The sequence below is a fragment of the Lynx rufus genome, unplaced genomic scaffold (assembly GCF_022079265.1).
Source record: "Lynx rufus isolate CCGP_SWC_20201006 ecotype Redwood Valley unplaced genomic scaffold, mLynRuf1.p SCAF_13, whole genome shotgun sequence".
Classification (NCBI taxonomy): domain Eukaryota; kingdom Metazoa; phylum Chordata; class Mammalia; order Carnivora; family Felidae; genus Lynx; species Lynx rufus.
In genome coordinates, this window is record NW_025814827.1 from 27,096,238 (window position 1) to 27,240,416 (window position 144,179).

The following is a 144,179-nucleotide window of genomic DNA, read 5'->3' on the forward strand; positions in this document are numbered from 1 at the left end:
CAATAGAAGGAGGGAGTGACAGAGAGGAGGGAGGGAGGGAGAGAGAGAGAGAGAGAGAGAGAGAGAGAGAGAGAGAGAGAATAGTAGGTCATTGTCAGAATAAATCTATACTTTTTTCCCATACTTTTTCTAATGACAATAACTGACATCCACTTTTTTTTTTATCATAGAATTAACTTACATGATGGAAAAGGGAACTATATATGGATCTCAGATATAACCCATAGTATTTTTTAAAGTCATAAATTCCTTTTGGAGTTTCAGTTCTTTAAAGTTTGGAAAATTAGTGGCTCTAAATCCAGCCATTTAATTTTATGAAGCCAAGTAAACTGACTTAACAATCATACTGTACTTTCTGGTTGACTTCATATTGTTGTTGGTCTTTGCCTTCAATTCTTAAAGACAAATTAAAAGGATGATCATATCCAAGTTGCCACTCCATTCTCTTCTTTGGTAGCAGAACTCTGGGCAGTGAGCCAAACTGAGAAATTATTTGCCAGCCTCCCCTATAGCTGAGTGTGTCATATTACTAAATTTTGACCTATAAGTCAAAATGTTGTTTGAGATTCTGGATACCTCTTTACTGGACTGCTTCTGGCTTCTACTGAGGACAGGTGCCTAGATCTCCAGTAGCTATCTTGGGCCATAGAAAGACATTAAGAATAGAAGCCACACACTAGGTTGGTGAAAGATTTAGAAGAAACCTGAGCCCATGATGACTATACCTGCTCTAGGGTGCCTACTTTTGCACTATTTTTACTTAATAAAGTAGAAACTTTTATTTTGTTTAAGACACTATTATTTTTAATCTCTGTTACTAGCAGGTGAACACAATTCCTATATGACATTAAAGTATTGGTTGAAAATATTTTAGAATTCTAGGGTTAAATTTCCAGGTATGTATAATGGTCTCTTTAAATCTCCTCTCTCTCTCTCTCTCTCTCTTTCTCTCTCTCTCTCTCTCTCTCTATCTCTCTCTCTGTCTCTCTCACACATACACACTCCAGTTTGTAAGAAAGAAAACTAAGTAGTTATAGGAAGTTGTACCAGTAATTCATTTTGTGCAATTATAAATGATAGCATTTGCAGTGGGAATTTTGAGAAGATAAAAACTAAATAGCATGTGTACATAAACACATGTGTACATAAACTTCAAAAAAAAACAGTGGAAGGAAGGAAAATACAGAAATATATTGTAGCAATAGAATGTTAATCACTTTTTTTTCACCAATTTAGCTAAGGTAAGTATAATATTTATAGCAAGAGAGGAAGAAAACATCTATAGAGCAGTCCAATGGAGTAGTATCAATAATTTTCTCTTTAGAAGCTGCCCCAATTCTCTCCATCTTTTAAGACCCAGCTCTTCTATGAAATGCTCAGCAATCCTCCTATAGGAATAACCTTTGCCCTTGTTCCATTTATTAGGACCAGGACTAAGTTATAGTGAGGGAAGCATTTTTCTTAGGCATGGCACAACATTTTAAGAGGTGCCAAAAAGCTCAGTAATCAATAAAAATATTTTAATGAAATATTTTAATTAGCACACTACAGCAGGCAGTCCAGTCTTTTGTTTTATAAATAAATTTTTAATTATGCTTCACATTTATCTCAATTATAGCACTCAAATAGTGCTTTTTATGAATGTTGTCTCCCAACAGTACCATACTCATTTTCATATTCCTCATGTGCCTACTACTCTGTGTTAAGCATGAAGGTCTCTTAAAAAATATTAAATTGAATCTATTGAAAGATTTTGCAAGAAAATACTGTATTAGGGGCAGCAGGATTAAATTTTCATCATTAAATTCAACTATAGCAAAAGAATAACAGAGGATAATGGATGTTTTGAAAGTGCTTATAATTCAGTTCTATGGGAAAATCACCTGACTTCTCTTTGACTAAAACCCTGCTCAGCCTGGAGAGATAGGGAATTATAATACTACTTTATATTCATATAGTACTTTGCCCTACATAAAGTGCTTTCTTTTAATTCTCACCTTAATCCTGTAAAGTAGGTATTATCGTCCTTATTTATTACAGAAAGATTGAGAAGTTAAGTGACTTGCCCAAGGAGTTATAGGCAGAAAGTGGCAGAACTGAGGTCCTAACCCAGGTTTTCTGTGTCAAAATCCAGTGCCTTTCTGCTATTCCAAATGCTAAGTTTTGGGATTGACCAAGGAGAAATAATTCATGCAGTAACTACAACAGCGTGTGTTGTGTTTGTTAAACGATGTCAGTAGCACCCTAAACAGCAGTATTTTACCAAGTGTGCTCCTCATGAGTAAAACTGTTCTGATTTTATGTGTGTACGTTTGATGAAGTAGCTCAACTCTTCTGGTATAGGATCAGATGTTCCAAGGTATTTTTTGGTTGAGGGCAGAAACTTACATAATTAAAATGTCAAAGAACGGGGGGGGGGAGGGGGGATGAGGAAATTATGTATTACTTGAGTATTAGTTTCTAGCTACCACTTTATCACTAATGTGTATGTGATATTCTGCAAAGCATGTAAACCATACAGGCTTGCTTCTTTATGAAAAGAAACATTTGGGAAGGTCTTTCAGCTGAAAAAGGTTATTTCAATGTGAAATACTATTACAGTATTCAAGAGTTAGGAATTAAGTTTAATGGGTTACTTTTTTATATTTAGGGGGAAAAATCTAGGACTATATTTTAAAACTCCATACAGTAATTAAATTTGAGAGCCTATAACTACTTCAAATATAATTTTCACCAACATAAACACAACTCCAAACCAAAATGTCCATGATCAGCCAATCTAGTAGAAGCTTTCTTCTGAAAAAAAAACAAAACAAAAAACTATAGATTCTCCTCAGGGGTTGCTATGCAGAGAATTAAAAAACTTGTCTTCTTTTTATATGCCGATAGCTGAATTCCACAGGAAATCCTCTTTCTTAAAAACGACCAGAATTCAAAGAAATTCAAAGGTATTCATTTTGGTGAATTGCAACCTGTCATCAATAACTATTTATTGAATGTCCACGGGGTGCCTAGGCATTTAAGTGGCAAGTGATTTATTTGCATTATTCAAAGGATTTCTAAGGCGAGTCTGAAGATTTGCAGACGTCTTTAAAGATGCAAAGTGGTGTGTGCTTCTCTCATTTAAACTGCCCCTACAAGGAATGAACTGAATAGCCTGGGTTTCAGAGCTCTAGGGATTTCCAGCACTCAGATCCGACTTTTGTAAGCGAAGACCCCATTGGGTGCCAACCGATAGGCGGGCTGGTGGTCAGAACACAGCCCCACTAGGGGCTTCTGGACAAGTTAGGCCCTCCCTGGTCTGAAGCAGGGCTGACTGCGGCAATGGCGGCCCGGACCCGCCACCCCATCCCTCCCCCCCCTACCCCTCCACTCCCACCCCCCACACGCGGCTCACACCCTCTCCCAGTCTCCCAGCCTCGACCGGTTCTCGCGAGATCCGGGCAACTGAGCGCTCGGGGCCTTTTCAAATCGGGATCCGTTACCGCTTTCCCGGCCGCCGCCATTGTAGCGCTCGGAGCCCCTCAGCGCAGGCGGCCGTGGCGGAGGCGGAGGCAGCGGCAGCGGGATGGCGGACGCCGACAAGCCCGAGGTGCTCGGGGCCGCTGGCGACGACAGTCCGCATCAGCAGCCAGTGGAGCAGCCGGGCGAGCCGCGGCGAGAACCGCACCCGCCGGAGCCAGAGAAGCAGCCGCCGCAGCACAGCAGCAGCTCCAATGGCGTTAAAATGTATTGTCTTTTCCTCCGGGGATCGGGACGAGGTGGGGGGCGGGGAGTTGGCCTCGGAGGGGGGCCGAAGCCGGCCTGGGCCTCGGTGGGGGATAACTGCTCCCGGGCCGTAGGCGGCGGGAGGAGCAGGTGCAAGTAGGGCCGCTCCCAGGCCCTTCCCTCCCGCCCCGGCCGGGGGAGCCGGGGTGCGAGCCGGGGGGCCGACGCCCCTCCCCTGTTTCCAGCCGGAGACTGCGGGTCACTCCTTCTTCCCAGACTTCCAGCTGGAGAACCTTTGAGCAAAGCACGGCGGCCGCCACTGTCTGGAGGAAAATGGTCCCCCTTTTAAAGCCCAGTACAGTAGTTAGTGTTCATCACTAGGGAGTAACTAGGGATGACATCATCGGACATTTCCTCTTAACTACCGAGAACGTATTTAAAAGGAATAGTCCCCGATCTCCCGGCCTCATTCTGAGCTTTATAAGTTCAGTGTTTGTTGTTGCTTTCTAAACATGTATTAATTTCTGAATATATATATACACGCCACAGAGGAAGTTTAATAATGTGCTGTGAGCCTAAATCCATTGTGTTACCCTTGAATTGGTAAGAGGTTATTCAGAAAGGGAAATGTGCATGGTTCCTTAGTCCCCCACATCCCTCTCAAATGTTTGTAAGCCTTGCAGGTTTTTTTTTAAGAACTCCATGTGTGATGGCTTGTTCTTAATTTTGGTAAAATGGTAAAATAAGATTTTTTTTAATTGAAGAAAGCCTGACGCTTTTAAGATTGCCCCTGTCATCAGTGTGTAGAAAGAATGTAGTTGACTCAAATCCATAATAATTTTTAGTTATAAGGAACTGTTATGCTCCCCATTGTTCTTGTTATATAGGAGGATACGAATCAGGCATTCTTTTGCATGTGCCCAGCTCTTTAAACTTGAAGTTGAAAGTATGTTAATAATTTACTGAAAACATCTTTTTCCTTCTCTCAGTTATGCCTCAGAGTAGAAAGCAGTGAACATATGGTCAAACTAAAATAGAAAAGAGAATTTTTCTTTTCTTTTGTATAAGAATGTTTGAAGCAGTACGGTAAGACCTGGACTAGTTTATGTAGGAATTGGTCGCAGATAAGATAGCTCTCCCAGCTCAGTTATGACACTCTTCCTCTCACTTGGGTTTGAATAGGATAGGTTGCATCTTCCAGGCAGAATAGAGGTGCAGGTGTAGGAGATTCGACCTTGGTGGAATTTGTTCCTAGGTGCAGAATTGTGCACCTCAGTAACTGAGCATCTGGAAAGGGAGCACTTTCTACCATGCATGCCAAACTATGGGCTCTCAGGGATTTGGCCTCATAAATTCTAATAGAAGGCATTGGAATGATAAAATATGTGCTTTTTGTTTATCTCTAAATGTGGGCTTGCCACCCTTTTCTCCTAAACAAAAACCACAGTCTTGAATTACAGAGAGAAGCCCTACTATACTTGGGTGTGATTAGTATAATAGTGTCCATACAGATAAAGCTGGCATGTAAACCTCCCAGATCTAAAAGTCTCTAATCCCTCTTAAAGTCTCATTGTGGGTTAGCTAGACAAGAGGACAGAGGTAGGAAAAGAATCTCTTTCACTTCAAAGTGAGGAAAAGGAAAATATTAAGTAAAGAAATTAAGAAATGCTAGTAGAATATACAAATGAAGATTCTTTTAATATTGTTTATAGTTAATATCTCTCAGACCTTCCTGTTTTCCCAAGTTGAATAGAGAAGCAAATCTACTCTCAAGGGTTTCTTGTACTGTCAGTTCCATAAGAACCATATAATGGTCCAGCATGGGTCGGTCATTCATACTGAAAAACTAGGAACATTTACCTGTATCAAGCCAACAACCTTTTTTTGACCCTGTGAACCAACTGGAGTAGTTAACAATCTAACACATAACCCTTGACTACCATACATTTTTAAGGGTAAGAATTCACAGAGGTTATAAAAATTACCAAATATTGCCTTAAAATATGTATTGCTTAGAAGAGAACAGAGTGCCACTTATCAAGGTTGAAATGACTTTTGCTGAGGTTAATCCATAGTCACTGAGTATAGAGACCACTATGTCTTATTCATCTTTGTATCCCCAAGGCCTTATGTTTATAAAGGCCCAGTAAATACTTGTTTAAGAAATGCAGAAGTGAACTTTTATGATTGTGAAACTTATACACAGAGAATTTCATGGGCATATTCACATCTTTTGACAAGAAATTAAAGATGTTTCCCTAGGTTTAGTCTTTTCCTTTATGCCAAAATGGTATACTAGCTATCCTTTTCTTAAGTGAACAGGAGGAAAAATAGCAGTATTGTTATAACTCTTCATTATTTTCTGTGTGATTAACATCTTGGAGTATATGGAAATTGAAAGTTACATTAGGGTATAAAGTGTTGTGTAAAATATTAAGCATCGAAGCAAGGTGAAGTGTTTGAAGTAGAGTAGTATTTTTTATTATATTAAGAGTAAGAATGGAACTGGGCTTAATTTCAGATTTCATACTATAGCATGTTTTTAAAACCACGTTTTAAAATTATGTTTTCTTATTTGATGTTGAATATTGATTTTTCAGAAATTTATAACTTCAGTGGGCATAATTCCATCTTAAGAGTAGATAACATTTTTGTGACTTAAGATAGTCACAGTCTTTATTTCAAGTACATTAAAGGGGGTGGTTTAAGTGAATAGTTTGAGCATTATTACAGGGAATTCTGGATATAGTGCCAATATTTGATATTATGTAGCATCATTTCCCTAAGAGCTTTCACCTGTATCTTAACTGTCCATTCCATAGTGTATTTATGACATAAAAAGAGTTTAAGAATTGAATATTAAATTGTTTGTTTCTCAATAATCAGACCATACCTCTAGCCATTAAACTGGTCTGCCTTCCATAGATAATTTATACACTATAGATGAGCAGTGTAGTAATATCTTTAATATGCCACTAAGTGAGGAAAACTTGAAGAAATTGCTCTCTCTGGTCATACTTGGAATAAATATTTTGGAGAGGGTATCCTACATTAATATCATTGCTTTTCAGTGGAATTATCAGATTGTTTTAAGCAAATGCTTACATATAAGCATCTTCTATTCATATAAGAATAGAAGAACATTGTAATTCAGAACTCTGTGCATTTTTCACAGCTGGTTTCATTCAGGAAGAAAATAGGTAGGAGAAGGCATACTTAGCTAGAGACTATATAGATGTCTGCTTACCTAAACAGAGACAGTTATTTTACAAACATTCATAGAATACAGTCTACTATGTACATACATTCTCTGGGGGCTTAAAAGGAAGAGTTTGTTCTTGTATCTACTGTACTTAGAACCACAGTAAAGGCCTCTGTACCTTTTGGCCGCTTGCTGCCATTTTCAAAAGTCGCACACTGTTCAGACAGGTAGGTACTTGCTGGAGCTGGGACAGTTGTGAAGACTTACTCTAGGCTGTGCCATTTCTGATGAGGGAAAGATGTTTGATTGTAAAGGTGTCCCTGTCAAGGTCTGAAAAGGTGGCAAAGCAAGTTTGGCTCTAATGTCTATTCCTTGATTTTAGCAGTTTTTCTGGCAGACGGCAACACCATCTGTGCCCAGATGAGCATGGGTTCTTAATTGACTGTTCATTCAAAAATTAGTATTTATTGAGCAACATGTTGTGTGCAGTCACCATGCTAGGTGCTGCTCATACCAATGCAGGTAGTTTTCGTTCTTACAGAGTTTTTTTTTTTTTTTTTTTTTTCAACGTTTATTTATTTTTGGGACAGAGAGAGACAGAGCATGAACGGGGGAGGGACAGAGAGAGAGGGAGACACAGAATCGGAAACAGGCTCCAGGCTCTGAGCCATCAGCCCAGAGCCTGACGTGGGGCTCGAACTCACGGACTGCGAGATCGTGACCTGGCTGAAGTCGGACGCTTAACCGACTGCGCCACCCAGGCGCCCCTACAGAGTTTTTTACATCCTATATTTGTGGTTGTGTTGTTACCTGCTCAGAAAGGTAGTGTCTAAAAATATCAATATCACATGGAACAGATGACTACAATAAGACGTGTGTGTGGAGCGCTACAGTGTATAGAGTCCCACAGTTGGTTGGCTTAGAAGATAAGTGAGTGCCTGGATTATGAAACCTGGTTGGTTGTTGGAAAAACCCAGGAAGCTTTAAAAATTTTGGATTTCTGAATGTCATTTCCAGAGATTTTTATTAGTATGTGATTGTGGAAAATTGCTTTAAATTGAAGTATTAATTAAATAGTTTTAGATTCACTAGAATAATTAGTGATTTAAAACCTATTGTTATTTCTTCTGTGAAAGAAGATTCCTTTTGATAAGTAAGTTGCATTTTTAAGATATATACCCAAATTTTTATCTATAGGATTTACTTTAAGTATATACTTTTATGTTATGGATGGTTGGTGGGTAGCATCAGATCGTCGCATTGTGATTACAGTCTTACAAATTAAATGTTTTTCCAGTTAGGGTCTCATTAAAAAGTTGATTTATAAAATTTTGATTCGTTTTGTCTTTTAAGTACTGCTTCCTACCTCCGTTCCATCCCATCGTGTAGGTGATAACTACTAGTAAAAATTATATGATTCTATGAAATACCCTATCTTAGTTTATAGGTTAATACATAGAAAGTGTTGAGTATGAACATATTAGAATACCTTACTAATTAATTATCCTGATCAAAGTTGGGAATAGAAAAAATTATGAGAGTCATATGGGCGTGTATGCATGTATAGATACCATAATATAACTATGTATTTTAGTTATGTTTTTAAGCAAACTTTATGAGAAGTTTGGTAATATACCCAAATTCTTGCTCTGAAATGGCATTGGGTAATTTCAAAGCAAGCAAGCTGACTCTCCAGGTCTAACTTGGTGGAGAGTTTTGAGAAGTGAAGTGATAAATATGCAATATTTATGTAATGTAGGCTTCCATTATTAGAAACATGACAGATTTTCTTCTTGTTTTGTTTTTAATTCATAGGGAAAATGATGAATCAGTCAAAGAAGATAAATCTGAATTAAAAGAAAAATCTTCAGGAAATAAGAAGGCCAATAGATTTCATCCTTATTCAAAAGATAAGAATTCAGGCACTGGAGAAAAGAAGGGTCCAAATCGAAACAGAGTTTTCATTAGCAACATCCCATATGATATGAAATGGCAAGCTATTAAAGATCTAATGAGAGAAAAAGGTAACCATTCCTGATAAACCCACTGTTGGCTTATCTTCATATAGAAGGGGGAGGAACTAAGCAAACTTTTTTATTCCTCTGAGCCACACAGACTCAAAAAATTGATTTTTGTTTATTTCTTGACACATGAATTAATCTTTTCCTCTTCTCTCACTTGACAACAATTTCATTACAAAGTCATACGGATAAATGAAGTTTTTTTTTTTCCCATTTTAGTGGTATAGTAGTGAGCCAGCATATGCATGCCACCAAGAATTTTGTTAAAGTGATTGCTTTGTCTAGTTGAAGTTTTTATAGATTTTTAAAGGACTATTGCATTAGTTAAGCAATACATTAGCGTGTTAAAGTATGAATAATAAGGTCTGATTATTTTTTTCCAAAAGCTGTTTTGTTATTATCTTGGTGGATTCTGGAATCTGGCTGTGGAGTTCATTTTGTTTGCATTGTCATGAATGCCATGATGCTGTCTCTGCAGTTCTATTTTAAAATTGCGTTACTGCTGTTGCAGTTTTGTTTTTAGAATAACTTGAAAACCTTCATTTTATATATATGGTTGGTTTTGGGGAAAAATAATTTTAATATTTGATCTTGTAAAAGTTAGTTTTGTTATCTCTTGAAAAATTGAGTTTCAACAGTCCTGCAAACTATGTACTTGGCTTTGAGGCTGATCTCTTCTAATAAATAAAAAAAACCTTGCATTGGTGTATCTGTTGTAAGGTGACAACTATTTGATTGGTTTTATTCATTGACTTTATTTAGAAAGTGTGTGGCTTGCTGTGAAGCATGACTTGTAAATTTAGTTTACTGATGGCAAACATGATTGAAGACATTCAGGTAGAAAGTCACCTTAAAACAGCTGTTGTGTGTAGGCGACCAAAGTTACTTGAAAAGTGTTAATGTTGATGTTTTTAATATGATAGGTTAAGGGACCATTTGTATGTATATGTGCATTTGTTCACCAACTATATCATGCTGGCCAAAATATGATCTGTAGTATGAATTAGGTTAATATGGTTGTTAGCTTTTTTAGAGAATGTGGATGATGTACATTTCAGAAAATTAGTTAAATTTACATAGCCATTGATAGGAGGTATGTTGGTCTGGTTTTGATTGTTGGTGAATAATAGGTGCTTTTCTGTAGAGTTGTGCACAGGTGTGCAGTAAAGCAAGATATTGGTGTTTAAATGTATTGTTTCTTGGTATCTTCCTTTTGTATGTCTTATGTAGTCGGTGAGGTTACATACGTGGAGCTCTTTAAGGATGCGGAAGGAAAATCAAGGGTAAGTGCTGTGGGCCATAATCTGCTTGAGGTTTAAAAGTTCCTCAGCAGTTTACTTTTTTGTATAATATTTGTACCAGTTTTTGGAAACTTAAGTTTCATTTTGTTTTACTTTATTATGCAAGATTTGAGGCTTTATACTAGCAAGTCTGACATTTATTCAAACCAAACTAGCTGCCTGGAAGGGATGGGTTTGTAAATGTTCATAAAGGGCATTCACTTTTCTAATGCTTTAAGGTAATGCTTCTTCTTAGCCAAGAGATTTTACTATAGGATTTTTTTTGTTGTGTTTTGATGTCTTCAAGGATATTCCAAAAGTTACTGCATTGATAATATTCCCTAAGAGTTCTCTGACAAGCCCATAGCTTAAAGGTGTTAATTCAGAATGTATGTTTGAAATTTATATTGAAGAACTTAATTTGGTAGCCTGCAAGACTACATAAGAGGCAGTGCTCTGACCAATTGGTATGAATGACATTGATGATTAAATTGACATAGAAGGAATTGGTTGATAGTAGGTTTTGATTTTTAGCAACAAGAAAGCAATACACTGAGGAATACAATGGAAAGCTTTAACAGTGTTCAATTATATTGCAAAAACCAGTTGGTGCATAAGAAAAACTTTGTCATCACATTCAAATGGCACTTCGAACAGTAATGACAATTATTTTGAAAATGTATAGGTTTGTTTCTTTAGCATAAGTGATTATTTTATATACTTAAACTGGATGCTGTTAAATTGTGTGCAGCCAGTTTTCTCTAATAGAGAAATTAATTAAAAATGAGATTATTTCCTATTTTTACCTTAATAAAATTGAAAGATATACATTAAAAACAATTTGTGCATAATACATCTTTTGAAAATAGTCGTAACAATGGAAGAAGTGTTTTATGGAAACCTTCAATTTCCCTGAGTTACTTTTGATTGAATTTGTGAAAATACCTTATTTAGTCTTAACCTAAAGAAGAGTCCTCTGAAAGTAAATATGTGTTCCAAGCTTGTTAAATGTAGATGCTACTGCCTTTAAATAGATCGATTTAAACATTGACAGAAGATTTGTGGTCACTTGCTGTTATGTTCTAGAAGTGTAAAAGATAAAAAGTGATTGTGTTATCAATTGCTTTTCATGACTTAAATATTAGAGTTTACCATTAACTTCGTCTACTGATCTAAAACTTTTCTTCTTTTGCATATATTGACAAATCTACCTGGATATAGGGTTGTGGGTAAGAATTTTTTTTAAGTTTCTTAAGTCAAATTTAAACTTCTGATTAAGAAAAAGAAAATTTAGTATATAAACATTTCCTATAAATTTTTTCCCCCATTAAGTGTTGTTGAATTCAAAGATGAAGAATTCGTAAAGAAAGCGCTAGAAACTATGAACAAATATGATCTTAGTGGAAGACCCCTGAATATTAAAGAGGTAAGATTTCTTATATTTGGAATAATTTAAACTTTTGGATATAAAGACATGTTTTCTTTGGATTTTCATCTTGGGGATGTATTTCTCTGGCTCCTCCTTTTTTTTTTTAAAGCCTAGATGCTTATTAAAGCATTATATAATTGAAGATAGTTTTGCTTGTGCATGGTTTCCTGTTTGCTTTTAAGCAGTTTTCCTATATATTTGATTTGTTCCAAGTTGTTATAAGCAGAGGTGCATGATTTAAAAAATGCAGATATTTAAAGATGGCAAGGTTTATGTATTGACTTTATTTGGTATAGACATTTTCAGTTTTTAGATTGTGTTGTTTAACTTGAGAATTAGATATTCTTGTAGTTGATAGTAAAGGGTGCTTAATAATGCAAATACCTTATGGATTTGAATAAAATTGATACTCACTTTTAGTTAAAATTACCCTGAAACTATGCCAGATTAAAATTTGAGAAAACTTGTGAATCTGTTAGTGAAATTTGTAACTGGAACTTGGAAACCCCTAAAGTGGGTATGTTCCCTTTGTATGGAACAGTAGTATAATACATTGACAAAAGAATAATCAGAAGATACTTAAAAAACTATGTACACTTAAGTGTAATTGACCTTGGTAATGATTAGCTTGAATAGCAGTCATTTTCATTTCTTCCTTTAGTTCATATTGTTAATCTTACCTGAATTGTTTGATCATGGACCAGTTACGTATATATTCTTGCTAAAGTCTGTGTTACAAATGATTGAGGATGTACTTTAGGACCCTACCAGCAAGGTTGCAAGTCTCTGGTAGTAAAGCATTACTGTCAGTCACAGTTTAATTTGGTTGAGTAATGATAGGAGTCCCAGCTCACTTTCTAGCTCTGTGACTAGGCAGGTTACTTATTCTCTAAACCTCAGTAATTATAATAGTACAAATGGTAGTACTTACCTAACAGAGTTTTTATGAGTATTAAATGAGATAACATGGTAGAGAATTCAAGCTCTGGCATCAGATAATCTGGGTGATTCAGGGCAAATTACTTACCTTTAATTACTTAAAAAATTACCTAACTTTAATCACTCTCTATTTCTTTGTTTCTTTATCACTAAAGTGAGAATGATATTAGAAGCTATCTGATAGTTTTACAAGGTTTCAGTTAATATATGTAAAACATTTAATAAATGTTAGCTACTAACTATAATTGTGATGTTATTATATAAAGCACTTAGCACAGTGCTCAAAATATTATATAACTACATAAGAAATGTTAGCTGTAATAATAATTGCTTGTTGTTATTCCAGTCCAAGGTGGGAATATTCCTGGTTGTTGGTCTCTTGATTCTGACTATGAGGTGATAATAGCTTAAAATTAAAGCCCATGCTACCAACAAATACAAGTATTCCAAATCCCTTTATTGGAGTCAGCTTCTGAACTCCTCTAATTCTGTTTGAGCCTGGGGGGTTTGTCTGTCCGTCCTTCTTCCTTCCTTCCTTCCTTCCTTCCTTCCTTCCTTCCTTCCTCCCTCCCTCCCTCCCTCTCTCCCTCCCTCCCTCCCTCCCTCCCTCCCTCTCTCCCTCTCTCCCTCCCTCCCTCTCTCCCTCTCTCTTCCCTTTCCTTTTCCCTTTCCCTTTCCTCTCCTTCCTTCCTTCCTTCCTTCCTTCCTTCCTTCCTTCCTTCCTTCCTTCCTATTTTGACTGGGAAGTAGAGAAAGTTTAGACTGTTGTACTCTGTGCCAGCCATGTACATGGTGGTTTTTATGCTAAAGGACAAACCTATGTTGTTTGTGTTCTTTTAAGTTTTAGCACTTCCTGTATCCTCAGTAATATTTTAGAGACCCTAGAATAGAGTTATGTGATCCAAATTGATGTAGGATACTTCCATTTTTAAATTTTTTTAAGAGGGAAAAATAACTGAGTTTGGCCTAGCTAAATGATGAAGTATTCTTTATTCAGTTAACTTTATGGATTATTATTACTAAAGGTCCCTTTCCTGGGAATTTCTGATTTACAAATGGATGACTGGGCTCAGTGCTAAAACTACTAGTGAGAGTCTAAGAAAAAATATATTTCCAATATTCCCTACCAGATATTAGAATTTTATTTTTTCATTATATTAAATGGTGTTAGGAGCAGTTATAAAATTTAATAGGCCCTCTAATAGCAATAACAGGTAGTGACTGGCAGGCTGTCCTCCAAGGGGAAAAGAGGAATAAAAACCATGTTATATAGTGGCTACTTTGTTTTAGATGAATTGTATTTATATATGTTTTACGTTTTATTATGCATATGTGTGTATGTATTTTTGTGTGTATATATGTTTATATATATGTCAAAAATATAAAAAGACAAATCAAAACATACTAAGATGTTAAGGACAACAGTGTATCTCAATAGTTTATGAAGCACCTCCCCTACCCCTATCCCTCCTTCTCTCCATAGGTAACCACTATCATAAATTTTCGATTTGTGCAAGTTTTTGAAGCTTTAGTTAGACCTGAAACATTTATTATTTACTAACTTAAAAATTTTGCAGCATTTTTCAAAACATTTATTTCTTTATTTCTGTATTTCTCTTTATTTCTTCATGGTGAAAAAATACTTTGGAAGCTAGTATACCTTTATTAATTGCATTCAGTTTAAAAAAAAAATTTTTTTTTTAACATTGTATTTATTTTTGAGACAGGGAGAGACAGAGCATGAACAGGGGAGGGTCAGAGAGAGGGAGACACAGAATCTGAAACAGGCTCCAGGCTCTGAGCTGTCAGCACAGAGCCTGACGCGGGGCTCAAACTCACGGACTGTGAGATCATGACCTGAGCCAAAGTCGGCCGCTTAACCGACTGAGCCACCCAGGTGCCCCTGCATTTAGTTTTTCACCTTCTATTCTCCCAGCCTTCCTAGAGAATTTATTAAGGTCATCCAACTTTCTTTTTATTAATATTCCCAGACTGAGACTAGCAATATAGAGTTGATGGTTACATTTATCATTGTCATTTGGTATTGCAGATAATAGTCTATCAGTGTGTTTATGTGTTTTTTGTGTGTGTTTTGCATTCCACCTGGTGAGATAAGTGAGAAGTACATTTAAACTCACTATTTTTGTTTTGTTTAAAGGTAGAATATTTCTCTTATACAGTAATGAACTTAAAGCAGTTTTTAATATCATTTGCTTGGACACTTAGCCTTTCTTTATCCCCCCCCCTTCATCTCAGATCATAATCCATTGTCAGATCACAATCATTGTTGAGAAAGGAAAAAGGTTGGAAAGTGGGTAATTGTATTTTGTTTAGGAATGAAACTTACACAGTTCCCCTTTACCCCAATATTCCTGGGTTTTGTAACAGTCTGTTCCACTGTTGAAAAGCTTTGAATTAGTCTGATTTGGCATTGCCTTGGGCATCCAGTGGTGAGAATTCACCATTACTGCATTTTAGCAAGAAAAGAGTCACAGTAAGTACAGTATTTTGTTCCTCTTTGAGTTATATATATTTATGCGTATGTGTCATGTATTTGAACCCTAGTATAAGGGCAGAATTAAACTAATTTCAAGTTCTTAAGTGACTTTAGTGATTGGAAACGGGTATTTAATTGACACCCCTGGAGACTGAAATATTTTGTCTGTCCACAGGTTTTTATGGGACTGAATTCTCTGGATAAGAAAAAAGCTCACTCTTCAAGAGGGCCAAAAATTTGAGCCAGTTGGGATAGCTACTGTAGAATTTGAAGTTGTTATTTTAATGATACAGATTTACTGATGTATCTAGTGGTATTTAACATTCAATGTGTGTTATAGGATCCTGATGGAGAAAATGCTCGTAGGGCATTGCAACGAACAGGAGGATCATTTCCAGGAGGACATGTACCCGATATGGGATCGGGGTTGATGAATTTACCACCTTCCATTCTCAATAATCCAAACATTCCTCCTGAGGTTATCAGTAATTTGCAGGCTGGTAGACTTGGTTCCACAATTTTTGTTGCTAATGTAAGTTTAAGCTTTAGTCTAAAATTTTGTCATTCAGATATTCAGTTCTAATCATGAGGTTATTAAATTAGATGAATGGGTTGTAGGTTTAGAGAACATTTTGCTGATTTTTAATGAAAGTAAGTGAAACAGTAATTATTGGAACTCAAACCCAGTTTAAGTCTATATATATATATATATACACATATATATAAGGTTAAAGTGTAAATATGAGTATTTAGTATTCTTTAAAAGTGAACTGTGGAATTTACAAATACCTATGCAGTTCTTGAACATGTTTACTTTCATTATATGGGACTTTTGTTCATATTGGTAAATGGATTTCTTTCTTTAGCTTTGATATTTGATATTTGTGAATGTGCACATTGTAGTTGGTTTGTCATTTGTTCTAAGCTTTTGAAAGTCAGTGATATCAACAGTACTTTCAAAAATCTGAATTTCTCTCAGTAAAAATAGATGAGCAAGTTTCACATGTACAAAACAGGATGAGCAGATAAGAGGCTGTTTTGGAAATTTTAAAAAAAAATTAAGGATAAGGAACAACGTTGGGTGAAGCTTGATTGATTTTAAACAACTTAAGATGTTTTTATTTGAATACTGTTGTTGATGTACCATCTACCAAGAAGTATAGTTCTTTATAGCTTTTAGAGTTGAGAAAAGATTTGTTTGTATTATTTATAAATGGGGAGAGGGGTTTATTAGGTATGTAACTTTATGTAATTTTATGTTAAGCTTGACTTCAAAGTTGGTTGGAAGAAGCTAAAGGAGGTGTTCAGCATAGCTGGAACTGTAAAACGGGCAGATATTAAAGAAGACAAAGATGGCAAGAGCAGAGGAATGGGCACAGTCACTTTTGAACAAGCAATTGAAGCAGTTCAAGCAATTTGTATCCTGATTTACACTTTAGCGCTATCTAATACGGTTGAAGAGCTTGATACCATTTTGTGGGGGTCATGGAATTTAAAGTTGCCTGGCTTGGAAATGTGTATTAGACTTTAGTCTCCAGCACATAAAACCTTTACTATGTCCAAGTACTAAAGTCACTCTTAAAACTTGAATTAGCCTTATTATGTAAGCCTGGTATGAACTCTTCTACTTTCTCTTCCTGACACAATGAACTGTATGTATATCCGCTGTCGACAGTTAATGTAATCCATTGTGCATTAATGCAGTTGCTTTAAATGAAGTTTTCCCCCAGTGGTTGACTTACAAGATTATATTTTATTCATAAAGTAAAAGTATAAAGCAAAGACTTCAAGAATTTTCTTTGAGTATATGGAAGAGACTAAAATAAGTAAAATAGTAAAGATGTTGATTAAATTATTAGAGGTAGTCTGACTCTTAAGATTATTAAAAATATGTGTTCAAGTATAATTTTATAGTCAACTGGTTTTCCTTGACCAAACCAACAGCTATGTTCAATGGGCAGTTTTTGTTTGATAGACCTATGCATGTGAAAATGGTGAGTTCCTCCATATCACTTCAACCTCCCACCTCTTCAAACTTGTATCTGCTCTCCTCTGCATTGCAGATCTGTTTAGTTATGAATTAACCACACAATAAACTTTTTTTGCAATTAGGATGACAAGTCTGTCCCTCATGAAGACTACCGCTCACATGATAGTAAAACACCACAGTTACCACGTAAGTAAAAGTTATTATTAGAAGCAGAGCAGGCTATATATTTTTTCAATTTTATTACATGCTAAGCAAAACTCCTTATTTTTGCACCTATATCCCAAATTGCCCACAGTTTAGGATTAGTTTGGCATTATAGAGATAGTTTGTCATGATTGCTGAGGAAGACTGAGAAGATAAACATGTACCTTTTTTTTTTTCTTTTTGGTAGTTTTTCCTTATAAAAGCAATACATACTAAAAAAATTGTTAAGTTCATATACATGAAGGGAAAAAGAAGTCCTTTTAATTTTACCACATGTAGTCTCCATTTTAATATTTTTCTGTATTTTTTATGGTCTTTTTAGGGTTTTTTTTTACATAGTTGAGTACTACCATATAAATAATTTTTTTTTAACATTAATCTGAAGTATTCCATGTTGGAAAATTCTTTTCGCATATTTTTATTGGGTGTGTAATAGTCCATTGTATGGATGCTCCCTAAGTATTTCACTGTAATGTTAGGTATATTTATTTGTTTTAACTTTTTTTTCTTTAATTGCCAACAGAGTAATTCATGTCTTTCTGTATACAAATATTTGGTATGTTTTTGGTTATTTCTTTCAAGTATATTTACAAGTTCTCAGGTGTGCATATTGATCAGTATTATCGAATTATTTTCCAAATGGTTATAAAACATAATGTACTTAACATCTTTGTCTCAGTGTTACATCTGCAAAATGAGGATGATAGCGCCTATATCATGGGGTTGGCATGAGTGTTGCATGAGTTAATATATGTATAGCACTTAGAACAGTTTTGGAATAATGTAAACACTCAAAAACTAGCTCTTCTTACTCTTTTACTGTACCTTCTCTGATTTTTATTAAGTTTTTTTAATGATAAAATATTTTAAATATACAGACAAAAATAAAATTAATCATGTAGCTATCGTAGGCCATATTTGTTATAGATGATTTTCCTTTAAAATAAAATTTTACAGATAAGGTTGAGACTCCCCCTCTCTCCTGACCACCAGATACCATACCAAGAGGAAACAATTTACGAATATAGTGTTTATTGTTTAAGTTTTAGTCATTTGGATACACATTTATACATACACAAACATTATAGTTAATGGTTTTGCTGGATTTAAAATTTGGGGTGAGTGACATCCTATTGTATATATTCTGCAGCTTGCTGTTTTTGGTTTAATACTGTTTTTGAGATGCATTTATATTGATGTAGCTCTAGTTCCTTAATTTTTTAATTTTTTTTTGAGTGGGGGGGGGCAGAGAAAGAGGGAAAGAATCTTAAGCAGGCTCTAGGCTCAGCACTGAGCCCCACACAAGGGGCTCAAGCTCCCGACCTTGAGATCATGACCTGAGTTGAAATCAAGAGTCGGGTGTTTAACCGACTTGAGCCATCCAGGCTCCCCAGTAATTTCTGTTTTTCTAAGATTTTTACTATTTTTGTTCATTTTCAGATTTATTGGCATAAAATACCCTCTTAAATTTCCTCTACATCTATAGTTCTTTCTTCTGATAAATTCTGAAGGTTTGTAATTTCTCTTTTTCTTGGTCAGTTTTGCTTAGAGATTTTTCAGTTTTATTTGTGCTTTCAGTTTCATCTTAATTTCTGCTCTTTAATATTTTCTTCTCTCTATTTTTGGGGGTTTAGTTTCTTATTTTTGTCCAAATTCCTTAAGTTGACTGTTTACTTCACTAGTTTTGTAGGCTCTCTTTCCTAATAAAAGTAGTTATAACTATAAATTTAGCCGTTGCACACAAGTTTTGCTATGGAGTATTTTTATTGTGATTTCATTTTTATTAAATTACTACTATGACTTCTTAAGCCATGCAGTTTTGAATTTCTAAATGTATGGGGCTTTTCATTGTTAATTTTTAACTTATTGTGGCCAGAGAAGATACGATTGTGATTTTTGGAATAATTTGGACTTTGTATTATGGTCTAATATCAGGCACTTTTTTAATATATATTCTAGGTGTGCTTGGTGAGTGCAGTGTTCTATATATGTCCATTAAATCAACTTTGTTAATCCATTTACATTGTCTACATTTACATCACTACTAATCATCATGTGTGCTTGGGCTGTCAATTACTGAGAGATGTATATGGTAAAATTTCCCACTAGAATGTTGGATTTTCTTTTTATTGTTTGTTTTTTGGTTTCTTTTTTTTTGGTTTTTACTTTAAATATTTTGACACTAACTTAGTAAGTACATCTAAGTTTAGAACTGATATATTTTCCAAATGAATCAAAATTTTATCACTAAGAGTGATTTTATCTTTAGTAACTCTTATCTAATATTGATATAGTTATAACAGCTTTGTTTTGCTTATTCACATTTATTATTTATGTGGGTTAATTCCCATTATTTTACGTTCTATTTTTGTGCTTTTTACAGATATTTTCCTCCTATCTTGCTTTCTCATTTAGTGGTTAGCCAGGATTTGTAATATATCTGTGAAGTCTGAAGTTAATATAATTAGTTTTACTCAGTAATAGAGTGACCTTTGAATGCTTTAATTCTAATCACTTTTTCTATTGAATTACATGCCGTTATTGCTCATTGTCTTAGTTCTGTATTGCTTTTTTTTATGCCCACAAATTAGGCATTACTACTATTTACCATTTTCTTGGCTTACCTTTCTCTACTCTCACAGACCCTGGCGCTAATTTTTTCTCAAAGCATATATTTTAAAAGCTCTTTCAGTGAGGATCTGTTGTTAGTAAATTGTCTCAATTTTGGATAGTCATAAATGTCTTCAAAGGTAGTTTTACTGGTTATACAGTTTAAGATTGATAGTTATTTTCTCTCAGCACTTTGAAAAACCCCACAGTCTTCTGGCTTCCATTGTTGCTATTAAGTCAGCTACCAGTTAAAATGTCCTTTCTTTACAGGTTAGCTGTGTTCTTCATGTTGCTGATTTTAAGATATTTGTCTTTGGTATGCAGTTTTCTGCAGTGTTGGTATGAATTACTTTTTATTGGGTTTTCACAATCGAAGAATTCAATTTCTTTTTAAGTGAACTCTGGAAAACTCTCAGTTCATGTGTCTTTGAGTATTTCCCTTTCTCTCTTTATTGGGCAGTTTTTTCCTGCCTCAGCCAAGTTTACCTTATCACTTAGAGTGTCATCTTTCGAGATTCTGCCTGGCTTTCTGCTGGGGCTTCCAGTTTACTTTTCCACTATTAATACTCTTCCAGTTATTTAGATAAAAAATATTCTCTGTTGTATTCAGACTTACTCTATATCTCTTCTTTTTGAGATTCACATTTTTATATATTCTTTATTGAGATATAATATGAACTCATACACTTTGACAGAATTAGTTTGTTATTCGAGTTAATCATTATTAATGTCCCTATTTTTCCCTTCCTCCCTTCTTTTGTTCAGATTATTGTAACTTGTCAAATGGGAGCCTCCTTACTGCCAATGATGCCTATACTCTTACTTTTGGTGAAAGCATGATTTCTCAGATCTGTGAAGATTTTTTTTTTTTGTCATAGAGATATGAGATTGGCCTAGTCTCAAAGAGTCCTGGTTCCTTTGAGTGAAGAATGATTTCAGAGATGAAAATATGAGCCCTAGGTATAGACATGAGAGTATTGTTGATAGTCAAGTATGCTGTTGCTTTCAGTTAGACCATTTTTAGGTACTGAGCTGTTATCTTTTACCAGATGGCATTGATCTTTTCAATTACACAGCATGCTTCTGTATTTTATCTTAAAGCACACACACACATTTGTGTGTGTGTGTGTGTATACATATATATATACATATATATATATATATAGTATGGTTTTCTCAGCCCCTACCTCGTAATTGCTACATTGGCTAGCAAGAACATACTCAGATTTAATATAGTAAAATAAAATAGTTCCCACTCAACTGTTAAGTCTTTAAGGTCATCAAATTAACTTCTTAAAGTCTATTTTCAACAAATTTAATTAGTTTATTTTAAGAGAGGTAGTAAAAGGAATACTGGATTTAGAGACCGAAAACTTAAATTGTAGTCCTACCTTAATCACATAGCTAAATGGCATTATACAAGTAACTTAAGGTCTCAGAAATTTCCTCCTGTGTGGAAAATAGATGTGAAAACACTTAAGGTGCCATATAAGTAAATAAATATGTCATGGACAAAACCAGGTAATGTAACATTTGTTTTATTCAATATTTTGTTTTCATTGTTGTTGACTTTTGAGTTGGATTTGAACCATCTTAAACGTAATTCTATTTTAAGTGGTTTTACAAACTCGAGCAAGATTCTCATTTTCAGATATGTATACCATTTATAAGGTATATAATACTATTCAAAATCCTCTTGGTATTTGATTAGTCCTTTTTAGAATGCCTTGAAACTAGGATAGAAGGTAGGTCTGCTTCATAAAATACTTCTCATTAATAAATGGTGTTATAGTGAGGCTTCTTCACTGTGCTGCATTCTGATGAAAACAAGAACCAGTGCTCTTATTTGCAAATTGGCAAAATTTTGGCAATATTACGACAGGCATGTAGCTTAAAGAATTTACTTAGTGCCAGTTAGTTAATCATATATGGGCTGGTAATATCATTTTCATTTGTGTTTTAGGTGGTCTTGGAGGCATTGGAATGGGACTTGGTCCAGGTGGACAGCCTATTAGTGCCAGCCAGTTGAATATAGGTGGTGTAATGGGAAATTTAGGCCCAAGTGGTGAGTATTCTCACTTTCTTATTTCTTTTTAATGATACGTTGCTAAATTTATAAAGCTTACATTTACTAGTTTGTAGTAGTGTTTAAAGGATTCTGTTTTATAGTTGAATATTTAGGATGTCATTTAGCCTAAAAAAAGAATGAAACCTTGAGACCAGAGAACATGAAATAGAGTGAGCAAAGGTCAGGAGGGTTCCTCTGAGGCCAGCTGTGTTGTAGCTAGCCGTTTAGCACTTTGGATTTTAAAATGTCTTTGAGGCAGGAGGAGAATGTTTAACATAGTGTCTCGTGTATCATGGATATACAGTATTTGTGGAATGGCTGAAATGCTACCCTATCAAAAGCAAGTTAAATTTGTATTTATAGCTGGGAAGGTAGCTTTTCAGAGAGCTGTTTGGCTCTTTACATGGACTAATTTACAGTTTGTCTCTGAAGATTAGTTTTTAAACCTTGTGGTTTCAGAACCATTTTATTCTCTTCCAATTTGGTGGCGGTCCCAAAGTGCTTTTGTTGACATGGTTATGTTTGTCAGTATTTACTGTGTTAGGAAATAAAACTTAGAAATTCAAAAATATTTACAGATTTATTTAAAATAACAGTTATCGACTTGTATTAACATAAATATAATTTTTAAGAAAATGTTTTATTTTCTGTTACAAAATATTAGTAAACAGAGTGGCATCGTTTTATCTTTTTGGATATCCCTTTAATGTTTGGTTTAAGGCAAGACAGTCATGCTGTTATATCTGCTTCTGCATTTCGTTTGTTATATTGCATACATCATGTAGTTTCTGGAAAATCACACCTTATATTCATGACAGAATGAGAGTAAACAGTCAATATCTTAATATTACTTGATGAACAAAATAGTTTTGACTTATTGGACCCCAGACCATACTTTGAGAACTGTGTCTTAATTGATAGAGTACTAAATGCTCTCAGATTCCTGTTTTTTGCTGAGATGCTATAGCTAAACTTTAAAAAATCAGTGTAGCTATGGTAATTGGTCTGAATGAAATAGAAACTTTTATTCTTAGGCCCTCTACCTTCCTAAACAAAGGCTTTTTTATTCTTTGTTATTTTTACTGCTCCCTTAGCTGCCATGTTGAAAGGAGTCCTTACTTTCTGACTCGATCTCTAAATCTGCTGTGGTGATACTTGTGTGTGTGTGTGTGTGTGTGTGTGTGTGTGTGTGTGTGTGTGTTGAAAAAAAAATGAACAGTTACCTAGTCCTAGATATTCTCTGCTTGAATGTGTGACCAGTGAATTTTGTTTTCTTATTTAATAAAGATTCATAGAGGCCTTTTTGAAGACTCATGATTAGACAGCTGCTGTACATAGCACTTTAAAGCCTCACACATGTGCCCCACTGCTTCTCTAGCATTCCGTCATGACTAGACCAATGGTATCTTTTGCTATATTGTGTTATGTCATTCTTTAGTCCTAAAAATAAGATTGACTGAACGTACATACTATGTATTTTATTTGAGGTATGGGAATGGATGGTCCAGGTTTTGGAGGAATGAATAGAATTGGAGGAGGTATGTATAAGCATTTGTTTTTTGTATGTACCCAGTACCATGTTTAGTAAATTGGAAGCTGTGTTGAGAATTCTAAGGGAAAAAAAAAGTCATAGTTTATTGTTGGCTCATACCTAAAGGCTGCTAGCAGAAACTGAGCCTAGTACATACTTAAGAGATGGGAAATGATGTGTTAAGCCCCTGCACATGGTAGAGTGGATGAAGAGCTTACTGGTGAGACATAACATTTACAACATGTACCTTTCAGCTATATAGCTAATAGTCAAATCTCAAAATTAATCTTTATTCCATAGGAATTGGGTTTGGTGGTCTGGAAGCAATGAATAGCATGGGAGGATTTGGAGGAGTTGGCCGAATGGGAGGTAGGTAAATGTAGGAATGGGCACTGTAGAGGTCTCCAGAGGGCATATGGGGCATGGGTAGAGACAGGCATAACAGGACGGGGGATATCATATGGCATGTGAGGTAAGTTGGTAAATCACAGAGTTTTTGGTATTTGTGACTTTTGTCATCTTTTCAGTTTACTTTCATTATGTTCCTAAATGGATTACCATGTACTGATACACTTGAAAAAGGGTTAATTTGTTGCATAATCTTTTCAGAGCTGTACCGTGGTGCGATGACTAGTAGCATGGAGAGAGATTTTGGACGTGGTGATATTGGATTAAATCGAGGCTTTGGAGATTCCTTTGGTAGACTTGGTAGGGCTGGCTGCATATTTCTCCTTTTCCTTTTTGCAGATTATGTTTTTCAAAGTCTGTTTCCTTTTTTTGTGAAAAATTGGACATTGATAATGTTTCATGTAATTTATTGATGAAAACCATTTTAGGAATTTTAATGTACTAGCTCTCTTTTTCAGTAAATTGCATATTTGAACCTATTTTTAGAAGACGTACACTTTTTGGTTACTGTACAGCTGAGAGCATAGTACCTTGGGAATTTTAAAATATGATTCTTCCAATTAATTAGTATCTTTCCATCCTTGTTTAGGCAGTGCAATGATTGCAGGAAGAATAGGAGCTTCTAACATGGGTCCAGTAGGATCTGGAATAAGTAGGTTTAAATTTTACTAGAATTTATTCAGTAGTATTTGAGTGCTTGCAAAAGACTTTGCAAGAGTAGTTATTATAGTATAGTAATATTTTGTTCTTATGTGTTAATATGTCTTGTCATAATTTAGAGAAACTTTGAGAGTTACTGAGCTTTTCTGTTTGATCACTGTTTGAAATTTCTAAACTAACTTTGAATTTTACCTCTTTGACATTTCTGAACTAACAACAGAGTATGTGTTAACTGTCAGCTAATCCAAGAAGCTCCGTTCCAACTGAGGAATCTGGGGATTTCCTTGATCATGTGTCAGGAGGAACTTTTGCTTTAGCACCAACTTTGTTTCCTTGCCTATTGTCTACAACTGCTATTGGTGACTAGCTTATTTCATGTGTGAACATCTTGTGTCTTTTGCCCCTGTTACAGCACCTCTAGAGACTTCCTGAGGTTGAGAGCTAAGGTGGAAAGAGATGCTTATTTCCTTTCCTCTTAAACCTTTCCTGTGATAGAATCAAGAGTAGTTGGGGAATGCCACATTTCTTCCACCTGTTTCCTCTACCACATTTTAGGCCTTATGTTAAATCTTAAAACATGGCTCAGTTTTTGATCTCTGTTGCTTACTGAGCCATGTCTCTGTGAGCTCTCCATACTTTATTGACTCCTTTAATTGATTGAAACCTCACAAATAGGAAATACAGCCTACTAAAAGTTTTCTAAGGGCAAATTCAGAAATCCTGTCAGCTGAAGATATTTACTTCCATTTTACCTTGCTTCTCATTCCTTTTCATCATTTTTTTCATCCTTGGCCATTTTCCCAGTAATCATAACTTCCCTACTTTCCTTTTTCACCTCAGTGTTTGTACTTCTGTTTCCCTAACTTTAGATTTGTTATTCATAGAAAGCCAGTGTGAGGGTGGTTAATTTTTGAAATTTCTCCATATGAGGATATTAGGTACAAGAGAAAAGAAAAAGTTTTGGGAATGTATAGGATTGGAATAATTAAAGGGGACTCAGTGCATAAGAATAAATTTGGTATGAGCTTTGAGTTAAATTCTCAAGCTCTGGCTAGAGGGGTGTGATTCCATGTTTTTCTATCTCCTTAAGTTCTATGTAATATTGAAATTAAAAGTTAAGTTTTCTGTGGTTATTGAAAATTGAATTGATATGAAAAGAGAAATTGCATGTGAAAATACTGAAGATACTGAAGTGAAAATATTATGTAGGAGAGTATGATAAGAGCAACAGTTAATGTGTTGGGAGTTGTAATATATTTTTTTGTTTTAGCAGTTATTACACATGGTATTAAAAAATAAACATGATAAAAACTATAATGTTAATGGATAAAACAGGTAGATAATTTACATAACTTAAATGATGTTATTTTATGATTGGAATAGAATTTTTTAGAAGTATATATGTGTGATGTATTAACATAGTGGCTAGAATTAACAGATTCAGTTAGCCACTAACATTCAACTAACTGAATGTAGATCAAATTTATTCTATTTCTTGGAAGATTGTTATTTTGTGTGTATGAAAATAATTTTATGTTTATGTATTATCTACTTATATAAATGAATTAATTTTTTTCTCCCTTTCTTTCTCAAAAATGATTCTGTCCCTCCTCTTTCCTTCTTCCTCTTCTTTCTCCTTTTTCTTCCGTTTTTAAAAAAAACACCAAAATTCCCCAACCCCCCCTTTCCGTTCTTGAAATCCAGGTGGTGGCATGGGTGGCATGAACAGTGTGACTGGAGGAATGGGGATGGGACTAGACCGGATGAGCTCCAGCTTTGATAGGATGGGACCAGGTATAGGAGCTATACTGGAAAGGAGCATCGATATGGATCGAGGATTTCTATCCGGTCCAATGGGAAGCGGAATGAGAGACAGAATAGGCTCCAAAGGCAACCAGATATTTGTCAGAAATGTAAGCAACTAAACGTAAAGGATACTTAAAATTATTTTTTTCTTTGTATATCTGTTACTAATACCTTTTTTCATTCTAGCTGCCTTTTGACTTGACTTGGCAGAAACTAAAAGAGAAATTCAGTCAGTGTGGTAAGTATACTAATGACTGCAGATATGATAATATTGATTACAGAGGAAAAACTGATTTTAAACCTTTAAACACTGTGTTTAGACCTTACCTGTCCAGAAGTCTGTTCCTGGATAGTATGACAGGTCTAATTCCACTTGAAATAAATTATGCTGCTCTCCTCTGACAAGGAGCAGTGCAAATTACTTCTAAATAACAAGATTTAGAGTAGAGCCTGTCATTGTCTTCTGTGGAGAAAGAGAGGGCTTGCTTTATTACCTGATTTTTAAAAGGTTAGTATATCATCATTGCTTGCGTTTAAAAAGATTTTTTTCTGTGGAAAGTACTAATGAAGGGTATACTTATTTCCTTGTTTATAGTGGAGTGCAGTGCATTGCCACCATGACCCCAAAAATGCTGACATCCAAATGATGTGGGAGTCCATCGATGAGACCCATTCTGCACATTGTTTCCTGTACAATACAGGAAACTTAGCTGATAGCAGAGAACCCACTGCCTGGAGTTCCTTAGACGGGTACATTCTGGTGGCCCTTCTAGCTCTTTTATAAACTGTTCTTGGCTGTGATGGGCACTATGTACAATCTTGATATGTTCGTTAGGTCTGTAGAAGATTAGGTGGTTTTACTACTTGAAAAGGGGACTTTTGCTGCTGGGAGAAATAGTGTGAGTGGAACAGCGTAACAGATTTCCTGCCAGTATTTTTCTGCTGTTGCATGGTATCCCAGAGACTCTCTGATCACAATAGTAAGCTATATGGGTGGCCTGTAGTGATGAAAGGAAACTAAAAGTGGTACATTCAGTTCTTGAGAGTTGACAGAAAGTTAAGAGTATTTGGAATATACATTTACTTTTTTTGAGATCACGAAGGGGATAAGTTTAGTGTTCTCCCACAAAAGTAGCCTTCAGCTCTTCTCATAAAGTGGTGGTGATCACTTAGGATCACGTGGATATCATCTGTGTTCTGAGTACCTGACTCTGTTGTAGTAATCTGTTCATAGGTTGTTTTTTTTTTTTAATGTTTATTTTTTGAGAGAGAGAGAGTGTGAACAGGGGAGGGGCAGAGAGAGAGGGAGACACAGAATCCGAAGCAGGCTCCAGGCTCTGAGCTGTCATCACAGACAGCTGATGCGGGGCTGAAACCCACGAACTGTGAGACCATGACCTGAGCCGAATTCAGACACTCAACTGACTGAGCTACCCAGGTGCCCCTGTTCATAGGTTTTCTTCCCTCTTAGATAGAGGCTTTTGATGCAGGAACTACATCGTTTCATTCTAACATTTTTCATTGCCTTGGTATATATAGGAAGAGTTTATTAAATGTTTATGAGTGAGTTAAGTATTCTGAGCAGATCTTCATTCATTTATTCAGTTACTTATTCAGTCAATCAGTCTACAAATAGTATGTTTTTGGCAGTCTGCTTGTCATTAGAATTAGACATACAAACAGTGAAAGATAGTATCCTTGCCTTCAAGGAACATGCAGTGTGAATCTGTCAAAGATGTTCTTTTGACTCCTTTTGTTGATTATCCTTTTTTTGGCTTTCATGTATATTCAAATAAGAGAAACTTAATGTTTTTTAATTGTAAAAATGTTAAAAATGAGGTAACTATTAAAACAGTTACCATGAACAGAAAACAGAATTGTAATGTTGTTTTCCTGTGTTGGTAGTGTTTGTAGGAGTAAGAGGATCTATCAGGATGAGTCAAAAACATCTGGCCATGAACCCCATAGACTGCAAAAGAATGGACATGTTAGGGCCTTAGTGAATACATCAAATGAGGAGCAGTGGCGGCAGGAATAGGTCATATCTGTTGTAGTTTCAGTGAAAAAAAACAGTGCCAAATGAGATAAATGACATTTTTCAAAGTAGAACTGAGACACGAAAAGAACAAAGTGTAGTACACAAATGACATTACTGAAAATGTGACCAATATTGATTTGACTTTTCTTTAGCATATGTGTAGCAGGCACATTTCTTTTTGAGGTCACATGTGAGCAAGGCTTGCAGCAACTTTGAGGTCTTGTATGGAGATTCTTGTTGGAGTGGCATTGATTTGATAGATGGACATTAGCAATTCAGACGTTTTCTGAAAGGAAAAAAGTAGTATCCTATTCTACATTTAAAAAATGTGTACAGCATTTTAGCTAATAAAATGAAAGGTGGGGGCGCCTTGGTGGCTCAGTCAGTTAAGTGTCTGACTTCATCTCAGGTCATGATCTCGCAGTTTGTGAGTTCGAGCCCGGCATCAGGCTCTGTGCTGACAGCTCAGAGCCTGGAGTCTGCTTTGGATTGTCTGTCTCCCTCTCTCTATGCCCCTCTCCCATGCTGGCTCTCTGTCTCTCTCTCAAAAATAAATAATCATTAAAAAATTTAAAAAATAAAATTATTTTTTTAAAGAAATTATTATTCTTTATTTTAGCTCTCCTCTTATGTCCTTTATTAATCTGTAGTGTCGTGAGTGTAATGATTTTTATTTTTCTTATCAATTCTATTGTAAAAGCTTCTGATTTTTATTTAGATTTATATTAAAGTAATGCCATATTTAAATAATTCCCCACCATCTTCCTCTTTTTAACCTTAAAATGCATTGATGGTAAAGAAAATAAGTTATGGGAATATAGAGTTAAGTGTTCAGCTATTGGCAACTATGGAAGTTACTACCTGGCTTATATGAATTGAACTATCCATTTTTCTGTCACAGCACTTTATTTTCAAATCTTAAGAGAGGTTTTTCTTTCTTAGTATGAGAAGTTTCTTTCTAACCTGTTCCAAGTCAATAATGACCTCTTTCACAGTAAAAGTCAGTTTTGTTGTTTTTTTCCCCCTTGAGCCCAAAGTGAGTAAGTATATCCTTTTGGTTGCTTCTTAGTGAAAGTCTAGTGGTACTCCATGCATCTTCCCCAGACAGTATCTGTCGGTAAATGGCTCACCAGCAAAGCCTTCTGCTTACCAAATGTCTATACAAATCTTCCTTGACTTACAATGGGGTTACATTCCAACAAACCCATCCTAAGTTGAAAATATAGTAAGGTGAAAATGCATTTAATTACATTTAGCCTACTGAACATCATAGCCTCACCTAGCGTAACTTAAATGTGCTCAGAACACTTATATTAGCTTATAGTTGCGCAGAATCATCTAACACAAAGCTTACTTTATAATAAGGTGCTGAATATATCATGTATCATTGATTAAATATATATCATGAATATATCATTGATTAAATACTATACTGAGTGTGAAAAATAGAGTGGTTGTGTGGGTCCAGAATGGTTATAAATGTATGGCTTGTTTACCCCTGTGTTTGCCTGACTTACTGAGAGTTGTGGTTCATGGCTGCCACCCACTATCACTAGTATCATACCACATACCACTGGCCTGAGAAAAGATCAAAATTCAAAGTACAGTTTCTACTGCGTATCACTTTTGCATCATCATGATGTTGAAAATTGTAAATTGAACCATTATAAGCTGGGACCATCTATAGTGGTTAACTGTCCTTGATGGGGCAAATACAAAGGCCAAGAAAATGTATTTTAGGTTATACTACCTCAGTACAATATTTCTTCATACTTTGTAATTTGGGGGAAATTGTGTTCACATATCCCCAAACATAACAACATGAAGAATGAGTGTAGTAAAATAGATCTTTTTTTAATCCTACCCTATGTAATTCCTCAGTGACATGCATTTTTAAGAAGGCTGAGTATAAATAAATTAACTGAACCATTCAGAGTTAGTTGTAGTTTGTGCTAACGGACTCACATGGACATAGTCTTTCAAACTTGCTCCTGTATTTATTACACACTTTAGCTATACTCTGACTTGGCTTGGTATGAGGCAGGATCATAAGATTTTAGAACTGCAGTGCAAGGAAAGCCTGTTGAATTATTCCTGCTATAAACCATGTAAACAAATATAACTTTGATCCACAGATTTCCATTATGTAGTTTTCTGGATCAGTATGCTTGTTAACTGGCTAGAAAATAGAGACTTGGGTTAGATTTTATTTACTAAACCACGTGCTGCTTCAAGGATGACTAGTCGACTTTAACTCTGGCATATTTTAATAGTAAAACATAATGCAGTAACAGTAAAAAATAATATATGAAGAGCATTCATTGATAGTCCTTTTGTTTGTAAAGAAACACTAAAACTTTTTTTTTTGTCCCTTATATCATAATTACACCTTCTTATAGAGTATCTGATTTTGCTTTTTTCTTTTGTGGTTATGTTACACTTTCACTTTGGTAATGGCTTTTATTGAACCATTTATTTATTTTTGCTTTAATTTTGTCTATTTTTAGATAATGCTTTTATATCAGCATACCCACAGGATGTTAATAGGCTGGATTAAATAAAGTGAAAAGGTTTCTTTCACTGCAGGATAAGTCATTTTTTAACTAGTATATGTAACAGCAATATGTTTGATTATTCTGTTGTACTGATTTCTCCTTGCGTACTATTTTGTCCTATACTGTTATTAAAATAGCAGTTCTATTTTCGTTTTTCTTGGAATCACACAAGATCAGTAGATATTTAAGTCATTTAAGAAAGTCCTCAGACTTTGTAATATGTAAATATAGCCAAGGGGGTCTGATTTTAATTGTTGGAAACTAAATTTTTTTCTCAATTATTTATCTTTAGAAAAGTAAATTATCTCAGTTGGTGTTTTTATGGGATTAGAAAATGTAAAACGCTTTCTGGTTCTATGCCTTGTGGGAGTTTTGAACAGTCTTACCATGAAACAAGTATCTATAAGCCACTTTCTGTAGCCTGAGTGTTCAGACTGCAAGAATGTGGAAGCATTTTGGTGGAGAGACCTTGTCAGATTGAAAAGCTGTGAGATCATGGTGGGGTCAGGAATTTGGGAGTCTGACTGTTGATTCCTAAACTGATAGAGACAATTTAAGAGAAGAAAGAGAGAGAGAGAGAAACTTGAAAGATTGAGACAGATTTTGCATGAGATAATTACGTATTTTCCTTTGAAGTTTTGAAGATTTCTTGGCTTGAGTAAAACTTACTATTGCTAGTAAAGCTGATGTTAAGAGAAGCCCTAAGTTTTTATGAAAGGTGAAAGTAGATAAGGAAGAACCTCTAACTTTAAAAGCCCTTGAAAATTCTCCACAGTAATCCACCGAAATCACTGTACTGTGCTGTCTTTGACCAAGGTATGCTTTAATTAAACTTGCTTTTTCCAGGTCTCAGCATTCACAATATTAAGAGGACTCTGGAAATGGCTCTGCATCTATCTTTAAAGTTTTTTAAAGTTTCATTTTATGTTGTTTATTAGAAAATGTGATTTCTATGTTTTTTGTTTTGTTTTAACGAATTGTAGGTTGGTTATATATTGTTTGAATTTACTTTAACCATGATAATATAATTTTTTCTGGGGATTAGTATGTTTTATAACTTCTAGAACAGTTAAAGGCTCCCTGGCCTCGGTTACAAGATCATGGTTTTGACTCATGACATTTATTAACTTGGACCATTTAGTTAGGGTGAGCAGTTGATTACCAGTTGGTTTAAAAAAATGCAGTAAGGGTGGGATTGGGGAAATGGTTGAAAAAACAAAAACAGAGTAGTCCAGGATGTTATAGATAATAAATCATTCAGATCAAGATTTAAACAGAAAAAAAAAATTTTCTACTCCTGCATTGAAGTTAAAATAGATCCTATCACCTGGGAAAGGGCTTATGCAATTTTTTTTTTTTTTTAATAAGGCTTTTATTATTTCCCTCTCCTTTTTTGTCCCTTTATAGAACTAAATATGTTTGGCTTTCTAAGTATGTTGCTAGACTAAAATTAGCCTGTAGTGATTTGGCCACTATATAATATTCAAGGAAAGGAAATATGGTAAGTGGGCACACAACTCCCCTAAATGTGTGTGGATCTGATGATAATACATCCCAGTTTGCCTGGGGGTAGTCTCCTTTTCATCTGTTATTTGTGTGTAATTACTAATCACTCTCCATTTTACTCTCAAAGGTGTTCTGGTTTGGGTGGTGGATGTTTATGGATATTTTGTAATTTGATGAATGATTTGATGAATATCAGCAGTGATATTACCTATATATGCAATAATTGTCTGATTTTCTTCCTCCTCCTCCTCGAAGCTTCTCTGAGGTTCTTCTTTGGGCCTTACCATCACTGTTACTTCTATTGATTTAATCTATGCTATCTCTTCCATGCCTATTTCCATAACCTATTTGGTACCACTCTTACACTGGAGTTCAAATTGTGGTATTGAATAAATAAAATGGCACTGTGGTTAATAAGTAGAATTAGTGGGGCCCTTTTTGGCCTGGTAAAAATTGAAATTCTGGGCAGTTGCTACTATTTGCAGTGGTGAAATAATGAAAAGGAAGATAAAAGGGAAAGGAGAGATTGGGGAGATTGGGCAGAAAGTGAAAAACAAATTTTTTTTTCTAAAAGTAATTTTGTTCATATTTGTAAGTTTGTTATTGTGCATGGTGACTTGCTGGCATTTTATGCTGTTTGCCTTGCTGCTATAAATTTACTTCAGAAACTAAGAATTTAAAAGTATTTTTTTATGTTCTACTTTAATAAAATATTAAATCCTAAGCAAATTTATTTTTATTCCTATTTTGTATACTTTAACATGTTTATATTCAGAATGTAAAATGATGAGAATAATGTTTATATGATGTTATTTTTAAATCATTAATATTTTTAGCCAGCTATTTATCATTTCATTGGCTATGAGGAATATCAGACCCGTGTAGTGAGATGAAATCCACTTAAACTGACTAGTAATTTTATAATTTTTCTTTCACAGGTCATGTAATGTTTGCAGAAATAAAAATGGAGAATGGAAAGTCAAAAGGCTGTGGAACAGTCAGATTTGACTCCCCAGAATCAGCTGAAAAAGCATGCAGAATAATGAATGGCATAAAAATCAGTGGCAGAGAAATCGATGTTCGCTTGGATCGTAATGCGTAATTTTAAACCGCGGTTGGAACATTCTTACATCTGTTTTGCTGAATCTCCTAGAAAAAGTCATTTTTTTTAGTAATACTGTATGCTTACAAAAGCTGTAAAAATGAACTTTTAAAACTCCCACCAGCTTTTAACAGTATAGTGTTAAATATACTGTGTTTTTTGTTAATCTCAAGTTTGGGTTTTTAAAGACAGCAAGTTGGTCATTCAGTTTAAATGAATGGTTATACTGTTTTTAATGAAATAAGCCATTTTTCTTGTTGTTACTTTCAGTACTACATAGTGGGATTTGTCCAAGTTTCCTCAACTTTTATCAACTTACTGTAAGGTAAAACAGATGGTTTTTTCAAAACTTCCATTTTATATATGTAATTGTCCTTGAAAAGAAAGGGCTCAGACAAATTAGGATGTGATTTTGGGTTGGTTTTAAATTACTTTTCTTTGGTGATGAAGAATTACTGTAAGTAAGTTTTAGATTCTAAAGTTCAGGATATTTTTTATTTGACTTAAATGAAGAAATGGAGTTTTCCTGCTCTTCCTTCTCCCATCATCCACGTTTTCCACATAACCCTATTAATATCAACCTCCACAGCCCCTTATTTTATTATTTCCGATGATTCCAAGTTCATATAGAACCGATAATGTGGTAATCCCCAAGTATAATAATAGGCAGACTACTCCCAGCTTTCTGTCTAGTTTCCAGCCATTGAAGTGAACTGCTGAAAAAAGGAAAATAATAGAAATGTTGAGAGAGATGGTTATGTAAGTTAGTCCTCTGCTGTTCACTTCTACAGGAGCTGATGCATTTATAAATGCAGTTTTAATAAACCATGGAACACCTAGGCACAGCATATCAAACACATTGGATCCCACGATGTTAGACATAGCCATATCTCCTTTGCCTGCAAAACAAAACAAAACAAAAAAAAAAGCATGTTGTTAAAATGTGCACACCAATGCTGTATTTTTATTAATAAGCTTCATAAAAAAACACTGGAAATTTTTTTTGTTTGTTGGTTTTGGAAAATTGTTATTAGAACAAAAGTCTTACTGAATTTGTATTTTTTAATTTTGGGGGGTTAGTATTTAAAGTCTTAACATTTATTTAATAATAATTATCTTTATTTATTAAACCATTTTTCAATAAGGTCTGTAGATTACTTGTTGCTTTTCATTCTCATTTAATATGGTTAATTATGATTTAATGCACATTTCAGATGAGTATTATTTGGGGGTTAGATTTAGTGAAGTTAATCTGCAATTAAATAGTAAACCTTCCTCTTGAGTCACTCTTTTTTTTTTCTTCAAAGTATGCTGAGGAAATTTTTTTTTTAATGTTTATTCATTTTTGAGAGACAGACTGAGCGAGGGGCGGGGCAGAGAGAGAGGGAGACAAAATCTGAAGCAGGCTCCAGGCTCCGAGCTGTCAGCACAGAGCCTGATGCGAGGCTCCAACTCACGAATCATGAGATCATGACCTGAGCTGAAGTCGGACGATTAACCGACTGAGCCACCCGGGTGCCCTGAGGAAATAAATATTTTTAAAGGTACTTTTGCTCAGTGTATTTCAGCCAGGTTTGAAGAATGGGCATTGCAGCACGAGGGACCTAGCTCTTACCTTTTCTTGCAACCAACACACTGGCAATCGTGTCTGGCAGGCTTGTTCCTGCTGCTAATAAAGTAAGGCCCATTACTGTGTCTGGAATTTCTAATGTTTCCCCTATAATAAACATAGACACTACAAGTTACAAATCTTATAGATTCAATAACCATTCTCTGCAGTTATTTCAGATATTTCCTTCCTGAACAAAAAGAAAATAGGCACATTTAGATTTCACAACCAATATGTACTTAGATTTCAGCTAGAAAAATATTTGAATAAGACTGGTAAATTGGGTAATACAGGTAGTACAGATTTTTAATGATAGATATCTAAAGATTTAATAGACAAAATTCTACTAAGGAATAATTCCCCTGCCTGATAATGCCTACCAAAGGTTTGGATGTTCACTATTAACTGATCAAGGTTGTTGCTTAATATATGCTAATGATAAGATTGGTTATTTTCTCTTTTGCAAAGCATTTTCTTAAAGTGGTCAGAATTAAACAAGTTGTTTATAGCTATTTTTAACCTATAAATGTGTTAACATGGTACACATTTTTTAGGTCCTACTTTGGTGATATACCTTAAACAAAGGAAAACAAAAATCGGGTTCTACCTGAATCTTCCTAACATCATGTTCCCGATTTATTAATCCTTCTGTTAAGTTTGATGTCAGTGCAGCATTTTCCAGAAATGTGTTCAGAAACAGAATCAGAGGGAAGTTAAATAAAAAAACATGTAACTGCTCTTTTAATGTTGCAATTGAATACTTACCTTAAAGTCTTTTTCTTAAAATGTCAATTAAAAGTACTTTAAGTAGCTGTTTATTGCATGCTTTATATATTGATATTGGAATTATAGTTGGTTGTTAATTTTTGTTACTGGTTTGCCAGAGTTCATATGTACATAAATAACACTAATATTTATCATCTTGGGGGCTGTTCTATGATCTGTTACTTGATTTTGCTCTTTTCCTGATTTCCTATTGTTAAGTATATTCTGGCTGAGAAAATTTGGAGAGATTTAATATGCAAGCTAATTGGACTTTTTCATCCTTGTCATTAAAAGAAAAGAAATACTCTGCTCTTTGCTAGCATGCTATTCTAAGTCATACATTAATTTGGGGAAAGTCAGAGATCGGCAAGCTTTTTTTGTAAAGGGCCATGTAGTAATTATTTTAGGCAATGCAGGCTATATGGTTTCTGTTGCAAATATTCACCTCTGCCATTTCAGTGTGAGAACATCCACAGATAATATATAAATGATTGGGTGTGATTATGTTCAGTAAAACTTAATGAGCAAAAACAGGAGTCCTGATGGTTTGGGCACACAGACCATAGTTTGCTCACCTCTGATATGTTCATTTGGGTTAACCTTTCTGGGAGAAATCCTTGATTTTTTTTTTCCTATGTTTATATTCAGTGTTTTTCTTTTGGAGTTCTGTGAAACTAGAGCTGATTATGGCCAGCGGTAATATTTAAATTTTAATCATGAAGGTAGTAGAAACCTAAACTTAAATTTTATTTTATGTACTTTTTACCCATTTCGTAGTTGGTTTGTATTGCCATATCCAAAAGCAAAGTGAAATGTAATCCAGTTAAACAGTGAGCATGCACTGTTTTCTCAAAATATTGTCCCTTTGCTATATTTTTCATTGTGGAATAGAATTCAGTGGATACAGCATATTGTAGACCCCATACAATGTGATTTAATTATTAGCATAATAGGAGGACATCCTGTGTACTTGATTTCATTTATAAGAAGATCCCTTGACTTGTAACTCTAGGCTGTATAATATTTGAGAATATAGTTGGTATGTAATACACAACTTACAAACCCCTGAATGATCTTGCTGGTATATTAATATTTAATCTTTTTGTAAATAGCAGTTATCTTTAGTCTTTGTGGAAAGAGAAATTCCTCCTTAGCTAGACTTTTAGTGAATATAAGCAGTTCTTCTGTGAAACTGATTATTTTCTTTTTTAAATTGTGCTCTTGTACTAAAGATACATACCAGTTATTGTGACCATCCAAACCAGGATATATGTAAATGCGGATATCCATAGTGCCGACACGAAAAAGGTTATCATAAAGTAATTTTTCCAAAACTTTCTTCTACAGTCTGGTGTGGTTAGAAAAAGTAAGGTAATGATAGGAAGGGATAGTACCCAAAAAATTCTTTTTAAGTCTGCTTCAGGCATGTTGAAAACACTTGGTGGATCTGTTGAGGAAAAAATAAATGATTTTGAGTTTTCTCAAATGGCCAATTAAGTTGGAAATGTCCATTTAGAAAGCTATATTGAAATAAATTAGCTGTATCAGTTTCTAAGAGGCTATTTAAAACATTTGAATACCTCATTACTGATACTGCTGGCAAAAAGGAACTAATTGAGACTTTAGGGCAGACAGTATAAAATGCGATACTCAGCATTTCTTGATTTGGGACCTAAAAATCCATCAAAATATCTTGGATCATTCAGTAAATGTATTAGACATAATGTTTATTAAGTGTCAGTTGGACTTCTCTTGGTTTTCTACAATATGAATGGTTTTTAGTAACTTTTTTTGTTTATGGGTCTAACTTGCCTTCTACCTATTATAGCTAATATAGTTGTCTCTGTCCTCCAGTATTGATGATGTCTCTAGCCTGCCCTGTGTATCAGATAATGCATACTTACGATGTATAAAACAATTATAGCATAATATTTTTATTAAGTTGAATATTCCATTCTAAATATCATTGTGATTTTTGGGGGGGCTTCAAGTTTTCTTTCTTTTTATTTGTTAAACTTGGAATTCACTATAATTCTTAGGAAGAGCCTTTAAGAAAATAGGAACTAGTATGGAATCTACAATATAACTTATAAAACTTGAGTATGTTCTTTTATTTAATTTGTTTTGTTAAGTTAGTGGAAGACAATAATATATTGGATAAAAATAAGAGTTCACTTTAAAATTATTTAAAATTTGCATGGCATTTACAAAATAATGTACTATATTGTAATGTACCATAATAATGTAGCCATGTATTGGATCAAATTACATTACAACTAATGCCAGTAAAATAACTCATGAAAAAATTTGCAAAGCTTCAGCCAATGGACCATTAAATAATATTAGATATAATTTTAGTGTAATGAAAAGATTCTTTTGGTTCTTTTGAATTTCTTGTTAAAAAATTTAACTTAGCAATATGCCACTTGCACCTGAAAGTCTAGAAACTAATTTTTATAAGAAGGGGAAATGTCATGTTGTAATTTTTTTAGGTAGTAAATTAGAATAGCTCCCTAATGTACTTAGGTAAATTTAGAATCTGTTTCATACAACCACTTTGTAGAAAACTAATGCATAAATTTCTGTTTCTGGCCCTAGATGAACTTCTACTAAACGCATGTATCCACATGTTCTGCAACTGCTTCAGATGACATATTTAAAACTGGTTTTTCGCACACCAGCACTTTTTCCTAAATTCCAAATTTTTGTAAGTGGTGTTCCCCTTTTCTCAATCAGTCATGAACGAAGCCTCAGAATTTCCTCTGCTCCCTTTTCTGACCTGTACAGTCTTTCAGTTGCCCTACCTTGGTGATGCTTCCTCTGCATTGTCTCTTTTATTCCTACTCCTTTGCTCTGTCCAGGCACCTACCAAACACACCAGCTGTTTTAGTGGCTTCTTACAGACCTCCATTTCTTTTATCCTCTGATTGCCCTGCTCAGAAACCTGCAAAGATTTACATACTAGCATATAAGGCTCTCCTGTTCTTTACTATCAACCTTTAATCTGCTTCTTTAATGTATACATTCTGTGCTCCAGGTATGCAAGTTCTTGACCAGGCCTTTTGCTCATATTAATTCGTTGGCCATCAGTTTATCGAATATACTTTACTTTTACTTCTATGTTATTTACATAACAGACTTCTGTAACTGTTAATTATTGGTAATAAATCAGGCCATCAGTTAAAATCTGATCTATTCCACAAGGCTCAGTTTAAATGCTGCCTTCTCTGTGGTTATCTTTCCTAGCTTTTATACAAATTTTATACATTCTGTCCCATTTAGGAACTACAGTTGTACTTTATTTTCTCCTCTTTATAGTACTTAAACCTTCGTATTCTAGCTATTTTCTTTTTTCTCTACAGTACTGGAAGATTCTTAAGGATAGGGACCACCTCTTCATCATGTCTGAATATCCACAGTGTCTTTTACATAAAAAGTATATAGTAATTGCTGAATCAAAATGAGACAAGTTTTTCTAGTGAGTAGATTTAATAGTGGGCATGATGTGCTTATTACCTTCAGAAACCTGACTAAGACCATGTAAACTTAAAGGAAGCTGAGAGTAGCCAGAATCGTCATGAAAAATCCCACTGTCAGTTCTTGATTGCCGACGGATGAGTGGCTGACCCTCGTCTTCCCATCCCATCAGTGGTTCTTGCTCACTTCTCCTCTCCGTAGTTTCGGCAAGACAAGTGCAGCAAGGGCTGAATTTCTTTATAATATATTGGTTAACTTTAATGTCAAAACACAGCACCAAAACATATAATCCATATATCAAAAGCAGTAAAGTTCCTTCATACCTATAAATTAGAGAAATTTGTGTATTTTAAAATAAAAAAACAAAGGTTTTGTAGAGCTAGTAGTTTGGGGGCAGTATCTGCTTAATAATTTTCCAACACAGCAATAAAACAAGCAAATAATATTTCTAGGTGTATTTTGGTTTTATAGTTGTGTCCAAACTTGGCCACAGCATTATTACAAATTTATGCATAAAAGCTTGGCATTCATTTCTATATTTCAAATAAAACCAAGGATTCTAAATTCATTGTCTTCATTTATACTTTACAAGTTATAGGCATAAAAAATGCTTTGAAAATAAAAATTGTAGACTTTCAAAATAAAAGTTAAACTAGTGAATAGTGATGGGAATTCTCCATCTCAGTTCATTGACAGCATGCATTCCTCAAAATATACAGTATTATAAAAGAATATGGTTTATCTGTTAGTTCATTTCAACTGTGTCTATTCAAATCTGGTGTAAGAATTTTGTGTAAACTATTCAGAATATATAAGGCTTTGGGACTTTTCAGTTTACAGGGGTTTTTTTCATTTTTTGGTTTTTTTTTTTTTTTTTGATATAACTAAATTTGGCTTGTAGTCACAAGACAATAAGCATATTTAAAAAATGAAATTACATCATAGGCACTAAGAACTGTTGTCCCATACTCTGGTCTCCTAAAGAGTTGTGATTAGGTAATACCACTACATTTGAAACTTTCATTTACCTTTTATTTTATAGCCAGTGAAGCTCTGCTACACTGAAAGCACAGAATTCTTGTTTTCCCTAATAGAGGGAGCATAGGTTTGGATACTCTTAAAGTTATTGTCATTGTCCCTTTAGAGACAATCATTAGGACAGTCATTGTCACTTTAAAGATAACTGCTGAGTTCCAGAAGGATCCCTACAATAGCCAATAGGCTTTCTTTGGGGGAGAGACTAGATTTCAGGGTGATTCATTTAGAAATTCTGCTCCCTGCAAGATTTTAAGTTTCTTGTCTGCAGGTCTTATGCAGGGTTGCTAAGTTGTAATACTCCAGAAAGTTGTAAAACTCCAGTTGTAATACTCCAGAAAGGTGCCATATACATTGTTTTCTATTTTTCTGGTATCCTGTAGCATTATGCAGTGCACAGTCTTATATGGCTGTGCATTTTACATTCCTCTCCATCCCTTGTGACTCCTAGCATAGTGATAAACCCATAATAGATACCTGGTTCTTCTTAGTTGAAAAAGTTATTAGCTGTCCACTGAGTCACCCTCTTTTTCATTTTCTTGCAACAGCAAGACACTGGGAGGTAAAGCGAACAATTGCTAATACCTATATATTGTTGATTCTTAGAGGAAGAAGGCTATAGTTGTTGCTAAATGAACATCAGAGAGAGAGTTGGAAGAATTTAAAGATTTTAAAATTTACTTCCTCCGTCATTTCTCTCCGATCTTGTGACTATGACCACTTCTAACCTAGGCAAGGTAAACCACCCAGTAGAAGAAAAGACCCAACTGCTGGGGCTTTAATTGACAACAAAAGGGGAGACTGAACAGGCTGAGGGGTGAAGGAAGGGTGGTAATGTCCAGTGATTAGTGAGACAAGGAGACTCACATGACTGAAGAACTTTCAAAGGGAAAACCCAACCAGCACCTGTGATGAGGAAGTTAGCTCAGAGGCATGTGGGAAAATGGTACCAAAGTGGTAGGTAATTGAGAAGTGACTGAAATAACATTTCCGAAAAAGAGATGTTGCTAAACCGTTGGAATTTCATAAAAACCCTCTCTGTAATTGTGTTTTCCATAAGAGTAATGATCATTTCAAGCTTACCAGTAAACTTGGTTGTCGAATATTATGCCAAGAACTGCAGCTACACTAATTGCATATGCTGCACAGTCTCTGAATAAGGGCCAACATGATAGCGTTGAGGCCTGTAAAATGATAATTTACTGTTTCCATTACAGTGTAACTTCAAGTACATGATTAGCACAATACTAAAACTATATGTTTGTTGCTAAATATTGTAACCTTTTGCATTTTGCTTAGAGAAGGAATTTTAAGAAAAATGGTGTTTCAGAACCTACTCTGGTTTTCATAAATTTGACCAAGAGCTATTTGTGGGTTAACTTTAAATGAAAGACATGTTTTTCTACTGATTAATAAATTTGATTGAACACATTACTAGTGCCTTGTTTGTTCTAGACCATAAACCATTTTTGTAATGTGTCAAGACAATAAATTTGTGGAGTAAAGTTGTTTTACATACCACATTAGATAGTAAGCCACAAGCTGCACAGATGCCAAAGAGGTTATACATTGCAGATCCAAGAATGGTGCTAATGCCAATGTCTCCCTTTGTGATAAATACACCTATGAGCAAGGTAATTGCTACATTAGTGCTACCAGACTTGAAGAAGATAAAATCACATTGAGTAAGCAAAAAATAAAAGGAGCGATATTTACCCAGGAAAGCAGTAACCAGCTCAGGAGCTGAACTACCGGCTGCCATAAAAGTTGCACCTGCAACATCCTGAGACAGTCCAAGGGCTGCAGACAAATGAAATTATGTGAAAGTGACAAAGGGAATGTCTCTATAAACATTCAAATCTATAGCTTCACAGAAAAGCACTAACCGTGACTTAAACTGGAAAAATAAAGCATGCAGGTTAAAAAATTAGAGGAACCCAGTCTTGCTCTCTCTATGAATCCATTACTTAATGCTTCTTTAGAAGGGGAGAGAAGGCCAGAGACCACGGGAGCTATACTGCAACTCTGTGTTCTGAATGCCAAGATGCAGGGTTTTGTGGGACCCAGAAAGAACTTCCTTTCTAGCTGGGGGGCTGTAGGTGTATGGCAACAGCCAGACTTCTTTAAAATAGTACTGTCAACAGTGCTCCTGTACAAGTTGATGAAACTGAGGTATCTCAGGAGTCCTAATCCAATTTGAAAGAGGAGAAAAAACGAATATTGGTAGTTTTTAAGATCTGTAAGTGAAGCTGAATTCGGATTATTCACAAATTGGCAATTTCAACTGTGTCAATACAAATGAGAGGAAATTAGTTCACTAAAAACCAAATAAGAATTACTTTTGTATAATTACAGTCTATTGATTTAAAACCTACAACCATTAAAATTTTAGAGTAGTAAGCCCAAGAAAATACTAGTATTCAAATCGTTTGTGTATATCCCCGAGACTTACAAGCACATCCACTGTCTTCAGTGATGAGATGAAGGGTCTTAGGAAGTTTTTGGCTCTTTCAATTTTAGAACTAAGGGATCTACTATGGGAAGGAGAAGAGAAAGTCATGTTGAAAAGACTACCTTGTTTTGGGAAGGCTGAGACAAGGTTGCATCAGAAATCCCCAACTAGGTTTTACTGGTACATTACGAAGTAGCCTATGGAAGTAGCATGCTTTTTTATTCTTGGTGTGGCAGATTGTATTTTACAAAAATGGCTACAGTATTTGTGTCCTGGTGATTTTCCAGAACCTTTCCATTCCCTGCCTCTCACCCCCCACAAAAGTGGAGTTTATGTCTCCCCCTGTGACCACTTTGACTAACAATATGGCAGAGCCATAATATTTCTGAGGCTGGGACATAAAAGGTGACAAAACTTCTTCATGGTTCTCTCTAGGGACCTTTGCCTTAGAGCCCTGAACCACCACACAAAACCCCAGCCACCGTGAAACTCCTGTACTGGAGATACCTCATGAAGAGCCCATACAGAAATAAGAGGTGCCTGAGGAACCCCTACTAGTTAAGCCCCCAAATTTTGAATCTCCCCATCCCAGGCACCAGACATGTGAAAGAGAGGCAGCTTTCAGATAATTCCAGCCTTGTCTTCTGACTATAACTGCATGAGATACGTCAAGCAGGAACTAACAGCTGAGCCCAGGAAACCCTCGCATCTGTGAGAGGTAATACCATGATAGTTTTTTTAAGCCACTGGTTTTGGGGTGATTTGTTAAGCAGCCATTGATAGTTAAAACACCTGGCTATTGTTGTACTTACTGAGTACCTACTATGTCAGATGCTTTTTTAAGTGCTCGGAATGTGGCAGAAAAAAAAAAAAAAGACCAATGTTTCTGTTCCCGTGGAACTTTTTTCTAGGGAAAAGAAACAGACAAGATAAGCAAAATATGTGTTATGTTAGAGATAGCAGGAAGCAAAAGCAGGGAGTGGGGAGCATACAGAATGTCATGAAGAAAGGACTGTAATTTTAGATTGGGTAGCCAGAAAGGCCTTCGCGGAGAAGGTAAATTAAAAGTTTTCAAGTGAGAAAGCTAGGCACATATGTAGGGGCAGACTTCACTTTACTGTGCTCCACAGATACATGTTTTCTACACATTGAAGGTTTGTGGCAACCCTGTGTCAAGTGTATCTGTGCCTTTTTTCCAACATCATTTGCTAATGTCATGTGTCTATATCACATTCTGATAATTTTCTCAATATTTCAAACTTTTCCCTTAGTATATTTTGTTACGGTGATCTGTGATCTTGGATGTTACTTTTGAAACTGTTGGGGTTGCCATGAACTGCACTCAGATAAGACAGCAAACTTAACTGATAAATACTGTGTGTGTTCTGACTACTCCCCCGCCTGGCTGTTCTCCTTTTTCTTTCCCTCTCCTAGGCCTCCCTCTTCCCTGAGACACAATACTGAAATTAGGCCAATGAATAACCAACCCTACAGTGGCCTCTAAATGTTCAAGAGAAAAGAAGAGTTGCAAATCTTTCACTTTAAATCAAAAGCTGGAAATAATTCAGCTTAGTGAGGAAGACATGTTTTAAGCAGAGATTGGCCAAAAGCTAGGTAGGCCTCTTGTATCAAACAGTAGTCAAATTGTGACTGCAAAGGAAAAGTTCTTGAAGGAAATTACAAGTGCTATTCCAGTAAACACACAGAAGGTAGGAAAGCAAAAACATCCTTATAGCTAATATAGAGGAGATTTTAGTGGTCTGAATAGAAGATCCAACCAGCTACAACATTCCTTCCAGCCAAAGCCTAATCCAGAAGAAGGTCTCCCTTTAAGTCAATGAAGGCTGAGAGGGGTGAGTGAGGAAGCTGCAGAAGAAGTTTGAAGCTAGCAGAGATTGGTTCATGTGATTTAAGGAAAGAAGTCACCTCCATGACATAAAAGTGCAAGGGGAAGCAGCAAGTGCTGATATAGAAGCTGAAGCAAGTTATCCAGAAGAGCTAGCTAAGATCATTAATGAAGATGGCGAAACAATAGATTTTCGATGTAGACAAAACAGTATTCTATCGGGAAAAAGGTGCCATCTAGGACTTTCATTGCTAGAGAAGACGAGTCAATGTCTTGCTTCAAGCCTTCAAAGGACAGGCTTTTGTTAGGAGCTCATGCAGCTGGTGACTTTAACTTGAAGTCAATGCTCATTGGCCATTCTGAAAATCCAAGGCCCTTAAGAATTATGCTAACTCTATTCTGCCTGTGCTCGATAAATGGAACAATAAAGCAGTATATTTATGTACAACATGGTTTATTAAATGTCTCAAGACCACTGTTCAGACCTGCTGCTCAAAAAGAAGATTCCTTTCAAAATATGACTGCTCATTGACAATGCACCTGGTCACCCAAGAGCTCTATTAAGAGATGTATGATAAGATTAATGCTGTTTTTATGCTAACACAACATTCATTCTGCAGCCCATGGATCACCATTCTAGATCCCATTAAGAACATTCACGATTCATGGGAAAACCATCAAAATATCAACAGAAGAGGAGTTTGAAAGAATTTGATTCCAACTCTCATGAATGATTTTGAGGGTTTCAAGACTTTAGTGGAGGAAGTAACTGTAGATGTGGTAGAAATAGCAAGAGAACTGGAATTTGAAGTGGAGCCTGAAGATGTGACCGAATGGCTGCCATCTCATGATAAAATTTGAGTGGGTGGGGAGTTGCTTCTTATGGATGAGCAAAGAAAGTGGTTTCTTGAGATGGTGACGATGCTGTGAAGACGGTTGAAATGACAGCAGAGGAATTAGAATATCACACAAACTTCGCTGATAAAGCAATGACAGGGTTTGAGAGGATAGACTCCAATCTTTAAAGAAGTTCTAGTGTCAGTAAAAGGCTATCAAACAACACTGCATCCTACAGAGAAATTGGTCATGAAAAGAAGAGTCAATCGATGTGGCAAAGTTCATTTTTGTCTTATTTTAAGAAATTGCCACATCACCCCAACCTTCAACAACCACCACCCCGATCAGTCAGCAGCCATCAACCTTGAGGCAAGACCCTCTACCAGCAAAAAAGATTATGATGCGCTGAAAGCTCAGATTCTGGTTAACATTAGGTAAAAGGTTAGATAAGGTAAAAGGTAATAGGTGGCTAGATCATGTAAGACTTGTGAATCCTAGCAAGGATTTTAGCTTTTATTTTGAAAGATATGGGAAGTGTGTGTGGAAAGTCATCCACCTCCTTCTTCCCAGTGATGCCAGCCCTAGTCATGAGGTTATTTGGTCTCAAGAGGCCTAACCAGCTCTATCTAGTCTGAGCTATTTTGCCACCTGTTAAGCCTCTGTTGTGAAAAGTCCTCTTAGGATATGTGGAATGATTCCTCACTATTTGCCTTTGGTCATGTTGCTTGATGAACAGGTTGCAGTGATGAATGAAGGCAGAGAAGTAATATTTTGTGCAACACAGTTCATAACATTTCCTTTGCTGGTTAGAGTCTATCTATCTATCTATCTATCATCTATCTAGCTGACTCTCTGTAAGACCAATTGGCCATAAAATTTTAAAATAGAACATGATAAGACATATTGCTCTGTGCTTAACTTTGTTCATTTCAGGAATGAAGTAAATGATATCTTACATTCATAGTATACAATTCACTTTCTTTTTTTTCAACGTTTATTTATTTTTTTTGGGACAGAGAGAGACAGAGCATGAACGGGGTAGGGGCAGAGAGAGAGGGAGACACAGAATCGGAAACAGGCTCCAGGCTCCGAGCCATCAGCCCAGAGCCCGACGCGGGGCTCGAACTCACGGACCGCGAGATCGTGACCTGGCTGAAGTCGGACGCTTAACCGACTGCACCACCCAGGCGCCCCTACAATTCACTTTCATATACATTATTTAATAATCTCAATTATCCTCTGATATGAGTGGTGGTATTTCCATTTTACAGATGAGGAAACAGGCCCAGGAGGTTAAGTAACTCAGTTACATGGATAGTAAGGATCTTATATGTGAGAAGTTAGGGCATAAACTTCAAGTCTGTTGTTTCTAAATCCAATGCTATTTCTATTTCACCACAGAAACCTAATGTAAAAATGGCACTAAGGCAGGCCAATTATAACATGTTGGGCGACTCAGTTATTTTCTTTCCTGCCTCATGGCATGGCCATATAACTACCCCATTCTATTCTTTCCTAGGGCAAATAATAGTTAATGGGAATCAGGGATACTTTGGAAGTTTTCCAGCATATTCCAGAGAATGTATAAATTTAGTGATATTGGATATTAGCATGAATTCTCTAATTAAATCAGGGCCTGATAATATGTGGATGAAGTTGCAAAAGAAAAAAAAATGCTTAATTTTGAACTAAATGTCCAAACTTGGTGCAGCTCAATAGTAAATGACCAATCTTTGCTTAACGCTAGTTTAAGAATGCTTCATTAGAAAAATTCAGTCTCAGGAGGGAAAAGGTGATCTGTTGAGCTGTTTGTCACAAGGAAGGAAAATAAGTGACCCTTTTGAACACTTTCACTATCAAAAGGTAGTAACAAAAAAGCGTGTTGCTATTCATTGGGCTCTAATTGAGTTATGAAAGGAAAGGTTCTGTAACGATGGATGTATAAAACTTCAAAGATATTTTAACAAGTCATATCTTAAGGTTCTAAGCATATTTTGTAAAATGGTTTATACCTTTGAACTTTAGAATAGACTGACTTTGTCTTCGCTGACCTTTGGGTAGCATTTCTCTCTGCGATAGTTTATTATTAAAGATAAATTGTTCTGGTTTTTTTCCCCCCAGAGCTATTACTTTTTTCCTCTTTATTACTCTAAAGGAATAATCACATTTCCTTCAGGATATAGGAGAACTGTTCAAGGTGAGTTTTCTTTATAGGTTTAGATATCATTACATTGTTTATATAAAGTGCAACTTTATGATAATGACCTGTGGTCTATGGGGACCACAACTTATACCAAAATTCATCAGACTTTTTCTTACACATGTTCTCTTCTCTGATGCTATGTTGAAAAGCTTGTGACAGCTTTTTAACTCTCTTCTGGAAAGATAATATAGTGGGAAGAGTTTTAAACTAAAATGGAAACCTGTATTCTGGCCCTGCCTGTACTTAATATGGGATTTTAGACACGTTATTCAGACAAGCCTTACATTTTGCCATCTGTAAAATGGAGTGTTGGACTACATACTCTTTGAGGCCTCTTCTAATTTTGTCAATTTTTATCAAAATGTAGGATATGGATTCTATGCTTTTAGACTCTATGCCACTTTTTATTGTTAAATAAATTTATAATAAAAAAACCTCCTACATTACTGAAAATTTAGGAGATAGTGTGGGAATATAGAAGGGGAAGAATCACTTACATGTTTACCATTGTGTTTTAACCACTGATATCATTTTAATGTATCTCCAGCCCTTTCACAATGCACATTTTTTTTTTAATGTTTATTTATTTTTGAGACAGAGAGAGACAGAGCATGAACGGGGGAGGGGCAGAGAGAGAGGGAGACACAGAATCGGAAGCAGGCTCCAGGCTCCGAGCCATCAACCCAGAGCCCGACGTGGGGCTCGAACTCACGGACCGCGAGATCGTGACCTGGCTGAAGTAGGACGCTTAACCAACTGAGCCACCCAGGCGCCCCTATCACAATGCACATTTTAATAGTTATAAGCATAAGCTATATGTAATTTGGCATCCTCTAATACAATTTTAGAAACTTTCCAGTGGCAGCAAATTTTTATGCTTTGTGAATGGATTAGAATGACCAATCAAAGGTCATTCAGACCCACCTCCAGTGACTGGGATGGTAGTCATCCTGAGTAGTTTTAATTTCGGTCCAGAATGAAGTGTGACAGCAAACCAAGGTGCTTTATGATTTGCAAAACTGTTCTAACATTAATTTCAAATATATTTTTAGATTTTTTTTGAGTACAACTTTAACATCATAGGGATAAATGCCTAGCTTCCCAATGTACAACATATATATATTCTGTGATGTTTTTAGCAATAAATAAAAACATTTTGATTTCTTTATAGTTACCACCTCATATTTTGTCTGAGCTATGAGGGAATAAATTCTGAAACCCTGTGTAATGCTTTTAAAGACCTAATTCCACTTATGAGGACTCCCTCCAACCTCCAATCTAATGTCTATAACATTATAGTGATTTTCCACCTGGCCTAAGCTTATCATATAATGCATGTATAAGACACTTTATCTCCAAACCTCACAATTACCTCAGTTTTGGCTCCATAACTTGCCCAAGGTCACATAGATAGTAATTGCAGAGACGGGATAGACACCTAGATCTTTTTTACTTTCAAAAGCTACTCTTTCAGCTATCCATGTAGGTAAAGCAAAGAGATTAATGCATGGCTTTATTATTATTGTTATTATTACTATTACTATTATTATTGTTGCCTGTATATGCAATAGCATCTTGGTAATACCCAGACAACTTGGCAGTTATTCAGATCCATATACCTTGGGTAGATTTAGATGCAATCCAAGGGGACCACAACTTAGATCAGAGAAAAGAAACACAAAGAAGATGAATATGCTCTTAAGAGGAGGATGAATGCCCTTGTGGCCGGGAGAAAACACGGTTCTTAGATTCTTTGTTCTTTGGGAAGGCTTGGCCTCTGTAAATTTCATGAGGATTAAGAATCAAACAATCCCCTGAAACTGTTGGCTATCCAAATGCCATACCCACGGAATTATTCAACTCCCTTTCACTTTTATCCATTTAGAACCAATTCCACCTGGAATTAAAACTCACATTTCTCTCTTATTGTCTATTTCTGAGACATAACGTTGCAGTTGAACATGGGCAAACATGGTTCAAAGCAGAGTGAATAAAAAAAAACCTTTTGATAACAAATTAGATATTTTATTTAAGTATGTTTCCCCAACACCTTATTAAGATCATTTTCACTTAAGACATGTTATACCTCAGGGCGCCTGGCTGGCTCAGTTGGCTGAGCACCCGACTTCAGCTCAGGTCATAATCTCATGGTTCGTGGGTTTGAGCCCCATGTCAGGCTCTGTGCTGACAGCTCAGAGCCTGGAATCAGCTTTGGATTCTGTGTCTATCTCTGTCCCTCCTCTGCTCACACTCTCTCTCTCTCTCAAAATAAATAAATAGACATTTAAATTATGTCAGGGTCTGTGCTGGCAGCTCAGAGCCTGGAGCCTGCTTCAGATTCTGTGTCTCCTTCCCTTTCTTCCCCTCCCCAACTAGCACGTGCTCTCTCTCTCTCTCTGTGTGTATCTCTCTCTCTCTCTCTCTCTCTCTCAGAAATAAAGGAACATTAAAAAAAAAAAGATGTTATACCTCAAAGGGTCAGCATGGTGGAGGAATTAGAATTCCTAACTGAGTAGTATATTAGTGTAACATTTAAAAAGACAAGTGTCGGCGACACCTGGGTGGCTCAGTCGGTTAAGTGTCTGGCTTTGGCTCAGGTCATGATCTAACGGTTCATGAGTTCAAGCCCCACGTCGGGCTCTGCGCTGACAGCTCAGAGCCTGGAGCCTGCTTCGGATTCTGTGTCTCCTTCTCTCTCTGCCCCTCCCCGACTCATGCTCTGTGTCTCTTTGTCTCTCAATAATAAATAAACTTTAAAAAATAAATAAATAAAAAGACAAGTGTCTTAGCCAGCTCATTGTGGACTTTGGGCTATATCAAGTGACCAATTGTAGGGGGTCCTCAGTTTTCTACGAAGTTAGCTTGAGAAAAAGTAAAGAAAACTACTGTAAACAGTGGCTAAACAACTCTAAGAGACCCCTACTACATATCAAAAGTAGACATAAAAAGGATTTATTTTGGCTTTATGCTTAATGTTTGTGTTTCTAAAACCAAACTGCTTATAGAGATGAGATCTAATAGTCTTATCTGGGCTACAATTTAATATGGTTTCTATTATATTTTTAATTTATATAATATTAATTTATATTTAAGTTAAATATTAAATATACTTTAAAGATATCACTTTTTAAAAAAGAAAGGGTCACTAAAGGTTGAATAAAATCGTATGGATTTTAATGTAAAAGAAATAAAAGGAACCCTAGACAGAATATTCCAGAGATATTTGAAGTATCATTTAAAGTTGTTACATGGATTATTAGATTAGATAAAAGAATGGGTTTCATAAACGTACTTTCTCTTGCTTTTATTTGCCTTAAACTTGGTTTTCAAGGTCTAGCAGATGCACTCTAGATTTGATATTTGCCCCAAACATATCCATATTGACTTTGATCACTCACCTTCTGCACTTTCATTTTTGCTGAGTAAAGAATTATAATCTTTGTAGTCTGTTTTTTTTTTTTTTTTTTAATGTTTATTTGTTTTCGAGAGAGAAACAGTCAGAGCCAGGGAGGGGCAGAGAGAGAGAGTGAGAGAGGGAAGGAGACAAAGAATCTGAAACAGGCTCCAGGCTCTGAGCTGTCAGCACAGAGCCCGATGTAGGGCTCAAACTCATGAACCATGAGATCATGCAGTATTGTGACAGACCATCCAACAAGTATACCATAGAGCTTTTGGAAGAAAGAAGAAACCCCAAGCAAACAGTACCAGATGTGACTAGCTTTACAAACCAAGCATGGGAATTTTAGTCAGTTTCATAAGTCAGGCTTACGTGAATGAACAGAGACCACAAAGACCACCCCCCCTTTCTTCCTTGTCCTCATTTGGAACCTGTCTGTTTCTGTCTCTGTCTCTGTCTCTGTCTCACACACACCTCAGTGTATCCACCCAATTCCGGGTCTAGGGTAGCACAACTGGTGGGGATAAGGGAGCTCCCTTAAGATTATTCTTTACCCCATTACCTCTAGCTCCCTTGATCTCAGATAATATTCCACCTCTGATGACATCGTTTATAACCCCTTCCCCTGAATCCTCAATTCTATTTCCCAATTCAGAAACTGGGTCTTATCTCTGATGGTAAAATGCTCTGGACACTAGAGTGTGATTTTTATTCCCTCTATGATGTGGATTAATTTCACTTCATTCCTCTATGTTCAATGAATCATCATTAGCCTCTTATCCGAGAGAACCTCAGTGGATATAAAAGAAAATGGGATTCGAGGAAGAGGGCACAGGAACAGCATTTCCATATTGGTGCTACAGAGTAAAGATGACAGCAAAATGTCTCGGGTTGTCTAACAAGAGGTATGTGTTGAGGATGGGGTGGGGAGGAGAGTTTGTGTGGCTTCTGTGATCATAAGTAGAGCAAGGAGAAAGAAAAGAGCCTTGCTGGAAGAAGCCTCCTGTGGTGGTGACTCTAGAGGAAATTGCCAGATCAACATAGCTACAGACAGAAAAAGGGTCCAGGGTGGGTATCAGCAAGAGGCTCTGGGCCTCTACCATGTCCTGCTCATCCTCTGCATGGAGAGTCCTGAGCCTATTCTATCTTCATCTGAAGACCCTTCCATTGACCAAACGAACTACTACTGGTGGCTTGAGGAGTGGGTAATGAGGTGATGGGGCTGGGGTGGGCCAGGGTCCTGTCAATTCTCCCATCATGTTCTAGGTTGGGACTTATAACATGCACCCTACAGAAAGTCATTGCAACCTATGTGATGATTTGGTTTCACAGTACCAGACTAAGATCTCATGGACATTCTAGACAACCAAAGGCTTAGGCCTCGGGGTCTAATTATTGTATTTGGCAAGTGTTTATAACATTAATTTACAACCTCCAATAAGTGGCTGAAAGTCTAAACTGATTTTTTTAAGCAATTCAGTGGATTCTCTTTATTTTGTAGTATACTTCCTCCATAGTTACAATGAGTATTTGATGCTGTTGTTGGTTCTTTTTGTCAAAACTCCAGTGCTGTTGGGATGAAAACACCCTTTAAAACTGTTCACGGGTTCCTTGGGTGGCTCAGTCAGTTAAGCAACTGACTCTTGATTTTTGGCTCAGGTCCTGCGTTGGGCTCAGTGCTGGGAAAGTGTGCTTGGGATTCTCTTTCTCCTTCCTCTCTGCCCCTCCCCCACTTGCACATGCGCACTCTCACTCTCAAAATGAATAAATCAACTTAAAAAAAAAGACTGTTCAAATAGAACAATTCTTCTGAAACAACCATATTATGGCTGCTAACCTCAAAGAAGGATGTGTCAAATTATATCAGAGCAGTTGAGAATATTGTTGGATGTCAGCATTGGAGAGGGAAGGCTTTGTTGGCTGGTCTTAGGTAATTATGTATCATCTCAGCTTCTCATCAGCAAAACCAAACTCATAGAACTGACTTTGTGGGGTTTCTGTGAAGACCAAATGAAACCGTCTCTATTTAATTTAGAGCCATGCTTGGTCTTCTATAATTGTTTTTTGACAAATAGCTAATAACTAAATATATAAATAAATAACAACACTCCAGCACATTGTGGAATGCTTCAGTAAACTGTTTTCAGGATTACATTAATCCTTATTAGTTGACAAAATGGGTGGAATTATTATAACCCAATGCTCTTCAAAAGAACTATGGGGAAATGTAAAGTGTTTGCAGACTTTTCTGAGGCTAGTTTCTGTGGATGTAAACAAATCCCAGGGAAATTGTTTTTTATTGCTGATGTCCTAATTTGGATGGACTATGCTAGACCTTGAAAAGAGAAATGACAGAATTAATTTATAGGCACTTAAAAAATGAATCAGGCCAGCACTATTTCTATCTCATTTTGTTGCCAGTATTTTCAGCACTCAAGACCAGGGTCAGTTCTCAGCAGCTGAAGAAGATTTAGCAGCAGCGTGGGTATCCATCAATCACACATGTGATATTGTGATTTATAAGAAATACGTATTTGGTCATTCAGACGACCAAAATATATTTCTCTCATATATTTGGTCTTCAGCCACAGTTACTGACTCATGCTCCCAAAACCCTTGGAATTTCCTAAGAATTGAGAGTGATGAAGGCATCTTTTGTTATGTTAACAAAGCGACTTTCGGACCCTACCTAAGAATAAACCCTGTAATTAGAGGGTTAGAACTTTCAGTCCCACCCCTGACCTCTAGGAAGGGGAGAGGGACTGGAGGTTGAATAAATTGGTCAATGATTTATTTGATCATGCCTGTGTAATGAAGCCTCCATAAAACCCAAAAGAACCTTTCTGGGTTCAGAACCTATCTAGTTTGGTCTCAGTAAAGGGGGATTTGCTGGCTCACAAAAGCATTTGGTTTGGGAAGAGAAAGGATGAAAGGAACTTGGTATCTGGGTGGCCACGCGGTCAGATTAGAAAGGCAACAGAAATGTGGGTGCTAAAGGTATACCCACATAAGGTATAACCCTGTGGAAATCACTCTGAAAATTTGAAAGGTGCATGAAAGTAGCAGCCTATAAGACGAACTCCCATTTTGGAAGGCAATTGAAATAGGTAAGTAGATATCCCTGTGTGCTCCTTTGAGATGGCTACCTGGGTTCATGGAATGAGTGGACATGAGGGTCTGGAGCAATGCAAAGATGGGCTGAATCTAGACACAGTCTTCTTGTATCCCCAGAAACACAAAAATGCCAATAAGAACTGTTCTATCTGCCAACAAGAGAGACAGAGACTACAGAGGGCTATGTGGCAGATTCCCTAGTAGGAAGGTCCTGACCAAAGCTGGCAAGAAATATTGATACTGGTAGTCTTTGGGGCCTAAAAGTGGGTCCTGACAGGAGTATTCACTGCCTCTGCAATGGGCTTTGCTTCTCTAGGATTAGATGCAAATGCTCAAAATACTATACAAGAACAGGAGCCAAAGATATTGCACTGATTTGGATTGCTGACCATTTCTCCAGACCAAGGAACACATTTTACGGTCCTTGATATCTAGCAATAGGCAGAGAGAGAAGTTTGATAGAGAATCGGAGTGGGCAACTGAAATATTGGTTATCGAAAATGGGGGAAGATAAGGGTGCTAAGGGTTGGCCTATAAGCCTTCACCAGTGTGTGCTCACCCTGAACATGAGGCGTCCTGAAGAAGTGTCCCCCCACTAAATAGCTTTCTGTTTTCTGGTGGATCTGGGGAAGAGTGGGAGGGGGAAGGTGTTGGTATTCTTTCTTCCTCACATCACCTCAACTTTGTTGTTTTGTGCCCTTGCTAGATGTAGCGGTCAAAGGACCGGTCAAAGGACTGCAGCCACAAGGGCTGGAAGCAGGGAGGATTGCTAAGGAATGGTTGTCTTCAACCTTTGTGTCACAATCCCTAAGGGTCTGGTGGGATAAGATGCACCGTCGCCCCGTCTGCCAAATTGAGATTAACAGTCAATTCAGCCATATTGTTTGTGGTAAAAATCACTCACTAGTTGTGCACCTGTATGACCTTAGACTGTGTGATCAGGAACGGACTGAAGGCGGGCTATTGCTAGTATTGCTGCCTGCATGCAATGTAGCTCAGCACTGTGAACTAGGTAGTTAGTTACTAATGAACTGAATAAGAGTCTAGTAATGTGCCAGTATCTTTTAACTTCTATGATTGTTTTGCTACCAGGGGTACGTGTTTGAAGACCAGGAGGTGGGCTGCTGCGATGTTGTGATTTATAAAAAAATAGATATTTGGTTTTCATCCATAGTTCCTGCCTCAAAAGTCTGCTCCCAAAAGTTCCTGCTCCCCAAAGCAGGAAATTCCTACCTGTAGAGCTTGATAAAGTTGTCTTTTGTCATTTTAATGAGGTACATTTTGGGCCCCAACTGTAGAGGGCTGCTGGTTGCCAAGGGAACAAACCATGTGATTAGAAGGCGGGAACTTTCAGTCTCACCCACAGGTCTCCAGAGAAAGGAGGGAGGGCTGGAAGCTGAATCAATTGCCAGAGGTCATGATGTAATCAACAATGCCTATGTGATGAAGCCTCTGTTAAAAAACAAAAAGCTGGAATTTGGAGAGCTGGGAGAGTGGCATGTCTGGAGAGGGCATACCTCATACCTTGCTTCATGTTTCTCTCTTCCCTCTGGCCGTTCCTGAGTTATATCCTTTTGTAATAAACTAGTAATCTAGGAAGTAAAATGTTTCTCTGAGTTCTGTGAGCCACTCTACCAAATTAATTGAACCCAAGAAGGAGGTCATGGGAAACTTTGATTTATACAGCCAGTTGGTCAGAAGTATAGGTAACAGCCCAGCCTTATGACTGCTATCTGAAACCCAAGAAGAGGGTTGTTGGAACTCCCAATCTGTAACCAGTTAGTCAGAAGCATAATAATCTGGGCTTGCAAATGGCATCTGAGGTCAGTTGGGGATGGGGAGGGCAGTCTGGGATCTGATGCTATCTTTGGGTAGATAGTGTCAGAATTACTTGCTGTTGGGGGAACTGCACCCCCCCCTCCCCTGCCAGCTCCCCTCCCACACATTGGAATTGTGAACCCAATTCTGGACTGAATACCAATTTACACATTCATAATAGCTACTGTATTATATCTCACAGCAAAGAGCGATTCACTTGTCTGCTGATGATGTTTCAAAGTAATTCCACAAGTGGCCTAGTGGAAGTCATTATTATAAATATTCTATGAAGTCACTTAATGAAGATTATTTTGAAGTAGCAATCTAAATTTTAATGCAGTTGCTTCTGCAAGGCTAGAAAAGTTATTTATTTATTTACCACTCCCAAGACAATTTTTTATAAACAAAATTCTTGATGAATTTATTCTTTTAGTCAAGGTATAGTTTGGAAATGTGAAAACAAAAAACAAAAAATAAAAGATCTAAAGATCTTATGTGGATCCTGAGAAACTTAACAGGATCCCATGGGGGGGGGGAGGAAAAAAAAAAAGAGGTTAGAGTGGGAGAGAGCCAAAGCATAAGAAACTCTTAAAAACTGAGAACAAACTGAGGGCTGATGGGGGGTGGGAGGGAGGGGAGGGTGGGTGATGGATATTGAGGAGGGAACCTGTTGGGATGAGCACTGGGTGTTGTATGGAAACCAATTTGACAATAAATTTCATATATTTAAAAAAAAAAAGGAAATGTGAAAACAAAAAGAAAAAAATTTTTTTGACTTTTCTATTTTCCAGGAAGAGAAATTTTCAAGGTGGGACAGAGTACCTTGAATTTAAAATTTCTTAGTGTTAATATAATTAACATAATCTATGTACGTCGTCTAATTAAAGGTTCACTACTGGCACAAGGATGAACAAATAGATTATCACAACATTTAAGAGTTTGGAAGCAGAGGCACATACATATATATATAAGAATTTAGTATATGAAAATTGATTAACTTTCTGAAAAAGTAGCACTGAATTCTATAGCAAAACAAATTCTTAGTGAAAGAAAGACAGAAATGTAAAAAAAAAAAAAAAAGAAACTACACGTAACAGAAATTATGATAATTTCTCTGACCTGGAGATAAAAATTTCTTTCTAAGTGTAAATCAAAAGGAGAATCATAAAGGAAAATATTTATAAATTTACTTAAAAATATGTACACTTCAATGTGATGAACAAATTACAAAAACAAACAACAAACTATGAAAAAGCATGTGATATAGAAATGATATTAGAAAAAGGGTTAATATCCTTATATTAAAATAATGTCTTGGAAATCAGTAAGAAAAAGACAAATACCCTCCTGTCAGAACATGGGCAAAAAAGCACAAAAGCAAAACCACAAATTGCAGTAAGCATGAAATGTTTACAACTTCACAAATAATTGGATCAATACAAATTTTACAAAATGACATTCCATTTTAAAGCAATTAACAGACATTTTAAATGATATTATTCATGGTTTTCTGGAATGGAAGTTATCCCACATTCTGGAGGTATAAGTTGGCACACCCTTTTTGTGAAGTGCTTTTGGTAATGTATAAAATAAAGCTTAAAATATGCATAGCTCTGCATCTTTATCAATAAACAATCAGAGAGGTTTGCAAATATCTTGTACATGTATGGGCACAACATTGCTTAGGATAAAAAAATTAAAAAAACACAAATGTTCAATGAGATTAATAATTTTTAAAATTATGATAAATTTTTACTGGGTACCTACTATGTATAAAACCCAGTGTTAGGATCTTAAATCATTTGGAAAATCATGCTACCATTAAAAATCATGTTTTTGAGAGTATTTAATAATATGGGGAAATGTGTAGAATAAAATATATGAGGAAAAAGTGTGTACCTTTGAGTGTACTTCAAACTGTAGATATAGCAAGATCTAAAAGGTCAAAAGAAAATACACCAAATGGTAACTGTGGGGGTCTCTGGGTGATGAAAATGTAGGTGATTTTACTTTTTTCTTCTATTTTTCTTGCATTTCATCAATCTGAGTAAAAATACGATGTGAAAGTAATTTAATCTCTATTATAGAAAAATATTGATGTCAATGTAAAATGGAATGTCAATATAAAAATGTATATTTATACTACTTAAGTTAAATAATAATAATAACAAACATGCTTACCTGTTCTATAAATTTTTTTCTTTAAACAAATATGTGTTGAGAGCCTCTGCTCTTTCCAGGTCCTGTTTTAGGTCTTAAGGGTACCGCTATGGTGCAGTGAACAAGAGAGAGAAGGACTAGCATTTCAGTGGGGTTGGGGAGCAGGGGCCATGGGAAAAAGGAGAGTTAATATTCTAGCTATCTCTGTCTGGGAAGAAATGCCAGCAATGTGTGTGTGTGTGTGTGTGTGTGTGTGTGTGTGTGTGCGCATGTATGTGCATGTGAGATGGGGGGAGAGGATGCAGTTTCTGTGCAATCGTGTGAGTATGCAGTAGGAAACCAAACCCTTAACTTTAACCTTCTCTGAAATGAGCGCATTCAACCAATGAAACTAACCAAGCAAGAGACAGACTGGAAACTTCTGCTGGCCTTTTGCTTATATGGCCTGAATCATCACTGATATCCTGATTTTAGGGACTGGTATACTGATGAAAGGGATATGCTCAGAATTGTGGACAATGTACCTGGCCGAGGGGATGGAACAGAGGGGCTTAGCCTGGCAGATCTTATTTTCAGAAACCTGAAAGTGAGCTTAACTTTTAATAACTGAATTTACAATTATCTGATGCCTGAGGTCACTTTACATAGGACGCAGGACTTATTTATTTATTGGTTCATAAACATCAGTTACTTTCCTTACTGGCAGAAGGCTGAAAAAGGAAGTGGGGAGGAAGATAGTCCTTAATGTCATTTGTTTACCATCTACCTTTAAAAACAATTACAATTTTAGAGTAAAACAGAAAAAAAAAGTTTTTGAAAGCATAAAATGGCAAGCATTAGGAGTCTCTTGTATTAGGGGTACACACCAAGTGCATATATGTGGAAACTTGGAACAGTTTAGAACAAACTGCCAGCCAGGTAGTACAGCAGACAAAGAGTTTCTGGAGATAGTCAGTGTAATAAAAATTGCTGGGTAGGGGCGCCTGGGTGGCGCAGTCGGTTAAGCGTCCGACTTCAGCCAGGTCACGATCTCGCGGTCCGTGAGTTCGAGCCCCGCGTCAGGCTCCGGGCTGATGGCTCGGAGCCTGGAGCCTGTTTCCGATTCTGTGTCTCCCTCTCACTCTGCCCCTCCCCCATTCATGCTCTGTCTCTCTCTGTCCCAAAAATAAATAAACATTGAAAAAAAAAATTAAAAAAAAAAATTGCTGGGTACTCATTTAAAGATGCTCTGCTGCACGTGAACCACCAAGAAAAACCACATGCAGGCCAGTTCCAGAAGGTAGGGGCCCCACAACACAGAAAGCCATCTCTGCAACCAGCTGAGATGGACAGAATTGTTGCTGAGCTGTTTTAAAGACAGCCACGTGGGGTGCGTGGGTGGCTCAGTTGGTTAAGCGTCTGATTTCAGCTCAGGTCATGATTTCACAGTTCCTGAGTTCGAGCCCAGCATCAGGTTCTGTGCTGACAGCTCAGAGCCTGGAGCCTGCTTCTGATTCTGTGTCTCCCTCTCCTTCTGTCCCTCCCCTACACACACTCGGTCTCTCTCTGTCTCTCTCTCTCAAAAACAAATAAACATTAAAAAAAAATTAAAGACAGCCACGTATTTGTGGCACAATTAATTTGGAAGATGATGGGGGAGATTTCCAGCCACTTACATTCGCTGATGATTTCCAGGGAGGGTAGGAAGTACTCATCACAGACAATAGACACGGCCATGAACATGTACAGGATAATTAGGAAGTAGATTACAATGCCTCCATCTGTGCGCTCCTGTTTTGTGAAAAACCCTTCAGGAAATTCCAGGGATGGAGGTACAATGCATTGGGTGCTATTTCCTGGTAAGAAAAAGAGGGAGAAAGTTTGAAATATGTTGGTGTCACTCGTTCCAAGCCCACAAGGAGAGATTTCTCAACAAAACTCTTAAGTGTGGGGTAACAGTGGAATTTCAAGAACCCTGGTGAAAATGTATAAAACACTTTTGAATATGATGCAGCTGTAAAGTTTAAAAAAAAAATAACCTTTGGGACCCGAAAGAGGTGCTTTAATGAAATAAGCTGATGATAGCAAAAGAACTACAAGAAGAAAAATTATGAAATCACTCTTCCTTGTCTGCTTTCTTTCTAGAAGGGAATTTTGAACCCCTCTTCCTCCTCAAAGAGACATTATGTCTCTGATGAGAGAGATTTCTAATATCTGCACAATTTCATTTTCCCATCTCAGAGCCCAAAGTTGTCCACAGACCTGTGAAGAATCCTCCACTGTTGCAGAGAATTTCCAAGACGAAAGAAGATTTTTTTTTTCATGATGAAGTCTCTAACAATAAAAAATTAGAGACCCGCCTGTTTTATGCTGTCTGTGAATTATCTCTGAGCTATCTTTGAGAACTTATTCGAGGCATCAAAAGTGTTTGATATTCTTCTAAGTGCTAAAAGTCAGAGGAGGAAGCATAAGCCGAAGTGAGTCAAGTGAGAATTTTCCTCTCTTTGTCCCTTTCATCCATATGTGACAACAGCAGCAGGGGCAGCTGACCCCAGCGTCCACCTACCTGTGGCCCTCGGGAGACGCCGGGGCAAGGGTGCACCTGAAGAAGGCAAGTGTGCGGTGGCCCAGAGGACGCCGAGGAGCAGAGCCCTTCTTGCCCACCGTTGGCCCCCTTCGGTCTGCATTTCTGCCGTGCTCTCACTGCAGTGTGCCGCTTTGGGAAGGGGGAAAGGGAGGACTAAGCTGGATCATGTGAGGAGTCTCCTTCCTGTTAGCTGCCCTGCTGAGAACACATCTCAGCAAGGCCTGTGCAAGGGGGTGGGGTGTGAAAGGAACCAGACAAGCTTCTCTGATCAGAAGCCCCAAGCTCCAGAGAGGCTGGAGGAGGTGGGGGGTGGGGTGGGGTGGGGAACAGACAATTCTTGTACAGCTGTAGTCCCTGAGGGCAGATCCGGGCAGCATGCTCTCTAAAGCACGGTTTTATTTACTGGTCTTCATAGTGGCTGTGTTTTTGACTTTTCTCTAGATTTGGAAAGGTCTGAGTTTGCAACTGCTTCCGTCTTCCTCACTTCTAGAAGTTGCCAGGACTGGTGTTGTGGGAGTTCCCTGGCTAGACTGGCAGCTTGTTATATTTGTTTTTGGCCTGTCCTCATCTTCTCCAATTAGAGCTAGAGGCAGAAAGGTGACTTCAGAGACTATTGGAATAATCTAGTGGAAACATGATGGTGGCTTGAGCCAGAGCAGTGGCAATGGGGCTGGAGAGAAGTGGACAGCTTCCACGACTATTGGGGAGACATGGTGGATGCTTTGTGATCACTGATTAGCTCTGCTGGGGATTCTAAAAAGCAAGGTTGACAAGCCAGGGGATTTCAAATATAGACTGCTGTCTTCCCTATCCTCTCATTGAGCGTGCTTGTCAAGGTGTTAAGAACTTGGGGCAGTAACATGTGAAGTAATATGTGCCTAACAGCACAGGTTCTGAAGCCAGACCACATAGTTTGAGTCCTAGCACTGCTACTTACTAGTTATGTGTCCTTGGGTAAGTTATTTAACCTCTCTGCTCCTCAGTTCCACTATCTGTAAAAAAGGAAGGTTAGAACCACTTCACTTCTGTGGTGAGGATTACATAAATGAATGCATGTAATCTGCTTAGAGCCGTCTCTGCCACATGGTTAATGTTATCTGTCTATCGTCTATGTTATAATTATTAATGTATCACTCTCGATTAAGAGAAAAGCTTCTTGGCCAAAGGACTTCTTCTTTTTAGGTTTTGCAACTCTCACAGTTCCTTTGCTTTGCAGAAAAAATATAAAAATTGATGTGCTTGCTAAGTTTTAGATTTAGAAACTGCATTTTTCTGGTGGAAAGGAGTTAAGTTGCTTCCAGATGTTTATGATGTTAGATTGGTAAAAATTCTCAAATGCCTTTTCGTTCTGCTGGGAATGGTAGCCATTATAAACCTCTCTGACACTGTCATTTCTAGGAACTGTCTATCCAGATGTGTGGTGTGGTTGTGAGGTTGGGATGATGAGTCACCAAGTGTAGCCCAGAACAGAGCAGAGGCTCAGCAAACAGTGTTCTGGCTGCCGACTGCCACAGGAGGTGGCGCCCTGGACCACTGGATCATAGCCTCAGTGCCAGCAGTGGCTAAGGCCAGGGGTAGAGGTTACTTTTGTGCTGAGTGGAAGTGACTTATGAGCCTTTCCTCTCCAAAATGCAGTAGTTCAACCAATTATAAGACTAAACATTATAAACAAACAAAATAGTACAAAAATTTAAACCCACAGTAAGTATTTCCAGTGCAAAATATTAATCCAGGAAAGAGCAAATATTCAAAGATACAAGCCAATTACAATGGAATAGGAGTGCCTTGCACAGAGTAGGTACTTTTTTTAAATTTTATTTTTAAAATTTACATACAAATTAGTTAGCATATAGTGCGACAATGATTTCAGTAGATTCCCTAATGCCTCGTACCTATTTAGCCCAACTCCCCTCCCACAACCCCTCCAGTAACCCTCTGTTTGTTCTCCATATTTAAGAGTCTCTTATGTTTTGTCCCCCTCCCTGTTTTTATACTATGTTTGCTTCCTTTCCCTTATGTTCATCTGTTCTGCGTCTTAAAGTCCTCATATGAGTGAAGTCATATATTTGTTTTTCTCTGACTAATTTTGCTTAGCATAATACCCTCTACTTCCAGCCATGTAGTTGCAAATGACAAGATTACATTCTTTTTGATTGCCGAGTAATACTCCATTGTGTGTGTGCATGTGTGTGTGTGTGTGTGTGTGTGTGTGTATACCACATCTTTATCCATTCACCCATTGATGGACATTGGGCTCTTTCCATACTTTGGCTATTGCTAATAGTGCTGCTATAAACATTGGGGTGCGTATGTCCCTTTGAAACAGCATACCTGTATCCCTTGGACAAATAGCTAGTGGTACAATTGCTGGGTCGTAGGCTAGTTCTATTTTTAGTTTTTTGAGGAACCTCCAAACTGTTTTCCAGAGTGACTGCACCAACTTGCATTCCTACCAGCAGGGCAAAAGAGATCCTCTTTCTCTGCATCCTCACCAACATCTGTTGTTACCTGAATTGTTAATGTTAGCCATTCTGACAGGTGTGAGGTGGTATCTCATTGTGGCTTTGATTCTATTTCCCTGATGATGAGTGATGTTGAGCATTTTTTCATGTGTTGGTTGGCCATGTGGATGTCCAACTTTTTTGGAGAAGGGTCTATTCATGTATTTTGCCCATTTCCTCACTGGATTATTTGTTTTTTGGGTGTTGAGTTTGATAAGTTCTTTATAGATTTTGGTTACTAACCCTTTATCTGATATGTCGTTTGCAAATATCTTCTCCCATTCCGTCGGTTGCCTTTTAGTTTTGCTGATTGTTTCCTTCACTGTGCAGAAGCTTTTTATTTTGATGAGGTCCCAATAGTTCATTTTTGCTTTTGTTTCCTTGTCTCCAGAGACGTGTTCAGTAAGAAATTGCTGCGGACAAGATCAAAGAGGTTTTTGCCTGCTTTCTCCTTGAGGATTTTGATGGCTTCCTGTCTTACATTGAGGTCTTTCATCCACTTTGAGTTTATTTTTGTGTATGGTGTAAGAAAGTGGTCCAGGTTCATTCTTCTGCATGTCGCTGTCCAGTTTTCCCAGCACCGCTTGCTGAAGAGACTGTCTTTATTCCATTGGATATTCTTTCCTGCTTTGTCAAAGATTAGTTGGCCATACGTTTGTGGGTCCATGTCTGGGTTCTCTATTCTGTTCCATTGATCTAAGGGTCTGTTCTTGTGCCAGTGCAATACTGTCTTGATGACTACAGCTTTGTAGGACAGCTTGAAGTCTGGGATTGTGATGCTTCCAGCTTTGGTTTTCTTTTTCAAGATTGCTTTGGCTATTCAGGGTCTTTTCTGGTTCCATACAAATTTTAGAATTGTTTGTTCTAGCTCTGTGAAGAACGCTGGTGTTATTTTGATAGGGATTGCATTGAATATGTAGATTGCTTTGGGTAGTATCGACATTTTAACAACATTTGTTCTTCCTGTCCAGGAGCATGGAATCCTTTTTCATTTTATTGTGTCTTTTTCAATTTCTTTCATAAGCTTTCTATAGTTTTCAGTGTATAGATTTTTCACCTCTTTGGTTAGATTTATTCCTAGGTATTTTATGGTTTTGGGGGCAATTGTAAATGGGATCTATTCCTTGATTTCTCTTTCTGTTGCTTCATTGTTGGTGTATAGGAATGCAACTGATTTCCGTGCATTGATTTTATATCCTTCAAATTTGCTGAATTCATGAATCAGTGCTAGCAGTTTTTTGGTGGAATCTTTTGGGTTTTCCATGTAGAGTATCATGTCCTCTGCAAAGAGTGAAAATTTAAACTCCTCCTGGCTGGGGCGCCTGGGTGGCGCAGTCGGTTAAGCGTCCGACTTCAGCCTGGTCACGATCTCACGGTCCGTGAGTTCGAGCCCCGCGTCAGACTCTGGGCCGATGGCTCAGAGCCTGGAGCCTGTTTCCGATTCTGTGTCTCCCTCTCTCTCTGCCCCTCGCCCGTTCATGCTCTGTCTCTCTCTGTCCCAAAAATAAATAAACGTTGAAAAAAAAATTAAAAAAAAAAAAAAACTCCTCCTGGCTGATTTTGATGCCTTTTATTTCTTTGTGTTGTCTGATTGCAGAGGCTAAGACTTCCAATACTATGTTGGATAACAGTGGTGAGAATGGACATCCCTGTTTTGTTCCTGACCTTAGGGAGAAAGCTCTCAGTTTTTCCACATTGAGGATGAGATTAGCATTGGGTCTTTCGTATATGGTCTTTCATATATGGGGCTTTCGTATATGATATCGAGGTATGATCCTTCTGTCCCTACTTTCTTGAGGGTTTTTATGAAGAAACGATGCTGTATTTTGTCAAATGCTTTCTCTGCATCTATTGAGAAGATCATGTGGTTCTTGTCCTTTCTTTTATTGATGTGATGAATCACATTGATTGCTTTGTGGATATTGAACGAGCCCTGCATCACAGGTATTAAATCCCACTTGGTTGTGGTGAATAATTTTTGTAATGTATTGTTGGATCCAGCTGACTGATATCTTGTTGAGGATTTTTGCATCCATGTTCATCAGGGAAATTGGTCTATAGTTATCCTTTTTAGTGAGGTCTTTATCTGGTTTTGAAATCAAGGTAATGCTGGCTTCATAAAAAGAGTTTGGAAGTTTTCCTTCCATTTCTATTTTTTGGAACAGCTTCAAGAGAATAGGTGTTAACTCTTCCTTAAATGTTTGGTAGAATTCCCCTGGAAAGCCATCTGGCCCTGGACTCTTGTTTTTTGGCAGATTTTTTATTACTAATTTGATTTCCTTACTGGTTATGGGTCTGTTCAAATTTTCTATTTCTTCCTGTTTCAGTTTTGGTAGCATATATGTTTCTAGGAATTTGTCCATTTCTTCCTGATTACCCATTTTACTGGCATATAATTGCTCATAATATTCTCTTATTATTGTTTGTATTTCTGCTGTGTTGGGTGTGATCTCTCCTCTTTCATTCTTGATTTTATTTATTTGGGTCCTTTCCTTTTTCTTTTTGATCAAACTGGCTAGTGGTTTATCAATTTTGTTAATTCTTTCAAAGCACCAGCTTCTGGTTTCATTGATCTGTTCTACTATTTTTTTGGTTTTGACGTTAATTTATGCTCTAATCTTTATTATTTCCTGTCTTTTGCTGGTTTTGGGTTTTATTTGATGTTCCTTTTCTACCTCATTAAGGTGTAAGTTTAGGTTCTGTATCTGAGATCTTTCTTCCTTCTTTAGGAAGGCCTGAATTGCTATATATTTCCCCTCTTATGACTGCCTTTCCCGCATCCCAGAGGTTTTGGGTTGTGGTGTTATCATTTTCATTGGCTTCCATATACTTTTTAACTTCCTCTTTAACTTCTCGGTTAGCCCATTCATTCTTTAGTAAGATGTTCTTCAGTCTCCAAGTATTTGTTAACTTTGCAAATTTTTTCTTGTCATTGATTTCGAGAGTCATAGAATTGTAGTCTGAAAATATGCACGGTATGGTCTCAATCTTTTTGTACTTGTTGAGGGCTGATTTGTTCCTAGTATGTGGTATATTCTGGAGAACATTCTATGTGCACTGGAGAAGAATGTATATTCTGCTGCTTTAGGATGTATATTCTGCTGATTTAGGAAATGTTCTGAATATATCTGTTAAGTCCATCTTGTCCACTGTGTCATTCAAAGCCATTGTTTCCTTGTTGATTTTTTGATTAGATGATCTGTCCATTGCTATGAGTGGGGTGTTGAAGTCCCCTACTATGATGGTATTACTATCAATGAGTTTCTTTATGTTTGTGATTAATTTTTTTATTTGGGTACCTCCACATTTGGCGCATGAATGTTTACAATTGTTAGGTTTTCTTGGTGGATAGACCCCTTAATTATGATATAATGCCCTTCTTCATCTCATGATAAAATCTTTATTTTAAAGTCTAGATTGTCTGATACAAGTATGGCTACTCCAGCTTTCTTTTGTCGACCATTAGCGTAATAGATGTTTATCTGTCCCCTTACTTTCAATCTGAAGGTGTCTTTAGGTCTGAAGTGGGTCTCTTGTAAACAGCGTATAGTTGGATCTTGTTTTCTTATCCATTCTGTCACCCTATATCTTTTGATTGGAGCATTTAGTCCATTGAGATTTAGAGTGAGTACTGAAAGATATGAATGTATTGCCATTATGTTGCTTGTAGAGTTGGAGTTTCTGGTGGTGTTCTCTGGTCCTTTCTAGTCTTTGTTGCTTTTGGTATTTATTTATTTATGTTTGTTTGTTTGTTTGTTTGTTTTTCATCGTTTCTCCCCTCAGAGAGTCCCCCTTAAAATTTCTTGCAGGGCTGGTTTAGTGGTCACAAACTCCTTTAATTTTTGTTTGTCTGGGCAACTTTTTATCTCTCCTTCTATTTTGAATGACAGCCTTGCTGGATAATTATTGGCTGCATATTTTTCTAATTTAGCACATTGACTATATCTTGCCACTCCTCTCTGGCCTGCCAAGTTTCTGTGGAAAGGTCTGTTGCAAACCTGATCTGTTGTCCCTTGTAGGTTAAGGACTTCTTTTCCCTTGTTGCTTTCATAATTCTCTCCTGCCTGAGTATTTTGTGAATTTGATTATGATATGCCTTGTGGATGGCCAGTTTTTGGCAAATGTAATGGGAGTCCTCTGTGCTTCCTGGATTTGATGTCTGTGTCTTTACCCAGGTCAATAAAGTTTTCCTCTATGATTTGCTCACATAACCCTTCTACCCCTATTTCTCTCTCTTCATCTTTTGGGACCCCTATGATTCTGATGTTGTTCCTTCTTAATGAATCACTGATTTCTCTAATTCTTAAATCATGATCTTTTGCTTAATCTCCCTCTTTTTTTCTGCTTCATTATTCTCTATAAGTTTCTCCTGTATGTCACTGATTCTCTGTTCTGCCTTGTTCATCCAAGCCACCGTGGCATCCATCCGTGTTTGCAGCTCAGTTATAGCATTTTTTATTTCATCCTGACTAGCTTTTACTTTTTTATGTCCACAGAAAGGGATTCTAATCTATTTTTGACTCCAGCTGGTATTCTTATTATTGTGATTCTAAATTCTGGTTCAGACATCTTGCTTGTATCTGTGTGGATTAAGTCCCTGGCTGTCGTTTCTTCCTGCTCTTTCTTTTGGGGTCAATTCCTTCATTTCGTCATTTTGAAGGGAGCAAAAGAATTAATGATGTAAAAAAAATTAAAAAAAATTAAAATTAAAAAAATTAAAATTAAAAAATTAAAATTAAAAAATTAAAAACAAGCACACACACACACAAAAAATCGATAAATGATGCTAGATCCTAGGTGTGTTTTGGTCTGGGTGTTGAAAGGGGTTTGACAGATTAGAGAAAAAGGGAAAGAAAAAAAAAAGGAAATCGTTTGAAAATTTGAAAAAATGAATACACTGAAGTAGACTAAAATGAAATGATGGAAGTAAAATAGAATTTGAAAAAATTTACACAAAAGTAAAAAGTATAGTAGAGAAAAAAGGAAAATATTTTTAATAAAAATTGAAAATAAAGATGAGTTTTATCTCTTTCTGATTCAAGAAAAAGAAAAGAAATGAAAAAGAGAAAAAAAGAAAGAAAATTGAATAGATGGACTAGTGAACAGACTGCAGTATGTCTGAAATTACTTGGTTTTCCTCTAGAAGTCAAACCATGAAGTGCTTTATAGTCCATAAACTAAGCAGGCGGAGAGACTTGTGTTCCTGAAGAGCAAGGTTGGCCCAGTTGGGCGGGGCTTAGTGTAATGGTTCCGTTCTCCACTAGATGGCGCTGCCTAGCTTACTGGGGTAGGTTGTTGTGGTGCTTGTAGGCGTGTATGCGCATGCCCGGGAATGGTGAAAATGGCGTCACCCAGATATCGAGCCTCTAGTATTGGAATTCCGTTTTTCCCAATCAACAATCGCTCACCCGTCCTTTGTCTTCGGCTTCTGTCCACTCCCCGCTTTTACACAGTCCGTGACCAAGCCCCAGGCAGCACCTTCCTCCTGAGGTTTGTCTCAGATGTGGCTGTTTTTCTCTGCCCCTTACTTCTGAGGGACTGCATCTTTGACCCGTTCTGCCACTCTGAGGATGGTCTCACTGAGCAATGGACGGGTGCCGGCCGCACCCAGGAACATTTGCGGGACCATGCTGCTGCCGAAGTCCAGAGACTGCGGCCAGGTGCCAGCCCGCCCCAGAAAAAGTTCGCGAGATAGTGTAGCAGCAGCGCCTCAGGGATTATGTAAAATCACCACACACATCTGGCACCAGGCTTTTCCCTTAACGACCTTGTTCCAGCACCAGCAAATGTGGTTGTTCTCCCGGGTCCACTGGGGCCTTGCCTTTGGGGCACCCACACAGCCGCTACCAGGTGTCCTTCCAGCAGGGGAACCGCCTCTCCCCATGTGGCCTGAAGAACCCCGGACTCCACTCTGCTCCTGGGGATTCGGCCTTCCCACCAGAGCACCGCCAGGTATGGAGCTGCGGCGTTTCAGACTCTGTACTCCCCCTGTTTATAGTCTTAATGGAATTTAAACCCTCTTCTTTCTCCTTTCTCCCTTTTTAGTTCAGTTCCTGTGGCTGTTTCCAATTTTCCACTTTCTCTCCAGCTGCTTTTGGGGAGGGGTGCGTTTTCCCATATTTTCCCCACCATCTCCGTCCTCTCTCCGCCCACAAAAGCACCTCCCTGCCCTCAGGGCTTCTCTCTCCCCAAGTTCACATCTCCGCGCCACATACCTGCTGAATTCTGTGGTTCAGGTTGTGCAGATTGTTGTGTTAATCCTCCAATCAGTTTTCTAGGTGTGCAGGATGGTTTAGTGTTGGTCTGGCTGTATTTCATGGATGTGAGACACACAAAAAACTTCCATGCTGTTCCGCCATGTTGGCTGCTCCCCTCATAGTAGGTACTTAATAAACATTTGCTGTCGATTACGTTGTAATGATTCTTAAAAACACATTCCCAGAAATTGCTCTGAACAAACTATAAAATATGAATGTACCAAGGAAAAAGAATTTAGAAGGCTAATTAGATTTGCTTTATACATTTATTCTTCATTTTTCAAAAGGATCTTAAAAAAAGCTTTGTATTGTAAAATGAAACACAGATAAAACCACAGGAAATAAATGTAGAGTTTATGGTTATATTATTCTCGTTATTTTATAAGAGGGGACTCTTTTGTAAACACCCCTGATCAAGAAATAGAACTTTGCCAACCATCCCAGAAGCTCCTTCATATGCCTTAATCCCCTCTCTTCCTTTTCTCTAAAAGTAAACAGCTACCGACTTCCATAGTGATCACTTTCTGTGTGTGTGCATTTTTAATCGTTTATCACCCACTCCTAAATGGGGGACACTATAATTTAGCCTTAGGGAAAAAAAAGACTTTTAAGTTTCTTTTCGTTTACAGATTTCTCCTCTTCCTTTTTCTTTTCTTTATAATTTATCTGTTGGAAAACCCCAGGGCACTGGATCTGTCCTGATTTTGTTGAGTGTGTCCTGCAGTATAGCTCAATATGTCCTTCCGTTACCTTTGCTTTTGTTAATTGGCAGCTGGGTGCAGAGGCTTGACCAGACTGGGTTCTGTCCAACTGGCAAGACTAAACGGGGTAGGTGGTATGATCTTTCCTCAGAAAGCTCATGAAGTCTGCTTGTCTTTCCTTTTGTGATGTTAGCAGCTATTCCCTCCTTAGAGATTGCAAAACAGCCACGTTCTCATTCTATAGTTTCTTCTTCACTTGTTACTTGGAATATTTTACAGTGAGACGATTTCTATCATCTACTCTTGGGGTACCCAGTTTATATAGAAAAGATAAGATATGTGACTGATCCTTTTCCTCTACTGAACACTTCTCAAGTTAATTGGCTCTCAATTTTCTTCCAAAAATAACCAACTAGTTATTTAAAAATAACTTTTAAAAAGTTATTATGAATCAATGTATTTAAATATATTTGATGGATTCCATTTGCAACTATTATCTTTTTTGAATTTCAAATTGTCTCATCGTTAGCTGGTGGGAGCTTTATCTTTAGGCTGGCTTCTGAGAGCCTTTGACATGACTTTTAGTTTTTGATAGCTTTTTTTTATTACCTGACATAAAAGAGATGTTCCAGCCTCTTATACATAAAACCAGTCATTTATCCAAAATGCCTCATTTTCTTTAAGTGGAAAGTATGTGTAAGTAAGTGGATTATGATCTAAGAATCTGGGTTGCTAGGAATGCTCATTGTTACTAGATCATTCATTGTTTGCAATCCTCCCTGCCCCATCCCCACCATATCTCTTAATAAAATGACTCATGAGTTCGTATTCATACTTTCCATACAAAGGTCCTATTTCCGAGGACATAGGGGATGGTAGAATTAGAATATCTAGTGTTTTGTAATTACTTATTTACTGGTCCAAAATTACATATATGAGTCTCAAAATAATGAAATTGATTCTACCACCACTAATATAATTACTGAAAAAAGTTAAAAATTTTTGCTTATACCCTACTCCTCTTCTGAGAGCTAAAACCTATCTGCATTGTCTGAGCATACAGTCATTAAATGACTCCCTTTAACCCCTATTTAGACTTGGTACTACAAGTAACAACATTTTAAATGTTTGCCATCATTCTAAGCTTGATGTTTCTCTAGACATTTTGATGCTGTCTACTGAATCCCTTGGAAGAACTCATGGGAACAGTGTTCCTTAAGTTCTTTCACGTCACAATGATTTGTCAATGGTTTTTATACTTGAAAGTCAGCTATGCTGGATATAAAATCACCGGATATTCCCCCTTGAGTATCTTAAACACGTTACTCTGTTTTCTTATGGCAGAAAACGTTGTTGACAAGCTGATAATTATAAAAGTTTCTTCTCCTTAGAAGTCATTTGTTCTTTTTTTCCTAGATACCCTGACTTTTTTTTTCTTTTTCCTTAAAGTTCAGTAATTTTACTAGAATATATCATAGCGTTGGTCATTTTAAGTCAATAATCTCAGGTATGGAATGTGCTCTTTCAATATGTAGTTTCAAATCTATTTCAGGAAAGTTTTATTGAATTATAGTTTTCTGTATTGGTTCTGTTCTCTTTCTTTGGAGCTTTTTCTTTCAGGGACTTCCATTATTTCTGTGTTGGATATTCTTTGGATATCTTCAATATTGTTACTTGGTCATAAATCTTTTTTATCTTTTTCTTCATTTCTTTTTGATTTAAAAATTTTTCATTCTTTCCTTTCTATTTCTTTAAGATACTATGTGTTGTGTTTTTTGCCCCTGTGTTCCCTCTAGTTTCACACTCAATTTTTCAAAAATTTTTCTTTTATATCTAGTATTTCCAGATCACTACAACCTCATTGCTGAATTTTTTTCTTTCTAATTCTGATTTATGCTGTTCTTATCTTGTATGATTTTCTTCATGTCTTTTAGATTTCATTATAATTTGATCTCTTGTGTGGTCATGTCTTCCTGGCATGCTACCCATGTCTGAAGCAGTGCTATTTCTGCCCCTATTCTCTTTAATTCTTTTAGTCACTTTGTGTGGGATTTGACCTCCACATCATTCTTTTTCTCATTTTTATGTGAAACTAATTTTTCCTAAGCTGTTTTTAATGTTTATTTATTTATTTTTGAGAGAGAGAGAAAGAGAGTGAGCAGGGGATGGGCAGAGAGAGAGGGAGACAGAAGCAGAATGTTTTGAATAGAAGCAGGGACTCGAACTCATGAACTGTGAGGTCATGACCTGAGCCAAAACCAAGAGTCCGATGCTTAACCAACTGAGCCACTCAGGTGCCTCTAATTTTTCCTAAACTTTAAGAAGAAGGTGTTGTTAAGTGTAGCTTCTTTCAGTCTGCAGAGATCGCTCTTCTATTGTTTTCTTGTAGTGTTCAAACATATCATGGCTTGCTCTCTCAAATTAACTGGTTCTGTTCTCCACTCCTACTTTTATTGGGGCCTTTTCTTTCCCTTTTCTCCTACTGTCTCTATCTGGTTAGCTTTTATTCCATGACCAGAAGTTTCAACATGTGGTTCAAATCTCTGTGTGTCAGCCCTATCCTAGAAGGGAGTCCTGCTTGATCAGTTTTGAGAGTTCATATGTATCGAACTTTATTGTGACCCTTGGACTCAACTACTGTCGGACTGAGTCAAACCATTTTTGGTTTTAACTCCCATTCACAAAGAGTCCTGTTGTACTTTATCAAACTTTTATTGTTATTTTGGGGTGTCTTATTGTTAGGTTAGTTAGATTCCCTATGCCTTCCCTGTCCTTTTCCTACATAGAAGCTGATACTGTGCATATTTGGTGGCCTATTTGGTGTCATGAGGGTTCTTTGTCCCCACTCATTTGTATTTGGGGCTGGTGGTGATGATAGCTTGACACTTTTATTTTATTTTATTTTTTTGAGAGAGCAAGAGTGAGGGAGGAGCAGAGAGAGAGGAAGAGAGAGAATCCCAAGCAGGCTCCACACTGTCAGCTCAGAGCCCGATGTGGGACTTGAACTCACAAACTGTGAGATCATGACCTAAGCCGAAGTCAGATGTTTAACTGACTGAGCCACCCAGGTGCCCCAACACAATTTTATTTTAAATGTTGTTAATGGGTCTTTATTATCTAGTTGCTTTGTTTGTTTTTAAGTGGAGATTTGGAAAGATTGAGAAAGTGTGCCACTCCTGTCTCTTGAAACACCTTTTTTTTTTTTAACCAAAGGAATCCATGGTTGTATTTTTTTAACCAGAATTTTTTTAGCACGCTGAACATATGGTTTACTTGACAAAGATTCTATTTACATACAACCAGTAGGAAACTCATCTATTATGTAAAGTTGCACACAGCTAAACTGTTACTGAGGTTCACACTGTGCAAGCAAAACAAAACTGTGAACCTATTGGATGTTTGATCTTGGGACAATCTTCAGGCTTCTTGTGCTCATTTGTAATATGAAAGGCCTGGACTGGATATGTTCTTAATTCTTCTTATTAGCACTTGCTAGTATTCCACCTTATTAGACTGAGTGGTGGTTTGTACTCAGAATGGAAATTAAAATAAATAAACAAATAGAGAACCTCCAAAATAAGCTGTCTTGAAAATGTTTTGAATAGTTCTCACTGAGTTGGACCCACACAGCAGTGAATGAGACCAACCTAATTTGGACCTCACAATAAGGTCCAATACCTACTTACTTAAGTAACCCATTAAAATCAGTACAGAGGTGCTTATTGAGCTGTGAGAGAGAGAGGGAAAGAGAGAGAGACTGGGAGAGAGAGAGAGACCGAAGGGAACTCTGTGCTGACAGCATAGAGCCCAACGTGGGGCTCAAACTCATGAACCATGAGATCATGACCTGAGCTGAAGTTGGACATTGGACACTTAACTGACTGAGCCACCCAGGCGCCCCCATAAAGAATTTCACAGTGACTTTTCCTTGACAACATCCATGGGAACTCATAAGAATACACAGGGTCTTTTATCTCATCCAAAGGCCATTTGGTCTGTTGTCTAAGCATTTGTCTGAAGCGTCCCCAAGCCGAGCAGCTCAATTAGCTCTCCAGCTCCACCTGCTGATTCTTCAAACACAGTTGGGCTCTCCAACTTCCTATTGGAGGAAATATGGAAAAATCTATTAGAAGACCTGTGAAATCTGTCATTTGAAAAGATATTCTGATTCTCTTCCATAGAATGAAAGCTAGCGATGTCTGCCACCCCCTGGCTTTTAGTATCTGCACCTTTAAGTGAAAGCTTTCATAGGCTTCCCCTATTACTGTGAGGACAGAGGAAGAGAACAAAGCAGATGGCTAAGGCTGCCCCCATACTCTGACTCCAGCTTGTTGATAGAACTTTTTTATTTTTTAACTTTTCACGCATATGTATTATATACACACATATAATTTATGCATGCATATATTTTGAAAAATGCATATATTTTGGCATTACCTTTTGCAGTTTAAACATGCAGAATCAAGTCCCACAGGTAACCCTTAAAAAGATGAGGGATTGACTGTCACCATGTTCAGAACAATCTGGAAAGGTTGGGGCAGAGTGAGTGTTGAAATGTGAGTGCATTGTCAGAGGGAGGCTTCAGTGTCTCAGTTGCTGGCATCTATATGTGATCCTCCCTCAGGCTGCTTGCTTATGGGAGTAGCCTGGGAATCCTCAGTGAGAATTAGTCTAAACATTTTCAATTCCTAGAAGGTCTTCACCGTCTTCTCAAAATTTGTATTTCCCCCCCTTTCACTGGAGGGCCTATTCCAATTCTGTGAGTACTAAAGAGGAGTTCAAGGTTTTCAGATCACCTATTATTTAAAAAACTACTTTGGAGTGAAAATAATTTTAGAATTAACTAAACCTCAGTTAACTCTCCCCTTCTTCATTCTTTCTGAAGTGTACTAAGTGGGGATAATACCACATGCGTTTTAGGCTATGTGATGACAGACCTAAAATATAAATATTTGTCCCCTTCCCCTCTGCGCTGCAACTCCATAGGAGCACATTCTATGTTAGCAGAACTTGGCAGAGTGCTTAGCTCTCAGTGCAATCGAATGTATCAGGTAGGCTATCAGCTGGGGAACAAAATGGTGAGGGATTTTCATTAGCTGTATTTACACAGATTTCAATTTTGCTTTTAGTCTGATTCTTCATACTTAAGTGAGGTAGCCTTTCTTTGTCTTTGTCCTCAGACTCCAAAGAAAAGCCTTTCCTGAGTGTCTCAGTACTTGGTGGTTGAATGAATGATCTGGAAAAAGGCCTGCCTTGGCCTGACTTTGCATTTCCTCCTCCAGCTCTATTTCACTGAGGTGTTCAGAAGGGATGGCAAGTGAGACAAGAAGTAGAGGGGCCCTGACTAAAATATGCTGGAGTGTGGAGATTTATTTTCTTCACTTTAATATAATAAACCCCCTCAGGGTCTGACTTAGCACCATCATTTTTCCTTAGTCTGCTCTCTGAAGGCTGCCAACACGACGTGAGGAGATTGATGCCTCCTTTACTATAAATAATCGGGACAAAGGCATTTATCAGGGATTCTTCAAAATTTGCTGGCCTTAGAGCTTCTCCCCTAGGCTGGGAACTCAAGAGCCCTAGGGTGAGGTCTAGAGCTCATGAGAACTGAACATAAGAGAATCTGGCCCTGAAGAGAGAAAGCCAGTCAGTGCTTTGTATTTCTCTCCATGCTGGGATAGGCCGTGAGCTTTGAAGTCCTTCCTTAGCACACAGAGAAGGAGGTTGTCCTAGCTCTATTGTGTGTGGTGGTGGGAGTTTGGAGCTAGAGGAGAAGTAGGGAAGTGGACCCAAAAGATCAACCACTGTAATAAGAGTAGCTTAGTGAACCATGCCCATGCCATCCAGGGCTGCTGCTGGGACTGTGGCTGTGGTCAGTCTTTGTCAATCAGTCTCTAGAAGGCATGGTCTGCACAAGTCTCTGTGAAAAGGGCCCTTGCTTTCCATACCCCTGGGCTACTTGTTCTGCTCTGTCTTTGACTAGATATTCCCAAGGAACTCGAAAAATATTACCGTTTTCTAGAACCTAAGGACACACATATCACACTGTTTTTCCTTCTCTGCCTCTTTTTCCAGTTCTTCTCCAAGCTGGAACGTCTCCCATGTGTTTCCCAGATCCCCTTCAAGGGAGGAGTGTTGCCCCAGCGCTGTGGGTGGCCTCCAGCTGATGGCCTCCACCTCTTAGCCCCTTGAGAAGCTGCCTGAGCAGCAGAGAGCCACCTCACCTGAGATCACATTACTCCCAGGACAGCCCACATCCAAATAAGGCTGGGATGTAGAAGCCTAAACATTTTAGCCTGGCATAGACAACTCTGACGATTAGTGCTCATTTCAGAGTTTCTCACTGGTTTGGTTGTGGCTACATTCACCTGCTTTGAAGTTTAACTTCTTCCACCCCCAAATCCTACTTCCTCCTTTTCTTCTCACACATGCTAACTCCCAGTAAACATCTTACACCCCAACTGCATCTCAGTGACAGCTTCAGAGACACCTACCTATCTATGCAGACTCTTACCTGCCTTGCAGCTTGGGAGAAATCTACTCTTGGTATATAATGGTGGATTTTAGATTTTAGAAATTGCTTTTATTCCTTCAACTTATCTTGGCTTTCAAAAATGTTGTTGTCTAAGGGTAGAAAAAAACAAGTTGAATTTGAAACTCAAAGCTGAGGAATGGCTTCTTTGTTCTAGGCTGTGTCTACCCCGAAGGGCAGAAAAAAAAAAATGAGTTGAATTTGAAACTCAAAGTTGAGGAATCACTTCTTTGTCCAGGCTGTGTCTATCCTTTCCTTGAAGCCATGCATGCCATTGATTCCATGGATGCGTGGTCAGTCACAGGGCAAGAGGAAATGGAAGAAAAAAGAGTGAAAGATTTCAAAAACATGATACCCATTGTATCTATATTATAGAGCTTTGTAAACTGTGGAGTGCTAGGCAAACCCTGATAATTGTTGCTGTTTTGATGGATGAGTGCTGTCCCTTCCACCATGTTGTGGTCCACTGAACAATGGAGCTGGCCTCATTTAGATCTCTTCCGCAGCCAACTTTGTTCCCAGATGCTTTGGGAGGCTGTTTAGGGAGGAGGGGAGCAGCGGCCATGATGGCAGAAATGGCTTAATCTAGTTACAATATGTTAATTTCAGCCCCTGTCTATTGCTTTCTGCTCTCCTTTTGCTCATGAGCTTATTTTGTGGTTCTGGTGGATCCTTCTAATCTGGAGGTTTTCAGACTTTTCTCCTAGATACAAATGGAGTTTGTTTTTAAAGGGTCACCTCTCTTTCTGTGGCTTGTGTGACTTGTGCAGCCATCAATTTGTCCTGCATATGGACTCGTGTCACAGGGAGGTATGACGTGGGAGAACCCTAAAAGACCAGCAACTTGGATTCCCTTTACAAGGAATTTAGCTGCAACAGTGAGCGTTCACTCAGCATCCCCTTAGGAGCCTTGGCTTCCTTTGAGGAGAGGTCACGAAAAGACAGGAAAAGGGCTACCATGCAGGTAGAGTCTCTCAGCTGATTTTTTATGGAGTCCAGGTCTTTATGTGACAGGGAGACTGAAGCAGTGCTTACCAGTTCTAGCCAGCATTCTTCCTCTCTTTCTTTAAGACTTAAGGTTTTCTTTAAAAAAAAATCATGGAAGTCATTTGGTACTTCTACATGGCAGAGTAGAGGTTTTGTTAAAAAAGTCAATAATAAAAATGTTTTTATTGAGCATCTGCTATGATCCACGCACTGTTCTAAGCCTTTACAGTTATTACTGTACTTAATTCTTACAGTAACTCTAAAATAAAGTTGCTACCAATATTACCATTTTATACATGAGGAAAGAGAGGCAAAAGAAGCAGGCATCCATCCTGGTTCAGTCTCTAAGTGTTCATAAAGAGTTGCTAACTATGTTTTCCTTTTTTCTTTCTTCGTTTTCTTTTTTTTTTTGGAGTGGTGGGTTATATCTTTATTTTATTGATAGCTACGTTTTCTTTTCATTTACTCAATAACTATTCACTAAGCACCTGCTGTATGCCAGCTGCAATGCCAGCACTGGAGGATAGAGTGCTGAACAAAGCAGACCTGCTCCCTGAACTTTTGGAAGTTAAAGATGGTCAAGACATATGGTTCCTCAGGGCCAGTACCTGCATACCAAGTTTTTTTTTGCTGGGGAATACATTTCAAACCCTCTGCTTACTGCCTAATTTTTCTTAAATGCTTAGCTGGGAGAAACTAGGTTTCTGGAAAATTTTTGAAGGATGTATTATATGCAGCCCATTTTCCTTCCAAGTTCCCAATCTTAGTGAATGCCATCACCCTGACTGGCATCCTTGACTCTTCCTAATTTTCCCAGCCCCTGCCATATCTCTCAATCTCCAAGTCCAGACATTTCTTTCTCCTAAACACCTCTTGGGTCAACACACTTCTCTCCATGTCCATTGTTACCACCATTTGTTGCCCAGAGTTCTAGAATAGCCTCCTGATGAGGGTGTCATCTCTCTTGCCACCCTAAAGCCCACTATCCTTGTGTGTCAAGTAGGCAATTGATATAGGAGCATACAGCTCAGAGGTGCAGCCTAAAAGAAGAGGACGATCCAGCTAATGAATTTCAGCATGCCAGTCACTGAGGTAGGAGGAGAACCAGAGAACTGTGGTATTGCAGAGTGGAAAATGGGTGGTTTTCAAGCAGGGAGTTGGTTAGAGTTAAGGTGAAACACTAAACAGTGCATTATATTTGGCAGCACAGAGATCATGGGTGACCTTAACCAAGAAGTTTCATTAGAGTCCTGTGGATAAGTAAAACGAGAATAAACCCTGAGAAGGAAAGAAGCAGTTTGTTTTGTTTGTTTGTTTTATGTGAGAAAGAAATTGAATAGCAGCTGGAGGAAAATATTGGGTAAGGGATTTGGGTTTTTATTTGTTTACTTGTTTTTACCACAGGGATTCTATTGCATGTTTATGCATTGATGAGGATGATCCAATGACAAGCAAGAGAGTGAAAGTGCAGTGAAGACAAGGGAAACCTTGAGAAGGTGCCAGGGATCAGGGCTCCAGAGCTCCAGAGGGTGTCCAGGCCTTTGTTGGGGGAGCTCTGCTTCCTCCTCTAGAGCAAGACGAATGGAGAAGACAGGCATAAATGAGGCAAACTTATGGACTTGGTAGGGTGGAAGATTACAAATTATTATCTGATGGTTTCTATCTTTTAATCATAAAGAACATTTTAAAAATCATGTTTAACTCACATTTGAAGAAGGTTTGAGGAGAGAGACTATAGAAGGTATAAACTAATCATGATGAGTCTGAAAAAGCTAATTTACTGAGGAAACATAAGAAGAGTGTTGAGTGTTTTGTTCAGGCTTCTGGTAATGAATTTAGAGTGAAACCAGTCAGCTATATTTCATGTGTGTGTTTCCTCCAGGAATATTCTATTTTCTAAATATAGGTGTGGATGGACTGGACTCCACCAGGCTTGGTTTTATTACATGCAGATGGGACAAGAGAGAGATGTAAAGGAGGTGATAATAATTTTCAAGGAGGTGAAAATAATTATAGATCAGGTGATCTAAAGGATTCAGAAGGAAAATAAAAAGAGAGGACTGATTGGTGGCTAATGGGAATGTGGTTGATGGTGTGGAGATATCAGTGAGGTTAAAGAATTATGTAGGTGAGCCGGAGCTAGGGGAGAAGGTGTGGGTTAGAGACTGCCTTTAATGAAACAGATTTACAGGTGGCATGGTTGTAATAAGAACAAGGTAGTGTGTGATGATAAGACGAGCTCAGTTGTAATACTGTGGAGGGTAAAGCAACTGGAGAGGAGAACGTTAAGGAGCTGAAAATTCAGCATTTATCTGCCTTATTTTGCACACCTCTCAATGTTTTGTGGTTTTTGGTCTTTCCAACAAGTATGTTATTCTCTGAAGGAAGGAACTACATTTGTCTTGTCACTGTTTACTCCCTAACGCTCAGCTCAGCACCTGACCCATAAAATACTCAATAAATGTTTACCAAATGAGCAAATAAGTCCATTCTTTTAAAAATTCTAGAAGTTATTCCTGAATTGAGAGCTCACCCTAGGACCATTGTCTTGACTCCTTATGGACCACTTTCTGCGAGCTGCCTTGTGGGTAATGGCATTTACTGCTGCTATGGAAGCACTCCTGTTTAATTCTCCTTGGTATTTAAGACAGGGCTTGCTGAGGAAGTAATTCACTCCTTTGCACAGAATTCCCTTAATCAGGACCCACAAGGGAAACTTTTCTAAGATTTCATTGCTAGGAAGACCTGTGGCTCTCTTAAGTGAACAGACACTTTGTAAGCCTCATAAGCAAATATGTATTCCTCTCTGCTTTGCCCATTACAGCCAGATTTGTGGCTCAGGCTTACCTTCAGCAATTATGCAGAAAAATATGGTATCGATTTCTTAGGAATAATTTTACCCTTTGCTTTATCTTGTTATCTTTTCCTGATTTCCTCAACTGAGTGATTTCTTCTCATGTTTCATTTCTCTTCTAGAATATTTCTTGAATATTTAATGCTAAGGTGTTTTCCCAAGGTTCAGCTGGATGGAATTTTATTCTGACCACTTCAACTGATGCATGTTTCTGGTGATCATGTGAAAAGCAAGCTCGTTATTTCATAAACTGTAGTAGTGAATATTTAGATTATAACCATTTGTAAACAATACATGTCTCAGAATTTATTGAGCTAATCTTTTTGAGTTCAGCTTGTAATTCATACAACATAGAATGTTAAACATGTCACCTATTTTGGAGTTAATATCAAGCACAAAATTGCTTACAAAAGGTAAACACAGTTTTGAGCATGTATCAATTAAATCAAAAGGTCCTATCTGAGCCTTTATTCATTTAATTACAGAATCTTATAAATTTGGGGGGCATATCTTGTTTAATCAAATAATTGAAGAAGAATAAAAAGAACTAAGTCATGACTAAGGACTTTGGGAGCCTTATTAGAAATGCAAATGCAATAATAAGGCAGAGATCAAGATGACAAATTTGGACAGAGGCCACTGCAGAATAAGAAGGATGAACAGAAGTGAGAGGACATGGGAGACTCTACAGGACTAATCACAGAGGAATACGGGGCACAAAAATCTACACACTGTAAAGAAAATGAAAAGGAAAAACAGAGGAAACGTGTGACAGCTGTGAGCTTTGCAACACACTGTATTGGAGAGTCATTAAATACATTGAGGGAGTACATAAATACTGTCATTATGTGAAGGTTTATTCTGGAATGCTAGCTGAGACACCTACTATATTTTACAAGAGTTGTTTTCTGCAGATGGAAATGTGGAACCCACAGGACGGAGAGTGATACACAAGAACAGCTCAGCAAAGGGGCCCACACCACTGGGGCCGTGACCAGGCCACTGTGGGTGATCTGGTTGGGGACGCCTATAAGCTTCTTTCTACAAAGTCTGATCACTGGTCTCAATTAAGTGTTGCCTATGAGAAGAATGAGACTGTTGATTGTGTTGGCCATGAAATATATGCACAGGAAAAGAAAATGCATTAATATTTTATCAACAACTGTAAAAATATTCCAGAGCGGTGTAAGATATGTTGGCAAAGCACGTTTTACATCTTTTTGTAAGCTACCTCAAATCCTTTCTTGGGAGAAGCTGGGCTATTCGTTAAAGAATGCAGGGGCGCCTGGGTGGCTCAGTTGGTTAAACGTCTGACTTCGGCTCAGGTCAGGATCTCGCGGTTTGTGGGTTCGAGCCCCACGTCGGGCTGTGTGCTGACAGCTTGGAGCCTGGAGCCTGCTTCAAATTCTGTGTCTCCCTCTCTCTGCCCCTTCCACGCTCATGTTCTGTCTCTCTGTCTTTCAATAATAAATAAACATTAAAAAAAATTAAAATAAAATAAAACCAGACTATATAAGGTCATATTTTCAGTATTGATTTAAAATAAATGACTCTGGAAATGGAATGTTCATTATTAGTACCATTAGAACTAGTAGCTATCGTACATTGTGTGCTTCTGATGTGCTAAGCAAATGCTAAACATTTTTTGTGGCTTATTCATTTGATCCTCATCGTAATCCAATGAGAGGGATCATCACTATTCCCACTCATGCAAGTGGCAAATATTTATTGAGTTCCTAATACATGCCAGCAACTTTTTTAGTGAGTGAGACAAAGATCTTACTTTCTTGGCGTTTCCTTACTGATGGAGAATAATGGACACAGAACCTAACAGAATACCAGTAGTAATACATGCCAAGAGAAGTGTAGAGGGGGATAGGGACTATAATTTCAAAAAGCGGTCTGGGAGGGCCTCTCCAAAGAGATGACATTTGAGGAGGTGACTGCATACAGTGAGAAAGTGAGTCATTTCATAAACACAAACTCAAAAAAGGCTAAGTGACTTGGGAAGGGTCATATAGATAGAAAATGGCAGAGCTGGAATTCAAGCCCAGGAATTCCGTCTTCTAAAGTCAGGGCTTGCTGTTCGCTGATGCCCAGTGGCAGGCCTGCTGGAGCCACGGCACTGTGCCCAGGCTGCAATTTCATGGCAAAAAGGTAAACACGTCTTTGATGAAAACAGATTTGAAAAGCAGCTGGGATCTGTTTGGCTGTGCGAAAATGGTGAGAGGGGGAGTGTCTTCCAGGGACTGTGTGGTGTAGTGTCAGCACTTCTAAAGCATTGCTTGATGATATATCTGCAGAATGTTCACATTGCTTGAGGGTAGTTCATGTCGCATCCTTAGTCCAGTCCTACAGGATCAAGTTGATAGAATGGAAACACATTTACCCCCTTTAATCTCCTCTCACTTATTGTCCCTGTCATGCTATAGTTGCTGCTGGAAGGCAGTGCAAAGACTGTCCCATTTACACTTAACAGCCCACCTTTGTTGAACTAGAATTCCTGTCACCTCCTCTTCTCTTCCTGATACCCTCAATACAGAAGATGGGTAGTCTCTGGCTGGTCCCATGGCACTGCATGTATGGACTGGGTTTCATCCCCTTCTTTCCTAGTCTAGGAATGAGAACAGTGGTAGTGCTTGTTCATAAGAAGGAAGGGAGAGCATACTATTGGTGGGAGCCTGGATCTGGGATAAGCCCCCAAGGAAAGCCTGGCCCCTAAAAATGCAAAATAACAGTCTTCTTGTTGAGTAACTTTTGAATAAATCTCTGAAGTTTCTGGAGAGGTCACAGAAGGGCTTGGGAGAATTGTAACGTGTGTTCATTTGCTCATTTGCACTTTTTTCAAGTACTTATCAGGCACCTTCAATATGCACAACACAGTCCTTATCCCAGAAGGTAGAACACATGCAGCTTCATGGGACAGACAGATGTAAACAAGACCATCACATTCAGTATTACAAGTCGTATAAAAGAGGCACACACAGGGGTGATGTCAGAAACACAAAAAGTGACTTGTTGGGTGGTTCAGAGCAGCTCTACAGGAGGTGCTGTTGAGGATGGACCTTGGTGGAGATGTAGAATTTGCCAGAGAAGGAAAGAATGAAACTCAGTCTTCTAAAACAGAGGGGATAGCATATCTAAAGACAGAACTCAGAAGTGGCCTGGTTGGTTCAGGACACAGCACTGGGGCATGAGATACCCCTACAGGCAACTGGGGTTCTGGGGGAGGGCTGACTGGAGAGGGGTTGGGCCAGACACAGAGTCTCAGGCTTTTTCTCTCCCCCTGTGGACACGGAACCGTAGGTGTGGGGAACATCTAGTGGATAACGAACCTGTCACCCAGATGGTGCCTTGATTAAACTAGATATTTAGGGGCGCCTGGGTGGCTCAGTCGGTTAAGCATCCGACTTCGGCTCAGGTCATGATCTCACGGTCCGTGGGTTTGAGCCCTGCGTTGGGCTCTGTGCTGACAGCTCAGAGCCTGGAGCCTGTTTCAGATTCTGTGTCTCCCTCTTTCTCTGACCCTCCCCTGTTCATGCTCTCTCTCTCTCTCTGTCTCAAAAAATAAATAAATGTTAAAAAAAAATTTAAACTAGATATTTGAAAACAGAAGATGATTTCAGTTATTGCCAAATGAGAAATTCCTGGAGATTTTTGTTTTGTTTGCACACATATGTATTATTTATCAGCATACACATTTTTTTCCTTAGGTGTGCTTGTGTGCAAATGATGAACAATGTGTCATAGGGCTGTAGATTCTTACAGCCATAAGAAGTTGGTTCTGACAGTGAGTTTACTGCACAGCATGGATACTAATGCTTTGGACACTTAGCCACACCACTTAGGTGGGAGTATAAATTGGAGCAGCCCTTCTGAAGGGCAATTTGGTAATGTACATCAAAACAACCTATGACATCTGCACAGCACTGACCTCAAATTCTTTTTTAAAGAATTCGTCCTAAGGGAATGGCTAGAAATGCATCTAGAGTATTCATTCATTGGAGTATTTTTTATAATGTCAAAAAACTGGAGATGATCTACATTTTCTCCTAAAATAATAATGGTATAATGGGGAGCTTTATAGATGTTAAAAGGAATAAACAGAAGTTTATTTGTTTTTATGGAAATTTATTCCTAAATGAAAAATTAGTTTACTAAATAATATGTACAATGACTCTAATCTTGTAAAAATGTGATGTATAGTCTGTATGAACAAAGTCCAGAAAGATATCTACCAAGATTTTTTTTTTTTACATTTATTTATTTTCGAGAGACAGAGAGAGACAGCATGAGCAGGGGAGGGGCAGAGAGAGAGAGGGAGACACAGAATCAGAAGCAGGCTCCAGGCTCTGAGCTGTCAGCACAGAGCCCGATGCAGGGCTTGAACCCACAAACCGTGAGATCATGACCTGAGCTGAAGTCAGAAGCTCAACCGACTGAGCCACCCAGGTGCCCCTCTACCAATATGTTAATAGTGGTTATTGCTGGGTGGTAGGATAATAAGTAATTCTTGACTCTTACTATTGGCTTATCTATATAATTTCTAGGGTTTTGGCTTAAAAAAAAAACAACAACATGTATTACTCCATGACTTGTGCAATATAAGGTTATACATTATTTCTCCACATGTATGCACACTGGCTGGTTGACTGTTCACCACACCTTTTTAAGATTCTTCTGTCATTCTATTTGGGACTATTTGGCCAACAACTCAGGAAAACAGAAAAAAAAAAGTTTGTGGATCATATATTATGGTTGGAAAACTTCTGCCGTGTGCAGGCCATGTCTGTGATTTGAAAGACAAGCCAGGCTTATCTCTGCTCCTTTTTGGAAAGCACATATCTTTAGATTAAGCATTGCTGGCAAATTTCCAGAATTTCCATTTCCTTAGTAACTGAGCAATGTAATAAATTGGATAAAAGCATCTGCTATTTTTCAAGTCATCTGTGCTGTGCAAAAGTCTCACCCGGACACCTGGATTCCTTTTCAGAAACTCTGTGATTTTCATATTCTGCACACACAGATGGAAATAATCTGGGTTTAGGCTGGTCTTCCTTGGGGGAGCTGCTTATTTGCTTTCACCCACTGCTGTGACTCTAGTGTTCAAGTGTGCCTCGCCAGAATCTAGTGTCTGTTTCTGAAACTTTTAGAAAGGATTCTGTATCTTGGGTTTTATGAAGATCATAAACACGTTGTGGAAAATGAAGTGAAACGCCATTCACCGTTCTTATGTATCAAACTCAAGCTGCAAAGGAAGATACGCAGCAGATTCTGCTCATTTCTCTTTTCCCTCCTCACTGCAGAAGTTGGAGATAACCTTTCACTGGATTAGTTCTGGTACGAACTAGTTTCTTTTCTGCATGTCTCCTGTTGCTTTTATCTGAAAAGGTCCTGTCTACCCTGGGGTGTCTGCATCCTGCTTACCCCTTTATTTACAGAGTCTTTGTTTATGGCAGAATAAAGGATTGAGATATTAATTAGTGCAGGTTTTCTCTGTTTTGTTTTTCTCCTGCCCCCCCTCCCCCCGCCCCTCTTCTTGGTTACCATGGGAATCAAGGTTGTTGCATTTCTTTGTCCTGGAAACGTTTGCAGGGCAGTGAGGAGAAGCTGCTTGAGGGCAACAGCCCCTCTGGCATGTTATAAAATCTTGAACTCGTTGTAGACAGCATTGGGTATTCTGGAGAAAAGTGGTGCGGAGGGAGCATCTCTGAGGACAAGTTGAGGGTAGCGGAGGCCCAGGTATTAAGAAGGGTCTGGAGGCCAGCCAGCCTGGGGCTTGGTTGGGACCCACAGCCTGCTCCCCAGCAGTGCTCTGGGAGAGACAAGGCTTGCAAAGGTAAAGGCCACTGCAGCACCAGCAAGACCAGCAGAAACTCTCTGCTTTGGAGCAGTCACCCTTCAGGGGACCATGTGGACATAGACTTCTAAGATGTCAGAGGGAGCTGTGGGGAGAAATGAGGACTTGCCCCTCTTCCAGGGCTCCTTGTAAATCTTCCAAGTAGTGAAGGGGAAAGAGACTGGAATGAAAGTCTGAGAGGCCGTGTATCTCCAGCCCTGGATGGCATGAGCTTTGAGGTGGATTTATGTTGGTGAAAAGAAAATGCTGTTTTTGGCTCTGACGTCACTGGCTCTGAGTCCATCAGATTCATTTTTTTGAGAAGACCTTGTTTCCTTTCAATATTCCTCCAACATGCTGACAAGGGTCGTATAAATTTCTGAGTTTTATAGATTGAAAATGAGATTGTTTGGACTACCTTGTTCTCTTCGTGAGGATTATTGGCTTGGGTGCCAGAATCTGAATTTTTAAGGGCTGTGGTTATTAATGGGGTCCGCAACCCCTTTGTGTGGGAAAAGTGCCTTCCAGGTTGGAGCTGAGCATAGATAACCCATTTCTATAGCTTTATGAAATCTCCTCTATCACATTATTAAGCACCATCCCTCCTCTCTGTAGCAGCACGAGCTATAATTGTTCCTCTTTGTGTAGGAGCAGGTAATCCATTTTTAGCTGCGCTATTTAAAACGATGCCATTGATTATTCCTTGGTTTATGTCATGGTTTCCAAGTCTGTGTGAATATAAAGTCACTATAAGTTTGGATCTCTAATAGTTACTGCTTATGCATCAAATGAGGCTATCAGCGCAGGGCTGGATGATTAGGATGACACACTATGAAAATGAACATGGATTACAAGCTGTGGATGAGAAATAAGGATGGGAGCCCTGACCTCAGCTTTCTGAGAGCTCAGTGTGGAAGACTTAGAACACATCACCAATACCTATAACACATAACCTTAAAATAAGACAGGGATTAGTAAGGGCTGTAGTTAAGTTATAAGGCATGATGGGCATTCAAAAAAAGGCAGGGTTTATTCCTGGACAGATTATGTAGAATAGTCCTGAATGATGCAGAGGATTTGGGTGGGTGAAGGCAAAAGGTAGCTTATGTTTCTATTATTCATGAAGTTTTATGACTAAAGCCTATGGATTTGATTCTTAAGATAACTCATAGGCAACCCAAATCACCATATTTGTCCATCACATCTTAAGCCTGAGTTTAAGGTAGACAGGAATAAGGTAAGACTTCGATTTCTCTTTAGGAGAGTTTTCATTCCATTTCCTTCTTCCTTTTCATTCTTTTTAACCGAAGAATTAATGGAGCCAGTGGTGTGAGTTCAGGCATTCTCCAGAGATCAGGTATGACTGGAGACAAAGGGAGGTTTAGAGCTCCCTTATGCCTTGGAATGATATGCCAACTGGCCCTCACCATCCTGCCTGTGCTTAAGAACAGCATCAGAGCAGAGAAGAGGAAGGGGTAGAAGAGAATCAATGTCTCCAGGTTGCTCAGCTATAGATTGCTGAATACCAAATACGGGGAAGGCCTGAGGCAGAATGAGGCAATGAAACGTGGGGAACATGGTGACTAATACAAGTGTGCTCTCCACACGTTTTGGATCATCAGTGAGGCAGTGGTGAAATGGAGAACTACTTGAATAGAAAAATTTCCAGATATAATAGTACTGAGTTTGGATGTCCTATTATAATATAATCATAATAACTAATATTTATGGAGCACTCACTTGCTGCCTAGCTCTTGACACGCATTATCTTATCTACTGCACATAACTACCCCATGCAGGAGATATAGCTGTTATCTTATCCCTATTTTATAGATGGGGAAACTTAGCAGAAAAGTTAAGACAATTAGCCAAGGTTATTAGCTAGTATCTAGTGAAGCAATGAAGTGTGGCTCTAGAGCCCCAAGGTGTAATTCTTATGCCATGCTGACTGTCTGGTTTTAGGAGAGCAGAGCAGGGTGTGTATAGGGGATTTCTGTTAGTGCTCCCAGCATTGCGGTTGGTAATGGAGACGTCACTGAGTTTACATGCATCAGGAGAGATCATTTAACAAACCGTATTAAAACAAAAGCAATGGTTGTACTCATGCATTTCCTCAGACGTTTTCTCTTTTATCCTCTGCCATCGATAGGGTGGTGGCTAGCCAGTGGCATTTTTAAAAAGCATCAATAATGAATTAAAATAGCTTTTTGATGGAAAAAGTATCGATAGCCTATAAAAGAGTAACATTCTTAATAACTCACTTGGGGTTGACTGAAGAGAGCAAATGAAACGTATTTGCAGCATGTTGTTTTTGCTGGTTTAGTTTCTGAAAAATAAATAAGCCAATAAACTCCACCACTGGAGGTTACTGGCTGTGTGTTGAGTTACAGGATTGTAATACTTATTCACCAATCAGGAAACATGAGTTTGCATCCCTCAATATGCATTTTCTTCTCAGACACATATTTGTATAATTCTTCAGCTTCCTCTAGGAGGAGTGATATTGAACCTATATCCTAGGTTCAGTTGCTGTTTACAAGTTGACAGCCGATTCTAGACTCCAATTCCAATATTACAAAGAGAGAACGTTTCTTTTTTTAAAACATTTTTCTTTTACATTTATTTATTTTTGAGAAACAGAGTGAGACAAAGCATGAGCAGGGGAGGGGCAGAGAGAGAAGGAGACACAGAATCTGAAACAGGCTCCAGGCTCTGAGCAAGCGGTCAGCACAGAGCCTGATGTGGGGCTCGAAACCACTGTGAGATCATGACCTGAGCCGAACTCAGACGCTCAACCGACTGAGCCACCCAGGTGCCCTGAGAGAATATTTCTAAGAGAACTTTCAAATTTACATCTCCACCAAAGCAATGGTACAAATACAATGGAATTAACAGGAATTTTAACTGACCTTGTCCCCTCCTGGAGACATCAAGCACTATTCGCTAGGATCCCAGCACAGGGGGTCTCTTAAGGGCATAACACAATCATAAAGAAAATTCACTTATATTTTGGTAAAAAGTAATGCATGCATATAATACAAAATGCAAAAGGTGTTAATAATATATATTGAAAAGTGAAGGTCCCTCCAACCCCATCCCCTAGCCACAGCAATTACTGTTTTTTTTTGCCTTGTGTCACATGACATCTTGGTTCAGATAAACTGAGAGTATTTTGACTTGACTATAAAATAACCAATTAAACTTTCACCTTTAAAGAAGTTATCAAATAACACTCGTGCACAATACATCATTGCACGCCTCACCTCTTCCCTTATTACCAGTCCTTCTGTTACAACTCTGATACTCACCCCATTAAGGATGAGATAAGGGAGAAGGTGGGAGTAAAGGCTTTGTCAGGCTCATGGAGGCACAGGGATGGTGGGCAGCCAAGGCTGGGTAGGATGAGAGGTGAGGTAAGAATCAGGACTGTGTGTTGTTCAGACGAATTTTTTAAATCCAATTTTTAAAATTCAAATTGGCTGCTTCATATGTCATGTTTTATGTGAAGCAGAGCTTTAGTGACAGCCCTCAGTGGAGCTTGGAATCTGATTAGGACATTTGGTTGTCTAAGGTAATATAACAGGAGTTCGTGACTAAGCCCTAACGGTGAGAAAGCACTGAAAGCATTATGATGTGTTCCAGCCTTTATCACCAGTGGGATTGAGCGGCAACCCCACTTTAAGCAGTGTGAACAGGGGGAAGGTAGGAGGCTGTTGTCGAACATGCTTCCAAAATTCAGTGAAGCTCTTGCATGCCCATAGGCTATGAGTATCTTTGTAGTACTTGTTTTTACACCATCTACCCCCCCTAAAAAAAGTTTACCGTGGTTTCTAGTTCTGATTGATTCATTACAATGTAGTATAGTGGAAATATATATATATTCCAGCAAAATAAAAGAAGATGGAAATACACACAGGGGAATAGTATGAGCCAAGGCATGGAGGAGTGACAGCCCTGTGTGTTTGTGTAATGGAGAATAGAGTGGCGTGGTTAGGTGTGGGTGAGGAGCATGGAGTGACTATTGCTCTAGAGGAGGTGTGGGCCTGGATTATGCTTAGATCTGTATGAAATAGGGAGGGGCGCTCGGCCATTTGAATCAGTACAGGGGTGTGATCAGAGTAGAGAACAACATCTTTGCTGGCAATGTAGAGAGGGCTTGTAGAGAGAAGTCAGAATTGCTTGTTTCTTCCATGCTTAGTGGCTAGCAGTCCTAAATGTCACTGCACCGAGAATCCAGGAATATACTTAAAATCCTGCAGCACCTCTCATCAGAGGCATAAGGAATTTTAATGCCAGTTCTCATCCTATATTTTGGGCTTTCTAAGAAATTTATCTAGCCATCTGGCTTACGCTTTGGACACTACCTGCTTGCATTGCCATCTGTTTGGGGGGTGGAATTCAGACATTTTGGGATCTTCCATCATGTCTCAGTTGTTTATGTCTTTTTTTCCCCCTTAGTTATGAACTTAATTTCTATTATTGGGCAGGTCGACATCGTCACTTTATAGGTAGATTTTCTATATCCCCAAAAGGATGGAAATACTCCTGTTCAATAATGTAGGTACAATAGCAATGACAAGGGCCAAGATGAAGTTTCCAGTACTGGAGGCTTGTGGCATAGCTAACTCATGTGTCCAGGGCCATGTGGGTATGATTCAGCCCCACTCATGAAGATGGTGGACAATGGTAGCACGTTTGAGTGCTTCTTTTATGATGAATATGGGTGGGTAATACAGAGTGATGAGAAGAAATACTAAGAGAATATACTACAGAAGAGAGAGGGGAAAGATTTATTTTAAGGAACTGGCTTATGGATTATCGAGTCAGGCAATCTTCAGAGAATCTTCAGAGTAGACCATCAGCCTGATGGCCCAAGGAAGAGCTGATATTGCAGTTTGAGATCACCTGCTGGTGGAACTCTCTCTTAGTAAGTGGTTAGGGATGATTGGAGGTCCAACTGGGTTCATGGGGAGGTCAATCTTTTGTTGTACCTAGGCCTTCAGTTGACCGAGTGAGTCTCAATCTCCTTGGTAGAGGGCAATCTGCTTTACTCAAAACCTGTCAATTTAAATGTTATCCTTATCTCAAAATACCCTCACAGAAACATCCAGAATAATGTTTGCCCAAATATCTGGCCAACATGGCCCATCCAAACTGACACATAAAATTAACTATCGCAGAGAATCAGGCACACAGGGATGAAATTAATGTAAAGATGGAAGTGGAGATTGGAGTGATCTGTCTACAAGCCAAGAAACACCAAGACTGCTGGAAACCTCAAAGATTAGGACTATCCCACAGATTCGAGAAGGAATCAATCCTGCCACTATCTTGATTTTGGACTTCTATCCTCCTGAACTGTGAGGACACATTTATGTTTTTTTAAGCCACCTGGTTTATGGTAGTTTGTTATAGTAACCCTAGGGAACTAATATATACCTAAACTCAGCGGCGTCCGAGCCACATTTCCCAGGAGGAATTAGGGTCTGATGTCCCATTCTGGGAGTAGTTTGGAATGTTTACGGTGCCAGGCACATTGGCAGAGCTTTGGGGAGGACCATGGAAGGAAAAGAAAGGCTTAGATACAACGTTTCCAGGGGATACTAATATGAAAGCCAAAGGCAAACACACTGAAAATAAGTGGAGCATCTCTGATAGGAAAATGGGTTAATTTCCTTTGATATGAAAAGCAGCTACCAAAAAATCAGTAAAGAAAAGATAAATGCCTTTTGGAAAAGTGAGGAAAATTGAGAAACATCAATATATAAAAGAAGAATCTGATAAATCACCACTAGGATGACCTGGGCTCATTGTGCATCATGCCTCCCCTTAAACTTGTGCTCAAAATTTGGTCTTTCAAGTGCATCCTGAAGATGCAGGCCAATAGCAGGCCAGATGAAGTCAAGGTGGGCACTGCATAGCTTGCCCCATCAGCCGGACAGGTTCTGCCTCATAGAGATGCTTTCCTCAAACCCAGAACAAATGGTGATGTGAAATATGAAAGCACGATCGATTGACTAATCAGGAAGCAGGCATTTGTTGAAGACCCATTTTGTCTCCAGCACTATCCTGTGCACCGTGAGGAGTATGAGAACACCATGTTCCTCCCCCCTAACGTGGAAGAGAAGAGATAGGGATGAGAAATAACAGAACGACAATCCAAGGAGGGATGAATTGTTTGGCCTAGATTGTATCAGTGGTTTCCAGTTCCGGATATATTCTGGATGTATTCCCTGAAGAGATCTTTAAAAAATGCAGATGCCTCTGGGAATGTTCATAGTAGCACAACTTGTAAGAGCTCTAAACTGGAAACTCTCCAAATGCACATCAACAGTAGTTTGGATAAATAATTATGGATTATTCACATAATGGAGTGCCATTCAGCAAAGAGAATGAAAGATCGACAACTACACACACCGATGTGAATAAATCTCTTCAGTATAATGTTGAGTGAAAGAAACCAGATAAAAAAAATATCATATTTCAATGTGCCATTGTAATGTAAGATGTTAACAAGAGGGGAACCTTTGTACAGGGTATACAGGAACTCTCTGTACTATCTACACCTTTTCTGTAAGAATAAATTGTTCTAAAATTTAAATGTTTTATTTAAATATAAAAACATCATACTGTATGATTCCATTTATGTCAAATAAAAAGACAAAATTTGTCTTATGCTGTTTGAAGTCAGGAAAGTGTTTTCCCGGGGAGGAGTGGGGTCTGCAGGGGCACAGGAGGGCACTGTGGGGATATTGGTAATGTTCTGAGTCTTGATCTGTATGCTAGTTACAGGGGCATGTTTCATTATGAAAATTTATCAAACTGAACACGTGTATGCACTTTCTGTAAGTAATATTTTATTTCAATAAGAAGTTAAAAGTTATTCTGATGTCTACTCCTACCTAGACTAACTAAATCAGGTTTCTTGGGCATTAGTATTTAAAACAATTTTTTTAAATTTATTTATTTATTGAGAAAGAGACAGAGAGCGCAAGCAGGGGAGAGGCAGAGAGAGAGGGGGGGAGAGAGAGAATACCAAGCGGGCTCCATGCCGTCAGCACAGAGCCTGACATGGAGCTCAAACTCACAAACTGTGAGATCATGATCTGAGCCAAAATCAAGAGCTGGATGCTTAACCTACTGAGCCACCCAGGTGCCTCAGGCATTAGCATTTTTAAAAGCTCCCTAGATTATTTTAATACACACCTAGGAGTGAGAGCAACTGCTATGTGTCTTGTAGGCAGTGAGAGAAGTCAGGAACCAGTCTGGACTTGAGCTGTGAATTCAGGTTTCCCCGAGAAGGCAGAATACACGTGAGTCCTCAAAGGCTGGGAGGGATTGATGAGGCCAGTGGGACTCCACAATAGATGAGTGTTTTGAGCCCAGGAAAACATTCCATTTCCAATTCTCATTTTCCTATTTTTCTGGTGGTAGCTACATTTTCTCATAGAAACTTGGTCCTAAATGTTCTTGTCTCATGTTGACCCCTTCGGTTCAAGAACCATGAACAGGGTTTCATCTGAATTCATGCAAAGAGAATTAAAAAGCAATTAGTTTTCGTACTCTAAACACTAGATTTTATCTAATTTGTATACTTTCTTGTATTTCTACTCAAGCCCCAGTAAGCCCTCCAGAAAGCATGCTCGAAATAAATGACTGAATACACAAGCCCCAGCATTTAGGTTGGATCCACAGAAGCACTCCCTGTGGCATCAGTGATCAACTGCTAAGATGTAATACGTTTAAGTGTATAGTCAGGGAAGGGAAACTTCTTGGGGCAAAGTTTGATGGATGCTGCCTTATGGAGGAACTTCTGTCTGAGTGTGTGTCTCTATTTATGATTATTATGAGCCCAGACAGGCCAGCGGACTCACTGATAGGTTTCTTACTTATGAGGAGAGAGGAACTATAGAACATCCACAAAGAGCATCTGCAGACCTAGGGTTGGTATTTTCATTCGGATAGCCTTTACTTCCGTAGGCTCATTCTAGGTAAAAATGGCAATAACAGCCAGCTTTTATGGAGTGCTCACATCACACCAAGCACATGGCCAAGCCCTTTCCATGAATTATCTAACTGGATCCTCACTTCAATCTTAGGAATCCCCACTTGACAGATGAGAAGCCTGGTGCCTGAGACTAACAATTTATCTAAATTCCCACCACCTGTCAGAAGCAGAGCCCATTATATCAAGTGACTTCCAGAAATGGTTTTTTTTAAGTTTATTTATTTATTTTAAGAGAGAGAGAGAGAGAGAGAGAGAGAGAGGATCCCAAGCAGGATCTGCACGGCCAGTGCAGAGCGTGATGTGGGGCTCAAACTTCCAAACTGTGACATCATGTCCTGAACCAAAATCAAGTGTCTGATGCTTAACTGACTGAGCCACTCAAGACCATGTTTGAACCATGGTGGGATAGTGCCTACAGCCAGCCCTCCTGGGAAAAGTTGGGATGATCCAACCCAGCAACAATGTGTCCTTAAAGCCCCCCTTCTCCTTCCCGCCCAGATTCATCCCCTCCGCCTCCCTCACCAAGCTCAGAGTTTATTACCTCGTCCTTTCATGTCCCTTTGACTTTTCATCTCCTGATACTCTCATTTATCCTGAAAAGTTGTGTCTCCTTCCTGCTTCACTCCTCATCTCTGGAAGCGTGGATAGTGAATTGAATCATGCCAAGACATTTGAGATTTGCTGAGTGATGTCTCTTGAGAGTGATTGCACTGGACAAGAAACTCCATTGGGAACACAGTGCTTACCACTGTGAGTGCTTCTGAAGGTGACTTCTGCTAGCTCGGGGGTCAGCACACTACAGCCTGCAGGCCAAATCCTGATTTAGTAACTAAATGGGAACACAGCTGCACCCTTCCGTGTATTGACTGTCTATGGCTGCTTGGACGCTGAGCCGGGGGCAGGGTAGAGTAGTTACTGCCCAGATGGTATGGACCACCAAGCCTACAACACTTGGTTTCTGGGCTTTACAGGAAGATTTTGCCCATCCCTGGGCTAACCTGTGGGGGAGGGTTCCACTGCAGGACTTGGCACAGAGGCTCTCGATAAATGGCAATTTCCTTTCCTGCAGGTTCCGGGTGTCTTCCCATGTTGAATTCTGGGCAGGAGGAGCATCCGGAAATCACATCACATGGGTCACTGCTTCTCCTGCCCCTTCAAGGTGGGCCACGGAGGCCACAATCCTCGCTGAATATCCATTTGCACTTTGGTGAGTGAGAAACTGACAAGCATCCTCGCAGACCACAGCGATGTGCTGTTCATATTGAAGAGGGTATTTTATGGGTGGCAGGCAGCAGGGAGACCCTGGGATGGGACCATCATCTTGGTGCCAGGAGTACTGAGCAGGAGGACTGCAGGGGTTGGTGCTTTGGTGCCACAGACACGGAACAGTTATGTGTCCAGACAGTTGTTTCCTTCACCAGGGTGGAGAAGGGACATCATTTCTCTTTCAAAATACCTGCAACATAACAAAAACTGAAACTAGTCTTGAAACGTGAAGATAACTTGAAGTTAACTGCAGTATCTGCTTTATTATACATTTGTTAAGGACCATTTTCCATCAGGCAATCTTTGCTGTTTGCTGGTTAGCTTCAGAGGTGCCTTGCAGTTGTTGTGGACAGAACTGAATGGCTAGAATGCAGCCATTCCAAGAAGTCTCTAAATGTGACCCCTCGGTTGCTGCATTAATTTTACTTTCCCTAAATCGAGGGACCTGCATTTGGTGGACGATTCTCTACAGGAACTGTATCTCCCTCCTTAGGGATACACAGGTACTGGGATCTAATCTTTTCTCCTGGATTACTTAGAAGGTCTTAAGCCTTCTTCATAGGTCACATGTGACTTGATATCTCACATTGTACCTCTGTTCACCTTAACTAAGATCTAGTTTTTTTGAGGTTGGTGCAGTGGTGGAGATTGGAATTAATAAGTAACCCCATTGTCTAGCCAGGATTCCCTAGAGGCTTACTGGAACAACAGATTCCAGGGAGTAAGAGGGAGGGCTGAGGGAACTGAGGCCTGGAGGAGGAGGGGTGTGAGTGGGGTGAAGATGGGCTGTGGAGCTCACCTCCTCTAAGTAAGATGGGTCGTTCCATCTTGTGACACCTTTTTTCCAAGAAGATGTATAAACCGGGTCCTTTGCCAGGACGGTCAACCCTGAGGCAAGAAAAGAGGAAGAATTTATCCACCAGCTCTTATCTTCCCACCATCCCCTGAAAGGTTTATCCACAGGTTTGTAGTTCCCCCGTGCTTCCTGGTTGCATGTATAGGCCCTGAGTGGAATCCTGAGAAACCCCAGGGTTCAGCCATAGATGTGGACACTTTGCTCTCTGGTATTCGTCAGCACCCCCTATTTTGCAGCTGTCTGCTTGAGTCTCTCTCTGGTTGCAGAAGCACGTCTGGCCCACATACTAGGGAGTTAACTTTCCTGGGAGCTAAGAGTTGGTGCTAAATTCTCTGGTGCCTTCATCCCTCGGGTGAGTCAACTATAAGGCATGTGCTATGCATTCTTCCAGAGGCTTCCAGTGGCCTGGAGGCCTAGGTACCTACTCTAACACCTCCCATTAGCCCTGGCTTTCTTTCCATCTGTTATCAGTGTTCCTAGCATCCACCCTAAACTCTTCTCTCTGGATCTGCTTTTAGGAGAACTTAACCCAAGCCCGTAGGTGAGAGTTGCATGGCGTGGGCATGTGGTGAGTCCTGCCATATGACACCTGTGCAGTGCTCCAGGAGCAGTGGCAGCTGGGGCAGAAGTCAGGAGAGGTTGAGGTGACACATACAGGTGTTGGGTGATGTCTGCTGCACCTGGCAAGAAGGGTTACAGTTCCTTGATTTTAAACTGCCACCAAGTAAGTATTTACCCTGTGCAGAATCTGTGCTGAGCACTACGTGTGAATCAATGCATTTAAGCCTCACCGTTGTGACCCAGACACTATTACCATTGTCCATATTTCACAAGTGAAGAAACTGATGCACATAAGGATGAAGTAATCTGTCTAAAGTACTATAATAAGGGCAGAGGCACAACTTGAACCCAAGGCAGTCTGCATCCAGATTCTGTGCCTATAAGTTAATGGTGAAGGATGATGTATCTTAATGATTGCTCTTTGCAGCTTTAATATGACCTGATTTAATTAGGGGACAGTGCCTTTCAGGCCCCCTGTTCCAAAGACTTCCTACCAGGCCTGGTGCCTTAGCTGATTGTGTGTATGTGTGAGTACTGGGTGTTGGGAGCATGGGAGCTGGGAGTTAAAACACGATGACCCCTTTTCCTGTGGTGTTGGTACCAAAACAAGTAACCTCCCAGCCTTTGTAATGAAAGCAGATGCTCCATCTGAGTCTCTCATCCGGGTTTGGGTTTTTTTCCCAGGACCAGAGGCTGTTTCTAAATTAGACTCTAACTTACCGGCCATCAAATAGCACAAAGCAAACAACTTTTTGATGAGTTAAGTGTAAATGAGTCAGAGGCAGAGAGATTAAATTTTCCCTCAAATACACATGGGTTAAAAAAAATTATAGTCTCTGGAGAGCCTGGCTCCTTGAGGACTGAGTTTTTGCCAAGTCAGCACGTTGGAGAAAGAGTCTGTGACTGTCTGCCAAACCCCAAGCGCCACTGGCTTCCTTGCCTTCGCTTCTTGCTGAACCCGGGAGGAATCCGTCTTCCTAAATCCTCGCTGTCTGTCAGAACTGAGAGCCCATTTCTGTGCAAATGATTCATTGTTGTAATTTGTGCCACCTCCTCACAGACTCAGGGACTTTTCATTTTTTTACATCAATTCCTATGGAGTATTTCAACAGGTCTTTTTTTTCCTCCTCTGTCTCCCTCCTGCCCTTCCATCGTCTCTGCCAACAGATTCCAAACAGGAGTCCTCGACAGGGCTTTCTTTGTCTAGCCCCGAATCTCACTCTGCCTCTGGCAGTGTATTTCTGACAGGTGCAGAGCAGACAAGAGGAATGACAGCATCATGCAAAATGCAAGCAGATATAGTAGTGTGCATCACTATTTCTCTTGCTAGTGTTCCTTTGGGTTACAGTGAAGTCACCTTTGGGGACAACTTTGGTTCTTTTACTTAAACAAAGAAGTTGCTGCAGATATCAGTAACCCTCCAATTCTGCTTTTAAGAGCACAACAGTGAGAAAAGGATTAGAATGATTTTGAGTATCTTAGATATTTCCCATTCCAGGATTTGGAGTCAAAATGTGTCCAGCACTGCAGGTGGCTATAAAAATGGGAGTGCAGGAGGACCACGGAGGGGTCCCTGAATACTGGTGGCTGAGGGCCAATTTGCTCAATTGCAGGCAATTCTGCTTCTGAGGTGGGTGAGATAAACAAGCCTGAGCCAGGAAAATAAAACCTCTTCTCTTTGCATTTTAATCCCAATAAATATGGTTTCCAAAACTGAGCCACTGGCACTTGCCAATTCCTCTGCGTTTGGAGTGGAGTTTAATGAGCACCCAGCATGTAGTTGTCTCTCCTGAGCTTTTTGCAGAGTGTCCAGATGACGCCTCAGGAGAACTCTGCTTGTAGAACTTGTGGCATCCACACCTGCACCACTCCAGAGGGCTGGTCCACTCACACGCTTTTTGTTCCGTGGCTCCCGGATGCTGGTTGGATCTGAGTGGAGACCAAATCCCAGGGAACACGCACGTCAACTTGTCAAATGTTCTGCTGGGTGGGTGGCATATGTTGGCGTAGGATCGTGCCCACTTAACAGCCTACATGCAGCTCATGCAAGGACTGCGAAGCGCAGCCCGCCCTGACACTGAGCTGTACACGTGGACGCCATGGTAAAGTTGAACGGCAGATGGAACACTCCAGCAAACCTTTTATTGGCCATATGTCACTTTTGAGTGTTGGCCAACAAACTAAAATTTCAGCTAATATATAATGATTTAAACAGCAAAAGGAGCAGCTGCACTTTGATTTTTGGTGCCTTTCTTCCCTGCTTTCCCAGCGCGCTGGAGTTTCTTGAGCTGCTTTCTTTAACCCTACACTCGCTCTGAGTTCTCACCAGGTGGCACCATCTACAGAATTACGCTACTGGTTACATCCAGCTCTGTGTGACAATCTCTCTGTTCCTTCTTCCTTGAGGGCTGTTTTCTAACTTCTTTGTGGTTATAATTTTTTTTAATTTGATAAGAAAATGCTACAAAGCACAACCCTTGAATACTTTTATACTTTTGCCAGCTTAGCTGTTTTTCTTCTGTTTTTCAAATCCTCTTGGGTAAGGACCCCTTGCATTCTTTTTGGGGTGTCTGAGTTGGCCTTCTGCTTAGCCTGCAGAGCCTGTCCTTGGAGTAGAACTGTGGGAGGGGAGTTCATTCTGATTTATGAGGACATGACCGGGGATGGAGCTCCTCTGGAAAAATTCAGCTTTTATTGTCAGAATCATCTAGAAGGAAATGATTGATGTCAGGAATAAGTAAAGCAGGCCACCCCTTGGCTCTTGAGTCCCTTCTGGCTCTTCAGTCCCACACACTGAAAGTGCCAAGTCTCCACTCTCAGCAGCCATGGACATGATAGCTGGCTTAGTGCTCGAAGCCTCATGGAAGAACAGGCTTCTTGTTATAAATTCAGGGTTATACAGTTGTTTCTGGGGTCAGTGTGCTGGAAACCACCAGGAAAGGAGTGGGAGAACAATATGAATTTAAACTTGCATGCTTGCCAACCACTAACCCAATAACTCAATGTAGGGATACATGATTGCTGAAGTTATGTCATCATAAAAGGGCTCTATAGTTGTCACTCTAACAAACTCCAGCTCAGGTTTCTGTATATTAATTCCTGCAAAGCTCAGCCACCTCCCTAATGCTATTCAAAAGATTTCGAACAGCATTGTGAATAAAAATTATAGCAGAGTACATCAAACCCAATGATTTCTATAACATCTGGAGCTAAGTACATTAAATGGGGAGTAAAATGCACATTCATCACGGGTGTTTGGGTTTGTTTTCTGTTTTTGTAAAGAGAGGAAGTAAGACATACTTTTCCTGTAGGGATTTTTAGTTATCTGTTCCTGTGTTAAACTGGACACCCTACAGAAGAATTATGGTTTCTGTATTTATATGTTGATTCTCTTTGTAGGTCTGATGAAGATTTTGTCCTGTAGCAACTTTACTTTGGGGAATTTATTCAGAGATAGAACTGCTGTGTGAAGCAACATGTGCACACAGTTAACCATTTCAGCATTATTTATGAAAGCAAGAGACTGGGAACAACCCAACTGTTCATCAATGGAGACCAGACTAAATCATAATATATCCACACACTGGGATGCAACTGTATAAAAGAGAGACGATGCTCTCTATATACAGAGATGGAAAAGGCTCCAAGACATTTGTTAGTAAAAGTCAGAACACAGTATGTGGTGTACTCCATTTTAATTCATGTAATATGTGTATACACAAAAGGCAGGATACATGAGAAAACAAGCTGAGGGGAGAGCAAGAAGAGAGATCACGGGAGGGAATAAGCCACTCACTTCTTTTTTTCTTAATTGCATATATTTGACATATAGCACTGTATAAATTTGTGGTGTATCATGTGTTACTTTGATACAGTTATATATTGTGGTATGATTGTCATTGTATTGGTATATATCACATTACATAATTATAGTACAATATTATCTGTATTCATTTTACTGTGCATTCTATCACTATGGCTTATTTACTATGCTTTGCAAGTTTGTAACCTCAAATCACATCAATTTATCCTCCAGCCCATGATCCCTTGGTAACTACCATTTTACTCTATTTTTTTATGAGTTCTACTTTTTCATATTCCATACATAAGTGATAGTGTGCATTATTTGTTTTTCTCTGACTTATCTCATTTAGCATAAGGTGCTCAAGGTCCATCCATGTTGTTGCAAATGGCAAAATATCCTGCTTTCTTGTGGTTGAATAATATTCCATTATATATATGTATATATACACATACCACATCTTTTTATGCATTCATCCACTGATCGGCATTTGGGTTGTTTCCATATCTTGGCTATTGTGAATAATACTTCAGGAAACATGGGAGTGTGTATATCTGTTTGAGATACAATTTTTATTTCCTCTGCGTACGTACCCAGTTGACACTCATTTCTTAATCTCTTGGAATCTGGCTTTTGTACCCACTGTTGTGAAGGAAAATTTTCACACTGGCTCACCTATGTCCTAATTAATTACTAAACTCTCAACCTCCTCGATGTCTTTGCTTCCTGTTGACCATACACCCCTTCAGAATGAAGTATTTCTAATATAGTACAGTCACAAATTCTGCTGTTCACTAGCTGTGCGTGCTTGGGAATGCTTCTGCTTAACCTTTATGAACCTCAGATAGAGACAGGGAAGAAGGAGGGAGCTAGTATTTCTGAGTGCCTGCAATCTTTGCAGAAGTATCTCTTTACTTGTTTTATTTTATTTTATTTTATTTTATTTTATTTTATTTTATTTTATTTTATTCTATTTTATTTATTTTTTAATTTTTTAAAATGTTTTTATTTAGTTTTGAGAGACAGAGAGAGACAGAGTGCGAGTGGGGAAGGGACAGAGAGAGAGGGAGACACAGAATCCGAAGCGGGCTCCAGACTCCAAGCTGTCAGCCCGACGTGGGGCTTGAACTCACAAGTGGTGAGATCATGACCTGAGCCGAATCCAAGAGTCCAACACTTAACTGACTGAGCCACCCAGGCACCCCAGAAATATTTCTTTTAATCATTACAATGGCTCAGTTAAACAGGTATTATTATTATCTCCATTTTACAGAAGAGGGAATCGAGGCTCGGAAAGCTTAATTAACTTGCCTCAAGTCATAGAACTCATAGGTAATGGGGTAAAGATTTGACCAGTCCCTAATGCAAGTTTATGAGAATGTTTTGTGTCTGACAAATACAGCCGTGTTTTCATTCACCTTTGTTTCTTCTCTTCTCCTGGACTATTTCTTCCACTACTCTGGCTGCTCAGAGCAGAGTTGGCTCTTTTTTTTTTTTTTTTTTCAACGTTTATTTATTTTTGGGACAGAGAGAGACAGAGCATGAACGGGGGAGGGGCAGAGAGAGAGGGAGACACAGAATCAGAAGCAGGCTCCAGGCTCTGAGCCATCAACCCAGAGCCCGACGCGGGGCTCGAACTCACGGACCGCGAGATCGTGACCTGGCTGAAGTCGGACGCTTAACCGACTGCGCCACCCAGGCGCCCCGAGTTGGCTCTTTTTGTTGGCTCTTCTTCCTTCTCCTCACACATGGTCTCTCCTTGTCTGCAAGGTCCTGCCCTTGTCCTCCCGCCTCTAGCTAACCCCCTCCCCCTGAAGAGATTTGATCTTCACCCTATGGGTTTACTTTCTAAGTCTGTGTCTGTATCTTCAGACATTTATTTTGACTTGCTTAATGGACATTTCACCCAGACATCTTGCTGGAACCTGAGTGCCAGTATTTCCTGAGCCAAATATATCATCTTTTTGCTTACAATCTCATCCTCCTTGTTTTCTTTTTCTGATAACACTACCTCCCAAACCCCTTTTTCCTTAAGCACAAAACCTTAGGGAAGATTTTGATTCCTTTTTTTTCTCCCTTGCTTCTAGTTCCCAGTAAGTAAAAAAAAATTGCTGTTTTGAGTTTGACTGACTTCATAGAGCTCTGTTATACATTATGTCTTGCCTGGGGAGTTCTCTCTTCACTGACCACCTCACCTCCAGCTTCATTCCTCTCCTATCTAGTACCTGACAAATAATCTTCATAGAGAGTGGCACTCCTAAGATCTATGTGAGGAAAACTTTTAAATGCTAATGAGGGACACACACAGAAAAAGTTTTCATAGATGGAAAGGCCAAGACCATAAATTATTACAGAGCTTCCAATTCTCCCCAAATTAATCTATAAATTTGATGAGGCTTCAATAAAAATACCAATAGGAGGGTTTTTTAAAATATTTTTCTGTAACCAGATAAGCTGATCTGAGAGTTTTTATGGAAAAATAAGTATGATAAAATATTGTAGGAAAATTATGAAAAGAAGAAATAAAAGGAGGGAATGAATTCTAAAAGATATTAAAATTATTAAAAAGTGACCATAATTAATATAGCTTAACTGTACATAATAAATGAGAACAAAGACAGAATAGAATCAGAAACTGATCCCAAAACTTTTATGAAAACTTAGTATTTGATAAAGGCCGCATATCTAAATTAGTAGGGAGAAATTTACAATTCAATAAATGGTGTTGAGACAATTGGGTAGCCATCTGGAAATTAATAAAGTTGTATTCTCCTAACTCCTTTAAGCTAAAAATAAGTGCCAGATGGACTATCAACATGAAAATTAAATGATCAAGGTTCTAGGAAAAAAATGGAAAACATTTTTGTAATCTGGGAGTGGAAAAGAACTTTCGAAGCATGATAAAATTCAGGAGACATAAAGAAGAGACTGATAAATTTGGCTCTAAAAATCAAAGATTTCTGCATGATAGGAAACACTATAAATAAAGTCAAAAGACCAATCAAAATCAGGGGAAAATATTTATAACAACCATGTCAGACAAAAGGCTAAATTTGTTAAAACATAAAGGACTTCTACAAATCAATAAGAAAAAAGATCAACAGTCTACTAGAAAAATTGGTAAAGAACATGAACAAATAACTCACAAAAAGAAATACAAATGGTACTAAGATACTTGAAAAGATGCCTATGTTCCTACACAATAAACAAATGTACACTAAAACTACAATTTTCACCTAATATCCAAAGTTTCTTAAAATGCATTTTTACAACTTGTTTTTGATAACAGTATAGAAAAACATACATCTGTACGTTAAGGTATGTAAATTGATACAACTCTAAAGAGAGCAATTTCAGAATATTTATCAACATTTGAAATGTGCATACCCTTCCATACATCAATTCCATGTTTAAAAATGTCTCCTACAATTATGTTTAAGCTTGTGCCTGAAGAAATGTCTAAGGATATTCACTGTAGCACTGAGTGCAACAGCGTATTTTACCATCTCAAAAGAAATGAAAAAACAGTGAAGCATGGGACCTGCCATGTTTACCCTCTACACAACTCCCCCCCCCCCCCGCCCCGCTCCTTCCCCACTGATTGTTTTCTCTTTGGGTGTTGAAGGTTTTGTGATCTAGCCTCAGCCTGCCTTTTCTGTCTTGCATCTTGCTTCTTTCTACACTTGGTTATACTCAACCAAATGACTGTATTGCTGCCCTGCAGGTCCTGTCTCCATACCTCTCTTGGTGCTGATGCTCTTGCACTCTCCTCCACCACTCCCCTCTTCATCTATGTGAGTCCTAACTCTCCTTTATAACCTGACTTGCAGGGGCACCTGGGTGGCGCAGTCGGTTAAGCGTCCGACTTCAGCCAGGTCACGATCTCGCGGTCCGTGAGTTCGAGCCCCGCGTTGGGCTCTGGGCTGATGGCTCAGAGCCTGGAGCCTGTTTCCGATTCTGTGTCTCCCTCTCTCTCTGCCCCTCCCCCGTTCATGCTCTGTCTCTCTCTGTCCCAAAAATAAATAAACGTTGAAAAAAAAAATTTTATAACCTGACTTGCATGCTACCTTTTCTGATGACATCCTTGAGCCCTCGACAATCCCCCATCCCTACTTGAAAATCTCTACCTGCTATGACTTTTGCCACAGCATTCTGAGGTTATTTCTGGAATGACAATGATATTTGGATGTCCTCTTTTTGATGCAGCTATTTTAACCTGGGGACACTTTGATACAACCTACAGAAGACACTATTAACTTACATTTTCTCCAAGAATGAAAACATTTTCATTGTTTTTGATTATGTAAGTAATATGCACATACTTAAAAAAGTGGAAAATCTCAGGACTTACTCCGTGTGTGTGTGTGTGTGTGTGTGTCTGTGTGTGTGTGTGTGTGTGTGAGAGAGAGAGAGAGAGAGAGAGAGAGAGAATAAAGGAAAGATAAATTTCTGAAGCAGATTCCTGGGTCAAAGATATACATATTTAAAATTTTGGCATATGTTGCCAAACTGATCTTCAGAAAAATTTATATTTCATTCAACAATAGTTATTGAGGTGCGAGTGTGTGCCAAGTGCCACGTGCTAGATATTTAGGATACAATGGTGAGTAATGACAGATGTGATCCCTGCTTAGACTCGTGGAGTTTGATGTATGTGTTACTAAGGAAAGACACATAGTCCTGTTAGAGACGGCGGTAGAGAGGATTTGGCAGATTTGGGAAGTTCAAGGATGGCTTTCTGGAGGAAGAGACATTTCAGATAAGGCCTAAAGCTTAAATGGTAGTTAAGTAGACTAGTGGGAGCCATAAGAGTTCTTCAACCACAGCCTGTGCAAATGTGGCTGCAGGGCATTTGCAGAAAGTTTGCATAGCTGGTGTGGAAAGCGAAGGGCAGTCCAGTGTGAGGTGAGGCTGGAGATATGGATAGGGAGCAGGGCACAGATGCATTTGTAGGTTTTGCTAAGGACTTATTGTTGTTCCAGCAGCAAGGGGAGATATAAACAGGGTTTAGGGGTCATATTTGTATTTTAAAAAGATAACTTTGGTTGAGTAGAGAACTGATCAACACACATGAATGAACACGGTTGACAAGTTAGGAGGCTATTGTAGTCATTCAAGTGACAGATGACACTAGCTTAAACTAGTGTGAATTACAGACAATAATGTGATCAAGGCAGAAATACAGAAAAGTGGATGATTTTATAATTTGACCAATACCAGAATCATAGTGGATGTCACTGATCTGTCTTTGCCAATCCAATGCGTGTGTAATATATATATGACATATATATTACACATATAATATGGATTATATGTATAACTTAAATAATTTTCCTTTGATTATTAGTGAGGTGAAACATTTTTTGTATTTCATTGGCTATATTCACTTTTATTTATTTCTTCTTTTGAATTATCTGTACCTATCCTTTGTTCATTTTCTTATTGGGGTACATACGCTTCTTCTGTTCCAGGATCCAGTCCAGGATTCCACATTGTATTTAGTGTTCATTTCCCCGTTGTCTTCTCTGGTCAATGAAAGTTTCTCAGGTGCATATATTTCTATTAATTATTTGAAGAAACCATTGTTATATTGATTCAGGGCAGAGCTTGGTAAGAATCCAAGTATAAAATCAAGGTAAACTTAAACAAATTGAAAATAAAATGACAGTGTGTGATATACATTGCAAATATTTATTCAGTTTTATTTAAAACTAGATTTAAGTTTGGGTGTTTGTATATATATATGTGTGTGTATATATATAAGTTTGGGTGTTTGTGTATATATATATGTATATACACATATATATACACATGTATATGTATATACATATATATACACATATATATGTATATACATATATATATACACATATATATGTATATACATATATATACACATATATATATGCTTATGTGAGATATCATTGTCAAATCACCATCTTTTCCTTCATTTTATGGTTTTGGCATAGTGCTTAGAAGTCCCTCCATCCCAATGGATAGAACTATTTATGTGAGTTGTCTCATATTACTTTTACAACCACACATTTTCAGGTTATATCAAGTAAGATGAAAAACAGACATCTTCACCCTTCCTTATTCGCTTCATCCTTGACTTCACCAGATGGGATGATAAAAATCAGTACTGAGGTGATGCTTATGATATAAGCAATGTCAAAATAACAGCATACTCTGCTCTGAACTGCTTTGACTTTGCACCTAACTTGGGTACTGACCAAAGCCTCCCCATATCCATGGTATTCTTTAATTGTTTTATCAGTCCTACCAGATCATGGATTCCTCGAGGGCAGGAATCACATTCATCTCCTTTTGCATAATACCCACATAGCTGGGTCCTCCTTAGAAGTCTCTGCCAATGTAGCATTCCAAAGCATCTATTCATGGAAGGAACTCAAACTCTAAACATTGACAAAAATGTAGATTTTGTCAAAAGTTTTGTGAGGTATTTATTGGAAGTGAGAATCCATCATAAGTCACACAGCATGACAATCAAATGTCTATATCAGGCAGCATATTTGTCCACTTTGTCTCCTCCCCCTTCTACAAGCAGTCTCTAGTCAGAGTAAAAACAACTAGTCAGCAAAATAAAACCTGCCATGTTAGCCTGATGAGGGTCACGTGTTTTTTTTTGTTGTTGTTGTTTTTCAAACTTCCGTGAGGGTTTTAGTTCATCTTATCAAGGCTGTTTCCCTTGGTGTGTTTATCAGGAACCTTTGTGTATGATAGTCAATATGTGCTTGTGGAAATCAATAAACTGAGCAACAATGCTGTTCTGATGCTGGACTTAAGCAGTGACTCAGTTGGTGTCTAGGAGGCAAAAAGCTCTTCTTTTACTAATTCCTTTTTTGTCTCCATTTCATGGAGAGAATTAGGACTTTATTGGAAACCCACCATAGTTTTATGGGCTATCAGATCAAGTTAATTGTAATAAGGATCCACCTTAAATTCTCACCAAAGGGCTTAGTTACTAAAGCAGCATTTTCTTAAATGGTCCCTTAGCACAGACTAGAGGACAATGTTATTGCAAAGTGAGCAGATGGTCTGGGTGAACTGAAAATATGGATATCACCTGTCTGTCCTAGGTGGTTAGCCAGATGCAAATCCATTTGGGATAAAGGCTTCAGGCTAGAAGCCAATGGCCCCCAAATGGGAAATTTTATCTCTTCCCTGAGGAGTCTGGAGAAAGAGTTGAGACATTGTGTACCATTGGACAAAGTAGATGTAAACGTTCTTGGTTCTAAGGAGCAAGCCATGTGCACACAAGTGAGCAAACCAGATTATAGGGGGTTAGGAAGGTAGCTGCTTGATGCTTCACCCAGGCCTAGGTTAAGAGCAGGGCCATGGGACGTTTAAATATCATCTGAGCACCAGCTCACAATATGAGTTCAGGTTCAAGTTACCAGATGCCCTGGCACCTAAATTCTGGCCTAATGGTGAATAGAGTCATTTTTATTCTTTTCCTCCCTTCTTTCATTTTCTTTCTTTCTTTCTTTCTTTCTTTCTTTCTTTCTTTCTTTCTTAAAGTTTATTTAATTTTGAGAGAGACAGAGACAGAGACAGCATGAGCAGGGGAGGGGCAGAGAGAGGGAGAGAGAATCCTAAGCACACTCCACGCTGTCAGCATAGAGCCTGATGTGGGAGTCAAACTCACGAAACCATGAGATGATGACCTGAGCCCAAGTCAAGAGTCAGACACTTAACTGACTGTGGCCACCCAGGTGCCTCTCCTCTTTCATTTTCTAATGGCCTCGTCCTGCTTCCTGGGCCCATTTCAGACTTAATTTATCTGTAACAATTTTGCCTTCTGTGAACTTATCTCTTGATGATGTGACATCACTTTCTTTTAGCTTGAGTATCCTCATCTGAAAAAAAATGGAAGGAAAATGAAAGATGATATAAAAGAGTGACCAGCACAGGACTGGACACCTGGTAGGTGCTCCTGTAGCATCTTAGGAGAAGCTAAGGCTCATTTCAGCTGTCAAGATTGAGGCTTTTTCATTCTCTCGGGCCATTGGTGAGACCATGCCTCGAACAGAGCGACAGAGGTGGCAGAAGCCTTGCTCTTTACTGATTCCTTGCCACATCAAAGCTCTCAGCAGTGAGATCTCTTGCCCATTCTGAAAGCCTGGATGATGGCTCCCTGGTATCTCTTCATATGCCACAGCCCATGAGCTGCAGCTTCTGTTGACCCCTCTCCGGGTAAGACAATGGGCTGGCGACAGCTGCGGGAACCACGGGAAAGAGCCAGCAGAATCCAAGCTGTAACTGAGTTAATGACACTGTGGCATTGGGGTGGCTGTCTTGAGGACTATCAAAAAGAGAGAAAGAAGGAAAAACAAGAAAAAAAAATCCCAGACCCCAAAACAAAGACAGATGTTTTGACTTAGGACAAAAGCATTAAGAGCCGTTTAGAGATTTGTTTTCCTAACAGCAAATAGATACTTAATTGGTTTAAAATAAATCAAAAGACGTTTTATATTTACATCAAAATTAACCCAAAAAGGAAGATCAATGAAAATTGAAACCTCTCTACTCTATTTTCCCTCTTTTCTTTCTTTCTTTTTTTCTTCTCTTTCTCCAATACAATAAACCTCCTTCTTAAGAATTTCACATGTCAAAATAACAGCATGCTCAGGTAAGCTGGAACCAGCACTACCCTGGATTTAATCCATAAATGGCAATCTTGGAAATGCCACCCCCCATCTTGTGCTGCTCTGTGACTTGCATCTGATTGAGGCAGAAACCTCTCTGGATTTACATGTGAGTTATAGTGTGGTAATGATGTCAGGGAAGACCAGTGATCGCTAGCATTTGTGGAATAGTGCAAGGAGCCCATGCCTAGGACTCAGGAGACACAGGGTATAGTTGTGAGTTGGATCCTAATTGATGTATGACTTTGGGAGAGTAACTCAATCTCCTGGGGACTCCCCTTCCTATGGTCTCTTCCTTGTTTAATAGTCAAAGTATATGTCTTGGGCAGAGAGTCTGTTTACAGTTATGGAGCTTAAGAAACCCACTCTGGGGGCAAGTCAGGGTTGAAATCTAGCCTTTGCTCCCCCTGCCAAGATTCTGTCTCCCCAAAGGGGAAACTTGCTGAGACCCTGATAATGAGCCTGGACAAAGGCACTTCCTAATGTGGGGCAGAGTTGAAGAGAAGGGGAGGCAATTTTGAGAGCCTGGGACCTGAAAGCCCAAGGATGTGCCTGTATTTGCAGGATGGTCAAGAGTGACCAAAGGCAAGTCTAAAGGAGACAATCTGGAGTAGTTTAGGAGATGGAGGAGGAGACTGAGAGTCAGTGGGGAGAGGAATCTAGGGAGAAGTCTGTGGGAGGCAGAGAGAGGAGCCCTTTTCCAGATGTCAGGGTGATTTGGAGTGCAGCCTAGCCTCAACTGGATGATAAGATGCAGAGAAACCAGACAGGGAGGAGGTTGCATTCATACTGACCTACACCATTATGACAGATGCTACGTTTCGCTGGGGTTTTGAGGAGGGCTGCGTGTTGGGGGGTGGGCACGGTCTGGGAGAGGGTGGGGATGAGAGAAGAACATGGGATGAAACAGACTCCAAGCCTCTGCTTTTAGGTAATGTGTGGCTGTGATTTGTCTACTTTTATATAGTTGAATAGACTTTGTTCCTTAGAGAGTCTACACTCTTGTAGTAAAGTGGATTGTTTTGTGCCTAACTGAGCCTGACTGAGTGGCCTCACGTTGTGTTTCGAGGTTCTGAGATGGAGAGATGCTGAAAAGAAGTGGCCAGGAAAACAGAAGAACCAGGGTGATATTAAAATGAGGCAGGGGCGCCTGGGTGGCTCGGTCGGTTAAGCGTCCGACTTCAGCTCAGGTCACGATCTCGCAGTCTGTGAGTTCGAGCCCCGCATCAGGCTGTGGGCTGATGGCTCAGAGCCTGGAGCCTGCTTCCGATTCTGTGTCTCCCTCTCTCTCTGCCCCTCCCCCGTTCATGCTCTGTCTCTCTCTGTCCCAAAAATAAATAAACGTTAAAAAAAATTTTTTTTTTTTTAAATAAAATGAGGCAGATCTATTTGGAAGACCCTAGACCTGGTCAGTCTTGGAAGATGACATGGATTATGATCTGAAAGGCTGGGTCAGGACATGTGAATAAGCTAAAGACAGGGACTGTAGAGCTGGGTTAACAAGAGGCTTTCTTGGGGCATCTTTACAAGGGGGCAAAGCCAGGTTCCTGGATGTCTAAAGAGAACAGCTCCCTAAAATACATCAGACCTGTAGGATCTGGGGACAGCAGGAGAGACTCCTTTGGAGAATCTGGGGAGTGAAGGGGTACCTGAGAGTGAAAGTGTGTGAAGAGGGTGTTTGTGAACTGGGGTTGGGACCAGAAAGAGTGAGGTCTGTGCTCGACCGTAGGTCTGGTTTCTTAGATGGGACAGTAGAAGCAGGCAGCACAAGTAAGGTCCCAGTACAAACTGACATTCGTGCTGTGCTGGGCTGAGCCCAGTGTGGGAGTTGGTGGAACCTGTATTATGGCCGTCACTCCAGAGCTCACACCCTGGACTCTCCCAAAACGTGCTAAAGAGGTGTGTGTGAGCAGTGTGAGCTGAGGGCACACAATGGAGGGGGGCAATGTTAAAATCTCAAAGAACAAAAGGCTGGGTAGCAATCGGGCTTTACCACCTGGTTTGGAGGCTGAGGATAACAAGGGGAGCAGACATGAGGAGTTTTGTTGTGGAATGAGAATAGCACCGGGTTAGGTGAGTTAGAAGATGGGTGTTGGCTCTTCCTCAGGCAGCTGACCTTGCTTACCAAATATGGGCCTGTTGGTCTTTTTTTTTTTTTTAAGTTTATTTATTTATTTTGAGAGAGAGAGAGAGAGAGAGCGAGCAGGGGAGGGGCAGCAAGGGAGGGAGACAGCAAGAACCCCAAGCAGGCTTCTCATTGTCATTGTGGATCCTGACGTGGGGCTCGAACTCATGAACTGTGAGATCATGACCTGAGCCAAAGTCAAGAGTCGGATGCTTAACTGACTGAGCCACCCGGGAGCCCCCCAAATGGGCATCTTGGTCTAGAAGGTTCTTTTTAGCTCTCTGAGACTGAGACAAACCTCATGCTCCATTGCTCAGTACCCTCAGCTCAGTCTTCAGAACTGCCAGAGGATTGTCTACATTAGCATCGCTGCAGCAGAGGTACCCATCACCCTGCATGGAAAGCCAGTGTCTAGATAACGAGCCTGAAGCACCAGTCCTGCAGCTCCTGAGTGTGGGTTCATGGCACACTCTTCCCACTGTGATAGCCGCTGCTAACTGGACTTGCGGTGCTTGTACATACTATCCAGAATCTTGGCATCACTTATTTTTATTTGGCAGATGGGAAATTCAGAGTTCAGGAAGGGTAGGTGGCCTGCCCAATGTCATAGAGATGGCAGTCAAACCAGACAGAGTTTTTCCTTCTCTACTTGATTTCCCCCAAATTGAGCCCATCTCCATTTTCACACCTTGAATCACCCTAATTTCTTCAGACTCCCAAATTGCTATTTCACAAAAGAGAATTATATTCTTTGTACCTAACTCTAATACCTTCGTGGAAATAATGGTGTCTGGAGCACACTCACTTACAAAAAGTCACCCTTGGCAAATATTGTCAAATTAAGATTTGTAGGCCAGGAAAGAAAATCAGATAAAATTATACTCTTCTGTTCCTTTAAATCTACCATAAAACCAAAAATCTTTAATGAACCAGAAAATCCACAAAAACCATTAAGTTAAAAATAAACTTTAAAAATTGACTGGAAATCAACAAGAATAATAGAAAATGTAAAACCTGCAGACTAGAGCATGATTATATTATCGATCTGAAGGATTAAGGCAAAGAGAGGGGACTCCAGGTTACAGGATGATGAATATTTGCTACCCTTTGACTGAAAACTTCCAGGCATGATGGGTGGTTAGGTTTTAGGACCTCAGGAGGAAGCCACTTTCTCTGTACCCTCACCATGAAGACATTTATTCAACAGACTATACTCCAAAACAGTTTTATTGGCAACTTCTGATGTCGCCATACAATCAAATCAAATCAAATTGCTTGTAAACAGCATAAGCTTTACATATGCAAGTGGTACCTTACTCCAGGGGCCAGAGTTTAGGTCTCAACCACTGTTTTATCCTCAGGAGACCTGGACACCATAAATATTTGTTGAACAAGTGAATCAAATATTCTACAGATAATACCATTTTGACATTATTCTTTCTGATTATACTGATATCCCTCTGATATTCTGATTTTGTGGGGTGAGGGATGCTCATTTACTATCTATTTGCAACCTAAAAACTTCCCTGGGTGGTTTTGTTGCATCCTATTCTGTTTGGAGGGAACCTACAGAAAAGGAGTCCTTTCACTGACAAGGAAGATGGAGGAGATGACATCGACCATCCTTTCAAGAGCCAAGATTCTAGGATTGTGGATGCATCAGGGTTCTCCTGGTGATACCACGTGATTTATCCTTGCCTTGCTCACTGCCATTCTTCTCTGGTGGCCTGGCTGAGCTGTCTCAGTATATTCATTTCTGCTCCTAGAAGCCCAGACATCATTTGACTTCTATGATCCAGTCCTTGGAATTTTCTTTTTCAAACCATAAATACAACAATAGAAGGTATGCTGAAGTAGTTTTTTAGGTTTCTCTTGAGGGCAGACTCCATTTATTCGTTTATTCAGCTGATATTATTGATCACTTATGAGGTGCCAGGCACTTTGCTATTACTGTAGATCCAGCCCTAAACCACGCAGACAAGTCCTTTTTCTCATAGAACTTGAATATTGATGGCTGGGAGAAGTGTCCCAGTAGTGTGGGCTCTGCCATGACCGGCCTCCACCTCCCCACCCCATCTCTGGGCAGGCTTTGCAGTAGGAAAGGAAACAATAGCATGCCTGTTAAGTCTGGTTAAGTAACAGAGGTGGCATCAAGGACCTCACAGTTTTAGGCTTATTAATTTTGTGTTTATATGGTTTTTAGGATTTTTTACATCCTGACTAACCAAGGTTGCTAGTGCAAATGGCCACATAGAGTAGGAGGAAGTGCTCCAAGCCATGACTGCCCCCCAGCCTGTTACTGCACCACCTTTGCACCTTGGCCCTTTTCCTAGTGGAAGTTGCATAGCGCAAATGGCTTGATTCTGATACTCTCTGGGACTATTTGGGTTAAGACTTAGGGTCAACATTCTGCTACCTTGCCCTCCAAGAGTGCCCTGGTGTGAATATTTTCTTCTCTCTAAGGAGCCATGTAGTATAGTAGCTAAGAGGCACCAGACCTCGGCTGTGGTCTTGGGTCTCTCAAGACCTTCTTCTAGGGTCAGAGTAAAGCAGGGTTTTAATCTGCCCTGTGAGTTCTGTGATAATGCTTTGCCTCATGAAGCAGCGAGCTCTGGTCCCCTTTGCTTGGGCTTCCTGCACAGAGCTTTTGGGGAAGGTATGAACCCCGCCAAGGCTCCTTGCCTTCCTGGGCTATAGGTATATACGTGGTGAGACACTATGAAAATTTCCAAATAGCACTGATGAAAGGAGACAAATCAGTGATGAGTTTCCTTCAGGGCTTCTGTGTGATGGAGTATTTCACCCAAACTCTGGGATGACTCCATCCCAATTATCAGTTTTATTTTTAGGAGCCCTTGAACAGGTCCCACCTGGTTATCAGAACTGGTTTGGAAAGATGGCTCCATTCTACCCAGATCCCAGGGAGCATGATTCATTTGGCCAAATATTTGGGAACTCCAAGAGATGGTTTCATCAACTACCAAAATAAATTAATCACAACAACTCCTTGAAGCCACTGAAAATCCATTCTGGAACATGGTTATAAATAAAAAAAAATAATCAAAATAAAGAATTGGTGATTGGTGTTTGGGGACTATGGGAAGAGTGAAATTTTCCCTCAAGATTTGCCTTTGCTGTTACAAGAATTTATCTTGCTGGACTCTGTTTCATCCTGTTCTGTTGCCTGGTGATGTATACATTGCCTTTTTGATAGCCAGAACTCTGCCTTCCTTTTCCCCTTTTCCCATCCCTCCCTTGAAGCAGGGAGGCAAACAAACAAGACACAAAGGAACAGAGCCAAATACTACAAAACATTAATGGAATATTTGCTCCAGATGAGATTTTTAAAGAGGCACTTTAAATGCAGCAAAGACCTAAGCACTCACATCAATGTTCCTGTAAGCAGAAAATAAAATCTACAAATAAAGTTTTAGTGGAAGGTGTATCACTTTATTTTATTAGTATTCATATTCCAAACTCATGTATGCAATTGTGGATAACTTCATGAGACAATTTTGCTCTTTGGAAACAGTCAACAGCCCCAGATCAGCCTAATAAACATTCAAAATATCATCCACACCAGGCACAGGTGTTTTGCAGTTGCCACCTGTGCTGATGTTTAGTGGGCTAGAACTACGAGCACCACCATAATTTGTGCTCTGGCTTTGCATCCCACATGCCACTGCAATGAAATGACCCAATTTGTCCTGCCTCTGCCTTGGAGGGGACAGGGTCTCCAGGATCCTCCTAGCAATATATCTGTCGTCCACTTTATTATATTTATGGTCAGAATGATACTCCTCCCAGCCTCCCCTAACTGTTCAAGGACAGGTTAACTCTGAAGAAAAGGTGCTTGAGGGTTTCCTGGACTGCTCTACTGTTTGATGTGGCCTCTGACTCACAGTTGTGCACAGGTGAGGTCTTGAAATCTAGACCCTGGCGTCCTTCTCCAAGCAGGTGCAAGATGGTGAGATTATGCACAAACCTGGGCCAGCACCAGGGTTTGTTTGTTTTTTTTTGTTTTTTTTTTGTTTTTTTTTTTTTGTTTTTTTTTGTTTTTTTACAAACTGGCCTGGCCTTAGAGAGGATCTATTAGACTATAGGAAATGCTGGTGCTTTGCTACTTACAAAGAATGAATCTCCTCGCAGCTTCATTGAAGCTTCCCAAGGGCATTCCCATTTTGAACCCAAAGCATCTATAAGTGACTTTTCCACTATACAGGCACTTGTTCCCAAGTCTGGTGTTGCTCTCCTCACTCCTGAGCCACTTTAATGATAAACCAAGAATCATAAATTCCCAATAGAGGTAACTCCACTTTTGAATTGCTTATGGTTTAAAGAGAACTTTCAGATTAAAGACAGGGAAGAAACCTGAGGAAAGCCAAGGATTTCAGCAGAATACATTTGGATGCAAAGGAATCCTAAAGATGCCCCAGAGGGGGAAACCACCCAAATTGCAGCCTAAGAACCTGGGGGAAGTGTCTGACCCAGATAAGTAGGGTTTGGTTTAATCTTTAGATTCTGGTTGCTTAATTCCCAGACTATTTGCTGTCAGAGCTGCACAATCAATTGGCCTAAGGAGATAAGGGACCTGTTTAGATTAACATCAGAAAGAAAAAAATGGCACATGCTCTGGAGGAAGTGTCAGTTTTTCTCAGCTAACAGGCAGGGAAGGTAGAGCTGAAAGGAGGTGCTGGATAGTTCCATCACATTCCACCTAAATGGACAAACCGCTAGACTGTGGGAGTGAGGAGGCAGTGATCCGATGTGAAGGGGACACTGTACACCCAGGAGACATTGTAAGAGGAGGGTATAACACAGAGGACTGTGTCCAGCCTCAATGACAGAGTGGCTCAGAGCACAGGCTTTCAAGACAGAATTTCCTGGGTCACATCTGATGCTGCCATTGTGTCTTACTCAAGGGCCTTAACCTCTTGGTGCCTCAGTTTCCTTCTTTTGTAAAATGGAACCAGTAAGGCTGACATGCAGATCAAACAAGTAACAGAGTTTACAACCATGCTTGGCATATAGTTATTACTATGATTGTCACTATTGCCGTATTTGCTGTTATAGCCTCCCACCCAGGTTTCACTCATCCGGACGCTTAGGTTTCAATAGCTCCTAGTGGTTTATAGTTCCAGGACCCAAACCCAGATTTACAGAATCAGAATCTCTCTGGGAGAAACCTAGGAACCTGTATTTTAATGAATGTCTCAGGCAAGTCTGGAAAACACCAAGAAAATTCCTCATCCGGACCCCAGACCCAATCTAGGATGGAACTTCCATCACTTAGGCCCACTTTGCCTCTCCTTGTCTACCCGGTCCCTGGGACACATCTTCTTCTGGACCATGCAGCGTTCTGTCTTCTTATCTTTGCTTGAGGAAGGCTTTCTCCTCCAAGTACACATAGAGCTCCCTCTGCACTCTGCTACTGCCACGGCCTGGAAAGCTCTTTCTTTCCCTCCCATTGCTGAGCAGTCCCCAGTTGTCTGTATACCAGTGCTGGGCATTTTTCCTTCTTTGAGGGCTTCTCTGCCTCCTTTCCTCATCCGGCAGAATTTCTCATGCAGCAGAGCTAGATGGTTGTCTTCTGTCTACTGGCTCCCCTGCAGTTCTCTTTAAGAGGGACTGGATTCCAATCATGAGATGCTAAGGTGCCATGACCCGTTTGTCCCAGCTGGTGTCTCCTAGCCCAGGGATGGCAGGGCATGAACAAGGAGATGATCTAGTCTCTCAGGAGTCTGACCCTGCACTTTTTCTCACACTCGCTGGTACTGGTCCCACATCACATGCCAAACCCTCGGCCTCTCCACAGCCTGTTTAAGCCCTTTTCCTGCTGTCTGGCCCAGGTCCCCAGAACTGCTCTATGGCCCCTCTTTTCTCTCCACCGTCATTGCCCACACAGGATGTGGGTCGCCTCCCCACGGCCTCTGCTCAGGGCTGGAGACAACCCAGTGTAACCACCACCTTGGTCTGGTCTGCCCCAGGGTGAACTGCTGGGTCTGACCCAGGGAAAGGACACCCCTCCACTCCAGCCACAGTGGCCCTGCTGCCAGCCAGGAGGAATCTGTGAGTTCTGTGAGCCTGCGGTGATGAGGAGGTCAGAGAGGAGGCTTGGAGCCATAGTCCAGCCCCAAGGGACAGACCTCCCTGGAGACTTGGGAACCGGCCAAGTGGCAGCCAGGGGGCAGACATTCCTGGTGTTTCTGTTGCTGCCTTTGCCACACCCTGGGGCTCACCACATGCTCTTTAGGTCTGATGTTTGACCTGCTTTGTTAGCAGATCCCATCTCCCTTCTGCTTTTTCCTTTGCTACAGAGGGAGTCGGTGGGGGGGGGGGGGGCGGTGGCAGCAAGGCCAGAGGAGGTAGGAGGGGGAGGGAAAGGATGCACTGTGACTTTAGGTGTATGATGACTCTAGGTGACTGTAGCACCTAGTCATGGTGCAGGGAAGCTCCCAAGGCTTGGGGCCATGCCTGAGGAAGGTCCTCTGTCTTCCCATGTGGTCATTTCTCCAACGGCAAGGAGAGGACAGTGAGAAGGCACAAGTAATGGTGCTATACCCCAGGACTATTTATTAACTCCTTTTTGTACAGAGTCTATTCCTTCTCTAATAATCAAAGCTGACTTTTTGAGAGAACAGATACATGGCTTCTACTTTAATTTATTCTTTCATTCAGCAAATACTCACTGGGAACATTACTCTGCCTGGGCCCTTGGGGTAAAGGTGCTGGGGAGAAGTCTAGGGGTGAGAGCGTAGATGAGACACGCCAACAGCACAGTGCCTGGGGTTGAGTCGGCTTCAAAGAATGGCTCATAAATGGAAGCAGGCAACTCTAATACAAGGAAATTAAGGGCCACCTAGGTGCTATAAACACAATACAAAAGGGTCAGAAACTCTTTCTTGGCTGTAGTGCCTGAGGGAGGTGTAAAGGTAGAGGCAACACATGGACTGGCCTTAAAGCACAGTGGACACTTGTAACCATACAGGTGTGGTGGGCACTGTTGGTGGATGTCAACCTGAGTACATATGGGGAGATGGAAAGTTCTGGAATATTTGGGAAGTGAATAATGCTTAGTTTGGCTAAAGCCTCAGGTTTCTTAAGGGAAATAGTGAAAATCCTGGAAGAGTTGGCCAAGACAAGTTGCTGTAACATCTCTGACACAAGATGAGAAGTTTGACTTGATTTAGTCAGATATGTAACCACCGGAAGCTATTTTCCAATAGACAGATGAATGAACTTGGCAAATTTTGCTGTAAGAAGCTGAGTCTTCCTTCCAGGATGGGAAGATAGTCAACATAAAAGTGTACAAGGGAAAGAACCGTGGCACTGTGAATAGAAATGGAAAGATGAGCTGTAGAGAATGGTCCTGAGGGAGACTGAGCAGGATTTGGCAATGCTGTGGGGACCAAATGTAGTGAGGTATCAGGAAACGATTGTGTGTTTCTATAAATGGATTCCTATTGGCTGGAAAGCTTCTCAGTTCAATATTCACAAACATTTATAAGTGCTTACTCTCTTGTCTTGTGTGAGACAAGCAATACAGGAACAACAAAGGTGATCAGACATAGTCTTTTTCCCAACTGGAGAAGAGACTTAGAGGAGAACCCAAGTCATCCCTTCTATTCCCTTTGAAGGGAAATCAGAGATGATTGAATGTTGTATTTAATATCTTCCATGAAGTATGAATGAGGGGGAAAGGACCCAGGATTATTGATTCTCTGTGAACAGATTTGGGTAGTGTAATGATTCCTTTGGCTTTGTTTCATTTGGTAGCTATTTCTTTCTTTTTTTAAAAAAATTTTTAAATTTTTAAAAAATGTTTATTTTATGTTTGAGACAGAGAGAGACAGAGCACGAGCAGGGAAGGGACAGAGAGAGAGGGAGACACAGAACCAGAAGCAGGCTCCAAGCTCTGAGCTGTCAGCACAGAGCCTGATGCAGGGCTCGAACCCACAAACTGCAAGATCATGACCTGAGTTGAATTGGGACGCTTAACTGACTGAGCCACCCAGGTGCCCCATAGTAGCTATTTCTTTTGATTCTAACATGGGATATGTATTGAGTCACAAAGGTGAGTAAGAGATTGACTCCTTCCCTTTCCCCAGGATCTCCCAGCTTTTGAGGATAGTCAGAGGGGCATGAAAAGAATGGCAGGGCTGAGGTAAAGAAGAGGACACAAGCAAGTGGTCTGGGATTGAAGGGCAGGTCTTGTATGCCACTGGCACACAGGAGCTGAGGGGTGTCCTTCTGGGAGAGGTGGCATTTAAGCCAGATGTTGAATGGGGTAGGATTTCAATAGGTAGACATACGGGGAGTAACAGTGGTGTTCTGGTGAAAAAAAGAGGGAGAGCAAAGGCAAGGAGACAGGGAATGTGGGACATATTTGGAGAAATGCTACATTGTCTTGTTTGAAAGATGTATAGGCAGAATGTATCCCTGTTTAACTGGGAGTTTTGTTTTGCTCTGCTTTACTTTGTTAATGAAGTCAATAGTAACAGTTGGAAATCCAATTAAGTGGTTCAGAAGTTGTGGTTTAGTCGTTTCCAGTTTTACTGTTCTGGGTTTCTCCTTGGGCCTAGAAGACATCCTTACTTGTTAGCAACTGTCAAGAGGTCTTTGATCAGGCAATTTCTCCATTCCAGCCCAGAAGTGTGTTTGCTGGGCTTTGACTTTTGGCAATAACGTATCCTTGGGAAGAAGACTTTCATCACTCACTACCCAAAGGGGTGGGAATCATGCTTGCTTTCCTTACTAGTCTCTTGATGGACATTGAAATATGTATGTGACAGGACATATATGGCAACATATGGAAATCACCAAATTCTATAATAATATTCATGGAAACCCAAATGCTCAAGGCCAGGAATTGGCTGAAATTAGTCTTTTGCATGTTCTTACTTCATCAGTCTGGACTTTCCTTCTCTCTTAGAGTTGTTGATTCATCAAAGAGCAACTAGAAATATTATGACAACAGTATCTTTTACATGCTAAATAAGAGGACAAGAAGGACCACCCAAGGGTAAAAGAAACAATTAACCAACTTAATTATCAGCAATAGGTTGTCAGTAATTCTTAGCTATGTTCTTTTGGCAACATTATGTGCTAGCATGCTTAAAGTAAATACAAGAAAGGATTGTTTTTCTTTGGGGCAGGGCATGGTAGGGGAATGGTGGTTAGAGTTGGGAAATTGCTTGTCAAAACAGAAAGGATTCTAGTAAATCCATGAGATTCAAATCCTAAACATGTCTTCAAGCATGAAGCGTTGAAGTTGGTGTCTGACTCTATGTTGCTTTCTTAGCTTTTCCTGATGTACCAAATGACCACACACTAGGTGGCTTAAAAACAGGAGAAATTTATTTTCTCAGAGTTTTGGAGACCAAAGTTCAAAACCAAGGTGTTTTCAGAGTCACATTCCTTCTGAGGTGTCGCAGGGAGAACACTTCCTTGTCTGTTCCAGCTTCTGGAGGCTCCTGGTGTTCTTAGCTTGATTCTACATAACTCTACTCTGCCTCTATCTTCACATGACCTTCTGTGTGTGTCTCTGTATCTGAAACCTCCCCCTGCTTTTTGTTGTGAGGATACCAGCATTGGATTTAGGACCCACACTAATCAAGGATAATCTCCAAGATTTTTAGCTTAATTCCACTTACAAAATCTCTTTTCCCAAATAAGGTCACATTCACAGGTTCTAGGGATTAGGGTATAGACATATCTTTTGGGGCCACCATTGAACCTATGACCCTGAATATGTATTCTTTGGTGGTGCAGAATGTGCTCCTGGATGTTCAACTAGTTTTTGTTGATGAGCCGCTCATCCGTAGAACAGCAGAGGAGTGAATTCAGTGCAAGGAGAGTGGAGAGTGTAGCAAGTCTGAGCAAGTTGCACTTGGGACGAGAGGAATAATGTAGTTTACCGGACAGAGATTACACAGTGTATTCTGGAAATGTATCAACAACTCTCCTGATAGACTCCATGCCTGGGAATTAGAGATCCCCAAAGAAAGTCATCTACCTGGTACATTTTGTTGTTCATAGCACACTTTGTTGTTTCTTGTCCACACTCCCCCCCCCCCCCGCCCTTCTGTTACAAATAGAAAGCTTTGAATTAATCTAGTTGGACTTTTGAAACTCTGAAGTGTTATGGAATGAAAAACGTACATTTTAAAGCAAGTCACTCTAAAATAAATAGAAGATAACCCAGCAAATAATACGCATCTAAGATTTTGGGGGGAATGTTTAATGGCATCCTTTCAGGGTCAGAGTTTCTTATTTTTCAAATGGGAATATTAAGACATAGAGAAGCTGGGTCCACAAATGCAGTCAGCTCCTTAAACAATAAGTGCAGAATCTCTTTTCTCTTCCATTAGCTGAGAAACACAGCCACCCACATATTCCTGCTCCTCTCCCCCAGTACTTTGTGATGTTGGTAGGAAATTGCCCAGAGAGCACTGACTCACCGGAAATGTTGTCCTTTCAAGAGTAAACAGCAAGAATGAAATCATGTCAGCACCATTTACCAATTTTACTTTTAATTGGCTTATATGCCTTTGATTACTGAAGGGGAAATAAGTGAATGAGGGCTGGCACAAGCTTAAGGACTGGCATTATTACCTTGTATATTCGTTTAGACCATTTTCCACCATCCACCTGCGATGCAGTTATTTATTAGCATAATATGGTTACAGATCTATCTGCGGGGCTTAAAGATGGAAATTGAAACTCCGTGATGATTTAGCTGAAAGTTACTGGAGCATTCATAAAGCTGTCAGAATTACAGGAGAAACCACATTAAGGAAACGCCAGCACTAGTTGCTGTTAAATGGATATTCAAACATCGTCAGCACTGTTATCCACGGAGGACTGGTCTAATTTATAAGCTCCTGTACAAGGGGATAATGGTAGCTGCGGGTTCAAAGGAAAGTGGATCACAGGAATGACATTAGGAAGAGTGATCACATGTTTTAATACATAAATCAGGACATAGGACAAAGGACTTTCCCCCGATTCATTAATTTATTTACATCTTTAAAAGGTATTCTCATTAGTAAATCACATTTATAGGAAACAGTAAAATGAACGGAAAAAGTACAAATTCAACTTTTATTCATTCGACAAATACTTATTGAGTATTTGCCAGGCATGGTTTTAGGTGCTGGATATGATGCAGATTAAACAGACAAAATACTGACCAGAGATAGTAATCAATTGTTCTGTCAACAGAGGCTTATTGAGAGCTGCTACACACCAGGCATGTGCCTATGGTTTATATTCTGTCAGTTCATGATCATATACATTTGTGGTCACATATACTTGGGAAACGAGGTATTACTGAGTCTGACCCTAAGAATTCCTGGGCGTACCCAGGTGTCTCCCATGGGTCTGCTGATCACTCTTGGGCATAACTTGTTGCTCTGTTGGTTAAGCTAGAGTTCTGTAGACTTGGCCTCAAGGTACAGAGTAGCTACTCTGAGTCAAAATTTTGTTTCCATTTCCATGGCTGCCTCCAGGTATATAGCCTCAGTGCTGTTGGAGCTGGAGAACTGGATGCGATGTTGGTGCCCCTGGGATGGAGCCCTGTGCTCTGAGATGTTGGCCTGTCATGACTGAATGTGTTCCTTCTCCAGCACACTGAGCTCAGGTTGCTTGAGCCCTAAGAATTACAGTGTTTATCCAGTCAATTCTTTCAGTTCTTCTCAAACCAGAGGTTCTTTTGCAATTCTGCATCCACCTCACAAGCTGTACTCATCTCCTAGTCCCATATAAATCTAAGGATGTTAGTGCACGCACCTTCCATTCACCGTGGGCCTCTGAGACCTGGACCTGCCAAACCAAGACATCTTGTTACACACACACATGCATCTTTGAAAACAAGATGGCCTGAGAAAATCTGGAGCAGCTGGCCTTAGGAATATAGCCACTGGGCCCAAACTGAATGACACAAAGTTCAAGGTAGAAAAGCCAGTATTCTGTGGAAATGAGCAGGTAGGAAGATGAACCAAGAGTCCATTACGAAGGCAAGAAACAAATTTGGGTATGAGCTCCACACCTGGAAATGAGATTGAAGTTAAGGTGCAGTAATTAGAAACATGGGAATTTGCATCAGAAATAAAATCAGATTGGCAAAAAACATCATGATATATACCCAGATCTTCACTGGGAGGAATTATTACTTCTGCCTATTCTGCCATTAAAGATATGGATATTGAGCTCCTGCCCCGATGAAGGCTCTGCATTAGGCAATGGGAGATAACTATGAGTGAGTTCTTTTCCTTGTCTCTAAACAGCTTAGAATCTAAAGCACAGGTCAGAAAAGTACAGCCCTTGGGACAAATCCAATGAACTTTCTGCTTTTGTATAGTCTATGAGCTAACAATGGCTTTTATATTTTTAAATGATTGTGGGGGGGATCAAGAGACTAATATTTCCTGATATGTGAAAATTGCATGAGTTCAAATTTCATTGTGTATGAATAAGGTGTTATTGGAACACGGCCTTGCTCATTCATTCATGTATTGTGTGCGGCTGCTTTCCCGCTACAATGGCAGAGTTGAGTACTTATTACAGACGTTGTATGAGCCACAAAGACTGAACTGTTTACCCACCCCTGTTCTAGGAAGGGGAACAGAGGAAATGCACAGACATCAGCACATGACTTTGGGGAGAATATGGAAGTAAGGATGTACCCAAGGGTATTCCTGGAGCATTGAACAGGGGATTATAAAAGAAGCACAATATTCAGTTTCCTTAAGGTTACTAGAACAAATGTATAATTAACCAAAGAGAATTTTTACATCCTTTTTTTTTGCTACCACATAAGCAGGGAATCAGGGGAACAATAACAACAACAAGAAAAACCATGTTACTATATTTCCAGTTTAGCTCTTTTGTTTTTGTTTTTACTTATTTTATTATTAGTAGTAATGACATTTCAGCTTTCTCTTAAAAACAGTTTATACACACAGGTATTAATTTTGCTTTATTACCAATTGTCTTATATGTATTATTAAAACATTATTTTTTCAGGATATCCTGCATAGGATAGAGTTAAAAAAAAATAAAAGATTCTTTAATTTTTAAGTAGTCTGAAAGCTGTGATCTGGTGCAGCTTGGCAAGGCCAGGTCCCTGCATTGGTTCAAATGGCAAGCCTCCCAGCAAGGCCTGAGAAACGGGTGCCCTCTGAGCCATTCCTTTTTTTTTTTTTTTTAATAATTTAAATGTCTATTTATTTATTTTGAGAGAGAGAGAGAGTGAGCAGAGGAGGGACAGAGATAGACACAGAATCCAAAGCTGATTCCAGGCTCTGAGCTATCAGCACAGAGCCTGACATAGGGCTCAAAACCACGAACCATGAGATTATAACCTGAGCCAAAGTTGTATGCTTAACTGACTGAGGCACTTGGGAGCCCCTCAACATTCCTTTTCACTGGATTGGTCTTCCTAGGGTGGGAAAGGGCAAACCTGGGTCCCAGCAATACCAATGGTGGCAGGTGTATATGGCTGACCTCAAAGTCATTTTTAAATGTTTTTTTTAACGTTTATTTATTTTTTGAGAGAAAGAGAGAGAGAGAGAGAGAACGAGTTGAGGAGAGGCATAGAGAGACACACACACAAAATCTGAAGCAGGCTCCAGGCTTGAGCCTGACACGGGGATCAAACCCATGAACCTTCAGATCATGACCTGAGCTGAAGTCACATGCTTAACTGACTGAGCCACCCAGGCCCCCCCAGAGACATTTTTAAATAAAACCTCTTCCATATCTGACTTAGGTGAGCTAAACAGAAAAACAAAAACAAAAACAAAAACAAAAAAAACCAAAACCAGATCTGGGGCTGTGATTCCCATTTTACTTTTTCATGTTTGGTTTTCTCTGATGAAAGTGTAAGTTCATGCTCTAAGGAACAAGTGGTCAGGGATGCAGGCCAGTAATCCACACTGACTCACTGAGAGGCAGCATAGCATTGATTGTGGGGTTAGGACATCTGGATTTGAAGAGCAGCTCTGCCTCTCAGCAGCTTTGTGACTCTGGAAAATTTATGTAGCTTCTGTACTTCAGTGCTCATTAAAGGAGGAAGGAAATAGCAGCTATCAAATAGGGTCATTGAAGATTAAATAAATTAATCCGTGAAATACATTTAAAACAATGCCTGACATATAGATGAGTCCTTAACATTTGCCATGTTGATGATGATGATGGTGATGATGATGATTATTATTCTTTGCTCTCTTGGAAATACCTATTCAGAGTCAATCCTAAACACTATTTTTAGACTCTTAACATATTTCCCGACACTCCGTCTTCAGAGAGGGAATCTTTCTCTCTCTCTTCTTTTTTTCTGAGGTCCTCCCCTGAATTCTAGCCTCTTCCATTGTCCATTGTCTTTTTGTCTTACTTCAAGCTTTTAAATCCCGACTGTAGCAATCTAGCAAATATGCCCAGGCACTACTTTTATTATCCGGGTGAGGGGAGCCTGGTGGAGTGATTAAATGCTCTGTAGAAATGACATTGATGATCCAGTTTCTGTTTTAGAGCATCAGTCATTTCCTCTGCCACAGAAACGGTGACCACTACATATTTGTTGGATTGAACTGAATTCTATTCTTGCTTTGACAGTGATGAAAATCCATTCTCCAAAATTTATTGCTGCATTAAATTAGCCTGGAGCTTAAGAATTGGACAGGTATCCGTTTATTTACATTTAAATACCTGATACTTTCTGCTTGACTGTTCTGCTCTGGAAAACAGAGTTTGGAATCTCTGGCTCCTGATTTATACAAGGGATGTGTTATGATTTTTCAAGAAGATCATCCTTATCCACAATTTTCTGGGGCTCTTGCTTTAAGTATATCCTTACTAGGCTCCATATGTGTTCCCAACTGATTTGTTATTGACTCAGGTTCCTCCCTTTCCTTGCACTCAGCTGTTGATCTCTAAATTTGAGAGATGCTTGCAAAGGACTGACTTAGGATTTAACAGAGGGTGAGCAAGTGTTTTAGTTATCTATATCTGTGTAACAAACTACCGTAAAACTTGGCGGCTTAAAACAATAAACATTTAATCTCATAGTTTTGGTGGGCCAGGAGGCTGGGAGTGGCTTGATTGGGTTATTATGGTTCAAGATTTCTCACAATGCAGCAATCAAAGGGTCGGCCAGGGCTGCAGTCTTCTGAGACTTGATTGGGTTGGAGAATCCATTTCCAAGATTATGAACATGTCTGTTTGCTTGGGGTTTCTTTTCCTTGCTGAGTTGGCTTCTTTGCAGGGCTACCTACAGAGAATGGCAACTGGCTGGTTCCTCCAGACGGGGTGAGCCATGTGACTGAGTAAGAGTGCTCAAGACGGAAGCCAGAGCTTTTATAACATAATAATAGAAGTGGCATATTATCCTTTCTGTATGGTGTTGGGCATACAGATCAACATTGGTACAATGTGTGTATAGACTACACAAGGGTATGAGTAACAGAATATGGGTTCCTTGGGAATCATCTTGGGGGTTGATTAGCATATTCTACCCTCTGGGTCCCTAATGATTCACATCATTCCCACAAGGAGTACACATTCATTCTTGCACGAGTTCCCCCAACGTATCTCATTAAAGTTCCAGCTTGAAATCCAGGATTTTGTTATCTAAATCAGGTCCAGGAGAGGAAGAGGTTTTTCAGGTATAGTTCCTTAAATGCAACTCCTCAAGTACAGTTCCTTTTCACTTATGAAACTTAAAGGAACAAGTTGTCTTTTCCCCACACCCAGCATACAATGAGGGGACTGGCATATGATAATGGCTATAGACATTCCGATTCAAAACGAGGGGAGGGGCGTCCAGATAGCTCAGTTGGTTAAGCCTCCGACTTCAGCTCTATTCATGATCTCACAGCTTGTACATTTGAACCCCGCATCAGGCTCTGTGCTGACAGCTCAGAGCCTGGAGCCTGCTTTGGATTCTGTGTCTCCCTCGCTTTCTGCCCCTCCCCTGCTCACATTCTGCATCTCTCTCTCTCTCAAAAAATAAATAAGACATTAAAGAAAAAACTTAAAAAAAGAGGGGAAATGAGAGGTGCTTAGGTGGCTCAGTAGGATGAGGATCCAACTCTTGATTTCAGCTCAGGTCATGATCTCATGTTGTGAGATTGAGTCCCACATTGGGCTCCACGTGACCAACTATGGAGCCTGCTTGGGATTCTCTGACAGCGTGAGCCCAATGTGGAACTTGAATTCATGAACCCTGAGATCATGATCTGAGACGAAGTTGTATGCTCAACTGACTGAGCTGCCAAGGTGCCTGAGGGGGAACCATTTTAATAGATGTGTATTGGTATCATATGGTTTAATTTGCTTTTCTCTAATGGTTAATGATGTTGAACAAATTTCCATGTGCTTATTTGTCATCTGTATGTTCTCTCTGTTGAAGTGTTTGTTTAGTTCTTTGGCCCATTATAAAAATTGTGTTGTTTGTATTCCTACTGTTGAGTTTTGAGGGTTGTTTTTATGTTCTGACAAGTCCTTTGTTAGTTATATATTACAAATATTTTTTCCAATTCATAGTTTGTCCTTTAATTATCTTAACAGTGTTATTTTGGTGAGGTCCAATTTATCTTTTTTTTTTTTCTTTACTGGATAGTGCTTTTGGAGTCATATCCTTGAACTTTTGCCTAAAGATTTTCTACTATTTTCTTCTAAACTTTATACTTTTACATTTATATCTGTGATCCTTTTTGAGTTATTTTTGTATAAGTTGTGAAGGATATGTCAAAATCCAGTTTTTCACATGTGGATGCCCAATTGTTTCAATGCTGATTATTGGACAGATTGAGCTTTCCCTATTGAATGAACTACCTTTGCACCTTTCTCAAAGGTAAATTGGTCATATTTCTGGATTCTCTATTCAATTTATTTAGATGTCTAGCTATCTAGCAATACCACGCTGTTCTGATAACTGTAGATTTGTAGTAAGTCTTATAATTACATAGTGCAATTTATCGACATTTATGCTTCCTTTTTTCTTCAAAATTGACTATTCTCTAGCTCCTTTGCCTTTTCATATAAATTTTAGAATCAGTTTGTATATATCTAACAAAAATCTTTCTTGGATTTTATTGTAATTGCATTAAATCCATAGAATAATTTGAATCTGTGAATACATTAAAACAGTATGTCTCTCCATTTATTTAGGTCTTTAAAAATTTCTTACATCAGCATTTTGTAGTTTACAGCTTACATGTGCTGCACATGTTTTATTATATTTTTACATAACTATCTCATTTTTAGGAGTACTTATTGAAAATGGTATTTACAAAATTTTCCATTCCCAGTTATTGTTCATTGCCTGCATATGGTTCATTGCCTGACTTCTGTGTGTGGTTGTGTATACTGAGATTTTACTTATTTCATTTATTAGTTCTAAGAGTTATTTTTTAAAATACATACCTTGAGATTTTCTATGTAGACAATCATGTAATCTATTTAAAGTCACACTTTATTTTTTTCCTTTCCCATCTGTCTGCCTTTTTATTTTTCTCAACTTATTGCATTGGCTAGGACTTCCAACACATATATTGATGAAGGAAACTGATCTACAGTTTTTTGTTTGTTTTTTGTTGTTTTTGTTGTTGTTTGGTACTATCTTGGTATTTAGTGTCCTTGGTTTTGATTTTGTCTGGTCTCAAAATGAATTGGGAAATATTCCCTTCTTATCTATTTTCTACTAAAGATTGTGTAGAATTCGCTTTATAGCTTCTTTAAATGTTTGATAGAATTCTCCAACGAAACCATCTGGGCCTGGAGATTTCCTTTTTCTGAAGGTTTTAAAAATTAATAAATTTCCTTAATAGTTATAGAATTCTTTGGGTTGTCTATTTCATCTTGGATGAATTTTCATGGTTGGTGTCTTGTAAGGAATTGATACATTTAATCTAAGTTGTTGAATTATTGTGTGCACAGATATTTGTATAGCTATAGGGGTATGATGAAATGTTCTTTCTTTTATTCCTAATATTGGTAATTAATATCTTCATTCTTTTTTCTTTGTCTGGCTAGAGATTCATCAATTTTACTTATTTTTTTCAAGGAAGCGGATTTTAGTTTCATTGATTTTCTCTCCTAAATTTCATTATTTTTTTCTTTATGCTTGCCTTGATTTTATTTTGCTCTTCTCTTCTTATTTTTTTTTTTTAGGTTTATTTATTTATTTTGAGAGAGACAGAGACAGCACTAGTAGGGGAGGGGCAGAGAGATAGGGAGACAGAGAATCCTAAACAGGCTTACACTGTCAACTTGGAGCCTAATGTGGGGCTTGAACTCCTGAAACTGCGAGATCATGACCTGAGCCGAAAACAAGAGTTGGACACTTAACTGACTGAGCCACCCAGGCGCCCCTCTCTTTTTGCTTTCTTAAGATGTAATCTTAGACCTTTGATTTAAAACCTTTTTCTTTTCTAATATAAACATTTAATGTTATAAATATCCCTGTAAGCTCTGCATAAGCTACATCCCACACACTTTGTTATGTGTATTTTAATTTGTGTTCAGTTCGAATATTTTCTAATTTTCTCTGAGACTTCCTTTTTTTGACTCACAGATTAATTAGAAGTATGTTGTCTAATACCCAACTATTTGGAGGCTTTCTAATTATTATTCTGTTATTGATTTTTATTTTAATTCTACTAGAGTCAGAGAAACACTCTGTATGGTTTTTATTATTCTTTTAAATTTGTTGAAGTTTGTTTTATGACCTAGGATATGATCTACCTTGGTGAATGTGTCACGTGCACTTGAAAACAATTTGTGTCCTGCTCTTGTTAGGTGGACTGTTCTAGAAATGTCAGGTCAATTTGATTGAGAGTGTTGCTCAGTTCTATATTCTTGCCGATTCTTTGTCCACTTGTTCTATTGCTTACTGAGAGAACAGTGTGAAGTTTCCAACTGTATCTGTGGATTTGTCCATTTCTCCTTTCACTTCTACTTCTTTTTGCTTCATATAGTTTATTTCACTTATATATTTTTAATGTTTTATTTATTTTTGAGAGAGAGAGAGAGAGAGAGAGAGAGAGCGAGCATGCACAAGTTGGGGAGGGGCAGAGAGAGAGGGAGACACAGAATCCAAAGCAGGCTCCAGGCTCTGAGCTGGCAGCACAGAGCACCATGCGGGGCCTGAACTCATGAGCCATGAGATCATGACCTGAGCCGAAGTCAGATGCTCAACCAACGGAACCACCCAGATGCCCCTTGCTTCATGTAGTTTAAAGCTCTGTTGTTAGATGCAATATATGTTAAGAATACAGTTGTCAGATTTAGCAAAAATGAGGACAAAACAAAAAAAAGACTAGGATAAATTTTAGATACACAATGAATAATTTGTTCATATAAGTACATCCTATGCAACATTTGTATTTTATCCGGCAACCCTAATTCAGAACTATTATGTCTTCTTGATGAATTGAACTTTTATTAATTTGTAACGTCTCTCTTTATGCTTGTTAATTTTTCTTGTTCTGAAGTCTACTTTGATATTAAAAATGATTCCAGTTTTCTTTTTCCCCTTAGCTTTTTTTTTCTTAATTAGTGTTCTCATGGTTTAAGCACACCAAATGGAGACAAATACTGTCAGATTTAAAAACAATAATAGCAACACCAACAAACATGTGCTATCACCAGAAACTCATTTTAAATATATTATATGTATTACATTATATTATGTGTCAAATACTATCCCAAATGCAATTCTATTTAGGTAGACAAAAACACCACTGTTATCACTTTTCACCAGTTAGTAGAAGAGGTAACTGTAGTTAGAAAATGATATAGCTACTAAATTATGGAATCAGAATTTAAGGCTTAGCCTGACTCCAAAATTCATGTTTTAACTACTAGGTTACTCTGGTTACTTTGTGTGTAATCCAGCAGTTAACAAACTTATTTTTTCTAAAGGACCAGATAAATATTTTAGGCTCTGCAGGTCATGTGATTTCTCTTAAAACTATTCAATTTTGCCTGAAGCCCCAAAACAGCCACTGATAATATATAAATAAAAAAGTGTGCTTCTGTTCCAATAAAGCTTTATTTGAAAAACAAGTGGAAAATTAGATTTGACCTGTGGGCTTCTGTTTGCCAATTCCTGCTTCTAAGTGTTGGCAGATTTTTCAGTTCTTGTCCCCTGTCGGCTGTATTTCTCTGGTTCTTGATTTACGAGTTCATTTCAGGTCATCATACCATCATAGCTCGTGATGAAGCTTAATTCACATTTCAAGCAGTCACGTGTCCTATTCCCTTACTTAAGATCTATTTCTCTAATAAAGAACACTTCAGGTTTTTTTTTGTTTTTATGCTTAGCAGATCCTAATATAGATGAATTATTCAGAGGCAAAAGAATAGGAAGAGTGATATACAAGTCTCTGTCCAAGAGAACAGGGAGAGAGATGTTGAACACACACAATCTGTCTTCACTCTGCAGCCTGGTTGCTGAATCTAGTCCAAGTATACATGTAATTCCAGTGTACTACCTCCCTGAAGGAATTATTTGGTACCTTCTTGTGTGCTTCCAAGGTTATGGGATTCTCAATCTCTAAAGACAGTCCTTCTTGTTTCTTCCTTGGAGACGGAATAAGGAGACCGCCCTAGTTCTTGGAAATGTGTAAATAATGAACTGGATTGGGTCTGTGATTTGTTTCCATTGTATGAGTTCTAGCCTTTGAAGTCACACAAAATGAATGTAATTTCTTCAACAAGGCAGTCTGGGATTATAAATTTATTTTCTACAAGGGAAAAATACTAGAACTCACTAATAGTGTCAATGGCAAATGCAAAATGCTTAGAAATAAACTTAAAAAGAAATTCCAGGATTTATGTGCAGAAAATTTCACAATCTTTTTGAAAATATAAGAAAAAATGGAAGTAAATGAGGAAATACACGATGAGAAGACAATACCATAAAAATGCTGATTGTTGCCAAATTAATCTTTAGATATAATGTACTTCTTATTCAGACCCCAAAAATTTATCCTTTAGAGGGGAATATTTTGCAGATAGGGCTTTCCAGGATGCTGACTGAGCCTTAGTTCAGCATGCAAAGCATTTATTTGGGAGTGCTTATGGACCAAAGAAAGATAGTGGGGAGAAGCAGGGCTGGACAGAAGGAGGAATTGGTCTGCAAAACAGTGTCAGGCTTCCTCTGTCCCCATTGTGAGCTCTGGCACTAGCTTGAGTCTTTAGTTATACCAAGTTGGGACTCCCCTAACCCCCAAATGATCATTCATCAAATGCAGGCTGCTTCTGGAAGGAGGCTTAATCATAGGTGTGGTGATTTTCTTTATCTGAGGGTCATCTTTGGCAGCACTCCCAGCAGCTGAGAGAATAATCTTCTATTCCTGAAGGAGGATCACAACATTCACCCCATGAAGGAAATTGGACAAAAGTTCTATCAGTAAAGTTCATCTAAAATATGGGAGAAATCTTGCCCATAAGTTATACTGTGAAGCTATCTACAATCATTAAAAGAGTAAATTATTGGCATAGACATTGAGAGACTGATCAGTGAAACAGAAATGAAAGACCAGAACCAGACCATTGCATGTACATAATACATGTGGTCCCTCAGTACAGTAGGGCATGAATGATTATTCAATAAATGGTATTGAAATAAAAATGAAGTTAGATTCCCAATCTTATACCTTAAAGTTCATTTTAGATGGATTAAAATCCATCTCAGTGTAGAAAATAAAACTTAATAGTACTAGTAAAAAATGTAATGTTATAAAGGGAGTAGAGGACCTCCTAAGCATGATCTTAAAGTCAGAATTTATAAAAGAAGAAATATTAACTCCAACTATGATTAACAGCTTACAATGGCAACAAACTTACTATATTTGATAAAACTAGAATTGACTAAAAGCTTATTATGTACCAGATACTGTTATCAGGACTTGATATGATTTGCCATCTAATCCTATGATCAAGGTACTATTGTGTTTCCTATTTTATAGATGAGGAAACTGAGGACTAGAGACCCATTTACCTATGTTCACATAACCAGGACATGAAAAAGCAAATATTTGAATCCAGCTTGTTCAAACCCACTATTCTTTAAATAAATGTGGAAGACAGTGACAACCTAGGAAAAGTGTCACTAATGGCAAAGGTCCCTATCCCTACTTGAAAAAGGTCTGTTACAAACTGATAATGAATATATGGACACTCGATTAGAACATTCAAGAGCCCAATGTAAAGAAGAAAAATAATGACCGATAGATAAGTGAGAAGACCTTCAACTTTAGTCTCACCAGTGAAGGAAAAATGAAGAATTCCAATAAAGAGAAAGCATTTTTCCTCTGACTCTTAAGCCAAGAATAAGAAAAGCTGCTGTCCTAAGTGGCAAAAGCATGGGGAAATTGTCATTGCCATATAGCTAGTGAGAATACTGAGCAATACAGAGCTACTTTGCAATATTTACCAAAAGCTTTGATCCAACAATGCTACTGACAGCAATTTAGCTTGTGAAAATATGTAAATACATATGTTAATATATGTTAATAGTATATTAATTAATAATATATACATCATTCTGATGCTGTAATGATAATAAGAGCTAATTTTTAAGAACAGAATATATTTACACTGTACTATACTGTCATTAGTGACATAAATGCATCTAAATTAACCAAGGAAATTGTTTAGTTTTTTCACTGCATGAAAAAAGGTATAGTGTCACATTTTGTAAATATAGCCATACATATAATTATCTGGATGGTTATATCTAGAATTTTAGCAATACTTATCTTTAGATGGTGGGATTATGGACAGTTTTTCCCTTTTTTGCTAATCTTTATATTCTTATTTTTTACCATAAATGTATTTGTCTTGGGTAATAAAATATATATTTTGTTGTTTGATGCCAAAGTTTTGAGTAGATGTTCTTAAATCTGAAGCCATTTTGGAAATAGACAGCAGCCACATTCCTAGCTGGGTATTTAAAATTTCTGTACAATGTGTTTCAACTGGTTTCATATTTTGGTTTCAATTTGGGTCAGTTTTTAAAATTTCAACTTGGATCATTTTTTTGCACTGGGTCCTCTCTCTGTATCTGTTTCCTCCCTGCACCTAGAAAACTTGCCTTTTCATCTGGTAAGTAAAGCAGCCAGAACAAAGCCACCAATGTAATTTGAGTAGGTGTGGATCAGAATGAATCAGGCTGCAGGAAATGATTTGGGACTGTTTTTCAAGATCTTTGCTTTTTTTCAGTCTTTTGTATTCAGGGAAGATTGAAAGCCCAAGTGGGAGAGGAAGGCTTTCAGGTTCTCAGGTTTTTAAAATGCAGGTCTCCAAGGCCTTAGACTGAGCTTCCTAGGCATGACAGGAACAGAATTTGGTGCAAAAAGCAAGCAAATCGCCTTGGCGAAGATATTATCCCTGTGGTCCCTCCCATCTCCCCACATGTCCTGGGCTTTCTCTGCTCTTCTCCTCTGTCAAACACCCCTCTGCCCTTTCTCTATTCCTCCCCCTCCCAGCTCCCTAAACTGCCACTGTCCTTGAATTTGGACTTCTTCCCAAAGAAAGCAGAATCGCCTAGGGAAGTAAGGAGAGAAAATGAGTTTATTTTCCAGTTCTCAGGGGCTACTTTTAGTGAGACAAATAGCTCAAGGACTGTGCCAAGCTCTGTGTGTGTGTGTGTGTGTGTGTGTGTGTGTGTGTGTGTGTTGTTTTGTTTACTTTTGCATACATGCATTGCCCTGATGCTTTACCCTCACACTACCCCCTCTCTCAAACTCTGCACACCCTTCTCACTCCCACAAGATCCTAACTGGGGAGCAATGTAACAAAGGGAGGGAAGAAGGAGATACAAGCAGTATATGATCATGGACACTGAGGGGGCAAAAGCAGGGGAGAGATGATCTGAACAAGATACCCACAGTATTCCTGTTTATTTCAGATTCATCTATTCATTTGTTCATTCTTTCATTTACTCGCCCATCCTCAAACATGAATGTAGTTCTATACATCTCAGACACTCTACCAGGCCAACTAGGTAGATAGACAAACCTACTTCCAGCCTCAAGTAGTTCAGTTAGAGACAAGATAGCCAATTATGATGCTCATCAGAATCACTTGTGAGAATACAGATTTCTAGGCCCCATCTCAGACATTCTGAATCAAATAGCCAAGAAGGGGAATTTCAGGAATTATAATCTTCATCAACTTCTTCAGAAAATTCTATGCAGTCAGCTCAGATCTGAAGACCAATGTTAGGAAACCATTGGTAAGAGCTTCCTTCGTGATGCATGAAGAAAAAGCTAGGAACCAAACTGCAGTGTAAATGCCAGGCCAGCTGGCTCCTCCTCTCTCCTTTCCTTCCTTCTGGGAGCACCCAAGTCAAGGATAGTTTTCCAATTTTCTATTGCTGCCTAATAAACTGCTCCCAAACTTAGTGCCTTATAGCAGCAAACAATAACAATAGATTGTTTTTCACAATTCTGTGAGTTGACTGGGATCAGCTGGGTGGTTCTTCTGTTCCATATGGTGACTCAGGTGGCTGCATTCAGGTGGGTACTCCACTGAGGCTGAAATGTCCAGGATGGTCTTTCTATGAGCACCTCTCCATGTGCTCTCTCATCATTTGTAATCTAGCCCAATCTTCTTAAACACCTTTGCATCCAACTCCCAAGAAAGAAAAATCTGATGCTGACATTTTGTTTAAGGCTTGGGTTCAGAAGTCCCAGAAAATTAGTTCTGCAGTATTCCAGGCAAAGCAAGACACAGAGCCAACCCAGATTCAAAGGAAAGGAGAAATAAATTTATCTCTCATTGAAAGGAGCAGGAAAGAATTTGTGGTCATATTTAATCCACCATACATTTTTTAAAATTATGCTGATTTATTAGGTGCACATACCCATAGACTTCCCAGATGACTCCAGTGTAGGGGTTTCAGATATGGTTCTAGAAATCAGTCACCTTAGACCAAGACCTTGGCTAGTTGTACAAGTGGCCATAATGAACAATAAAATTTAATAGAGACAGGCTGTAAATACAAGATGGGTCACTCCATTGTGACTACATAAAAAAGAGCTAAAGATAAATAATGAACAAACAAGGCATGAGAATGTAACCCAGTGTTTTTGCCAAGAAGGCAAGCATAGTATTGGATATATCTAGAAATTCTAAAGCATGGTAAAGCCATGATTAGAATATCATATCCAGTTTTGGCCCTTATCATTAAGAATCAGACTTACTCAGGCTAGGAATAGAAATGAGTTTTTTCTTTCTCCATCATGTCCTGGAGACTGGTCTTGATTAGGGTATCCTGGCTAGTCTATACTGCAGGAAATGAGAAGGGAGAAGGAGGCAGTGGAATGGCAGGCCATCAGCCACCTGTTGACTTTGTAGAGCCAGTACTTAGGATATCAATTAGGTCATGTGATTTCTCTGTTTCACCCTCCTTTAGCTACTCAGATTACTCAAAGTAAAGCCAAAGTCCGTGCAAGAGCCAGCAAGGCCCCACCTGGTCTGGCCTCCCTATCTAACTTCATGTTCTACAAATATTTCCCTTTCCATTTTACTCCCATCAGAGTAGCCTTTCTGCTGTTGCTTGGAGATGGCAGCACACATCTGTCTCCAGGCCTTTGCATTCACTCTTCCCTCTGCCTGGGATGCCCCCCTGTGTCTGCACAACTCAGGTCTCTGCCTATATTCAGTTCATCACCCTGCATTAGCAGTAACTCCCACTTTCATACTCCCTATCCCCATCACCTTGCTTTGTTTTCCTCCCTGCATTTACTAGCATCTGACATATGTTTATTTTCTTGTTTATGTGTTTGTTGTCTCTCTTCCCCTACCAGCATGTTAGCTTCAGGAAAGCAACAGCACTGCTTTGTCTTCTGTTTTACCTCAAGTGTCCAGGTGTCCCTGGTTACTTATAGGTACTCAATAAGGGTTACTTGAATAAATGAATGGATCTCTTTGTGAGCCTTGGGGAACTGAATGCAACACCTGGATCATAGCAGCCCTATGGCGAATGCTTGTTGAATCGATTTGTTGGCCAGTGTATTATAGAGTCAATGGGTCAGGAGACCCAGAGTTAAGTCCCTGCTCTGCCTCTAACTTCTTTGTGACTTTGGGCAAGTATTTGTCTTTTCCATGTATCATCGGGCATCTCCCCTATAAAACTCAACATTTAAAGGAATCCTAGATGGGAAAGTGTTTTGGAAAGAATGTTACCAATGGTCTGTATTATTCTTTGAGGGTACTGCCTGTTCCTCAAGGCAGGAGAATTGCAGCCGACTCTTTCAGTTCAAATCTTTGTGTACTGCTTGTGGGGAGGGATAGCATCAACCCAGCTCATTTTTAATGCATAAAGAAGTAAGGGTAATGGAATTTTGGGTTGGGGTGCAAGGATGCACTAGGCAGGTAGAGATGGCAGTGTTCAGGACACTGGGAGACATGAGGTTTTCCACTGTTGCAGTTGATTAGAATGCATGTCAGGAAAACATGAGCAGGGATTTATTAGGGTTTTGAATCCCTCTTTATAGAAATGGTTATTTTCTAAAATGTTAATGAAAAGATAATAAATAAAATGCTAATGAATATAGCAGGAGCATGGAGTTAGATGTCAAATTACCTGGATTTGAATTCCATTTCACTTGTTAGGTGTGAGACCACAGACAAATTATCTAATACTTTCAAATCCTAGTTTCACATTGTGGAAATTGGGGATTTTAGAAATTATCCACCTTGCCAGGCCATTCTAAAGATTGGATGAAACATTCCATGCAAAGTGGCTGGAACGTGCACATATTATCATTCTTGTTACTATTATCAGGAATAGTAGTACAGGAGTAATGGTAGACTCATATCTACCTAAATTAAATCATCTATGTTTCATTTTCCATTCAATAAAATGGGATAGTAATCTATATGACAAAGCTGTTTTCCCAATCTTGCTTTGGAAGCCAAATGATGGTGTATGTCAAAGAACTTTGTAAAAGTATAAACTTTTATCCAGATGTGAGTTATTACTGAATGTGAAGATTCAGCTACTGTCATGGGCTCCAGGGCCCAGGTCCATCTCCCTTTCTCCATGAAACACACGATGGCCCTTCTGGTTTGGCTTTGGCCCCCCAGTCTCCAGCCCCTCCAGTTGCTGAGTCAGATCATCCTACATAACTGAAGGGACCAAGGACCTCAGTTCCAGATGCAAGATATATACAGGCCTTTCTCTTGTCAAATCTCTGCAAAGTACCCTAGAGGCCATGATGGAGGGACATACTCTAAAAACTACCATTACAGGCCCATCTGAGGGTTGTCAAAACTGTCAACAAGGAAGGTTCTCAAGTTTCTCTCCCTGAGGTTTTTAAAAACAAGAGTCTTGCCTAAAGATGGAGCCTTAATTATATGACCTCTCAAGATCACATCTAATTAAGATTCCATGTCACTTCCTGAGTTTGTATAGCCTCTCTTTTGAGAGTAAGGCTCTTCAGTAATTAAATATCTGAAGGAACTGGGCATTCATTATCTGAGCATTAATTCTGAAGACAGATCAGGGGATTCTGTAATTTCAAATCATTTTGGTAAATGGTCATTTGATTATTACCCAGCTGATGGAATTAGAAAGAGATCTTTGAACTCCATCCTTGTTCATGTCCCTATTCTTAAGGCTTCTCTGTATAAAGGTCTTTGATTAACTTGCTTTAAGGATGCTCTTCTGTTGGATTTCCTCTGTAGACTTGTCGGTCCCCTCAGTGATATAGGGAACTCCATAAGGGCCAGGACCTGTCTTGTCCTTGTGTGTCTCTTGCTGCCTGTCACTACACAGGGTACAAATGTACAAAGCAAAAGGTTGGTTTTGTTTTTAATAAACAAATGAATAAAGTTTCAGGAGAACTGTCAATTGATCATGACCAAACTTGGGACTGCTACTAAAAAATGTCAGCGTACATCTTGGATTTGCTTTGTGGTTATCTGTTATCTGGAAACAAAATAATTAACAAACATTTTGAAGTACACGTTTCTGACAACTCTGAATTAATTTTAATGAAATTAAGTCCATTTCTGGAACTTGCAGAAGTCATTCCAGCAAGTGAGTTTTGTCTGCAGAGGATAAAATAAGACTCCCTTTCCACACCACTCAGAAAACAGGACAGAAGAAGGTCTCTAAACATGATAGCAATGAAAGTGGATGTGAAATTCAGGTTCCAGTCCTGGGTCCTCTGCTTTGTCGTGTGGCTAAGATAGAAACATCCAGTGAAATTTGACTTGATCAATATAGATCCATTTTTCTGAGCCAGTGATTTCCTGAAAGAGGGTGATAGACTGAAGTCCTGAGATTTGAATCCTGATTTTGACTTTATTTAATACCATGGACCTCAGTTTCTGTGTGGGTATAATGGGGGTGGAGTGGAAAGGGGAGGCTCCAGTGTTCTATGACTCAGTGCCTGTTTTCTGGTAACTTACCCACCAGAGAGTGGAAATAGCAGGGAACTTTATGGCTCTGACTGAATTCCTCAGGAGCAGAGTCTCTCAAATGCTTAATGCATGAGAAATAGCAAGGAGTGTTTATTGCCTTGTGGGTTTGTGGCTGAGAGTCATGTTGGTTTGGGCCCTGGCTTTGAGGACAGGCTGAACTGGGTCCTTTCCTTGGACTGCCACTCATTAGTTTTATCACTTTATGTATGATAACCTTTCTAAGCCCATATAAAGTGATAATATTTACATTCCATTGAAAAATGTAAATAAAAATAGAGGCCATATCATAAGGTCGGTGAAAGACCTGAAATGATAAGGTCTGTAAGATGATGTAAGACACACCTGATACACAGTAAAAGCTAAAAAATGATCATTGCTTATGTGGTGGTGATGGATGAAGATGGTGATAACCATGATGATCACCTGGAAGAGACAAGGATGTCAGTTGCCTTATCTGCCTCTTAGATTGTTGAGAAGATTAAAAAGAGTTTAACAAAACACCTGGCACACAGTAAGTGCTATTAAAGTATTGATTTTTTTAAGAAAATACATAAATATGTTCCCCACACTCTCCTACATAGATCAAGCTTCTGCTGCATAAAACCAGCAGACGAAGTTGGTGTGTGCTACCCCTGAGACATTGTCTGGGCATTGTTGTTCAATTTCACGATCAAGAAAGAACAATTCACTCCCTCCTGGGTGTGCTGTTGTCTCTAAAGACAACAGGTGCTCTGCCAGAGTACAACAAACATTTCTTTTCCTTGTTTCCTCATGTTCCTCCTCTTTTGTGTTCTCCCTCCACCCCCCCTGCCTGCCCTGACCACCTTTTGGTTTGTATTCAAGTTATTTCCCTTCTGCTGTGATCTTCCCCCTCACATCTGCTCTTATCCCTCCTTTGCTGCTAAGCCACATGAGTCATGAGGGCTGCTCTGACAGAGGTGCGACTGTTCTTTGGCAATCAAAGAGCTTCTCAGGCCTGCTCAAAGTCATAAGGTAATGCTGCAAATGCCAGCCCAAATGCCAGCAGAAAGCTGGCCCCCCTTTCATCTCTCTCTTTTGAACAAGTTCTTTGTGGGGTCTCCTCACAAATGGTGTCTTGAGACAGAATGTGTTTTAACCCATTTGTTTTGCTTTTCTTCCTCAGCCCTTGTAGAAGGAGTGGAAAGTCGGAATCAGTGAGAAAATTCCTGCTTCGCAGAGGGAGCCTTCCATGAAACTGCACTGCTAACTTGGGCTAAAAACGAGGTAATTTCCCTGAAGCATAAGTTTGTCACATCTGCTGAATTGTTCTGGGGGCCGCATCTCAGATTGCTTCTGTACCTTACTGGAAACTCATGGAGCCAGAAGGCTGTGGACTTGTCTTTAAAAATTAATGGGTTTTGGTGAGACTGGGTGCCTCAGTCGGTTAAGCATCTGACTTCAGCTCAGGTCATGATCTCACAGTCCGTGAGTTTGAGCCCCACGTCAGGCTCTGTGCTGACAGCTTGGAGCCTGGAGCCTGCTTCGGATTCTGTGTCTCCCTCTCTCTTTCTTTGCCCCTCCCCACTAATGCTCTGTCTCTCTCTGTCTCAAAAATAAATAAAAACATTTTAAAAAATCAATGGGTTTTCTCATCTGAAAATTGGAATCTGAATCAAGTTCATCACATCAGATTTTTGTATTTTAAATATCTTAAACTGGTCTGCCATGAACCACTATGAATATCCCAGGCTCAAAACTTATTTAGGGAGAATTTTTGATTCTGGGAATAATACCAGAAGCTTATCCTGTCAGAGCATTTGGAAAGAGTTTTCCTCCTTACATTAGTAAAAATCCAAAAATGAGATCAAGATTCCTTCTAAATCCTATCATTTAACTATTCATATTTAGTTACTTGTTTACATTCAGCCTAAAAGCCCTAACATAGGTGTGGTAATGGGAGAAATGAACTGTCTTAATTCCAGAACTGAGCTGATGCCTCCTGAAGATAAGATCCTTGTGAGATGTTCCTGGGATAATTAGGAAGAGCCTGAAGGATGTATGGTTTGGCCTTTAGTCTTATTCTAGTTTTAATAAGCTCTGTTCCTTGTCCAGGTACAGGTGTATCAACAGTTATCAGAGGCAAGCAAGAGATCATTTCTGCTGTCCCACATCCAGCCCCCAATCTGCCCTGAAATTGGTATTGAACATATAGTGTGTGTAAGCATATAACCTACATTATCTCTAATCTTTATAAGAACTCTATGAAATGTTATTATCCCAAGTCTTCAGATAAAGAAACTGAAGAATTCAAAAGAATTATTTGACTTAATCCAAGTATGGCAGGTTATGGTTCCAAAATATGGTCTTAGTAATATTTTCTGTGGCATGGCTCATCCAGAGTCTTGCCACTCACCCACTCAGAGGGGAAGTTCATGTTCTCTCCCCTGTAAACTTGGCAGGTTTTGTGATTGCCTCAACACGTAGGATGTTGTAGAAGTGATGCTGCATGACTTCTCAGTTTGGTTTAATAAAAGGTGACATTGTTCTGTCTAGCTCTTTCTCTTCCTTTAGGAATACTTACCATGGGAACCCAGCCACCATGTTTTGAGGAAGCCCAGGCTACATGTAGAGGTCACATGTGGACGTGCTGTCCAATAGCCCTGGCTAAGGTCACAGCCAACAACCAAGTGCTGAGATTTCTAATGATTCCAGCCCGCAACCTCAAGCCACCCCAGCTGGAGTTGGGTGTAGCAGAGACAAGCTGATCCTGCTAAGTCTTGACCTGATTGTAGATTCATAAGCAAAGTAAACATCATTGTACTAAATACTAAGTTTTAGGATGATGTGTGACATAGCAATAAAACAAAAAAACTAAGCTAGTCTATGGATGATCTGGGATTCAAGCTCCCATCTTTGTGCCTCTGTAGGCTCTGTGACTAGTGTATGACTTTATACTACTGTAGGCTGTTTTACTGTCCCAGATCCTTATTCTCCCAGGCCTTACTCCTCAAGTAACTCTTCTCCATCATAGTCCTCTTTCAGCCTGGGACCAGAGTCATTCTGCCTCTGCTTGCTGTACGTGTGCTCATTACTATTCAGTCCCTAATTAACTTCTGGCCATCAATATACAGGAATCTGAATATCAGTACATGCACTCCATGTATAGACATGCTTTATGCACTCCAGGAGAAGCTCTCCACATTATATTCTGGATTTTATCATTGTTTCCTAGGCACATAATAGTAAGTCTTCATAACAGTTAATATAGTGCAGCAGTAATGTACAGGTTTTGAAATCTGAATGTCTTGGTTAAAATCTCACCTCTTCCATTTACCAGCTGTTTGACCTCAGGCAGTTTGTTTAACTTCTCTGTATCCTAGTTTTCCCATCAATAAAATGGGGGTAATAACAGTTCCTTCTTCACAGAGTTGCTATCATGGATTAGTGAATTAAGGAATTAAATCCTTAGAACAGCAGTTGGCATATTAGCTCTCAGCAAATATCATTTTTATGGGTCAGCTGTAATTTAGAAACATATTTCATGACACATTTTTTTTCCCTTGGTCGTTGGATAGGAAAAATGTTAATTTCTCCCGTTGGCTGTTTTTCTCCATGGTTCTGTGTAACCTGCTTTTGCTTAATGTGGAAGATGGGGCAAATTCTGCTGGGGGTGCATCTTTGAATAGGAAGGACCAGAGACTGGCCAGAAACTTTGGCATCCAAGGTTCAGCTTTGCCCTTATCTTCACAACATCACCTGTTCTGCCAAATGAGAGCTCTTGACTTTTGTTCATTGTAGTGTGTGTGACTGGCTCTGTAAATCAAAATTTATTTTGAAAGACACTTGAGAAAATGGGGTATCTTTCCATAAGGATTCAGGGGAACCAGCGGACAGGCAGCATACAAGGTTGGGGAAATCGTTCTGCCTTAAGACAGATAATAGAGAAACACAATCAGGTAGGACAAGGTAGTGGCTGACAGA

The 144,179-nt window shown here is 39.0% G+C and overlaps 2 protein-coding genes across 3 annotated transcripts; one reads left to right on the forward strand and one right to left on the reverse strand.

The window, feature by feature from the left end:
* Positions 1–3,568: 3,568 nt before the first annotated feature.
* Positions 3,569–34,626, forward strand: MYEF2 (myelin expression factor 2). Of its 2 annotated transcripts, XM_047075147.1 has the most exons (17): positions 3,569–3,729; positions 8,726–8,934; positions 10,162–10,214; positions 11,433–11,440; positions 11,544–11,637; positions 15,417–15,608; positions 16,341–16,494; positions 17,021–17,070; positions 17,189–17,252; positions 21,844–21,945; positions 23,436–23,486; positions 23,780–23,848; positions 24,089–24,187; positions 24,477–24,539; positions 26,252–26,460; positions 26,540–26,591; positions 33,391–34,626. In XM_047075147.1, the coding sequence occupies exons 1-17, from the start codon at positions 3,569–3,571 to the stop codon at positions 33,552–33,554; spliced, it is 1,794 nt and encodes a 597-aa protein (XP_046931103.1). In that variant the 3' UTR covers positions 33,555–34,626. The 2 variants fall into 2 exon arrangements, with proteins under 2 accessions (XP_046931103.1, XP_046931104.1); XM_047075148.1 differs by lacking the exon at positions 24,477–24,539.
* SLC24A5 (solute carrier family 24 member 5) lies at positions 34,131–60,933 on the reverse strand. The gene is made up of 9 exons (XM_047075149.1): positions 60,813–60,933; positions 59,923–60,102; positions 42,157–42,240; positions 41,960–42,063; positions 41,524–41,624; positions 39,445–39,728; positions 37,169–37,375; positions 35,170–35,271; positions 34,131–34,453 (listed from the first exon to the last, which is right to left on the reverse strand). The coding sequence occupies exons 1-9, from the start codon at positions 60,931–60,933 to the stop codon at positions 34,131–34,133; spliced, it is 1,506 nt and encodes a 501-aa protein (XP_046931105.1).
* Between the last annotated feature and the right edge of the window lie 83,246 nt (positions 60,934–144,179).

Excerpts from the sequence above, each read along its gene's own strand:
- SLC24A5 (XM_047075149.1), bottom strand. The coding sequence starts at position 60,933 with ATGCAGACCGAAGGGGGCCAACGGTGGGCAAGAAGGGCTCTGCTCCTC. Across the intron at positions 42,241-59,922 it reads CCTGGAAATCATCAGCGAAT|CCCTTGGACTGTCTCAGGAT; the intron begins GTAAGTGGCTGG and ends ATTTGTCTGCAG. Across the intron at positions 42,064-42,156 it reads GCTGGTTACTGCTTTCCTGG|GTGTATTTATCACAAAGGGA; the intron begins GTAAATATCGCT and ends CCTTGCTCATAG.
- MYEF2 (XM_047075147.1), top strand. The coding sequence starts at position 3,569 with ATGGCGGACGCCGACAAGCCCGAGGTGCTCGGGGCCGCTGGCGACGAC. Across the intron at positions 3,730-8,725 it reads AGCTCCAATGGCGTTAAAAT|GGAAAATGATGAATCAGTCA; the intron begins GTATTGTCTTTT and ends TTTAATTCATAG. Across the intron at positions 26,592-33,390 it reads AGAGAAATTCAGTCAGTGTG|GTCATGTAATGTTTGCAGAA; the intron begins GTAAGTATACTA and ends TTTCTTTCACAG.